The sequence below is a fragment of the Rhizophagus irregularis genome, chromosome 25 (genome assembly GCF_026210795.1).
Source record: "Rhizophagus irregularis chromosome 25, complete sequence".
In the NCBI taxonomy this organism is placed as follows: domain Eukaryota; kingdom Fungi; phylum Glomeromycota; class Glomeromycetes; order Glomerales; family Glomeraceae; genus Rhizophagus; species Rhizophagus irregularis.
This window is the reverse complement of record NC_089453.1, coordinates 3,137,172-3,256,805: the sequence shown is the minus strand read 5'-3', so window position 1 is coordinate 3,256,805 and position 119,634 is coordinate 3,137,172. Positions and strand designations below refer to the sequence as shown.

The 119,634-nt window shown below is 27.7% G+C and overlaps 17 protein-coding genes across 17 annotated transcripts; 7 read left to right on the top strand and 10 right to left on the bottom strand.

Annotated features, from left to right (window-relative positions):
- Positions 1-4,961: 4,961 nt before the first annotated feature.
- OCT59_017117 (uncharacterized protein) lies at positions 4,962-5,309 on the top strand (the record flags this gene model as incomplete). Its single annotated transcript, XM_025330629.2, has 1 exon — positions 4,962-5,309. One exon carries the CDS (start codon positions 4,962-4,964, stop codon positions 5,307-5,309), a length of 348 nt encoding a protein of 115 aa, XP_025172103.2.
- Positions 5,310-15,420: 10,111 nt separating this feature from the next.
- On the bottom strand, positions 15,421-16,052 carry OCT59_017116 (uncharacterized protein; the record flags this gene model as incomplete). Its single annotated transcript, XM_066146148.1, has 3 exons — positions 15,421-15,503; positions 15,742-15,763; positions 15,849-16,052. The coding sequence occupies 3 exons, from the start codon at positions 16,050-16,052 to the stop codon at positions 15,421-15,423; spliced, it is 309 nt and encodes a 102-aa protein (XP_066003870.1).
- A 2,647-nt stretch (positions 16,053-18,699) lies between these two features.
- OCT59_017115 (uncharacterized protein) lies at positions 18,700-19,331 on the top strand (the record flags this gene model as incomplete). The annotated part of the gene is made up of 3 exons (XM_066146147.1): positions 18,700-18,903; positions 18,989-19,010; positions 19,249-19,331. The coding sequence occupies 3 exons, from the start codon at positions 18,700-18,702 to the stop codon at positions 19,329-19,331; spliced, it is 309 nt and encodes a 102-aa protein (XP_066003869.1).
- Positions 19,332-34,392: 15,061 nt separating this feature from the next.
- OCT59_017114 (uncharacterized protein) lies at positions 34,393-35,278 on the bottom strand (the record flags this gene model as incomplete). The annotated part of the gene is made up of 3 exons (XM_025327279.2): positions 34,393-34,569; positions 35,043-35,089; positions 35,167-35,278. The coding sequence occupies 3 exons, from the start codon at positions 35,276-35,278 to the stop codon at positions 34,393-34,395; spliced, it is 336 nt and encodes a 111-aa protein (XP_025172100.2).
- A 2,418-nt stretch (positions 35,279-37,696) lies between these two features.
- On the top strand, positions 37,697-38,725 carry OCT59_017113 (uncharacterized protein; the record flags this gene model as incomplete). The annotated part of the gene is made up of 3 exons (XM_066146146.1): positions 37,697-37,702; positions 38,233-38,391; positions 38,453-38,725. The coding sequence occupies 3 exons, from the start codon at positions 37,697-37,699 to the stop codon at positions 38,723-38,725; spliced, it is 438 nt and encodes a 145-aa protein (XP_066003868.1).
- A 1,138-nt stretch (positions 38,726-39,863) lies between these two features.
- Positions 39,864-40,220, bottom strand: OCT59_017112 (uncharacterized protein; the record flags this gene model as incomplete). The annotated part of the gene is made up of 1 exon (XM_066146145.1): positions 39,864-40,220. The coding sequence occupies one exon, from the start codon at positions 40,218-40,220 to the stop codon at positions 39,864-39,866; it is 357 nt and encodes a 118-aa protein (XP_066003867.1).
- A 15,838-nt stretch (positions 40,221-56,058) lies between these two features.
- Positions 56,059-56,847, top strand: OCT59_017111 (uncharacterized protein; the record flags this gene model as incomplete). Its single annotated transcript, XM_025327278.2, has 2 exons — positions 56,059-56,186; positions 56,268-56,847. 2 exons carry the CDS (start codon positions 56,059-56,061, stop codon positions 56,845-56,847), a joined length of 708 nt encoding a protein of 235 aa, XP_025172095.2.
- A 2,286-nt stretch (positions 56,848-59,133) lies between these two features.
- Positions 59,134-59,634, bottom strand: OCT59_017110 (uncharacterized protein; the record flags this gene model as incomplete). Its single annotated transcript, XM_025332420.2, has 1 exon — positions 59,134-59,634. One exon carries the CDS (start codon positions 59,632-59,634, stop codon positions 59,134-59,136), a length of 501 nt encoding a protein of 166 aa, XP_025172094.1.
- Positions 59,635-61,515: 1,881 nt separating this feature from the next.
- Positions 61,516-62,310, top strand: OCT59_017109 (uncharacterized protein; the record flags this gene model as incomplete). Its single annotated transcript, XM_066146144.1, has 1 exon — positions 61,516-62,310. One exon carries the CDS (start codon positions 61,516-61,518, stop codon positions 62,308-62,310), a length of 795 nt encoding a protein of 264 aa, XP_066003866.1.
- A 6,502-nt stretch (positions 62,311-68,812) lies between these two features.
- On the bottom strand, positions 68,813-72,178 carry OCT59_017108 (uncharacterized protein; the record flags this gene model as incomplete). Its single annotated transcript, XM_066146143.1, has 14 exons — positions 68,813-69,084; positions 69,154-69,201; positions 69,264-69,385; positions 69,451-69,625; positions 69,706-69,836; positions 69,905-70,175; positions 70,245-70,406; positions 70,489-70,686; positions 70,759-71,013; positions 71,095-71,164; positions 71,229-71,445; positions 71,509-71,732; positions 71,808-71,975; positions 72,080-72,178. 14 exons carry the CDS (start codon positions 72,176-72,178, stop codon positions 68,813-68,815), a joined length of 2,412 nt encoding a protein of 803 aa, XP_066003865.1.
- Positions 72,179-79,705: 7,527 nt separating this feature from the next.
- On the bottom strand, positions 79,706-80,383 carry OCT59_017107 (uncharacterized protein; the record flags this gene model as incomplete). The annotated part of the gene is made up of 3 exons (XM_066146141.1): positions 79,706-79,767; positions 79,871-79,894; positions 79,984-80,383. The coding sequence occupies 3 exons, from the start codon at positions 80,381-80,383 to the stop codon at positions 79,706-79,708; spliced, it is 486 nt and encodes a 161-aa protein (XP_066003864.1).
- A 357-nt stretch (positions 80,384-80,740) lies between these two features.
- Positions 80,741-80,980, bottom strand: OCT59_017106 (uncharacterized protein; the record flags this gene model as incomplete). Its single annotated transcript, XM_066146140.1, has 1 exon — positions 80,741-80,980. The coding sequence occupies one exon, from the start codon at positions 80,978-80,980 to the stop codon at positions 80,741-80,743; it is 240 nt and encodes a 79-aa protein (XP_066003863.1).
- Positions 80,981-86,420: 5,440 nt separating this feature from the next.
- Positions 86,421-86,687, bottom strand: OCT59_017105 (uncharacterized protein; the record flags this gene model as incomplete). The annotated part of the gene is made up of 1 exon (XM_066146139.1): positions 86,421-86,687. The coding sequence occupies one exon, from the start codon at positions 86,685-86,687 to the stop codon at positions 86,421-86,423; it is 267 nt and encodes an 88-aa protein (XP_066003862.1).
- Positions 86,688-87,291: 604 nt separating this feature from the next.
- On the bottom strand, positions 87,292-89,515 carry OCT59_017104 (uncharacterized protein; the record flags this gene model as incomplete). The annotated part of the gene is made up of 2 exons (XM_066146138.1): positions 87,700-89,515; positions 87,292-87,308 (listed from the first exon to the last, which is right to left on the bottom strand). Exons 1-2 carry the CDS (start codon positions 89,432-89,434, stop codon positions 87,292-87,294), a joined length of 1,752 nt encoding a protein of 583 aa, XP_066003861.1. The 5' UTR covers positions 89,435-89,515.
- A 5,696-nt stretch (positions 89,516-95,211) lies between these two features.
- Positions 95,212-104,640, top strand: OCT59_017103 (uncharacterized protein; the record flags this gene model as incomplete). The annotated part of the gene is made up of 12 exons (XM_066146137.1): positions 95,212-95,598; positions 95,905-96,096; positions 96,168-96,997; positions 97,102-98,871; positions 98,956-100,912; positions 100,992-102,162; positions 102,253-102,409; positions 102,489-103,017; positions 103,105-103,159; positions 103,233-103,338; positions 103,425-104,348; positions 104,607-104,640. The coding sequence occupies 12 exons, from the start codon at positions 95,212-95,214 to the stop codon at positions 104,638-104,640; spliced, it is 8,112 nt and encodes a 2,703-aa protein (XP_066003860.1).
- Positions 104,641-107,765: 3,125 nt separating this feature from the next.
- OCT59_017102 (uncharacterized protein) lies at positions 107,766-110,016 on the bottom strand (the record flags this gene model as incomplete). The annotated part of the gene is made up of 5 exons (XM_025332419.1): positions 107,766-108,793; positions 108,868-109,216; positions 109,291-109,475; positions 109,623-109,695; positions 109,771-110,016. The coding sequence occupies 5 exons, from the start codon at positions 110,014-110,016 to the stop codon at positions 107,766-107,768; spliced, it is 1,881 nt and encodes a 626-aa protein (XP_025172088.1).
- A 6,101-nt stretch (positions 110,017-116,117) lies between these two features.
- On the top strand, positions 116,118-116,699 carry OCT59_017101 (uncharacterized protein; the record flags this gene model as incomplete). Its single annotated transcript, XM_025327277.1, has 1 exon — positions 116,118-116,699. The coding sequence occupies one exon, from the start codon at positions 116,118-116,120 to the stop codon at positions 116,697-116,699; it is 582 nt and encodes a 193-aa protein (XP_025172087.1).
- Between the last annotated feature and the right edge of the window lie 2,935 nt (positions 116,700-119,634).

Genomic DNA, 119,634 nt, shown 5'->3' with positions numbered 1-119,634 from the left:
TAATTGTAATATTATGTTTATATTTCCGTATAACGGAGGTTATTTGTAGTCGTAATAATTAGATATAGGTAGAATCTGTTAGCTCAAGTTTGTTTAAGCTAGTTTACATTAGAGGTTATTTCTTTTTGGGTGTTCGGGCGTGTTTATTTATTATTTTGTTCTTTATGCACAAATTTACAGAACAAAAAATGATTTTATTTCGATATTTTATTGAAGTCATAAATTTTTTTACATAAATAAATAAATAGATTCCTCGACGTAAAAAGTACATATCATAGTTTACTATAATATATTCACATATACTTTATATCAAACTTCAAATGGCTCCACCAGTTACCCGCTCAAAATCCTCAAGAAAATTTCAAGATAAAACAATTATACTGCTTAAGATATCTCCCTTTAAGAATACCCTCACATTAAAAGATCCGGATATTTTATCAGATATAAAAAAATTCACCTAGATTAAGATCCGGGTATAATCAATTTTAATTATGGATATTTTGTATAAGACCCGGGTAGTCTATCTAGGACCCAGAAATATATATATAATAAGAGGTCAGGTGTCGAAAAAATTTTTTACTATGAGCTGTACGCAGAAACTTTTTATAAGAGTAGTACGCATAATTCCTGATATTGAAAATCCTGCAAAAATACGCAAATAAAATTTCAGACATTAAGTTATAAATTATTTATCATGACTTCTATATTATTTATAAAACAAATACTAATGTGAAAAAATAGAATTTATTCTAATATACCATTTTTTCAATAATATTTTTCTAAAATTTCACTTTTTAACGACTATATATTTTGTAAAGTACGATTTTTAAGTTAGTATGTTTGTGGGATTTTTAGTTTTTTACTTTGTATGTATGATTTTTTATGGTACATATAACTTAACTTATCACAACATATAATAATATGTATGTATGATAGTATGATTTAAATTTTTTTATTACGTACAAACAAGTGAAACAACACATAATTATGATTGATCACAGAAGACAATTACGCAATATATTAATATGAAAAATATATCAATTCGAGATTTTTTTTTTTACAAGAAATCCTATATATTTTTTTTACAGGTAATTTAGTATTTTGCAGCTTCAGCTTTTTTTACGAGAAAATTAAAAAAATTTAAAAAATTAAAAAATTTAAAATTTAATAAAGAACATGAATACATTTTTGCAAAAAGCTTAAATATGATTATGTTTATAATTTATTTATTTACTCTTGATTCTCCTCCTTAAAATTATAAAGGGTGTATTTATCTTTAAAGATAAATGCACATAAATAACGATATGCTTAGTATAACAAATAAAAATATTTATTTAAATTTTTATTTTCATATTTTAAAGAAGGAGTGAGCGCCATCGAAAAAGTATAGTAAAAAAGTATGATTTATATACGTATGTATGATTTTTTTTCACTAATTTTTATATTTAAAAATCAAAATTTAAAATCATACGTACTAACAAAAAATGCAACATACATACTATTTTACAAAATCATACTATACTAAGATTGGATATCAGATATACCGACTTACAATCTATTTATTAAATCTATGATAAAAAAGTCTTTTTTTTTCTAGGTTATTCCTTATTCTACATACCTCTTGTATCAATACAAATGTAATTCAATATTCCGTAATTATTGTGCTACAGAGATACATCAACCCAAATTTATTTGCCAAATCGAGAAAGAATTATTTAATCCAAAGGTATCCTTTTGAGGCACTTTCTTTATTCTTTAAAAAACGATTATTTTTACTCGTCAGTCTTTCGTTAACGTTAATTTGATTTTCTTAAATCATAAAATTTTATTATTTAGAACAATTAGAGCCAATTTTATAAAAAATGTATAAAGATGGATTATTCGAATTGTTTATCAATAAAACACAAATTACTATAAACGTAACTTTGGACGGAAAATAAGTTTTCTAGCAATACTTTGTTATCCAGAATTCCAGCAGATGGATATCTTATTCTTGGATTTATTATAAATCTTCTTTTAATGATAGAATGGCCGTGTATCGATCATCACAAGTCGAATTATAATTAATTAAATGACAACATCAACTTTAGAGTAGTACTAGATATGCACAGTATTATCGTCCATCATATTTAGATATATTTTAAGTTATACGAGTTCTTGTTTTATTATTAATTCATGCACTATTCAAATTCGGGGGAATAAAAAAATCGTTTTTTTTGCGATTATCTGTTAAACCAGCAATCCAATTTCGATGAACAATTTTTTGTTGTGTCGCTCTCTACAAAATAAAAAAAGATCGATAATTATAAAACCTATTTTTAGTTCGGAGAATATCGTGAGGAATCTAGCCACTTCCGAAAAAAACCGTTTTTGTAATTATCTCACGATCTATTGGTCCAATTTCGACGATTTTTTTTATTTTATAAAGGACATGGAGAGCTACATAACAAAAAAATGTTCGTCGAAATTGGATCACTGGAATACGAGATAATCGCAAAAACCCCCGAATTTGAGTAGCGGATCACGAATTAATTTTTATTTTAAAAATTCTTCTGATGAGTGAAATATTTATTAATAAGCCTACTATGAAACAAACCCAACAGTGAGACGCCTTCATTTATTTTTATTTATTTATTTTTTTTTTGTAACGCATTTCTTTATTAAAATTAGTACGAGTACATATATAATATTTAGAAATACGTAGAGAAGCAGTTGGCTGCTCTATAGCACAAAAAACCTATCTAAATACATTACCAGGAGAACACACTAAATATATGCACTAAGATATGCAGTTGCACGAATATAACAATAAATAGACCTCGTCTCATCCCAATATGCAAAAATCGAACCTAACATGAAGAAATCCCAAAAAGAAAAACCTAAAAAAAAAACTAAAGTCTCCCGCATCGGAGAAAATGTGTGATCAAACCAGACAAAATTGCCAAACAAAACGGTCTACTCGCCCAGTTTTACCCTCCTTTTCTACCAAAAACAAGTTTGTGAATTCTAAACTAATCAAAAACCTCTATGTTAAACACTGAGATAAAAGCAATTCGACTCAATGATACGGTTGGTTTGGGAGGAGCCGTCAGTCCAAAATCCATTCACTCATATCTGGCTCGCTGTACCCCGCGTAAAATTTTTTATCAGAAAATTTTTTACATTAATCACGTGACTTCGATTGCGGGAAGGCGCCTTCATTTATCACCTATGGTTGATCATGTATTTAGTATTTAGCTTTATGCGATTTGAGTTTGATTGGATATTTAACACAAACCAGAATTAAATGAAATAAAAACTATTGATCTGTAAATTTCTAGTGCGGGTCGGCACTACTTGATGCATTACAATTTCCTAAGGATTTTAATGACTCGCAAAATCGGTTAAATCGAAGAAATAGAAAAATCAATCTTTACCGTAGTTCTCTACTATGGTTTAGTTACTTTAAATAACTGATTTCAAACGAATGATCAAGCTTATCAATCCGGACATCGAAGGGTGATTATTTAATAATAAATAAATTTTTTCTATAAAAAATAGCGGTATTTGCTAATTGATGAATTGATATTTAAATGAAAAAAAAAAATATGTAATCACGTACAATTCTTATTTCCTAAAAGATCTCGATGCAATTTCATATTTTCCAATTCAACCTCCTCGACCTCCGCTCTACCCTTACTTAGTTTAAGCTTCCGTTCCTAAAGTGCAATCCACTTCTTCACCAGTTCTACATGGGAACTGTGGCTTTTTACATTGGTCTTTTTTTGTAATTTTTTGTTAATTAATTTTAATTTATAGATCCGGAGATCACGTTCTGCAGTTCTATTTCTTTTCCAGCCTGCTTTCTTTTTTAGGATTGGACTCAAGAGTCCAAAAAAAGAGGAAACACTTCTATGACACAAAGCTCACTATACCAAAACGCGCCTTTGATTTAGTTCGCTTAATTTTGTAAGAAGCCGATATTTGTAATATTTGCTTGGCTTCCGGTATTTTATTTCATTAAAAAATATAAACTTTCATTGAGGGAAAGCCTAGTAAATGATTTTTTCATATTGCGAGAAAGGACAATTTTAGTCCTTGTAAATTTTTTAGTTCAAAATTTCTACAATAAATAAGCCAAATAAGCCTTAATCAAAATTGTATGATATAATTATGTCGTCATTATTACAATTTATCAAGTTAGTAAATAATTCTATGATATAATTATGTCGTCAATATTACAATTATCAAGTTATTAAAATAATTTTATGAAATAATTATGTCGTCAATATTACAATTATCAAGTTATTAATAATTGTTTGATATAATTATGTCGTCAATATTACAATTATCAAGTTACATACGTTAATAATAATAAGATATAATTATGTCGTCAATATTATCAAGTTAGATATAAATAGATATTTTAATAATTTAATTAATGCATCGTTACAATAAGTTCAAGCCAATCGTATGTACTATAAAGTTGACGCTTATTAAGGAGATCGTCACCTGATTTAACAGGTCGTACAAAAATATTATCGATATTAGTAAAGTTATGTTAAATTCATATTAAAACGTTATATTTAATGTATATTTAAAAATGTAATTAATGTGCGATAAAAATATATTTAATGTACGATAAAAATATATTAAAGTTTTATTTAATAGTAAATTTGTATTTAACATATGTAAAAGTTATATTTACTGTATAGTAAAATTGTATTCGATATATATTAAAGTTGCATTAAATGTATATTAAAATTATAATTTCGATGTCGCAAATAAATTGTAAAGTGTCTACATGTATAAACTTTAACTAAATCCAATTGTATACAAATCGGTTCTAAATTTTAGATGAACGGTAGTTAATAAACAATTAATAAAAACTAGCATTTTGGTTATTTCGGCAGTTCAAGGAACCGATAAGAAGCAAGAAAGAGGAGAAGCAAGATACAAAGAAGCATGATACAAAACTGCGTATGCCGGAAGTGACACATCATGCAAACTTTTTGGAAACTCCAGCTCAAAGAATTTTTGCAGAATTAGATGGAATTAGTAAGTATCAGGAAAGAGATAAATTCAAGGATAGAGGTCCAGCGAATGATGTGGAACGATCGATGACAGTATCTGAGGATAAAGTGGTAAATACGTACAGGAGAGGTTTAGATGTAAATGACTTTGAGACATTATCTTTCTTTAACGCTTCTTCCTTTGCCGATTTTTCTTTAATGGAAGAAGTGGTAAATATCATCAACGAACAAAAGAAGGAACAAAAATTGTTAGTTCCATACCAACCATACGTTGCTTCACGGCATCTCGAATTTTGATATACAAAATGAGGGTTATTAGTCCCAAGGTCAAGAAATTAGTGGAGGTTTTATGATAGCAGGAGAAGAAATGGACGGGAAAAGATCAAACATCAGATGAAGGTGGAAGAGGCGGCAATGAAGATTAAATCTCTAGAATCCGCAATTAAGCTTCGAGAAAAATTGATTAAATATGCGGAATCACATGATTTAATACAAAAGTATACGCAACTTAATGTGGATTTTGAAAAGAGAATAGGGAATGAGACGAGACTAAAATGACAAGCGGGCAGTACAGTAAAGAGTCCAAAAGAAGAGAAACAGTTCAAGAAAAGATGGCGAATGAAAAGTAGTAGATTAGGATAGTGTTTCCGTGTTGAAGTCACATGATTTCACGTTAAAACGCAAATTATAAAGGATTAATATAGGGTTAATTACTCCTCCTGCTTGACATAAAATAAAGATTGATTAATAATTATTCCTCCTGCTTGACATAAAATAAAGATTTATATAAGGTTAAGGACTTTTTAAGAATGTATTATATTGATCTTTCAAATTTTATGTAATAGGTAATGGTACTATAACTTTACCATATGAGGTGAAAGTTTTGGTATTGAGGGAGGAAATAGGCTTGTTCTTGAGTCTTATTTCCAAACTTCGGGTGTATTTTATAGATTTTTATGTTCTTCATCATATAAATAATAAAAGTATATCGTTTTACCAAAAAAAAAATCGTTTGCAAGCGTTAGAATAATGCAACTTACATATACAATGTTTTTGCATCCAACAGAAAATTAGTGATTCAGTGATATTCATGAAATGGGATAAATTCACCAAAAGAGTGTGGTATTTGTTCACCCACTTCGCTGCTAAGAGGTTGGTCAATGATCACTTCTTCATCAGAATTCTGAATTCTCTTCCTGTTCCTTTTCTTTCATCCTCATCTTTGCTTTCATTAAACTGTCATCATTTTTTCATATTCGCTTTCAAGCTCTCTGTCATCATCGTCCACTTCTTCATTTTCTATATCGATAGTTGGTGTCATTTCTCCGTCTTCGTCATAAATATCCAGCCATGGGGTCATTTCCAGTTTTACGTCCAAAGTTACATTTATAGTAATTTGTGTTTTATTGATAAATAATTCGAATAATCCATCTTTAATTCTTTATTCATTTTCTATAAAATTGACTCTAATTGTTCTAAATAATAAAACTTTATGATTTAAGAAAATCAATTAACGTTAACGAAAGAATGAGCGAGTAAAAATAATCGTTTTTTTTAAAGAATAAAGAAAGTGACTCAAAAGGATACCTTTTTATCGAATAATTCTTTTCTCGTGGATATTCAATCTAGATTAGGTATGGTGCTGGAAGTCTATACTCAACAATAAAATTGAGGTGATTAAAAAAAACTTTCAGAACTTTAAAAAATTTAAAATTTTATAAATCTAAATCGGTAACATTACTTTTTGAGATAATTACTATTAAACTACTAACGTGAATGATTTTCATATGAATGATCTCAATTGAAACAAATCGTACCATACAAGTATAATTTCATTAGTCAAAATTTTTCATAATCTGGGTTGAGATTGTGTGCTGGCCTGAGTTATTATAATTAAATGTTTTTAAGAGGTCATGAAAAATTATCAGACAATGTTATTTTGAATAGCTAATTATCCTTTTTTTTTATTAAATATGTTCATTAATTTAAAAATGTGTCTCAGTCATTCAAAATATATTTTTTTTACATATTTTAAGTGTAGCACAATCAAATCTTGATTTTTATTGGCTAATTTCTAGTCACGTGATCAATGCTTAGGATCCAGTACCTATTTAGGGTTTCGATCGTTTCTTAAGCTTACCAGGGTGGCACTGTTTTCGGGCGGTTTGATTATAGCGTAGTTTAGATAGCGTTGACTTTTTGTTTTAATTAGTTCTTGTCTATCTTTCTGTAATCTTGTTCACATGGATAAAAAAAAATAAAATAAAATAAAATCCTTTCTTAAGCTTAATTATGATGATCCTTATTACGGCTTGCCATAATCCGAATTAGTGGATTGGGCAGATTGTAATTTGTAATCCAGATTAGTATATAAATAGTTAAGTACTGATTTACTATATTCTAATAAACAAAATTCTTTGTCTCACTTAAATTATTGTAAACAATGGAAAATAATAATATTGAAATTGATTTGGATAATGAAGAATCTCCTAATACAAGTTTACGAAGCTCTTTAAGTTCAAAGAATACAAATTTAGAAAATAATTCTTTTTATTAAAAGAATAAAAATTTACCTTTTTTTAATTAATGTTTATAAAAGAGAGCAGTAATAAAACATACAAATATCAGACATAGTTATTTTACAAAATATTCTAATGTTAATGGAAAACTATGCATATGATGAAAAGGGAATAGTGACTAAAATTCTCTTTTTAAAACGAAATATGAAAGTTATGGAAGTTTTCGCACCTGTAATAAATTTATATTGTATACTAATAATAATATATAATAATAATATATAATATTAAGTAATTTTATTCAATATATTCGATATATAATTATTCGGATTTTAATCCGGATAATGTAATTTAATCCAGATTTTACAGCTGTTTTCATATTATTCGGGACAAAAGTGAAATTTTGTCCGGTCCGGTATGTCGGATGTCGGATTGTCACGTGAATCAAGATTTACTAACCCTTTCGAGTTTTGGAATAAGATTATTCATTTCTTGATCATCTACATTGATTTCACCTTCTGATATAACTATCGGACTAACCTTCGCAGTTTCAAAGATATTTATATTTGTTTCTTTGTTGTTTTGATTTCATATTTGTTGATGCAACTTTTGCATATGTTAACAAAATCTAAACTCTTAGGAACTTTAAGTATAGTAAGTACATTATCTTTAAACTATGCAAGAAAAGCATAATCTATTGCTTTCTTTTATTTCATATATCCATTTTTGTAATTGGTTTGTGAAGAGATCCTCTTGGTTTTATAAGAGTCTTGGGTGCACAAATACAATTATTTTTACTTTTTGCACAAGTTATAGTCCTAATATTTGTCCGATATGTTTTAGTTTGTATAAGTTAAAGATGCAGTTTGAGACATTTATATATATATATTTGGAAAAAATAAATATAGATATGATATGAAATTTGAATCAATGAATTATATCAACGAGTTACGTTTAACTATTTTAACTATTATCGTTATGCAAATAAACAAACATGACAATCCGACATGCGACATACCGGACCGGATGTCTTGTCCCAAATAATATGAAAACAGCTGTAATCCGAATTACAAGTCTTAATCCGGATCTAAATCCGAAATACGGATTTCAATCCGGAACCCTAAAACTAACTGTTAACCCGTAATGAGTCTTCCCTTTATCAAACAATTTAAAATAGTGTGAACCACTCCACCTCTTACAGTATTTACAGGTGGCGGCCTTGTGCCGAAAGGTCATTGTGCACACCTTATACCATTGGCTCATTGCGATATCCAAAATTATAACGCTGATGACACTGATCGATATAGTTATAATAATACTCTTAATACATTTTATTTCAACATATAAACCCTTTGTTTATTTTTTAGATTACTTTTATTTTTTTGTAAGATCGTTGGTTTTTTTTCTTTTTAATTTGATTAACTAGCGTAGTCCTACTTCTTCGAATAGCTCCAAACGAAGGGTGTGGTCCTCTCTTGAGAAATCTTGATGGGATGAATGTTAGATCTACACATATAGACTGTTTTCTTTTGTACTCCGGTGCTAAATACTTTTATTTGTAATAGACTTTAATTACTCTTTTGAAATAAAATAAATTGATAAGTAAAATCAAATCTTTTCCCACGCTTTCTTTTATCCTTCACGAAAAATTTTTATCCTCTCCACGAAACTTTTTTTTCCTTCCTTTAGCATTTTAATTGACACAAGTATTCAAGTATTAAAGTTATTATATAAACACCGATATATTTTTACCTGTAACTTTATTATTTATATGTTTTTTAACGGTGGAAATTAAAAAAATCATTTTTTATTGTCATTACAATAGTTTTACATTTTTTTACAGTAAACATAAATTTTTAAAATTTGATTGAGGCATCACGTGATATAAATCAAAGTAGTTAAACAGTTTGATGCTAAATATCTAAACTTAAGATTTCCCTTTTTTATAAATTCTATATATTCTTCGAGTTTCAAAAGTTTTGTGTTTCTTTACAAATGATATTATAAATTCAAAAATCATTTGGTGGTTATAAAAGAATGAACGATTAACCACTTCTTGAGGTTTACATAGGCTATTAGCTATTAGGGTGTCACACTAATTAATCAAACGACATTTAATATTTTATTATGATCAGATTTTATATTATGTAAAGCTATAAAGTTTAATTAAATTGTCTATTGATAATTTTTAATAATGAATATAGTATTCTTAAGAACTATCTCAAAATAGTTACGTTCATTTTCTTTTTTCCAAACTTTTAAAAATGGTTCAATAGAAAGAATTTACACTAATCACAATATCAAATTTAAATAGAAATATTTGAACGTAACTTTGTTCTTAAGTAAAAATTTTGAAGGCAAAAGAAAAGAACAGTCACGTTAAGAAAACCATAAATATAACATGAAAAATCTAATTAGTCTGTGTGACACCCCAATAGGTTATGCCTGAAGTTATTGACTGAATGATTTGTTTATTTTCTGTCATCTGGGATGTCTTTAATATTTCATTAGATGCAAATATTGTATACTGTAAGTTGATATCAGCAGTTTGATGATTACAATTAATGAATTGTAATTAATTATAATATTGATGATAACAATTGGAAATTTATATAGAACTCTTGTCAATAACCTAATTATGCTCCTGAAAATTTTAAGAGTACTTTACCGAAATAATACCGGGTGAAATTTATCCGATGCACGTTACAGCTGAATGAATTTATTGATCAACGAATGTAAGAAGTTTCTCAAGAAATTCATGGAATGCGGTAAAATAAAAACAATTTTTTTTTCCAATTTATCATGTTTTATTTATATTTATACTTATCGATTCGGCAATTTGACCGATAAAAAAAATTGTTCCTCGAAAAAAAAAAAGAAAATGTATTAAAATATCTATCTATATCTATTATATATCTGACTTGATAATTATAATATTGACGACATAATTATATCAGTATTATTATTTATATATCTGAACGTGTGTAACTTTGATAATTGTAATAATGACGACATAATTATATCATACAATTTTGATTAATAATATTAATAAGGCTTATTTATTGTAGAAACATTGAACTAAAAAATTTACAAGGACTAAATTGTCCTTTCTCGCAATATGAAAAAATCATTTACTAGGCTTTCCCTCAATGAAAGTTTATAGTACGATACCATTTTTTAATGAAATAAAATACCGGAAGCCAAGCAAATATTACAAATATCGGCTTCTTACAAAATTAAGTGAATGAAATCAAAGGTGCGTTTTGGTATAGTGAGCTTTGTGTCATAGAAGTGTTTCCTCTTTTTTTAATGTTCTTTCTGCTTTCTTTTTTAAATATTTTTTGTTGATTTTTGAATTTTTGGTGCTGAATAACACATTTTTATCGAATAGTAGAGATAAAATGTAAAAAAAAAGTAGTTGAGATACATAACGCAATTTCAAAAATCAAGTTAGCTGAAAAAGAAGTGAAGCTGGCATTTCAACTTTATGATAGAATGATAAAAGATTTGAGACTCTTCGCCAAAGATAAAACAGAGAATATGAGTGAAGAGAAAAAATAAGGCAAAGGAACTATTCAGTTTATTAAATATAATATTGGTAAGTTTTCTTAAAAAAAGAAAGCAGTATTTAAAATTAATACTTCTTAACAGATTACATTCCTTTATATTTATTATTTTTGATAAAGCAATATATTCTTTTTAATGATAGGTAGGAGCTATATCTATTATAACTTGGTTATGAATAATGACATCCTTTACAACAGGAACGATTAATTATGTACGCGGCTTAAATTTAAGTCGTATTTTTTTTTCACTCACAATTATCAACCACTAAAAAAAAATTAAAACATAAAAAAAGGATTCTGATATAGAATAAAATTAAAATTAGTTTTATGTGTTTGTAGGTAGCGACTGATTATTTGTATAAACCTATAAAAACACAGTTTGTACACAAATCATATTGAATATATTCAGAAAATGTACAAAGGAGTCATTATTTGTCTGTAAAATAAACAAATTTTTGCGATTGTATATTATTAGTTATAAAAATTGTATGATAATTGATCATTTATATGTACAATAAGTGAATAATAACAAATATTGACTTCATACAAAATAAAAACCATTCTGTCTACAAATTATACAATAACTGACATATTTTCACAATTTGTGCAAAATTTGATAATGCAACTTTTTGAAATTATAGTATATGGCTATTCTTCCTATTTATCAATTATAGAAAAAAAAAGTTTAAGATGGGTTTGGGTCTCGTATCTGTATATTAAATTTATAAATATTTCATGAACTGAATATCCACGCACAATTAATTTGAACAAAAATATTGAACTAAACGATTTTATCTGCTGGGGATCAGCTCATATAACTAATACAACTAATTTTACTTTTTCCGAACTTGAAATAAATGTTTCATACCTTAACACATTAATAGTTCGCGCACCAGTAATGATTTTACTTATGGAATTTGTATTGGTAAGTGTTGAACCATCCAGCAATATCTTTAGCTAAACTTCCCAATCTTGTATCAGTTTTGCTGATTTTGTATACTTGAACAATATGAAGAGCTTGTCTTAACCGGAGTGTTTTTTGTTGTAATTTTATTGCTTGAAGAATCTAAAAAAAAAATATGAGTAAAATAATAGAACTGGTTAAAATTTAATATTTTTTGCAGAACCTAGTGGATAATTTTTTTGGAACAACTAATTCTATTGATAAAAATATGTTAAAGCAAATGAATGGAAATTTTTTATGATTTTTTTTATTTACCAATGGCATCTTTATTGCTATTTTATAGAAATTTGATATTAACGTAAATACAAATGGAATAAAAAGCTTATACAAAAAAATAAATAAATAAAATAAAAAATAACCAAAAATAATTAAAAATTTCTTCTAAAAAGACTTACTACATCATTCTATTGTTAATATTTCCTAATATAGGGAACAAAGATTTATTTAATATTCTTATTAATCTGTTTATATGTACTGATGTAATTGTAATATGAATTAATAAAGCTAGTTCAATTTATATATAACAGTTACAGTATTAATCCATTTATAGATTAAATTTATAAAGTTAGTTTTTTATTTAATACTAATTCCGCGTAGAGTCAACTATGATTAAACGGTTAGTCCAATTATTTAAAATTTACACGAAACTGCATGGTTTGTCACTAGTCAAATTAGACTAATATTTGAATATTTGAAACTAGCTGATCAGCGAAAGATAGTCAAAAAAGTTGATTTTTTTAGACTTTCTTAGGATCTTTTGACTCTTGGATAAAGGTAAATAAATACATAATTTTTTTTAAAAAAAAAAAATTTTCACGAATGGCATTTTATTTGTTTCAGCTTCGGTCTGCAAGTACATAGGTAAGCTCCTTTGGCTTTATTTCAGCTTTGGAAGGTGAGAGCTTTTTTCAAAATTAACTTTGTAGAAACGTTTTACAAACATTTCTTTAATTTTTTGTAGGAATTGCCAGCCAGAATGAACCGGACTTCAAGACAAGAAAGAGTTGGACTTTTTTTATCTTTTTTTTTTAATTTAAGAAACGTTTTAATGTTACTTTTCATTATTTTTTTTTTGTAGGGTGCTGGCTTGAACGAACCAGACTTCAAGACAAGAAAGAGTTGGACTTTTTTTTATCTTTTTTTAATTTAAGAAATGTTATAACATTTCTTTTCATTACTTTTTTTTGTAATTTGAACATGAATCTGAAGGTAAAAAATAGGGAAAGGGGGAAGGAGGAAGAGGATTTTTATTTAAATATACGTCTCTTTTTGTATTTTTTTGTAGAACGCCAGCTTGAACTATAAGGAGGGAATTCGATAAGGAACTTTTTGACTTTTTGTAAATAATACTTTCAACGAAACGTATAACATTCCGTTTGTCTTCTTCTTTTTGTAGACTGCTGGTTCTTCAATGCATGGGCTTAATGGTTTGAAATTTTTTTTTAAAAAAATTTGTTTTTTTTTTAATTTAATTTTTCTTTTTTTCTTGTAGGTGTTAGTTTCTTCAGTTTTGGGAGTCTGGTAAGTTTCAATTCGAAAATTTGAAACGTTTTTTTTAATTTATTTTTTTTAATCTCTTTTTTTTCGTAGGCATCAGTTCTTTTGGCTTTAGGACTTGGATATGCTGATATGGTAAGTTTCTATTTGAAACTTATCTGTAATGATATTTTAATTGTTTTTTATTAAAAAATTTTATCTTTTTTGTAGACACCATTTTTTGAACATTTAATGAACAATTATTTTTTACAGTATGTTACAAACTTTAAAAAAAATTTTCATTCAAATATTAAATTTATCAATTAACAAATTACCGCTTTTTTTTAAAAATAAATTTAAAATAAAAAAAAATCTTGTTGACGTGTAGAAAGATTGATAATATGTATAATATGTAGGGATTGGAATCGAAAATCGAATCTTTTCAAGATTTCTCTTATAGACGACCGATCTGACTTTGAATCAGTTTCTAATTTCAGCAAAAATAATCAGCAATTGGCCAGCATGAAAAATTACTTTGAAGTCAGGTTAACTTATATGTAAAAAATTGCTGAGAATCGATTTTACTATGTTTTGTCGATTTTCGATTAATCGATTCCAATCCCTAATAATATGTACTGCAATTGTAATTAATCTCAATCACAATTACCAGTGGTGAGCAAAATTTTTTGGAAGATTTCACGTGACTTCAGTCACGTGTAGTGGCTTGTTAAAAAATTTGCAATATACTTAATCCAACGCACCAACGCTGCACATCTCCAAATATATTCTTTCTTTACACAACCTTTTATATAAGACTTTTTAAGAAAAAATAACTCTGAAATAAAAGATTTTATTGAAAAATGATAGCATTAAATAAATTTATAATTATGGGTCAAAGAAGTGGTGAAATTTATACTATCGTCATGGTCACCAGATTTTATTATAGTTTAAAAAATTTCAAAACAATAGAAGGATGTGAAGATATGGCTTAAAAACCTAGCAGTTTGGGAAAAAAAATTTAACCTAAATGGGAAAAGAATGAGAAAAACAAATTTTTCGGTTTGAAAAGAAAAACTAAACTGAAAGAAAAGGGAGAAAATTTTTTTTGAAAAATTTAAAAAAAAAGGAATCAAAAAAAAATCGGACAAAAAATTAATAATCAAAAAAAAAATTCCGACTGAAATTGGATTAGTATGATTAGATCGAATAGTTTTGACATCAGGCGGAGGTATGGCATGGGATTTCAAGTTACACAATTCAAATTATTTATACGGAGACAAATCCAAAACGTCAGACAAATTTTTTTTAGTTATATAGATACTAGCCGGAAATTAATGTTACTCCTTCTCGGTTCTTCAAGAGGATGTAACTTTTTATCAATGATTCAGATGAATGTTTGAAGTTAATTGAAAATTTATTTGAAAATATTAAAAATATTCAGTTATAAAAAGCTAGATTGAATCACAATTATATGCAGTATGATTAGATTAGAAGAAATGGATTTATTGAATTTAATTTTTATTAGAGTATTGCAAATCTGAAATAATATTTGTAAACGAAGAATTTAATTTTTTTTAAATAAAAAATATAAATTTTTTACTAAATTTATAGGCTTGCAAATTTTATGAAATTCTGATTTTATGGAAAGCCACCCTTGACGAAGGTTGATGTCCGGAGACATCAACCTTTTGTCAAGGGTGGCTTTCCATATATATAATAATAAATAAATTTTTTCTATAAAAAATAGCGGTATTTGTTAATTGATGAATTGATATTTAAATGAAAAAAAAAAATATATATGTAATCACGTACAATTATTGTTTCCTAAAAGATCTCGACGCAATTTCATATTTTCTAACTCAATTGCCTCGACCTCCGCTCTACCCTTACTTAGTTTTAGCTTCCGTTCCCAAAGTGCAATCCTCTTCTCCACCAGTTCCACATGGGAACTGTGGCTTTTTGTATTGGCCTTTTTTTGTAATTTTTTGTTAATTAATCTTAATTTACAAACCATTGCACTTGCTTTCCGAATGCGGAGGTCGCGTTCTGCCAGTTCTATTTCTTTTTCGGCCAATTTGATTTTTGTAATTGCGTTACGTATCTCAACTATTTTTTTTTTCTTTGATCTCTGCTATGCGATAAAATGTGTTATTCAGCAACAAAAATTCAAAAATTAACAAAAAATATTTATTATTATTATAAATTACCTTTGGACTCTTGAGCCCAATCCTAAAAAAGAAAGCAGAAGAACATTAAAAAGTGCTTAAAATTGTCTATCAATAATAAATTAGATAAGTTTTGCCCGAATTCGTACCTTCCAGTTGAGGATCACCTCCTTCGCCTTATTTGTTTTTTCTTCACTCGTATATTCTACTTTACCCTCGGCAAAGAGTCTCAAGTCTTTGATCATTCTATCATAAAGCCGACATTTATTACTTTCTTTGTATATGGCGTGGTAATGATCCAAGGCATCATCTACCTTCCAGTTTCCTGCGGCGATGTGGTGAAAGTATTCCATATTTATAGCGCTGTGTAGAGAAATTAATAAGTATGTGATTTATCAAGTTTGTTAAATTTAATAAAGTCGAAAGTGAAGAAAATTAAAGCTATAAGACACCGTATTATATAGCTATCAATTGTTTACATAGACGCGTATGGCGCGTATTCTGTTATCTGTGTTATCTGCAAGTGAAATGATTAATTAAATTGTATGATACAATTATATAGAACTCCGATTCTTACTATTTGACTATTAAATTTGTTAGAGCGGAGCTTAAACTGAAATTAAAAATAAAAATTAAACACAAATATACGAATACAGAAGTAAAATTAATCATGAACTAAAATGTGGTTCAGCTGACTTTTTTAAATAAAATAAAGAATTTATTTAGTTTAAAATTATATGTAAATACATAATAGAAATATATAATACTACTTTGCAGAAACCTCGCTATTGTTTCATAACTAATATTATAATATTTGTTTTAAAAAATAGCAATATAGTCCGAAATTTCACGTCCGATATTTACAGCACTTTCATTAACCTGACTTTCTTCTAAAGAAACAAAGAAATGAGGAAGGTAAGAATAAAGTTTTAATGATATTGCGTTATAGTTTTAAAACAATAAGTTACCTTCTGAAAGATCGTCATCGTCGCTTATTTCCAGAAGTTTACTAACCAAAGTTGGTTCTTGAATTGTATCATCAATAGCACTGCCTTCATCAACAGGGATAACACTTCTTTTGACTTCGGGTACTTCTGAGAGGAGGCATGATAATAATAAGAAAACTTTACGAGTTGTAAGAAATAAAAATGAAAACGATTGAACTTTAAATAGAACGTCGATTTACTATTGCTAAATAAAATTAGACTAATAATTAGATTACTAAAATTGGACAACTACTAATAATTAGACTACTAAAATTAGTAAAATTAGACTAAAATACTAAAATTATACTACTACTGCTAAATAAAACTAGACTATTGCTACTAAATAGAACGCGATTTTATTTATTTATTTCAATAATTTTTATTATTTAGATTCATTTATTATATTAATTTGTTTGTTATTGTCTTCAATTATCGCTTATTTAATTATTTAATAAAGACAAAATTGTTTATTAATTCGATTATTTTTTTCATTTTTTTTTTAATACGACTTTTGATTCAAATACAAAAGTTTTTTAAAAAAATTCACAAGTAGTTTCGTTTTCATTTTGAGAAAATGTTTCGAAGTCGATATGTTCCTAATAGTAATCAAGGTAGTTATATTTTATATTAAACAACGATACAACGCGTTTAATATATCATCGACGTTGAATGAAATAAATTTTAATACAAGCGGTAAATATCGATACTTTTCATTATGATAATATATAATTATCATCCCCAAATACGACAAAAAGCATTTTTAAATTCTTTATACGTATCTTTTCCAACCAACATTTTTTACTCTTCTGGAAAATGCAAATGTTGATAAGTTTTCTAGCAATACTTGTTATCCAGAATTCTAGATGGATATCTCATTCTTGGATTTTATTATAAATCTTCTTTTAATGATAGAATAGCTGTGTATCGATCACAATGTCAACATCAACTTTATAGTAGATATGCACAGTATTATCGTCCATCATATTTAGATATATTTTAAAATATACGAGTTCTTGTTTATTATTAATTTTTATTTTTAAATAATTTAATATAGTATAAATAAACATTTTTTTAAACATTTTTATGAATATAAATTATCTTTTTTTTTCAAAAAAAAAAATAAGATTTATTATTAGTAAGCGTCGAACATATTTTCGTTTAAAAATTTTTCTGATGAGTGAAATATTTATTAATAAGCCTACTATGAAACAGACCCAAACAGTGAGGCGTCTTCTGGTTGGTCATGTATTTAGTATTTAGCTTTATGCGATTTGAGTTTGATTGGATATTTAACACAAACCAGAATTAAATGAGATTAAAAACTATTGATCTGTAAATTTCTAGTGCGGGTCGGCACTACTTGATGCATTACAATTTCCTAAGGATTTTAATGACTTGCAAAATCGGTTAAATTGAAAAAATGGAAAAATCAATCTCTACTATGGTTTAGTTACTTTAAATAACCGATTTCAATTAATAATATGATCAAACAAATGATCAAGCTCATCAATTTTCACGTATCTCTAATTTGTTGCCATTGTTGCAAAATATTTTTAAGAGATAGGATACTAAGTTAATAAGTTACAATATTAATTTCAAATAGTATTATATTTCTATTATGTATTTACATATAATTTTAAACTAAATAAATTCTTTATTTTATTTAAAAAAATCAGCTGAACCACATTTTAGTTCATGATTAATTTTACTTCTGTATTCGTATATTTGTGTTTAATTTTTATTTTTAATTTCAGTTTAAGCTCCGCTCTAACAAATTTAATAGTCAAATAGTAAGAATCGGAGTTCTATATAATTGTATCATACAATTTAATTAATCATTTCACTTGCAGATAACACAGATAACAGAATACGCGCCATACGCGTCTATGTAAACAATTGATAGCTATATAATACGGTGTCTTATAGCTTTAATTTTCTTCACTTTCGACTTTATTAAATTTAACAAACTTGATAAATCACATACTTATTAATTTCTCTACACAGCGCTATAAATATGGAATACTTTCACCACATCGCCGCAGGAAACTGGAAGGTAGATGATGCCTTGGATCATTACCACGCCATATACAAAGAAAGTAATAAATGTCGGCTTTATGATAGAATGATCAAAGACTTGAGACTCTTCGCCGAGGGTAAAGTAGAATATACGAGTGAAGAAAAAACAAATAAGGCGAAGGAGGTGATCCTCAACTGGAAGGTACGAATTCGGGCAAAACTTATCTAATTTATTATTGATAGACAATTTTAAGCACTTTTTAATGTTCTTCTGCTTTCTTTTTTAGGATTGGGCTCAAGAGTCCAAAGGTAATTTATAATAATAATAAATATTTTTTGTTAATTTTTGAATTTTTGGTGCTGAATAACACATTTTATCGCATAGCAGAGATCAAAGAAAAAAAAAATAGTTGAGATACGTAACGCAATTACAAAAATCAAATTGGCCGAAAAAGAAATAGAACTGGCAGAACGCGACCTCCGCATTCGGAAAGCAAGTGCAATGGTTTGTAAATTAAGGTTAATTAACAAAAAATTACAAAAAAAGGCCAATACAAAAAGCCACAGTTCCCATGTGGAACTGGTGGAGAAGAGGATTGCACTTTGGGAACGGAAGCTAAAACTAAGTAAGGGTAGAGCGGAGGTCGAGGCAATTGAGTTAGAAAATATGAAATTGCGTCGAGAACTTCTAGGAAACAAGAATTGTACGTGATTACATATTTTTTTTTTTTTCATTTTAATATCAATTCATCAATTAACAAATACCGCTATTTTTTATAGAAAAAATTTATTTATTATTATATAATATGGAAAGCCACCCTTGACAAAAGGTTGATGTCTCCGGACATCAACCTTCGTCAAGGGTGGCTTTCCATAAAATCAGAATTTCATAAAATTTGCAAGCCTATAAATTTAGTAAAAAATTTATATTTTTTATTTAAAAAAAAATTAAATTCTTCGTTTACAAATATTATTTCAGATTTGCAATACTCTAATAAAAATTAAATTCAATAAATCCATTTCTTCTAATCTAATCATACTGCATATAATTGTGATTCAATCTAGCTTTTTATAACTGAATATTTTTAATATTTTCAAATAAATTTTCAATTAACTTCAAACATTCATCTGAATCATTGATAAAAAGTTACATCCTCTTGAAGAACCGAGAAGGAGTAACATTAATTTCCGGCTAGTATCTATATAACTAAAAAAAATTTGTCTGACGTTTTGGATTTGTCTCCGTATAAATAATTTGAATTGTGTAACTTGAAATCCCATGCCATACTTCCGCCTGATGTCAAAACTATTTGATCTTCCAATTTCAGTCGGAATTTTTTTTTGATTATTAATTTTTTGTCCGATTTTTTTTGGTTCCTTTTTTTTTAAATTTTTCAGTTTAGTTTTACTTTTCACGAAAAATTTGTTTTTCTCATTCTTTTCCCGTTTAGGTTTATTTTTTTTCCCAAACTGAAAAAAATTCCCATTGTTTCGGTCATTTAAGACCAATTTTTTTTATATTATTTTTTTTCGATCGTTTTTTTTTAAAAAAAAATTTTTTTCACTCTTTTTGGATTGGATTATTGTTCTTTTTTTAGAATTTTTTTCGTACTATTTTTTTTTCGGATTCCTTTTTTTTCGGAAATTTCCCTTTTTTTAAAACTGATTTCTTTCTTTATCCCCCGAATTTTTTTTTAAATTTTTTTTCTTTTTCTTTCAATTAAATAAAAAATAAAATATTATATTAAATATATTTACAAAATTATTATTGTTTTTAAAAAATCAATATAACATATAAGATATAGAAAAATTGACCGACGTTTGATAGAATTTTTTCAATTAAATTGAACGCTGGATAATTAGTTTGATTTTCAAATTCATAAAAATCAATTAATTAATTATAAAATATGTTAAAATATCAATTCTTTTTGAAGAAATTGTTGATTTAATAATAGATTATTATAACCAAATCCATATCCGAATTCCGAAATTCTCTAAATAACCCACCAGATTTTTGAATAAAGTTTTTAATTCGAATGATTTAGTTAAATTAATAATTTATCGAGTAAAATAAATAATAATAAATGAAATGAATAGATTCTAATACATTTAATTATTCAAATATTTTTCCCAAGTTGGTTATGATTTAAGATTGACGTAATATAAAATAAGAAATAATCATAAAATTTATAATTAATTAATAAAAATATTTGTAGTATTTTCATAATATTAAAGTTTTTCGAAAAAATACTTCTAAAAAATTAATCAAAATAATGAGGGTGAATGAAAAAATAGGGAGAGTAAAAGGGAAAGAGGGAGTGAAAGAAACAAAAGGAACAAAAAAGAATAAGTGGAAACTAATGAAAAAAAAATGAAAAGAACAAAAGATAGTGTTAAGGAAGAAGGAACGAAGGTAGTGTAAAGGAGTGAAAAAAACGAAAGGAACGAGGAGGAAATAAAAAACAATGGAAAAAATGAAAGGGGGAAGAATAAAAAGAGAAAAAGAAATGAAGATACAAAAACAAAACAAAAAAATGGAGAAGGGACGAAAATGAGATAAACAGGGGGACCAAGTAAAGACCAAACCCATAAAATTAAAAGAAGAAATAAAGTTAGTGGGGAACGGAAATTACATGTAATAAATAAACAAAAATAAAAAAATAAAAACATACCTAGTACCGAAAGACCTAATTAAATTCCTAATTATAAACAAAAACTTCTTTAATTTACTTAGTATTACATTATAATACTAAATTTTTCTATTTAAACAAACTCATTGGTCCCGGTGCGAAGCAACAGGTGTTTGCTAGTAATACTCTAAATTCAAACAAGTGTGTTAATTTGTATAAAGAAACTCTTTCATTATTAATTAATAATTATTATTTATTTTTGATAATACTGCTTCATTCAGAGGTTATAACATATCATACATGACTTATATTTTATATTATTATTTAAAAAAAATTAAATACTTTGGTTATCCTACCAAAAAATAAATGATTTATTTATTTACTTTTTAGTAAATCACATGTAACAAAATTAAAGACACAGTAGTTGTCCTAAACCCATGATAAAAATAAAATTTTCCTATTGGAAAAAGAAAAAAAAAATTCATATTATAAATTTATGTATACAGTAAAAATCAATATTTACATGATTATGAAAAAAATTTAAATACAAATGAAATTTATATTTATTATAAATAAAATATATGTTTAGTTAGACCATAAAACAAGTATACAGTACAATTATCAAGAATTTATTGCGGTACATATTATTCAATCTTCCTCACATCAACAAGATTTTTTTTTATTTTAAATTTATTTTTTTTGAATGAAAATTTTTTTTTAGTTTGTAACATACGTTTCTTTATTAGAAGTATTTATACAAATGACCAGTCGGGAAACTGGCTACCTACAAACACATAATACTCAAAACTAAATTAAAAACTAATTTTAATTTTATATCAGAATCCTTTTTTTTATGTTTTGATGTGGTTGATTAATTGTAGTAATATTTGAGAGAAAAAAAAATACGACTTAAATTTAAGCCGCGTACATAATTATTAATTAATCATTCCTGCTGTAAAGAATGTCATCATCTTATTTTTTCCTCTTCACTTGTATACTCTATTTTATCCTTGGCGAAGAGTCTCAAATCTTTTATCATTCTATCATAAAGTTAACAGTCATTGCTCGGTAATGTTCCATTTAGGGATGGGGACGGTTCGTTCAGTTCCATTTCGGTTCGTCGTCAGTTCCGCTTCAGTTCCCATTAAGAAAAATATGAGCTACATGTGTCAAAATTAAAGACACAAGTAGAACATGTGTTGATTATGAATTAAAAATATTTTTGATTGGTTAACAATCAATAGTTGGTTCATGGTCATCATAATTTTGATGTTGGTCAATATTTTGAAACGGTTTTTGGAACCGATTCGGTTCAATTTTTAAAAGCTATTGAAATAGTTTTTGATCTCTTCTTCTTCAAGAAATCACGTACGACTGTCCACTTTGGTTCGTCGAGGTATCTGCCGACTAGAAGTACTGCATCGCATAGTACGTACCGATTGCCACCTGCTTCCTCTCCTCAGCTGCTAATAGCTCCTTCGCTTTCTTATCGCCCATTAGCAAGTTGATGAACATGGTTGACTTTCTTATAAGTTTTCTTTTTTTTTTATTTATGTAAAAGAATAAGTGTTTCTCTATTCCTACATATAAGTTCGAAATTCACGAGATTTGGATCAGTTTCAAAAACCGCTCAAAATCGAACCGACCCCATCCCTAGTTCCATTGCATCATTTACCTTTCAGTTTACTGCGGAGATGTCATTATTCGTAACCAAGTTATAATAGATATAGCTCTTACCTATTAAAAAGAATTTATAAATAATAAATATAAGGGGATGTAATTTGTTAAGAGGTATTATTTTAAATACTGCATTCTTTTTTTAAGAAAACTTACCAATATTATATTAGTAAACTGAAAGAACTATAAAAAAATCCAAGGATTCCCCACAATAGATATGGCGCTTTCGTTCTGCTGTCGTATTTTAATGTTTAATAACAAACTAGGGTAGTTTTTTAAAAATGATATTATTTTAACTACAATAAAAACTTTTTTATATCCAATAGACTTCCCAATTTATCAAGTAACGACAGTAACGTGTTTGCTTTACGTTATCTCGCCAGCTAACTCAATTTTGAAATTACATTGCGTTCATCAAACTCTTTTTCTTGCTTCTTATTTCTGCTATGTGATAAAAAAGCATCAAAATTCAAAAATTACCCTTGGACTCTTGAGACAAATCCTAAAAAAGAAAGCAGAAGAATATTAAAAAAAGAGGAAATACTTCTATGACATAAAGCACTATACCAATACACACCTTTGATTTCATTCACTTAATTTGTAAGAAGCCGACATTTGTAAAATTCATTGTAATCGGCTTGGTAATATTTGCTTGACTTTCGATATTTTATTTCATTAAAAACTTTCATTGAGGGAAAGCCTAGTGAATGATTTTTTATTATTGCGAAAAAGGACAATTGTTAATATTATTAATATGATGTAATTATGTCGTCAATATTATAATTATCAAGTTACACACGTCCAGATATAATAATAATAATTGTATTATATACAATTATCAAGTTACACATGTTCAGATATAGATACATTTTGATAAACACCAAAAAAATTACTCATTATTTTGCGAATTCTCTTACAGAGCCCCTAATAATTTAAATTTAGTTCATTTCTCTAAAGAAGAATTTTTTTTATCGGTCAAATTTCCGGTTTAAAAATATCCAACGATGAGTATAAATATAAATAAAACGTGTGATAAATTGGAAAAAAAAATATTTTACCGCATGGGCGCATCCCTTACTTCCGGAATGAATTTCTTGAGAGAAACTTCTTTACATTACGTTGATCAATAATTGCTCAGGATCAGCTGTAACGTGCATCGGATAAATTTCACCCGGTATTATTTCGGTAAAGTACTCTTAAAATTTTCAGGTGCATAAATAAATTTAGTTAGGTTATTGACAAGAGAATTTCGTAATTAATTGTATCATCAAACTGCTGATATCAACTTATTAATTATTTTATTACGAACAGATTTTTCATGTTACACAGATGATCAATTTTTTTAATTTATTTTTTCATAATAAATTTTTAAACAGTTGAGTCGTATATTTTGTTTGCTTCACATGACTGTGCTTTCTTTTGGCATTTTGTCTATTAAAATAATTGACAATTAAAATGTTTCACCGCACTATTGAACCATCAATTTGCCTTCAAGTTTTTACAGCAAGTCTATAAATAGCTAAAGAATAAAGTTACGTTCAAATATTTCTATTTAAATTTGATATTGTGATCAGTGTAAATTATTTCTATTGAACCATTTTTAAAAGTTTTGTAAAAAAAATGAACGTAACTATTTTGGTTAAGAACACTTTCCATCTGAAAGGAGGTTGAGCAAGATTTGTGAGAAACTTTTAGAAACTTGTATTATAATCATTATTAAAAATAGCTTTACATCTGATCATAATAAAATATTAAATGTCGCTAACATAGTTTTGATTAATTAGTCTGTGACACCCTAATAGCTAATAGCCTATGTAAACCTCAAGAAGTGGTTAACCGTTCATTCTTTTATAACCACCAAATGATTTCCGAATTTATAATATCATTTGTAAAGAAACACTTAAAACTTTTGAAACTCGAAGAATATATAGAATTTATAAAAAAAGGAATCTTAAGTTTAACAATACCTTATCCGATATTTAGCATCAAACTGTTTAACTTTGATTATATCACGTGATGCCTCAATCTCGAATGAAAAAAATACTGGTCCATTTTGACAAAATTCTAAAATTTATGTTTACTGAAATATTTTTTTAAAAAAAATGCAAAACTATTAAAACTATTGTAATGTCAATAAAAAAAACGAATTTATTTTTCCACCATAAAAAATATATAAATAATAAAAACAATAGTAACAAAAATAAAAAAAACAAGTCTAAAAATAATAAAAAAAATTTTTCATAAACATTTGTTCACTTTTGCTGCTTAAAATTAATTTCACAAATTATTTTCATTGATAAAATTATCTGAAACTGTTTCAAATGAAACTCCAAATTTTCTTTATGCTCATCTTGCTTTAGTTCAATACCATAAATATTTATTTCTTATTTCTGCTATGTGATAAAATATGTTATCCCATGTTTACTAATGGTCGCCCATGATTTTTCATAGTGATATTTTTATTAAACGCAGATCATTTTAATATTTTATTATTGACGAAGTTGAGAATCAGTCGTGAGATTGCAATTTGCTCAAATTCAGTAAGCATTTTCTCAGCTATTGTAATTTGAGCTGCTGCATTTCCTGTGTAAATCCTCTTAAATGAATAGTTGGAAGGGGAGGGGTCAGGTCTTCTCTAGGCTATCTAGGCGCAGGATTCCTTAGTCTCATTGTTTGAATATCGTATAAGCTAAATTGTATCTTCTAATTATTTCATCGATTTCTGTTGTGCTTTTTTTAATTTTATTCCATTCATCATGACAGTCTTAACCATAACACTATATACATAAACATCAGAAAATTTCTGATATTTATTTGCCGGTGAACTATAGATTTGTTTCTTATTAAATTTAGGGCTAAATAAAAATATTTGACGGCTCATTTTTTAATATTTGGGATAAAATTGGGAACGCGTTTTTTGTATGAAAAAGTTTTTTGTAGAAATATAAGTTAAACGCGACATAAAATACTCCGCAGCACGTTTATAATTATTGCGGGCGAGAGCCAGCGTGCCGTGCCGCAGCACATTTATATCGTTGTACATCTTGTGGTATGTGCATATTAGAGCGATGTTCGAAAAAACCAGTTTTAAAACAAAATAATAATATAAAATATTTTTTAGTTTAGATTGGTTAATTATGGGTTATCGTTAATTTAGTTAACCATACCTCTCTATGTATTTTAGAAAATTATGTATTACTCTTAATAAATAAAATGCGGTGCTAACTTTAAAAAAAAAATTTATGGTACATTTAAAAATATAACGGAAAGGTTAAAAAGAAAAAAATAAAAAAAAGACGAGAATATTCATAACGCCTAAAAAGGAAAGTAATGATCGTGCACGTGACCAAAATATCTTACGGGAACGCTGCTATTAAAGCTATTAAAGCTATTAAAGCATATTTGACTAATATAGTCACGACCATTACACACAAAGCCACATTAGTCAAATTGTGAAAATCGGAGTTCTATATCTGAACTTATGTAACTTGATAATATTGATGTCATAATTATATCATACAAATTAAATCATTTCACAAGCAGATAACACAGATAACAGAATACGCGCCATACGCGTCTATGTAAACAATAAATAGCTATATAATACGGTACCTTATAACCTTCAACCTTCATTTCTTCAGTCTTCACTTTCTTTTCTTCACTTTCTTTACCAAGCAACAGGTACAAACTTTTTGATAGAATAATAAAAACCTTAAACTCTTTGCCGAAGACAAATTATATACAAGCAAGAGTAAAAGAATAAGGCGAAGGAAATAATTTGCAACTGAAAGGTGCGTTTTGGTTAATGAGCGAGACCAAAGTGTTTCCTCTTTTATGCTCTTTTTTTAAAAAAATTTCCCTGTTTAAAGTCTACGGTTCTAGAGGAGGAACCAGTACTTTCTTTAAACAGTTAAAAAAGAGATAACATTTTTATTTGCTTAAGTTACGAATAAGCTGGGAGTAAAAAAGCTTGACTGCTTGTCTAAAGCGAACTGCCAGTTTATTTATTCTTAGCAAAATAGATTTGTTATATTGGCATCGTTGTTCAAGTTATGAACAAACTGAGAGAACAAAACGCTTGACTGCTTGTCTAAAGCGACTCGTCAGTTTATTCTTTCTTGAGTAATGATGTCAGTCAAGGAAATAAAGGAATTGCATATTTTACAATATACATGCCGAATTTCGGCTATTTCAGCCGTAAAATCAACTGATTTCATAGATCTGGATAACATAAGGCTTCGAATAGGTTGATCAAGGTCTGACGAACATATTAAGCAAGATTTTTAAGGAGTTTCGCTTGTAAAATTTCGGCAGCCTCTAAAATTTTCGGCAACCTGTATTTAATATATAACCGAAACTTTAAATTCTACTCAATTCGATAATCGTAAATTTCTTCTCGTACTTTACAATAAAAAAGAGAAAAGCCTGACCGAGATTATTTCGGCTTTGCCCGAAACTTTCTGAAGTCTGCTAAAAATTGCTGCAGATCTGGCACAAATTATTCGAGGTCTATTCCAAAATCTACATATAAGCAGCTTCTTTGAAGCCAAAATACGGCTGAAATTGAAAAAAAATTCGGCAACATGTATATTTTATGCAAACTCCTAAATTTATTCAAAGAAAACTTATTTTTTTTACTTGATGAACGAGAGCACTTTTAATGTTCTTTCTGCTTTCCTTTTTTTTAGGATCGATCTCGCGAGTCTCAATGAAAATATGGATTTTATGGGTAATTAAAAAATATCTTTTACATATTTTAGAATCTAAAACACGCTTTTATTACAATTTTTTTTTTTACAATTTTCTATACCTAACAATAAATTTGAACGCAAAATAAATGATTAATTGAAAAACGTTTAAAGAAAAATTTAACTCAATATTTGAAGTTTCAGTTGTAAGGTTTGAATATTAGGAATAATGTGAAGTTTGTTGGGTTTGAATGTATGTAAAGTCTTTTTAATTTGATAAGCATTTTGAAAATTCGGGTTGCGCAATGCGCAGATAAAAATCACGCGAAAATTTGCAAATCGTAATTTCGGGTCACGTGTTGTAGAGTATCGTAAGATCTACGCCCGCAGTAAAACTACGTTGCCACCGCAATCTAAATTACACGAGTTAAATAATATAAATGCTTGGTTTAATAATATTCCCTAATAAGTTAATTCTCAAAATATAATATTAATAAAAAAATAAATTCTGTTAATTCCTGATAAATTACCCCTTTACATTAAGTTCAAGTTTGCTCCTATTTATAAGAAATGATTTTCTTAAAATATTTCCTAAGTATTTTATTTCTCCCCTTCTTTGAAGTCATCCAATTTTAATTCTGACGGATTTTGAGTTTAGTAAACCTTCAACCTGATAAAATCCTCTTTCTGAAAGTAATGTTTCTGACCTCAAAATTCTCAGTTTTTGATCTTCAACTCTATTTCCTTATACGTAATCCTTCAATTTGATGAATAATGTGAACACAAGAACTATGTAATACTAAACATTACATATGGCTCAGCCTATACTCATGATCCCGGAGTTATACACGTCATAATATCAACTATAAAATTTAAATACTAAACTAGATATAATACTGCGTCTCACAAATAATAAATTCACTAGGTAAATTGTCTGGTTGCCGACATAATATGGAAAGTGTAACCTGCATCCATTGCATGGTTGAATAATATTAGGTGTAGAGATTCTTAAGGTTGTCTGTTAACCATGTAGTGTCTTCCAAATAACCTTGAACTTTTATTTCTAGTTTTTGGCTGAAGATATCGTCTGGAAAGTTAGATGTTAGATTGATTAAATGCCTCGAACATAGGATCTTAGTAAATAACCCACAATAGAGGGCAGATGGATTCTACTCTATACCATTGATGATGTCGTAGGGATCGACAAGCTAATCTTGGAATAAAATGCTCTTTTTCCTGTTGGTGAAAAGGTTAATGATAAAGGTGATTAGTATGGATGGAATTTGAATACGTTTGAGAGTAGGGAGAAAAATATGGTTGCTTTGCAAAAGTATAGTTCATTGATCGATGTGCATTATAGTCACGTGGTTCATGTTATACAAATCCTTTTTCAACGTACAATGAATAAGTATATCTTTTATTTGAACTTGTGCAACTTGATAATTACGACATAATTATATCACAATCTGATTAGTTATAAAATCATCCTTTTTTGCAATCAAAAATTCCCAGACTTTTCTCTATGAAAGTATGAAAGTAGTTCTTTGATTTTTTAATTTTTTTTACATGACGCGTATTCTGGTGAATGACTAACAATAACAGTTGGCTATATAATACTGTATCTTATACCATCATTTTCTTCACTTTATTTTCGTACAACTACGCAGAAAACTGGAAGGTAACTGATGCAATCGAACATTACCAAGCCAAGTACAATGAATTTATAAGAGTCGGCTTTTAATGATATCGATAAAAACAACTCAAATATCAAAAAGTCAAGTCTTTGATCTATTTGACGTATGAAGAAGAAAAAATTCAAGGAGAATACTTGGTACACGAATACTTGTACACGTTAGTGCTATTCAAAGAAAAAGTTTTCAGATTAAGATGGTTCCCAGGTTCGATGAGCGTGGCCGATATTCGTGAAAAAACTATTTTCCAGGCATACAAGAAATTTAGAAAGACGATATCAAAAACATCACGGAATTTAAATTATGGGATAAGTAAGTTGGAGAAATATGATTTTAGTTATGGAAAACGTGTAGATGGAGATTCGATATCATTTGTAACTACAACTACTTTCAGATCGAAGAGGTTGTAAGAGAAAAAGTGCGACGGAAGACGGTGTTGAAGGGTTTGGATAATTAAATCAGCCCTGTCTCGAAAAAAGTGCGATTGTCAAAAAAGGGACGGACGTTATCTACGGCGGAGATGAAAGAGGCATTAAAGAACTGGAAAAATCCTTTTGCCAGGAAGGGCAGCCAAAATGAACCGATATCATTCAAGAAGATAAGAGCGCCACAATTGGGAAATGGATTACCAAAGGAATAACAGGGGATTATCGGTATTTACTTGCAAAAATCGATAAGTTTGGACAAAGAAATCGCGCATGCTTTAGGAGATGAGTTGGATGGGAAGGAAGTGGTCAATACGATTGGAAGGTTCAGAAAAGATATGTTAAATAATCAGAAAGATTTTAAAACAGTGACTGTTGGAGGAAGATGATATTTGTTCCTGCTCGGATGAGAGTTGTTCTCATGTGGGATGTGAGATTGCACTTTGGGAACGAAAACTCAAACTCAGTAAGGGTAAAGCGGAGTTCGAAGAATTGGAATTAGCCCTATAAAAAAAAAATGTCCAGTTTTTGTTCAGAAATTGTCCGCCTATATTTTCCGGACAAAAACAGGATCTATAAACATCCGGAATATTGCAATATTCCGGACATTCATAAATAAGGAATTCGTCCGGTTTTTGCCATATATTTGTCCGTCATTTGTCCAAATTTTGATTATTCATAAATAAGTAATTTGCTTATATGATTTACTTTATAGTTTTTTTTAGCAGTATTATTTATTTATTCAAATTAAAAGCATAACAATTAAAATCATAGAGTCATAGACTATTTATTATATTATAAAAACAATAACTTTATTATAAATTAATCAATTAATACGATATGCTCCACTAATATTATAATCTACTTTCATTAAAATTAAGATACAAGTAAATTTAACCTTGCTGAATAATTTTACTTAAGCATAAAAGAGTAGTTTCATTTGAATAAAGTGATGAACTTACGTTCTAAAGTTGGAAATAGAAAAGTAAAATTCAAAAATTAGTATTCAATTAAAAAATGCAACTTATCTACAAATATTGTACCTACACTTATGAAAATCTAAATTACAAGTAATTTCGACCTCATTGAACAACTTTACTTAAGCACAAAAGGGTAATTTCATTTGGTGAAAGTGGTGAAATTACGCTCTGAAGTTTAAAACAGAAAAACGAAAATTTTGAAAACCAGTACTATTATAAAAATCATGATTTCCTCTATAATTATCATACCTATGCATATGAAATAAGTATAATTTAACATTGCTGGACAACTTTGCTTCATAAAAGATAGCTTCATTTGGCCAAAGTGATGAGATTATGCGTGAAATTACGCTTCAAAACTAGAAAATAAAAATACAAAAGTAAAAAGAAGAAATTAAGGTACTATATATTATATAAAATATTATAACTTTACAAGAACAAGTAATAAAAACTGAGTTAAAAGAGTTTATTATGTGTTAGTTTGTACTTTTGAAAAAAAAGGGAAAAAAGGGGGAAAAGATTTTTTTTACAGCTATCACGTAAACAATAAACAAATAAACAAATAAGGTAATCACGTGATATCAGTGACGATCATTTGAATTTTGATCTTAATAAAATTAATGTTTATGTAAAGCGAAAAAATCAACTGCACGTGGTACAGTAATTCTATAAAATTAAATTTTTTATTGTTCAACCATTAATTATTGAATATAGTAGAGGAAAAAGTTGTGAGATATTTTGCTGTAACTGTCAGTTATATACACTACATTCTCGTTAAATATGGTGGATGATCAAAAAAATTCAGACGAATTCCGGACGATCAAAAATATCAAATTCCGGATGATCAAAATTCCTTGGACATTTTCCAGACATATTCTGTACATTCAAAAAATTCCGGACATTTTTTTTGGGCAAATTCCAGATGATCAAAAATTCTGGACATTTTTCTAGACAAATTCCGGACAATCAAACATTCAGAAAATTGGTTTTCGTCCTAAATCCTGCAATATCTGGACAATTTCCGGACATTTTCTGGATGCACCCGGACATTTTTAGATACAATTTCCGGACATTTCTTTTTTATAGGGTAGAAAATATGAAATTGCGTCGAGATCTTTTAAATAATAAGAATTGTACGTGATATAAATTGTTTACATATTTTTTTTTTTTTCATTCAAATACCTTTCCGTAAAAATAGTGGAAGAATATCGTAACTAAGAAAAAGGCAAATTACCCCTTCGTGGGAACAAATTCATGAGTACAGTAATTTGAATGATACTTTTAGTGGAAGATTGCGGGAATGAATCAAGTGCGCCTGAAAAAGTAATTTCTGATACCAACAAGCGCTCAAAAGATACATAGTAGTGTAGGTAGTACGAGTAGTAGAGCTAGAAAATTTCTTAAAGGATAGTTATTATTTTAGTTTAGATTCTTAGATAGGAATCGTCATGTTTGTGGCGTTGTTATTGTATATACAGTACAGTATGTATATTTTCATACCTATACGCCGTCGAGCCGAATTTGTTTTTGTATGCTTGATAAGTGTGCAATAAAAATAAAGAAAAGGAATATGTGTAGAATATTTACTTGTTCTGTTGAATTTCATAATTAAATATTTTTTAAATTATACCATTATTCATCAAGTTTGAGAGTATATTTCATGCAAACTTTAATTTCATGGAAACATTTACGTTTCACGTCCACTTGTCAGAAAATATCGGAAACATTGGGTAGCTTGTAGTTCTTGGTGATGGAGCATGGGGAAGGCCTATTGTAGAACTTCGACAACATATTGGAAATCTGATCTTGTATTATTTCTAGTATTCAATATAAATATGCTATTCATACCTAAATCTGATCCTATATCTAGAGAAAATTTTGAATTTGAAGGATTTTATGGAATTGATACTGGAGACAATCGCACGTTTGCATGTTCAGAGGAACAATCAATTTGATATATGGAAAATAAACAATTTTTCTTATTGAAATTAATAGCCCTAAAGTTTTAAAATATCAACATTTATTAATCCTTCACAATGGTCATATGATTCATGTATCAAATCCTAAATTTACTATCGATAGAATTGATGTCAATTTTAGAGAAAAACAACTATTTTTATGTATTCCCTTAGAATATTATGTTCAAAGGCAACAGATAAATTCTCGTGGATTATATGAATTGTCATCATCTTTTCTTACTCAACGCATTTAAAGATTATAACAAGAAAGTAACTATACCAAAGATCAAATAGATCAAATGTATACAATTGTTATAACCTATCATAATGCTTTTCAGATTAAATTTGATTGACTCATCCTTTTTAAAATCGCGTCTGAAATTGATCTCAATTATACCTTCATGGCTTCATTGATCGTTTAAAGCCTTTAAAATATCCCAATGATAATATAGAAAAATTTATCAACAGATTTAAAATGATCAAGCCTTACATTGATATCATTGAACCTGAATCTTCTAAGGTAAATTTAATATAATTTTATTTTCGAAAATTTGCAATTATTTATTAAAAAATTTTGATTTTTTTTGTAGTGATTAATCCAATTATGTTGTAATATGGATTATTTTTTTGGAATGATATTCTTTATCATAACAACGAAATTAATAAATGTATTTTTTGTGTTTTATTGAACGAATTCGAGAATGTATCTCTCATGGGGATGCTATTGACTTAGAATAACATTTTAAGAGGTTTGCAGCAGATTATCGATATGATGCGTTCGAAGCTTTCTGATCTCATACTTTATTTTTACTTGGTTCGAACAGTAATTGGACAAAGGTGAATATCACAGCTATTTTAAACTTATTTTATCATGATAGTTTATATCAGGTAAGACGAAAAGTAGTAGAGTAGGGCCGGTGTGTTGAGTAGAGTATTGTGATGTTTAGCGGTGTGTAACATAAAGGGTGTGAACCATACTCAAGTGATGAATAGACACCCGGCCAAACCGCTTGGGCCGAGGTGTTTATTTATCACTTGAGTATAATGTCACATCCACGTTATACTCTACTCAACACATCCACCATACTCTACTACTATTCGTATCACTCGTTTATATCGGGGTAGAGTCACTCATTGGATTTATTATCTTAGTGTAATAATTTGGAATTATTAAATATATTTCCAGTGTGGTTTCGTCTAATACTAAAGAGAAAGATATCAATATTTTGTGTAATTTGATTTAAAAGATTATATACAAAATTGACATAGTCTAATCCAAGTTACTAGTAATAAAAGAAATCCCTTTCCAGACATATAAATTAACTTTTGAACCTTCCATCTTCCGATTCCAACGCCTATTTCAGTTCCAATAGATTTTTATTGAAAGTTTGGAAGCATCTTAATCACGTGAAATATTTTATCCAATAAAAAACAAAGATTTATTAACACTTAGACAATTTACATATTTAACATTTCATTTAAGTAATTAGGAGCATTTAAAGATTTTCTCTTTTATCTATTGCTGGATGCGTATATTCATTTAAAGATCACCTTCCAAATTACTATTTAAATTTTCTCTTAATACCTCCTCCTCTATTCGTGCCACTACTTCTATTAACTTCTCATCCCATTCATTCAATTCTCACTCCCAATGCTCTATATTAATAATATTATTATCTTCATCATTTTCAATATCTTCAGGAATTTCAAAATCTTCAACTTCGGGATCTTCACAACATTCGGATCCAGAATTTGTGTTTTCTCTTAGTAAAAAATTAATAAATGCACGAAGTTGACACATTGCCAACACTTTATCATACTATAAAAAATCATTAAATAAAAAAATCCATTAGTTAAAAATAATAAAAATCCCATTTATTAAAAGATAAAAAAATTATTTCCAATCGTTAAAGATAAAAAATTCCTGATCATTAAATCCTAATCATTGATCCCATTCATTAAGTTAATAAAAATTTCATTCATTAATTCCAATCGTTAAATATAAAAATTCCATCCACTTATTAAGAATAAAAGTTAAAAATAATAAAAAATACTGTTAAAAAATAGTTAAAAATAAAATCTCGATGTTAATCGATTATGACGAGCTGTATGTAAAAAATCCATAGATGAACGTATTCTCTCAACCGAAGCTGTATTCACGCACATTTCAAAAATTTTTAAAGCAACTGCACCCAGTTCGCTACAAAAGACCAAAATTTAAAGACATTACGAATTGTCCGAAAGTTCATCATTAAAGAGTTCAACTATGCTTTGTAATAATATGTTAAATACCGTCCCAAAGAAGTATGATAAATTATTAAGTTCAGGATTAAAATATCCTAGACGATATTTTGGATGAAGCATAAAAGAGAGTACATTGATCATCTCTTTTCTAGTCGATCGATCATTTGATTACCTAAATTTGGATCTGAAATCGGCTCCAATTCAAATGAACGTGCTTTATCAAATTGAAGTTTGTTTAAGATACTACAATATGGTAATAAATATCCTGGTAAAAGCTCAATCATTTCCCACCAATTATTATCTAGAGTATTTGACAAAATTCTGAATTTAGATAAAGTTCATCAGTGTTTGATGAACCAACTTGTCAAGATGAATTGCCAGATTCTATGAAAATAAAAAATTAATTAATTGATTGATTATATAAATAAAAAGAATATATTTATTCGTAAAGCCTGTTTAGATAGAACAAGACTTTTAAAACAATAATAGTGACTGTTTCACCAGGTATTACAATTGAATAGCATTTGTTATATAGCTCTTTTTGCATATCTCACAACTTACTAATAAAATAACTATTGTTCGCATTTTTAAAGTAAGCTGCAACTATAATAGCTTACTAGAGGCAATTTTTAAAGCTGAAGATTCTTTAAAAATGTCACCAAGTGCTAACTGACATTGGTGCGCAAAACAAGGAAGAAACCCACCGGAAATTCTTATCGAAGACGCCACCTATTACAGTATAATTAAATATTAAGTATAATTAATATTTGGATCTAATAATAAATAATTCATTATTAAATTTTAATTTTAATCATCTCCAAAAGTATTTAAATTTTTAATTTCGCGATTAGATAAAGCTTTTCTTTTTAGTAAAACAGAAAATGGGCTTAAAAATTCAAAAATGCTGGCCATTTGCTGCTGACATTCTTAAATGAAGATGTTCAAATTTTGGTATTTCTTTTTTACTCAGTTTACGAGTGATGGCTACGTGTAGATAATGTTGATATTAGGCCTGTTTAATTCTGATCATTCGGAATTTTGATCGGATTTTGAATTGATAATTATTGGCTGATGAAATTGTGTGACCTGATCAACAACAACAAAAATGTGTATCATTTTGATCGCTTTTTTTTAACGTGTCTGATGCTTAGTAAAGTTTTAATATGCGCCCTCAAAAAGTTTACTATACCTTCATGGTATTGCTTATTTGCCATTTTTAAAAAAGAAAATATTTCATTATACGAAAAATAAGGTGACCAAGGTTAACCGTTCAATAAGCCGATCAAAGTACAGTACTCAATTTTGATTTTGATCACATGTTAGGAATGCATTTTCGAGTTCGGATTTTTGATCGGGTTTTGAGTAGATAATTATTGGCTGACAAAATCGTGTGACCTGATCGACGATCCGAACTTTGCGAACAAAAAAAAAGGTGGAATTATTTTAAAAGAACATGAATCAATTACAATTTAACGGAAAAACTTCAACTAAACGTCCTAACTCTTCCCTATAAAAAAGAAATGTCCGGAAATTGTATCTAAAAATGTCCGGGTGCATCCAGAAAATGTCCGGAAATTGTCCAGATATTGCAGGATTTAGGACGAAAACCAATTTTCTGAATGTTTGATTGTCCGGAATTTGTCTAGAAAAATGTCCAGAATTTTTGATCATCTGGAATTTGCCCAAAAAAAATGTCCGGAATTTTTTGAATGTACAGAATATGTCTGGAAAATGTCCAAGGAATTTTGATCATCCGGAATTTGATATTTTTGATCGTCCGGAATTCGTCTGAATTTTTTTGATCATCCACCATATTTAACGAGAATGTAGTGTATATAACTGACAGTTACAGCAAAATATCTCACAACTTTTTCCTCTACTATATTCAATAATTAATGGTTGAACAATAAAAAATTTAATTTTATAGAATTACTGTACCACGTGCAGTTGATTTTTTCGCTTTACATAAACATTAATTTTATTAAGATCAAAATTCAAATGATCGTCACTGATATCACGTGATTACCTTATTTGTTTATTTGTTTATTGTTTACGTGATAGCTGTAAAAAAAATCTTTTCCCCCTTTTTTCCCTTTTTTTTCAAAAGTACAAACTAACACATAATAAACTCTTTTAACTCAGTTTTTATTACTTGTTCTTGTAAAGTTATAATATTTTATATAATATATAGTACCTTAATTTCTTCTTTTTACTTTTGTATTTTTATTTTCTAGTTTTGAAGCGTAATTTCACGCATAATCTCATCACTTTGGCCAAATGAAGCTATCTTTTATGAAGCAAAGTTGTCCAGCAATGTTAAATTATACTTATTTCATATGCATAGGTATGATAATTATAGAGGAAATCATGATTTTTATAATAGTACTGGTTTTCAAAATTTTCGTTTTTCTGTTTTAAACTTCAGAGCGTAATTTCACCACTTTCACCAAATGAAATTACCCTTTTGTGCTTAAGTAAAGTTGTTCAATGAGGTCGAAATTACTTGTAATTTAGATTTTCATAAGTGTAGGTACAATATTTGTAGATAAGTTGCATTTTTTAATTGAATACTAATTTTTGAATTTTACTTTTCTATTTCCAACTTTAGAACGTAAGTTCATCACTTTATTCAAATGAAACTACTCTTTTATGCTTAAGTAAAATTATTCAGCAAGGTTAAATTTACTTGTATCTTAATTTTAATGAAAGTAGATTATAATATTAGTGGAGCATATCGTATTAATTGATTAATTTATAATAAAGTTATTGTTTTTATAATATAATAAATAGTCTATGACTCTATGATTTTAATTGTTATGCTTTTAATTTGAATAAATAAATAATACTGCTAAAAAAAACTATAAAGTAAATCATATAAGCAAATTACTTATTTATGAATAATCAAAATTTGGACAAATGACGGACAAATATATGGCAAAAACCGGACGAATTCCTTATTTATGAATGTCCGGAATATTGCAATATTCCGGATGTTTATAGATCCTGTTTTTGTCCGGAAAATATAGGCGGACAATTTCTGAACAAAAACTGGACATTTTTTTTTTATAGGGCTTCTGCTGCTTCTTATGGAGCTGAAGCTCAAAAGAAAACGCGTTTAATCTCACAAACTGCTCCGCGTTTAATTTTACCTAAACCAATTCTTACTGAACCACAATTACAAAATATCATTCTTCAACCTCAACAGCAACAGTAAAGTGTTCTTTCTGAACCTCCTCAGCAGCACCAGCAGCGAAGCCAGCTTCAAAAGCAACAGCAACGTATCTTTCATCCTCCTTTTCAAGAACAATATGTTTTTCAACAGCAATACGATCCTCAAATACTTCATTTGTCTTCCACTTTATTTGAATTAGATGAAAATTACGATGAAACTTATTTGGTAAGTTTTGTAATGTATATTTTAACTGTGAATATAAAATATTTATTACATTTTATTTTAGTTTAGAGATGAAGATGATGAAATTTCTCAGACGTGTATTTCTAAACAATCTCATGCTAAGAAAAAAGATGACGATGACAAAGATCAAGATCCTGGTGAAAAATCTGGTTGGAAAAATAGTGAAATTGAGATTTTACTTGATTATCTTCAAGAAAATTTCACATCTTGGTCTAAAGGAAATAAAACTAAATTTTATAATGATATGGCAAAGAATATTTTACCATATAAAGAGGAATCTTTTAATTATTTATTTAAGATAAACTTACACGCTTAATAAAAAAATATGAAAGTGTTAAGAAGCATAATAATCAGAACGTAAAGATTGGGGATGGTATGATAGGCTAGATATAATTTCGGGACACGTGAAAATATATCCTTCATTTTTGGCTAATAAGTCAATAGATATTATTAATGAGAAAATTGAAACTAAAAAGGTAAATAATAAAAACAAAAGAACAAAAATAATGTTGAAGTTACGACTGAAGCAATAACTGAAATGAATCAAACACGTGAAAAATTTGGGAGCAGAAAATGATGTTAGAAAAGGAAAAATTAGAAAAAAGTAATGAGTTAAAGAAGGAGAGATTAAAAATTGAGCAAGAAAGATTGGCATATGAAAGAGAGCGTGAAAGGGAAAGAATGAAAATGGAATTTGATTTAAAGGTGAAGAATTAGAATTAAAATATCAAAGAAAAGATTAATGTAGTATGTTAGTTTTTAGTTTTATAATATAATATAATACACTATAATAATAATAATCTTTTTTGGACTAAATTGAAAATTTTATTGATTTAATTAAATGTCATATATAATGATCATCATTATCATAAATTCATAATCACTATCATCACTATCATCATCATCTATTTCCCAATTATCATTATTTGTTTCCAAAAAATTATGTAACATTCAGTTAAACAAACTGCAGTTGATATTTTTCTAACATTGAATTCTTTTAAACAATCAAATCTATTTTTAAATCTACCAAAGTATTTTCCACTACTACACAGTGTAAAGAATGAGTAATATTAAATTGTATTTGTAAATTATTTTGAGTATTAGTAAAAGGTTTAATAAGAAAATTAGATAATGGATATGCTGAGTCTCCTAATAAATAATTTCACCATTTTATAAGTGTAGAAACATTTTGATAAAAAATGAATTTCGATATAACTTTGCATCATGAACTGATCCTGGCCATCCTATTTCATAATCAATAAAAAAATACCACGATAATCAACTATACCTTGACATTGAATTGAACATTTTTTTTTACGATTTCAATATATTTCAGGTTGTTTTAATGGAGCAATTCCCAAGATTATATGAGTACCATCAATAGCACCAATAACATTGCAAATCTTCCAACATCTAATGAACCATCTTTCTTGTTTGTTCTGTTGACCATATAATTATGAACTTTTTAATAAAAGAATAGCTAACATGACTCTCTTACAATAGAGATAAACAGTACCCTCAGATATACCATAATGTGAGCGTATACTAAAAATTTCATCCTTTGAACCTCTTCGTAAAAAAATAGCTAGTTGTAATTCAACTGGAACTTGCTGTCTATTACCAGTTGATTGAAAAATTGAATGTGATTCAATATTAGTTATAAGATTTGTAAGCTTTGGGAATCCATTCCCATAATTTTTTTTAAATCTAATGTCATCATATTTAGGAACTATTAAGTGCCACCATTCTTGAAAACGTAACTCTAAATAACGAGAATCTAGTAGTAAAGTACATAATCCAAGAAGAATCATTTCAACATTAAATAACTCTTCTTAGAATCAGAATTATTTGATTCATTATCAGAGTCATCAAAAACTTGACTCGATTTAATAAAAAAGTTTATTAATGAATTTTCAATAGTTTGTCGGCATGTCATTTTTCAAAATTTTTTACGATCAAAAATAGGCCGATCAAAATTAAAAATTGGTGTAATTAATTCTTGATCACATGGTTAACGGATTTTGCGATAAAAAACCCGAACGATCAAAAATGAACTGGTCTATTGAAAAATGTGATTTGACCGAAGCTTCTTCTATTAATTTAAAATTTGAAACTTTAAAAATATCCTGCATAGTCCTCAGATATTTTAAAACCTTTTCATAATTATTCTCTCCAAAATTATTATTATTTTGGCCTTTTTGATGCTTTTGGCTAGTTTCTCCTTCTTCATTATCTGTTTAATATATAATTCTATCTAATTCTTCTTGATTCCCAATTTTTTCTCGAAAATGTACCAGTTTTTCAAATGATTCTTGACCTGTGGCTCTTTATTAGTAAAGGTATTTTTTAAAAGTTCATTATTTTCTAGCTTTTCAACACATGCATAAGTATTTTATGAATTTTGTTTTCCAAGAATCTTTATATATTTAGTAAGGCGATAAGTTCTAGGTCTTTTCATTTTTTAAAGACGCGAAAATGTAAATTAGTTATCAAACAACTAGTAGTTTAACTATGAATATTTTAATTATAAATATAATTGCCAATTTTAGTAATAAACGAATGCTAGTGGAACTTCATTGGAAGATACAATAAATAACTACCGTATGTCCAATTTCCAAAAGATTTTGATTGGAAGCTTCTAGTGCACCCTACTGTAAAATTGAGCCTTTCACGGAAAAAGACGGAATATAAAAAACGGATCGACTTTTTTTACAGGGTATTGAAATATCGCATCATCCAATTATTCCAATGGAACCTCCAATTTCAACAAAATGTTATCGAAAACTTCCAAGAACATCACTGCTTGAAAAGTTATTAGCATTAGCTACTTTTTTTAATAAGGAAATAATAAAGAATCTAAAATAAAAAATGAATTATCCGATTATGGAAATGGATAATACAATGATTAATATTAACTTATGCGAACCAAATCCTTCAATATAAAATATCACGACGATTAATGATCTTGAAGTTCCTCTTTCATATTATTTCTTGGACCAAATTAATTCTTGTAAAAAGTTATATTATGAAGACCCGGATATTTTAAAGCAAGTTTTAGAAAATGATGATGGATTAATTGGAAATCATATTGAAGATTTTTAAAACAATTTGATTTCAAATTTTGAATATTTGCAAAAATCTTCGGAGTTATAAAATTATCAATATATTCAACGAAATTGGATACTATTTCAATTGGAGTAACTGAAGATAAATCGCAGATTCATTTATTCTTCATGTTTATTAGTGGAATTGTGGAAATATGCAACAGAAATTTTAATTGCAAATATGACTTTTTTAGGTAAGACGAATAGTAGTATAGTATGGGTTGTCTATTGAGTATTGTATGACGTAATAACTGATAGTGTATGAAATTTACTATACTCCGTTGTATGTATTGTATTAATTAATTTGCAAAGAGTAATGAGTATAAAATGCGGATTTCATTTTTATTTAAGAAAAAATGTATTTGTAACAGCCTGTTATATATCTTATCTGTAACATCCTTTTTTTATTTAAATTTAATATGTGTTTCACAAATAAAATTTTTATATGCAAAATTTAATTTGGAAAACTTTTACTTAATGTATTTAAGACAGTTTCATAGACAAAATTTTAAGTTATAAGCAGTTTCTTGAAATTTTTTAAAAAATTCTTTTGTCTTAGTTACACGACTGATCTTTTGTTTTTGTTTACATTACGCCTGATCTTAAATTTTAATTGGATAAAATTGGGGGTTGTTACAAATAAGACGCGTAACAGGCTGTTACAATTAGATTTATCCTTTATTTAATTAATGCAAATTTTTACTTTTATAATTCACTATTGATAAAGCTATTCTAACCAATGAACTATTCTAACTTCTAATGTAACTTTAACTCCCGCTCCTTCTCAAGGTTGGACAGTTCCATTACACGAACTTTTGCTTCACGTTCTCTGTATATCATTTCACATGACTATACGATAATCATTTGGTCCACCACTATATAATTGTATACTTTTTTTGATTCAGAATATTGTACTACAGTAATCAATGTCCTTTTTTGATTCGATAAATCCTTCCCTCTCTTTCATATATATATATATTAGTTTTTTTAATATACTTAAGTGCGAAGGACACAATTATGTTGCACAATCTGTGAACCAAAAAAGTCCGCATGGCTCTTGATCAAAATAATGCGTAGAACTGTAGATCTCTCCCTTTTTAGATAATGAAACCCAAATTTAGTTTCTCAAGCACTGATCTCTTATTACCTATTTATATGATATTGTTTTTTGGGATTAATCTGTATAATTATGAGAACAAACCGATAAAATTATACTGTGCTTTCATTAGTAAGGAAAACCGTGACTTTGATTACTTCAGTTAGACGTGAAAGGACTAAGAGTCTAAGACGTACAGATACCTTTTTTTGTAAAATAAACCTTGTGTTACAATACAAATGTAATAAGTGAATTTATATAACGAATATAACAGTGTTAATTAAAACCCGTTCTAATAAATTGAATCGGAGAATTCACCGATAAAATTTTATTTTCCCACTATATGTGAGGACATATAAATATCGGTATAACTTTGATATAACGATATTTCCTAAAAATTTCATATATGTCACGACATATCGTTATATAAAGGTTTGACTGTATACACTATATGTTTATATCCGGACTTGTGTAACTTGTGTAACTTGATAGATTAATCATTTCACTTGCAACATCAGTAGCATCAGATAGCAGAATACGCGACATACGCGTCTATGTAAACAATAAATAGCTATATAATACGGTATCTTATAACCTTCATTTCTTCACTTTCTTTTCTTCACTTTCTTTACCAAGCGAGGTACAAATATTTTGAATAATAAAAAACCTTTAACTCTTTGCCGAAGACAAAATTATATACAAGCAAGAGTAAAAGAATAAGGCGAAGGAAAAAAATAATTTGCAACTGAAAGGTGCGTTTTGGTTAATGAGCGAGACAAAAGTGTTTCCTCTTTTATGCTCTTTTTTAAAAATATTTCCCTGTTTAAAGTCTACGGTTCTAGAAGAGGAGCCATTATGTACCTTCTTTAAACAGTTAAAAAAGAGATAACATTTTTATTTGCTTAAGTTACGAATAAGCTGGGAGTAAAAAAGCTTGACTGCTTGTCTAAAGCGAACTGCCAGTTTATTTATTCTTAGCAAAATAGATTTGTTATATTGGCATCGTTGTTCAAGTTATGAACAAACTGAGAGAACAAAACGCTTGACTGCTTGTCTAAAGCGACTCGTCAGTTTATTCTTTCTTGAGTAATGATGTCAGTCAAGGAAATAAAGGAATTGCATATTTTACAATATACATGCCGAATTTCGGCTATTTCAGCCGCAAAGTCAACTGATTTCATAGATCTGGATAACATAAGGCTTCGAATAGGTTGATCAAGGTCTGACAAACATATTAAGCAAGATTTTTAAGGAGTTTCGCTTGTAAAATTTCGGCAGCCTCTAAAATTTTCGGCAACCTGTATTTAATATATGTTTCTGGATTTTATTCCAATAAAAAAGAGAAAAGTCTGACCGAGATTATTTCGGCTTTGCCCGAAACTTTCTGAAGTCTGCTAAAAATTGCTGCAGATCTGGCACAAATTATTCGAGGCTTAAATAAATTTTTCCGAGATCTACATACAAGCAGCTTCTTTGAAGCCAAAATACGGCTGAAATTGAAAAAAAAATTCGGCAACATGTATATTTTATGCAAACTCCTATCTTCTTTACTTGATGAACAATTTTGAGCACTTTTAATGTTCTTCTGCCTTCTTTTTTTTAGGATTGATCTCACGAGTCTCAGGGGTTCTTAATAATAATCTATGGCATACTACTAGTAAATACATTGGAAATCTTAAAACATTGGTCAAGTCTAATTAAGCCATTACAAAAAAACCAGAAAAAGATTATAAGAGGTGATTATTGGATAGCTGGACTTCTATTAATTATCAGGCTTATTTAAAGAAATTCCCAATGGAAAATTGGATGAGTGGGAAATCTGACTAATTGAAAAGAGCCGAACGAGCCAATTATCGAATACTCGACAACATTACATTATTACTAATTTTGGATAATACCTTTTCCAATTATTTAGGAACTTGATGAGAGGTTAAAAGTTATAAGTTAGTACGGTGGATTATTCTATCTATTGGAATGACTGCTGATACTGCTTAAAAAGACAGGCTAACAGGATATTACACAACTCCCTTTTTTTACAGACGGAAATCTGTGCTTGCCCTCTTTTTTAGACAAAGTTTACAATCGTCTTTAATTGATTAAAGGAGAATGGATTTTTACATGAGAAAGAGATATTCGCTTGTTTAAGGTTGGAGATTTAGGCTGAATTATCTCCCGAGCAAATTAGCCAAGCCATTTGACAAAGTATCATTACCAGCAAGAAGGGAGAAATCCTATCTCTGATTGGTTTTGAATATAAGAGGCTTTGCCTGGTAATAGATTTGTGAATTAGAGGATTTAACCGGTAAAGGAAGACAAACATTAGTTTATATTAGAGAAGAATTAGCCACCGAGGCAATTACTCTAACCAACTGACTAAATGTAAACTACCCTCCCGAATTAAATCATTGTCAAGTTAATCATATTTGAGCTAATCTCTGCTCGAGACGAGCCATTTGACAAGGAAATTATCCCGAAATTAGAAAATTAGAGATTACCGATATCACTAACCCTCCATATTTTATTTTATCAACTATTATATTAGCCACCATTCACAAAGCACTTTTATCAAAATCGGATCTTCAGACAAAACTAATCAAGCTATCGTTAGCACTACCGTCGGAGCCTTAACAGGAGCTGTGGCAGGTGGTCTCACGAGTGAACCGCTGGAGCCCTGGCTGGTATACCATTGACGAGTTTTTACATAACTGATAAGATTACTAATAGTAGAAAAACTCCAATTAGTTTAGTTTAAAAATAAAACAATGAACTCAATAATCGTATTGAGTTTTGGGTGTTGAATAACACATTTTATCGCATTGCGGAAGCAATAAAAAAAAAAGAAAGAAAAGAAAAGACGTTGCACCATTTCGCATATCGAGTTAGAAGGACACTGGTAGAACGAAAGCTCAATATACGTAAAGCGGAAATCGAGAAAATTAAATTCGTTGATCGATTTTAAATTTACGGTAAAATGATTTATTTTTGTCTAATAGGAAAAAATTTTTTTACCATGATTTAGGAATAATTACTGTGCCTAATTTTGTTACATTGATTTAGTAGTTCTTTCGTTTTTCCTCCTAAAGAGTAAATAAATAAATAAATGACATAAAAAGAACATTCTAAATCATATCGAACACTTATTTTATATTTACGAACGACTTCAGTTATATAAGCGGTATTATTTTATTTTTATGTATTTTTCACTTTCTTGTAAAAAAATGGATTTCATTTTTTCGAAGAATTTTTTTTAAAACAATAATGATCAATTATTATTGAATGTTCTATATTATTCAGGGAAAACAGCATTTTCTTTGAAAGATTTTCATTTTGATTAGAATTCTGCCGGAGTGTCTTTAAAGATTATTCCGATGAATCAATCAATCAAATCAATAATATGCACTTAGCCTTCATAAATACGCAACATACGAATGAAAATTGAAGGTTTGATTCCGTAAATAACACAATGTTACAGAATTTCAATTGATATAATAATTATATTAATCCGTTAAACCGCAAATCTGGCGTGGCGTCAAATAGAAGTAAAAAATTATGTGTAACAAATAAACTATTTGAAACTTTGGGATGAATATTATATTAAATTAGCGCTGAATGGGTTCAACATAAATGAAAATCGGATATCAGAAAAAAAAATACATAAATTTGCACCAGAGATAAAAAAAAGCAATAAAACGTTAAATAAAAAGAACATATAAACTATAACACAATTTAAAATTTAATTCGTGATCCGTCTCCGAACCAGTGAAAACTACTAATAAATTTCGGGGAACTGGTTTTACAAATTAATTATCCCTTAAATGGCTTTTGAGCTGATTTGCTCAGAATTTTTTTTTTAAGTGTTATATAATAATGTTCCGAGTATAAATTTGCATCGTCAAATATTAATATCACAAGTTTGATCAACGTATACTTGCCATTTAAGGTTACGTTATTATACAAATTGGCGATATTGCCTAAAAAGTAACCAGCCAAATTTGTATTACAACCCGGCTGAAAAATAGTGTAACCAATTGCTTAAAACCGAGGGAATCAAAATCCATCAAAAATTTTTGCATTGAACGATTAGTTAAAAAATTTTTTCTTTAGCGACGCTGGATTCCGGCCTTTAAAAATGCCATAATTATTCAATACAAGAGGTGGGACAATCACAAAATTGATATTTTTTTATTAATATGCTGGTAAATAATTTATTTAAAGGTTATAAACAAGAAAAAACAAAAAAAAAGTATTAAAATTATTTATTTCTATTAAACACAGGTTGTCTAACTTATTGTACTATATTTTGCGGTGTATCTAGTAATTTGAATAGTTGATACTTTTGGAATGTCAGTTCTTCTAAACTACTTTTCTCTAATAATTTGTAAATTCATTTCACATTTCCTGCGTGCTATATCTATTGCTCTTATCTGAATTTCCCACTAAATTAATTTGCAAAATAATTCCCCAAAACGTATTAGTGGATTTCAGACGGATCACGAATTAAATATTTCTTTATCCGTAACTGACACCTCTGCCTTTACTGAATTCAAACAGCATGAAGGATTTATGCAGTTAAAAATAACTAGAAAAAAAAAAGAAAAATTGTAAAAAAGAATCTACCAAAATTTATAAGGAATCTTAAAGTAATAACTTTGGTTCTGGGAGCCTGGGACTCGCATTAAATGAACTAAGATCCGTACTCTCTCTTTGATAACATCTCTCGCTAACCGTGATTTTTTTTCTTGAGAATTTTGCATAAATCGTTATTAAACATTTAAATCGTCATGGGATTCAGCGCCACATGATACTGTCATGATAGTCACTTACATCATAGTGAGTGAGGAAATGGATTTGTTAGCAAAAGGATAATAATAAACATTTGTGTTGCGATCACACACAGAGCCATCAGAGAATGAGAATTCGCATGATTAATAATTTTTTCATGTACTAATATAATATCGATGACATAATAGTAAATCCTTTTTCACAATCAAAATTTCCAGGATTTTCTCCATGAAAGGGTGGAAGTTTATAATGCAGTAATCCTTGATTTTTTAATCGTTCACCAGAATATGCATCTTATACCCTCCTCGTTACCCTCCCTCATTTTCTTTTTTCTATTTTCTTTTTGCAAAGATGGATTCCACTTCAATAAATAAAAAGCTGGAAGTCAACAGGTGCAATCGAACATTACCAAGCCAAATATAAGACTCTTCGCTAAAGACAAAATAGAATATACAAGCAAAAGTAAAAGGAATAAAGCAAAGGAGATAATTTGCAAAGTGCATTTTGGTTAATGAGCGAGACTAATCTTTGTGTCATAGAAATGATTCTTTCTTGAGTAACGATGCCAGTTAAGGAATTGCATATTTTATAACAAATCTAGTTTTATATGCAAGCTCCTTAAATGAATTCAAGTCTTCTTTATTGATAACAATTTTGAGCGCTTTTTTTTTAGAATTGGTCACTTCTAATATCTAAACTTACGTCAAATATTGGTACAGTACTTAAGCATTAAAATTTTCTTACTCATTCAAAGATGACTTCTACCTCTCGTAAAATATTCTTCTCCCCGTCATCTACGGTATTGGGCTTACTTTCCTAACCACGGAATCTGATTTTTCTTTGACTATGCCATTCTATAATTCAAGAGACAAAATAGGTTTGTCATATCCTGGATTGGTATATTAAGTAGCGTTGTTGACGTTGTTTGCACGAATTGATAAAATTAATTGTTTTAAAATTTTCCGCGGATTTGCTGTATAATATACACTAGCAACTTATTGTGTTTCACCTCAGTCAGTGACATTGAAAAGCGGAATAACCTTTAATAGTCTTCTCAGTATAAGGACGAAGAATAGTTTATTTTAGGTAATTATTAATAATTGCATTGTTTATAAAATTATGGTAGTTTATTTTATGTTTGTTACAGTTAAAAGCATAATCAATTTGAATCAGAAATTTATATAATTTTTAAGGTAAATGTAATTTAACAATTTTGCTTATAATATAAAAGGCAGATTAATTATTGGAAAAAAAATCTTTACTGTTTCATGGCTATAATAGCGAATTAGGTGGTCCAATATTTTCCTTGTGCTGTATATACTGTATGTCTTGTAAATATTCAATATTATGACAAGCAATAATAAGTCGTCTAATAATATATTTTCTAGATTTTATCACAAAATTATTTTATTAAAATAATAACTGGTTTTTAAATTCTTTTCGGAATGTGTACTTTGCGGCGCAGCACTTTCAAAAAATTCACTGTTCTAAAAGTTTGTTTAGAGGGTTTAACGAAAAAACCAAATCATTCAAAAATGATATTCAGTTGCAAAAGTAAAGTTACGCCTTAATGATTTTAAATATATTAAGCAAATCTTGTTTTTAGTAATTTTACCATACATGCAGCGCTTAACATAACGCATCTTGCATAAATATTATATTATTATACAAAGATATTTACATTGTCTAAGAGAGTCAAAAAAATATAAAAAAACATCAGTAATATATATATTTTCACCCCCTTGTGCTCCGCTCTAACATCATTCATTTAATTATTGATTATTATTTAAATTTAGTTCATATTAGAGGATGAAATACATAATTTGATTTGATAATTTTTTTTTTTGATAATTGAAGGTCCATATAAAAACAATAAACCTACATATCTTTAAAACCCTTATTTAAATCTCAAACTATTTTAAATCTCTATACTTAACAATTTCGTTATCTAAATATTATTAATCTCCTGAACAAATCAAAAAATAATGAATTTACTAAAATTAATCATCATAAGTTCATAACTATAAATTTTATGCAACTGTAATTAATTATTGAAAGTACTGGCGAGTCTTGAGAAGACCATCCGATTCTGTCGATCGAGTCTTCGAGTAAAAGTGCAAGTTTGTCGCAACAATTGGATAAGCATTGTAAAATATGCTCTTGTGCTTGATGTAAATTTGTTTAAGAATTTGAATGTTGTGTAAACACGACCAGAGACGTCAATATCCATAATTTTGTCCATTTCCAATTTCGTCCTTCGAATGTGAGAATGTAACGTAAACGCCCTTGTTGGATGAATTCGTTGAATTTTAAATAATTAACCACCGTATGAACATTTTTCCTGATGTCCCTGTCAACAATTGTATCCCCATTCTATATTAAGGCCCAATTGATGATGTTGGATTAGTGTTGATCGAATATTGAGAGGTGAGTCCCAATTTTGCTTGTGCATCAGCCTCATCATTTAAAGAGGCGCCCGAGTGTGCTTTAACTTTGTGTAAAAGATCTTCCAGCTTGAGTTGGCTTATGATAAAAAAATCGCTTTCCATATCACTTTAAGTGCGCGTCTAGGAATTAGTCTGGATGATGAAAAACAAGTCAGTATATATGTTGACACTTGAATTTCGTGGACAAGTCGCTAAAGCGGTACATATTGCTAAAGCTTCTACATTTGTTGATGATGGAAATAATCGTGCGTGACGCACAGTTAAAGGCGATATTGGGTGTATCTGACAAAGGTATAATCCAGCCTAGGCTCTGGGTGGTGATGAAGTATCTCTATTAGTTGTGAGGGAATCTTCGGTGTAAAACGTGATGTTGTCATGATCGGGAAGTATTAGAAGAGTTAGAAGAATAGTATCACTCGGCAAAAGAGGTTGAATTCGTTGAGGAAATCATTATATACCATAATTCTGTACGTGTTGTGTGAAATTGATTTAGAATACGTAAATGTAGATGCTGGTGTATAATGTCAGTTGCTCGTTTAGTGGTGAAAGTATCAATAATTAATGCATGGGTCGACTCCAAAATAATATGGTGTATGTAAATGACAACCATTATATGACGTCAAGGATTGTTTGCGTATTTTGGGGTAAGATGAGATTCGTCAAAATGTTCGGAGTGTATATCTAATGCTCAATATATGATATCGGAGGTTATGTTGGACGGTGAAATTTTTCTAGAAACTTGCCATATCAGATATATAATATCTTTGATTCTTTCTGAGCAAGAACCAATCCAAATTCTGTTATCTTTAATGGTGCTATATGAAGCCGGCGGGCGTTGTAATTGAAGATTAATCATCAGAGGAGGTTCGATCGACATCAATAGACGTAAAGATTCTTTGCTGATACATATGTTTCTACTAAATATTTATACCATCCAGAGACGGGTCCATGTTTACTTGTCGTAAGGGAATTTTTTAAGTTAGACCAGTTTAGTAAAATGCACTATCTGCTGTAATTAGCAGACCAAGAGACCTTCCAGCTCAATTTATATACTGCTTCTGATAAGATTCCGGCGCATTTTATGTTAATTAATTTTAATTTACAGACCATTGCACTTGCTTTACGAATCCGGAGGTCACGTTCTGACTGTTCCACTCCTTTTTCGGCTAACTCAATTTTTGAAATTGCGTTGCGTATATCAACTACCTTTTTCTTAACCCTTTAATCTCTGCGATAAAAATGTGTTTTTCAGCACCAAAAATTCAAAAATTAACAAAAAATATTTATTACTATTAAAAATTCCCTTGGACTCTTGAGACCAATCCTAAAAAAGAAAGCAAAAGAATATTAAAAAAAGAAGAAATACTTTCTATGACACAAAGTTCACTATACAAAACGCACCTTTGATTTTCGTTCTCTTTGTTCTTTTTATCTTGCATTCGTATATGATCCTGCTTTGTCCCTTTGTCCTCAAGAAAAGGGATTCAGGATTTTCTTAATTTTTTAAGAAGCCGATATTTGTGAAATTAATTATAATCAGCTTGGTATGATAACGCGCTTGCTTGAACTTCCGGTATTCATTGAGGAAACGTCTAGTAAATTTTTTTTTTTTTTTTTGCGAAAAAGGACAATTATTAATATTGTTAATCAATGATATGATTATGACATCATAATTATCAAATGTATTATATAATTAGTCATCAATATTATAATTATCAAGTTACACACACTCGGATATAGATAGATATATTTAATACATAAAAAAAATTCACGATTCTTATTTTCGATTAATGTGGTATTAAATCAGAGAATTCACATGAAGATTAATATATCTATATCTGAACGATAATTGGTAATACTGACGACATAATTATATGATTAGTAATTTTATTTAAAATCATCCTTTTTCGCAATTAAATTCCCAGGCTTTTCTCTATGAAAGTTTTTCACTTGAAGAACGGAATAGCTGTATCATATACCTTCATGTTCTTTGCAAAAAGATAGCCAGTACCCAGTAATCCCTAATAATAATAAATATTTCCTATCAATCTATGAGTTTTTGGTGCCGAATAACACATTATTGCATATCAGACATAGAAACCGGAAGATAGATGCACCGGACTATTACCAAGTTAAAATAATAGATGTCGACTTTATAAAAGATTTGAGACTTTTCGCCGAGGATAAAATAGAGTATACGAGTGAAGAGAAAAAAAATAAGGCGAAGGAACTATTATTTCGCAACATATATTACTTCATAAAAAGATGTTGTGAGTAACTGAAAAACCTCCAAGAAAGGAGTACACCTTTAATTCCTTTAAAAACTAAAAACAACTCTCTTTCAGAATTAATCTGGTGGAAATAACTTTTAGAAAAAAAATTGTTTAGATGGGCTAAACATCTTAAAAAAGAAGTCATTCAGGTCGTCCAAAGCGTCTTACCTAATAAATGTCGTTGCCTTGGTCATGTCACAAAATCGCACAGAGTTGTGTCAAGTGTTGAAATTATTGGAACTCTTAAAAAATCTTATCTTAATATTGCACCACGAATGAGAAAATCTTCAGAAGCTCGGATATAAAGTTTGTATTTCTCGTCCAGTTCCTATTCTCACTTGAAGCTGATGTGTTTCCTGGGCAAGAGCTCATCAAAGAAAAAGGTGGAATAAAGTTATATTTTTTGATGAAACAACATTTCAAATGGTCGTAATACAACTCAAGTTCGAAAGGCAAACTCGTGCAAAAGCAAAATACCTTTTTAGAGTTCATGTGTGGGGAACATTTTGCGCAAAAGACCCGTGGGCAACGTTCCTCATGAAGATTAGGTGTAAGTCTTGGAATGTTGAAAATATCCGCATATCACCAAGCACCTGACGAACTTGCTCAAATAAATTTTGAGTCAAATTTCACGAAAAATCCACCATTCAAATTTTCAGTTAACAATGTGAAAGTCAACAACTTCTTTTTGACGGCCATACTACTCTCCTGAGATCAAAATTTTTATGGTCAATATGTAACGAAAAGAATGTTGAGATGAAGGGAAATGTTATGATCAGTGAAAAAAATTCATCCCTCAAGAGGCTTTTATGTTAACAATAGCGAGGCCATTGATAGGGAATTTATGTCTTAATTTAGTAAATCTATACCGAAGCGACGAAGCGTGTAGAATTAGTGATAGGGAGTGAGGGTTGCACAATAGATTTTAGTACTCATAATCTATTGTCAGTTTTTTCCCGTCAGCGCTGTAATCAGGTTAGAAGAAAATGACACTGGCAGAACGGAAGCTCAAGATACATAAAGCAAGTGCAATTAGAACTAGTAAACATTAAAATGTGACGGAATCTTTACAGCAGGGATGATAGGTCGTAAATAGAACTGGAAGAGAGGAGAATTGCACTGGCGGAATGGGAGTTCAGAAAGTAAAGGAAGTGCGGAAATTGAAGAAATTAGAAGTTTTTTTTTTCCTTTTTTATTTTTGTCTATTAAATAATAGGAAAATTTTGTTAAATATCATGGGTTAGGACATCACTATGTCTTAATTTTGTTTCATGTGATTTAGTAGTTTTGTGTTTCTTCCCAAAAGGTAAATAAATATAATTTATTTGGCTTTTGCAACTTTGACAAAAGAACATTCAGAGATCATCGAATACTTACGAATGACTTCAGTCAGAAAATATTTCATAGAATTTTTTTTTTAACGATAATCAAATTATTATCGAATGTTCAGGGATTTTCATATTGATTATGAGAAGTTTCCACCAAAATTCTGTTTAATCATATGCACTTAGCTCTAATAAATAAATACACAAAGTCAGTAATTTTAATCGATTATTAATGATGATAATAATAAAAGCAATAAAAGCGGTAAATAAAAGTCAAAGGTTTATCCATATGGCCCTTTTAAATTTTAAAAGGATTAAGAAAAATTTTTTTTGTGAAGATTCTTTTTTTTTGTGCTCAAGGGATTAATATTTTGACGATTCTTACACTCTTTAATTAGTTGATCCGACCGAATATATTTGAGTTCATTAACTGTCAAACCATTTCATAAAAAAAAGGCTTTAAAATAAAGTTATTTAAAATCCCAAAAAATAAATTTCTTTCTTATAAATTAGCACAAAAAATTTGGCATATTTAATAGTTATTCGGCTCGAAGTTTGAATATTGCGATTTTAACGCCTGATACAAGATTTTTTGCCTGATACACGATTAATTATGATCTTGGTGTTTACTAGTGTACTTCCCCAGTTCTATTTATTGTAAAACATGTATATAAAGTAACTTCCAAACCTTTTTTTTTGTTAAATCAAAATTAACCTCCTATATTTAACAACTCACCAAACAACAATTTTTTCTGTTTTATAAATTAATATATTATATAGTATGTAATGACTCTCGTGAAGATGCATATACTGTACACCATAAATGAAGGTTACTAACGTCAATATGAAGTGAGTGTATCCAAATCAATGGAAAAAAAATTTTTTCTAGTATTGTGATCAATCATAACAATTTAAACAACAATACAATATAAAAAAGTTTTTTTTAGTGACTTGATCCTTTTTCTTGAACTCATATGTAACAAATATATTTCATAATAATGACGTAATGTAGAGCTCAACAAAAATTGCCTTTAATTTGATATTATTAAAACACAACAAATTATCCGCGAACGTAATCTTTTTCGAATAATCGGTCTTTTTTTAGACCGTATCATTTTTTTTCGATCTATTATTTTTTTAGTTTTTTAAAACTGATCTTGATAATTTTTCTTTTCGATTTGTTTTTTAAGGCAAAATGTAGTTGACGACCCCGGACCCAATTACCACAAGAGCACCGTAAGTCCGTAACCAAAAGTTACAGTCACGTGATATTTGATTGTACTATAAAACAAAATGTCCAATCAAATAAACATCCTCCTATAAACATAGAAATCCGCAGTTAAATACTGTTTTTTTATTTACACCCCTTTTACGTTTTTAACGTTCGAGAAGCAAGAAGCCCACTGGGTGGCTTCTTATGGAAAGGTCCTTCTCCTTATCACCCGACCTCTGAAAGAAGTTTTTACTATATTTTTACCTCACTTTTACAAAAAATATCAAAATATGGTTTTTACTTTTCAAAAACCTTTCCCTTTGGGAAAATTTTCTTTCGACGTCTCATTCCATAAATTTCACGTGACTAGATCCAATCGGGCTGGATGTAACAAGATTTACGAAATCAGAAGATCAAAAAGTTTCTTTTTTGAGTTAGCTGATCCCTCAGCAAACACCAATGATATTCATCTTAAAATACACACAAATGATTACCACATGAAAACCACCCCTATTAGCTACTCTTCCACCTGTAGCTTTCCTAATCTGAAATTTCAGATTAGTAAGATGTTACAATATTTTTTTTCTCATCAAAAAGTTCTCCCACGTTCTATTCAAAAGAAATATTTTAATCTTATTCGTTCAAAATTACTCGACAGATATTTTCTTGTCAAATCACGTGCTGATAAAATCACACAAAGAAATTCTCAGACAAAAACTTTCTTTAACTTTTCATATAAACGTTACCGTTTTCATTTTGGTATTTTTACACCATGTAACTTTTCCACCACCTACAATTTTGGAACTGAACACACACAGATGTGCCGTGTCCCCTCCCCCTACATTATGTCTTATAACAGAAGAGCTTGCGCCTCTCATCGAAAACATTTAGACATCTTTCACAACATCAAGAAACCCATCTCGTTATCGAAAGACAACGTAAATAACAAACAGTTTCATGCAACCGTTATTCATAAACAGTGGCAACATCATATCAAAAAACACGTCTATTCAAATCGTCTTGGAATTTCATATGACGTTTCATACTTAGCTAATGGACACAAATTCCTTTCCACACACAAAGACCGTCGCATGTACCGAAAACGATTGGACAATTTCCGTTCACACCACTCAGACAGTAGTAAAAGGAGTAAAAAACAAAAATCCCGTTTTTAACGGGCATGTAGATCTGTTTTCTACAATCGTGGTAACAATAAAAAATCTCATAGACGCGTGAATACTCTTGAAGAAAAGCTTCACCGTGCTAAACAACACCGTTTCTTATTTTTACCTTCACAACATATTAATAAACCCATACAACATTTAAAATATCACAAAAGACTAGTGCTCAGAGATGAGAGTGATTACAATTTTCCTATACCCCCTGCTTCACCCAAGCCTTTAGGCGCAATGGCCGTTATAGCCAAATGTCTTGACCGAGCCCGTCAACTATCTCCAGGAAACAATTCAATTAGTACTTCAAATACTCACTCACCTGCCACCACCTCACAACCCACTCTCCTCAATGAGGAGAAAACGTAGCATGAGAAGTTGGGCATCTGGATTCCTAACGACCTCTTTCCTTATGTAACCGATGAACCTGTTTATACTTCTAATAGACAGGCAAAAATTAAAGGTCAACAATACACACCAGGATGCATATACTGGTTAAATGGTATTAGAAAACGTAAAGAAGCTCACGAACTAGCTGTGCGTCAACAAAAAGCAGATGAAGCAAGACAAGTTAGACGTCTCGCTTACGAAGAAGAACTTTCCGCTAGAGCTAAGCTCTGGAATACTTCCTCCAACCGTATAGAATATCGTGAAGATATGGTCAAAGATCTGACTAACTTTCAAGATCATTTTCACAAAAAAATCACTCCCCTAATTGATCGTCGATCCGTTCTACAAAACAGAATCATACAGGGAAAAAACGTTTACAAAACTAACAAACAGTTGCTCCAATTGGAGCAAGAACTAGGTCTTTTTAGTATCGACTACTTTTCAGTCATAGATGACAACGGACCCCATTACCGTTACAAAGGACACATATCTGATGACACAAAACATCTTGAACTCAGGCCACACAAACGCCCTCCTATCCCGACTACAAATACAGATAGGCACAACACTGAGATCAAAAAATTGAGACTAGATATTCCGTCTCCTGAAGACTTTAAAGTCTTCGCTTTACCTTAACCCTATTCGAATACAACTACCAGCTTTTTTTTTTTTTTTTTTTTAGTGGCACGCTGATAGTTATAGATTTACATTATTTTAGCCACATTTTTACTATTGACTTGTATTTTTTTTATATACATCTTACTTTTTTTGGGTAACCCCCACGTACAAATTTTATACCATCGTACAACAATTAGAATAGTGTGAACCATTCCACCTATTACAGTATTTACAGGTGGCGGTCTTTAATGACCGAAAGAAAAATACGGATCGTTTCTAATCTTGGATTTGATTGCCTTTACTTTGGTTTTTAGGGATGTGATGTCGTGTTAGGGACTCCTCCAGGTTCGTTTAAAGTACCAGAGTGGCGCTGTCCTCGGGCGGTTTGATTATAGCTTAGTATCAGATAGCGTTTGACTTTTGTTTCATCTTTTGTTCTTGTCTATCTTTCTGTAATCTAGTTCACGTGGTTTTAAAAATAAAAATAAAAAAATAAACATCCTCCTATAACTTGCCGATAAAAATTTGTATCACGCTTTTTTCTGCCAATATATTGACTCATTTTAAATTTTTAATACTCAACAATTTTATTTTTTCTTTATTTTAATAATGGAAGAAATATACACTTGTAGCCGTTGTTCCCAAAGCAAAGCAGCAAGTTTTTTTCTTAGTAAAAAAAGAGAAGAGTTAAGGAAAGTACGTTCTCACTGTCGCGAACAAATATCTAATAACAATAAGCAAAAATTTTTAAAACAAAATGACAGGTTCAGGGATTTTTAACGGATCTTGCTTCCAATTATCAATAATAGAACCTGATGAGTTAAACTCTGTTAAAGCAAATCATTACTGAAAAGATACGTGTTTAATGATCATAACTGTTTTTATGAAATTTCACAAAAGAATGAAACATGTGCAGCATTTTCAAACTCAAACGGTAAATTTTTCAAAAGATTTTATTGCTTTTATAATTATATTATTGCTAATTTTTCGTTTTTTTTTTATTTATAAGCTTTACGTGATGATACAAATGATTTAGTTATCAATAATGGCAGCATACAAAATAACAAAATAATGAAGAAATAAAAGATGGTGAATTAATTTTTGCTGAACTGAAAACTAATTTAGGTGAAGCTAAAAAAATAGTTATAGAATAACACCAAGCAAAAAATTAGCACTGGGGCCAATTAAGTACAGTCAAAGTTCTCTATAGCGAATTTTTATATAGCGAATAATTTGCTATAATGAAGAAAAGTTCAGGTACAGATCTTAGTATTTATAATAAAATGGCTTTTAGTATAGCGAATTTCTTACTATAACGAATTTTAATCTCCGGCCCGTGGGATTCGTTATAGAGAACTTTGACTGTAGTTAAAAATTTTTCAGGAATGAAAGAGGTAGTTGACGATATTTAGAATAACTTTTCCACGCACTTGGAAGGATCATAACGAGAATACAATGTTCTTAGAGTAGCTTCTTTATTAATACATACACGTTTAAGCCTATTTAGTAACAATAGTATCTAATAAATATCAATAAAAATATGTGCAATCTTATAAAATTACTTTAAAATAATTTAATAAAATATACCAAATTTTAAAGTTGTTGCATTATAAAAATATAAAAAATATAAAAAATAATAAAAATAAACGAAACTTAATATTCGTAATACAAATTTTTATCTGATGATCACATGACTGTAACTTGAATGAACAAATTTTGATTGGCTACTTCATATGATTATTTGCTTATATAGATAATTTTTTCTTGTTTTTAAAAAAATAACAGATAACAAATTCTTCAAATAAAGATTTTAAATTGACATACCTGCAGACTCTTTTTTTTATAATTTCATGAAATGTCATTGATAATTTGAACTGCTTTTCTAGTATTACGGTATACATTTATTATCTGTTATATATTATTTTACAATTTTACTTTCAAGCAAAGTTTGAGGAATAGGGTCATTTAACAACGAGTTTACTAGTTTATTCATACGCAAGAAAATTCTTGTTTACATATATTTAAATCTTAACTATAATCGACGATCGGAAAAACGTGACTGGTTGTTTTTGCGTTGATTATCACAAATTATACACAAGCTTAAAATTATTTTTCATTCAGTCATGTTGCCGATCAATTACAAAAAAAGTTGTTCTTAAAATAAGGTCATAATAAAAATCTTAATTGAGCTTTATTTCATAAACTTATAATTCAAAAACAATTATAATGAGATAAATATGACAAACGATAATATTCCTTAATTATAAACCGGGTAAATTTAAATATGAAACGAAAATTTCTAATTTAATTAAGTAAGTAAAGGCTTAAATATTGCTTCAAATGATATTCAAGATTATCTTTTTGATTGATGGTAAATGTTAGGTTCTCTTGTTCCAAATTTTGTGAATAAATTCCGAGGATATTTTTATTCAAATAATCATTAATAAGAATAGGAGAAACGATTTCGCATGATACCCGATAAAACCTGGTATCAATTTGTTGCCGATAGTAGAAAATACATTCATTTTCGTTAGGTTGAACGTTATTTTCATTTGGTGACTTGTTTAATAAGTATGTTACAGTATCGTAACAGATTTCCTTACAATTAACGTAATAATGACAAAAATCATTCGATGGCCGGAAAAAAAAGGCGGTAGGATGAAGAGGTATAGTGGTAAGTTGAGGAGTTTGCGTACTAGGATGAACGGCATCCACAGTAGTCACATGAGGAGTATTTGCGGAAGTAAGGTTCTGTTGCGGTGAGACGAACGGAGGTAGTGGGTTAAAAGCTTGATCTTGGTTCATGTTTAAATTGGATCGAGTATTTTTCTAGAAAAAAAAATAGCATCCAAAGTGAATTATTTAAAAAGTAATATCGAAATATTAGAAACTATTGTATGAACTGTACACTGTAGAAGAAGCACACTATTGAAAAATCTTGCTTCACAAAATTGTTGATCGAGTTCTTTATTTAACGAGAGGCTTTGAGAAAAAAAAAAGAATCTTTTACAGCCTTTATATAATTTTGAATATTTTGTCGATCGCATGGCTTTTAATCAATTTCCTAATTAAGACTGTCTACAATGAGCATTGAAGGATAATTAATTACAGCACTATATAAATAATCAACTATTTATTTATTTAATATGTAAAAATAATGTGTACAATTTTATTTATTCTTATAAAGTTGGGTAGTCATCACGATGGTACAGCTACGCCTCGTGACGCTTTAATAGGCTTCCAGACAAATTTATTTTATTTTATCTATTTTGTAACGTGCATGTGCTGTGAGCAACAAGCTACTTTAACCATTATAATTTGTATATAAATAATCGGTTAAAAGATACGTATTTCATTCATTGTAAAAAGATTTTCAATAAAATTACTTTTTTTTAAAAAAAAATGAGAACATACTTAAAAACTGCTATTATCGATATCTTTGGAAATAATATTTACTTTAAGGAATAAATTTATAAGAAATATCCGTCAAACTCTGTTCGTTTCGGAGTACATTTCCGGTGATTAAAAACTGTTATGTCGATCTCGTCAATAAACAAGCACTATGAATAAACTCATTATTGTTATAGTATATAAATAAAATAATTATATAGTAAATACTTTTTTATTGTAAAGGAATATAATTTTTTCGTTATTATTTTTGTCCAATAGGGAAATTCACTTTTTAATATGGTTCAGGAATAATTTACTGTGCCTTATAGTTCATTTTGGTTTTCTTAAAAAGTAAATAATAAATAAACAAAATCTTAATATGATTTCGATTATTATAAACGACATTATTTTTATTTTTACTTATTTTTTTATTTTTATTGATTTTTGTGAAAATATACGGATGGATTTCATTCATGGGTACAAAGAAATATGGATTGTCATTTTACTTATTTGACGGAGCGATTTTAAGGTTACTCCGATCATATACACTTAGCCCTAATAAATAAGTAAAATAAGTACGTATAGAAAATCGGAGTTTTGATTCCGTTATTAATAAATTCAAATTAATATTAAATAAAGAATAAATCTATACCAAATTTAAAATTTAAAAGGATTTAAATTTTTTTTTTTTTGGGTGTGTGAGGAGGGTTCCTTTGGTTAATATATATATGGATTAAATCAAAAGTCATTCAAAAATAATTTTATTTCTTTTTTTGTATATACCTTTAAATAGATTGAAACAATTTGGCGTATTGTTACGTATTTATTGTAAAATGTATATATCTTGAAGTATGATTTATTATGAATAAATAAATTCAATAATAAGAAACTACTATATAGTGACAGTAATTTGCGCAGAAATAACATTCTTATCACATAATCATATTTCACATTTAATTAACAAATAAAGGTAGATTCTCGGTGTTTCAACTAGTGATCTTCCCCGTTCATAATACATATATATAGAGTAACGTCTATCTTTTTTTCAATAAAAACTTTGATCCCAAAATTTAACAATTCAACCAACAACGATTTTTCTTTTTTTTTTTAAAAAAAAAATAAATATATTATATTTTGCATGTAAAAACTCTCGTATAGAAAAATTTATTCCCTTTAGACGGTATATACTGTATATATACTGTATACATAAAATAAAGTTGCTACATAAATACAATCAATAAATTTTTAAATATCTCTCTCTTATTTTATCTTTTTTTATTTGTCTAAGTCTAGAATATGCAATCAAATCATACGCAAATCCGTTCAAACATTGAAACCTTTCAAGATGATAGAATTACACCTTATTCTGATGAAACTGAACGAATAGAATGTTCAAACAGTGATTCTCAGGATTATAACACAGTCTATCAGCATATTGATGAATCTCATCTTGGAGTCAATTTCAGTGGTTCCCAGGATTATAATAATGTACAAGATCCAGTCTATCAGCAGTCCCATTCATATATGAATGATCGTATTTCTACAGAACAGATCGGCAACGGTAATTACCAGGATTATGTACGAACTCAGCACGCCGATAATATCAGAATGGATGACGCCTTAAATGCGAATGATTACAATGCTATTACCGTTGAACAGGCCAGTCACGGTAATTACCAAGATTATCATACCGTAAAAGCTCCTACTCATCAACAGTCTCAATTAGACAATACCACAGATCGTCAATTTTTCTTTTTTAATGATGTTTACGTTTACGATGTTAAATGTGAAGAGATACCATTCGATATTGTCGTAAAAACGTTAAATAAGTCATTAATTAACAAAGAAAATATGCAAATTAATGAAAATGAAATTATGTTTTTTTATGCAAATCAATATACAAATAGGTCATATAAATTAACATGTAAGATCGTTTCTCCTTTTAGTATCGCTAAATATTTAAACAAAAATATTTATGGGATTGAAATTCAAGCAAATGTTGAACGAGAATTATTAAAACTCACACCAGAACAGAAACAGAATCTTGAATTTCACCTATTCCAATATCTTGATAATTATTTAATAATTTAATAATAAGTTTAGAAATTTTTTTCATCATTTCTCTAAGGAACGAACTTTTTTTATTGGTCAAATTTTCGGTTCAATATATATCCAAAACCTTGGAAATTTGCACCCCATTCAACTGATCGACAAAGGTTCTAACCTTACATTTCATGTCTCAAGTGTCTAGGTTATATCCTTCGTGGTCCGCCCATGGTTTTAACCCATATCCATGATATACTTTGACTTGTCATGCTGTGTCATAGAAACAAATCATGCTAATTAATTTAATCCAACAATATATTATTATACTCACTTATAGTCATATACGGACATTTATGTCCATGATATTTGTTGATGATGCTCCTTATCAGATATGGCTGTGATATTTGTTGTCAATTGCTCATGATGATACTCCTTGTCAGGTACGGACATTTATGTCTGTGATATTTGTTGATGACGCTCCTTGTCAAATAAGACCGTAATATTTGTTGTCAATTGCTCATAATGATGCTCCTTGTCAGGTATGGACATTTATGTCCGTGATATTTGTTGATGATGCTCCTTGTCAGATATGGCCGTGATATTTGTTGTCAATTGCTCATGATGATACCCCTTGTCAGGTATGGATATTTATGTCTGTGATATTTGTTGATGATGCTCCTTGTCATATATAACCATGATATTTGTTGTCAATTGCTCATGATGATACTACTTGTCAGGTACGGACATTTATGTCTGTGATATTTGTTGATGATGCTCCTTGTCAGATACAACCATGATATTTGTTGTCAATTGCTTATAATGATACTCCTTGTCAGGTACAGACATTTATGTCTGTGATATTTGTTAATGATGCTCCTTGTCAGATACGACCATGATATTTGTTGTCAATTGCTCATGATGATACTACTTGTCAGGTACGGACATTTATGTCCGTAATATTTGTTGATGATGCTCCTTGTCAGATACGACCATGATATTTGTTGTCAATTGCTTATGATGATATTCCTTGTCAGGTATGGACATTTATGTCCGTGATATTTGTTAATGATGCTCCTTGTCATATATGACCATGATATTTGTTGTCAATTGCTCATGATGATACTACTTGTCAGGTATAGACATTTATGTCTGTGATATTTATAATAACCTTTGTCAAGCACAGACATTTATGTCTGTGATATTTATGATAACCTTTGTCAAGCACAGATGTGATTTTTGTTATACTTATAATAATCTTTGTAAAGCACAGACATTTATGTCTGTAATATTTATTATGCTTATCCTTTGTCTTATGATAGATAACCTTTGTCAAGCACAAACATTATTTATGTCCATGATTTTTGATTTTTTGCACCCATTCATCCAGTATTTTAATTATAAATAAGACAATTTTATAATTTTTGACTGCATATTCATTTACCAACTTCATTAATAAATATTTTATATCACCTTATAACTATAAAAAAGGCAATTTTTTTTTCAAGTTTTACACATTAATTTGATCAGGTTTAAAATAATTTTGCACAGCAAAATTTGTCAGAATTATTTGGCCAGAATTATAATATAGATATAAATGTCCAGTTTGCAAATTTGGCCAGAATTATAAAATGGACATAAATGACTGGTTTGCAAATTTGACCAGAATTATAAAAATGAACAGTTTTTGTAAATTTGGCCGGCATTATGAATATAGATATTTTAATCCTTATAGAAAGTTTTTGTGCTAAATTTATACCAAATGGACTCAGTTTAAAATTAGCTCAAATTTATGCAAAAAAATAATCCAAATTTAGTTTATAAGGTAACTTATCATAATTCAGTGATCATAGAAAAATAAATTATAGCTTGTTAGCTTTGTCTCATCAAGATAAGTTAAATTGTTAAATAGTGGTTTCTATCATCAATAGATGGGAAGTTATTGAATGCATTTAGAATTATTTAAGAATACAAAAAAATTCTTTCAAAAAAATGTTAATATCTTATTATTTATTATTAATCCTAAAGGTATAAATCCACTATTTAATACATCTCAATACAATCCAATAAGCTGTATACTATCTTTTTACAATCACTTAATGGCAAGTTAATGCAATTTAACTTTTAGCAATTTGGTATATTTGACCAAAAAAAAATTATTTTTATTGTATCTAGATAATCAATAAAAATTAGACATATAAAAAGATATTTATATTGTTTTTATTATTTATTTGACATATGAAAGTATATATGTGATATCATGTTTTATAAACATTATATGAAAATTTTGTAAAAATTTATAATTGATATGATAATTTACCAATTACTATAATTTTATTATTAAGTTTACTTTAATATAACATATTTATATTACATTATAAATTTATAGTAAAGAAAATGTATAACAAACTTTACCAATTATTATAATTTATTATTTTAATTGCTATAAAGTTTATTTATATTATTATATAAGTCAGTATATCTATGAAAGTTATATAAACATATTTGTTTAATGTAATTTAACATTTAAAAATAATTTGTTTTTATTTATTAATATTAAATACAAATTACTTAAAAATTGCCAGAATATTAGATCCTTTAATTATTTTTTAAAAATTATCTATTAAATAAAATATTGATTTTTTTTTGTTTTTTATTTACTCTTTTTATTAGATCTAAAAATTGTCAAAATATTTAATTATTAATACATTATATATGCATAAAAGTTATATAAACCTATTTAATGTAATTTAACAATTAACATTGATTTTATTTTGATTTTATTTATTTTTTTATTTAATTCAAATTATTTTAAAAATTGTTAAAAAATTAAATGACTTGGCTCTTTTAATTATTAATATATTACATGTCTATTAGAAGTTAAATAAACATGCCTATTTAATGTAATTAGTATTTATAAATTATCTTATCAATATAAAACTTTATTTATTTAATTGTTATTAAACACAATTTATTTTAAATATTGTTAGAAGAATTTTTCTATTATCAGGGTGATCAACTAGTAGTGACTGAAATTATGATGATTGAAGTTAGAAATTGGATCAACAAAATTATTTATTAAAAAAAAAAATTTGGGATTTGCGAAAAAATGTACTTAATAACATTTCTGTAATAATTACTGCAATATTCGCAAATCTAATTTTAATAATTTTGTTGATCCAATTTCTAAAATAATTTGTATCTAATAATAAATAAATAAAAACAGAACAAAAATTAAGTTTTATATTAATAAGATAATTTTTAAATACTAAATTACATTAAATAGGTATGTTTATCTAACTTCCATAAATATTTAATATACAAATAATTAAAAAAATCAAATCATTTAATTTTCTAATAATTTTTAAAATAAATTATAGTATCTAATTAGAAAAAAAATAAAATCAAAAAAAAATCAATGGCCTATTTGATAAATAATTTTTTAATTGCTAAATTACATTAAATAGGTATATTTATATAACTTCTATGCATATGTAATGTACTAATAATTAAAGAATCTAATTTTTTAACAATTTTAGAATAATTTACATCTAATAAAAGAGGGAGATAAAATGAAAAAATCAATATTTTATTTAATAAATAATTTTAAATACTAAATTACATTAAATACTAATATACTTCTATATATATTTTAATTTACTATTTAATTGAATTAAATATTAGATATATTTATGTAATTACTACATATATTTAATATACTAATGACTAATCATTAAAAGATCCAATTTTCTGACAATTTTTAAATAATTGGTATCTAATAGTAACAAATTAAAAAATTAAAAAATCAATATTTTTTTCAATAAACCAATTTTTAAATTCTAAATTCAAAACAAATAGTATATCTATACTATAACTTATATAATAGTATATATAATGAATTGAATAATTAATTGTTGAATTATATTAAAAAATCTTTATAGTAATTAAAATAATAAATTATAATAATTGATATAATATAATTTATAAGTTTATTTATATATCTTCCTTATAAATTCTTAATGTGATATATATATGTTAACTTCCATAAATATGTAATGTATTATTTTATAACAATTAAAAATGAATTATAGTAATTGGTAATATTATATCAATTATAAATTTTGTAAATTTTCTTTACAAAATTTACATAATATTTATAAAACACAATGTTTATATATCTTTATATTTCAAATAAATAATAAAATAATATCTAGTATATCTTTTTTATTGAATATATTGAATATCAAAATACAATAAAAAAAAATGTCTATTATTTGGTTAAATATACTAAAATGCTAAAAGTTAACTTGGCATCAAGTAATTACAGAAAGATAAAATATAGCTTTTTGGATTATTTTTTGAGATATCTTAAATGGTGGTAGTTTCATACCTTTAGAATTAATAAATAATAAGATATTAACATTATTTATTGAAAGAATTTTTTATATTCTTAAATATTTATAAATACTAATAACTTTTTATTTAATGATAAGGCCACACAAATTTAAATTTTCAGTTCACTTCACCCAGCTGGGTCACTTTTTCAAATTTCAATAAAAAAAAGTTAATATATAAAAAATTTATCACATGATCAGGACATAATTTTATTGGCGGGTAAGTTTATTATGCGGCTGAGAACTTCTAGAGTGAAAATAAATTCCTCCCTTCTAAAAGTCAACCAATCAAATGTCACAATTATATATATAAACTTTTTTTACTAATAAACAATAAACCTTGGTCTCCAGGTCAATTTTAAATTTCAATGTTACGTGAACCAAAAATTTGAATTTGTGTGGCCTAATAGAAATATGAAATTGCCACATTACCACCATTTAATATATCTTAATAAGATAAAGTTAACAAGCTATAATTTATTTATTTATGATCACTGGATGATTAGTTAAAATATTTACGTTCATAATGCTGGCCAAATTTACAAAATGGACATAAATGTCCGTTTTTATAATTCTGGTCAAATTTGCAAACCAGACTTTATGTCCATTTTATAATTCTGGCCAAATAATTTTGGCCAAATTTTGCTGTGCAAAATTATTTTAAACCTGGTCAAATTAATGTGTAAACTTGAAAAAAAATTGCCTTTTTTATTATAGTTATAAGGTGATATAAAATATTTATTAATGAAGTTGGTAAATGAATATGCAGTCAAAAATTATAAAATTGCCTTATTTATAATTAAAATACTGGATGGTAGGTGCAAAAAATCAAAAATCATGGACATAAATAATGTCTGTGCTTGACAAAGGTTATCACAAATATCATGGACATAAAAATCTGTGCTTGACAAAGGTTATCATAAATATCATGGACATAAATGTCTGTGCTTGACAAAGGTTATCATAAATATCATGGACATAAATGTCTGTGCTTGACAAAGGTTATTATAAATATCACGGACATAAATGTCTGTACTTGATAAAGGTTATCATAAATATCACGGACATAAATGTCCGTACCTGACAAGTAGTATCATCATGAGCAATTGACAACAAATATTATGGTCGTATATGACAAGGAGCATCATTAACAAATATCACGGACATAAATGTCCGTACCTGACAAGGAGTATCATTATAAGCAACTGACAACAAATATCATGGTCGTATCTGACAAGGAGCATCATCAACAAATATCACAGACATAAATGTCCGTACCTGACAAGTAGTATCATCATGAGCAATTGACAACAAATATCATGGTCGTATATGACAAGGAACATCATCAACAAATATCACAGACATAAATGTCCGTACCTGACAAGTAGTATCATCATGAGCAATTGACAACAAATATCATGGCCATATCTGACAAGGAGCATCATCAACAAATATCACAGACATAAATGTCCGTACCTGACAAGGAGTATCATTATGAGCAATTGACAACAAATATCACGGTCGTATCTGACAAGGAGCGTCATCAACAAATATCACAGACATAAATGTCCGTACCTGACAAGGAGTATCATCATGAGCAATTGACAACAAATATCACAGCCATATCTGACAAGGAGCATCATCAACAAATATCATGGACATAAATGTCCGTATATGACTATAAGTGAGTATAATAATATATTGATTTGTTTCTATGACACAGCATGACAAGTCAAAGTATATCACGGATATGGGTTAAAACCATGGGCGGACCATGAAGGATATAACCTAGACACTTGAGACATGAAATGTAAGGTTAGAACCTTTGTTGAGGTGATTATAAAACATGTAGTGTATGCTTGACGTTGTATGTATTGTATGCTTATGTATGCTTTTATTGTATCCATACATGTATGGATATTAAAAATGAACGTATGCTATGTATGGCATACTTATTTTCGCCATACATAAGATTAGGATTTGCAAAAAAAAAAAAATTTTGAAGTATTATAAATAAAATTAATATTTTTTAATGTAATTCTAGTGATAACACAAACATTTACAAAGATATGACAATATTCACTCATAAGGAATTAAATTTATTTATATAGATTATATAGATATGATAAAAAAGCCTAGTAATATTCAATATTACATTAGTCAAGATTAAGTTCTTTGCGCAATTTAAGATTTTCCAATTCTAGTTTTTCGATCTCTGCTTGGGCTTTACGATCTGCTGTACGTCTTTCTGCCAATTTCATCTTACGTTCTTCTATTTCTAATTTTGAAATTTCTCGTTCACTATCACTTTCATTAATATCAATTCTACTTCTTTTGGCTTTTGAGGTATTTTCACTTGTGGACGCCTTTCTTTTTCCGTTTTTTTCCAGCTTCTCTCTATTAGTTACATCCTGTAATGGTACTTTTTCTAATATAATTAAAAGAAATTAAATGATTAATTAATAAATAAACAAGAATATTATATTGATAAGCTTACTTTTTAATTCCTTATTAGAAGTCTCCTTTTGACTTCTTTTATTAGTATCTATTGAATTAATATTAATTTTTAGAATAAATGGTTAAATTATATTTATTATTATTATTTACCTTTTCGTGTCATAGCTTTTGCCTTCCGTTTAATCACACTTTTATCCCTTCTAGTATATGGAATCCCAAATTTGTCATTAATTTCAGCTGTCTTAAAGAGTCTTTCATCAAGCCGTCTGCCTCTAAAAAGAATTTAAAAATTAAAAAAATATGCTAGTTGAAATATATAATAATAATTAACACTAACCTCATAATTGCTGTAATAAGTTTCAATTGCTTTCCCTCACGGTTGGCTTGAGCATGCGCTGCTTCAGCTACATTAGTATTATTTCCATGGTGATCCCAAATTTCATTTTCCATATTTGAGATGTGCTTATTTAAAGATGCCAAAACATAGGGTTGACGATAATATTGAGTCCAATCTATTATATGAGTATTTAATATTATTAAATTATGAAACTAAAAAAATTAAATTTTTATGAATTATATTAATATTATTTACCCATTATACGTTGATTATTATATGATTCTAATTTTTCAAAACATCCATAAACTTCTTCAGCACTAGATTTAGTTGGAATGGATTTTGCTAATAGATATACTTCATTATCAAATTTTTTAGCTATCAAATTACTAAAAATAAAATGTATTAATATGTTAAATTTTTATATATCAAAGTTTATAATTTAAAAATTTTTTACCGATTAAAATGGACCAAGCATGATTTAAAAATGTATGTTAGATGTTCTTCCCAGTTTTTGCTAGGATCTCTTTTTGCTAAAGCCAATCCTAATCCTTTTGCTTGACCTGCGTCAAGGTCTCCAAGAATGCATTCCCAACCTGTACCATCAATGTGATAAAATTTTACTGGTATTTCACTTAAATTTTCAACCACCTCAAAAAGTTGAGTGAATAGGCGTTGGTATGCATCAGCTGTAAATATATTGGTATAAATACGACAATAGGATAAAACTAAAAAAGTATAAAGTTAATTTTTTGTAATAGAAAGATAAGTAACGAATTTATAATTAAAATATTTACTTAATTTATGAGTTTCATCATATGAATTGATTTCAAATTCGTTAATATCCCCATGCACTCTCTTGAATGTTAAATCAATTTGAAAACACTTTAAATTTTGCAATGCTTTTGCTTGGAAATCAAGCATGCATAAAATTAAAGTTTGGCCATCTTCAAATTGCTCTATAAAAAATAATTAATAATAAATTATAATTATACAGTATGTAAAAAATTCCAGTAAAGTACAAACTATACTAATACTTACCTATACGACGCACATAGTTATGCATATCAAATTTTTTACACTGAACACTATACATAACTCCTAAGTTTCCCTGCCCATAGGGATGCATATTTTTATAGCATTTAGCAACAAGAGATCTAAGTTTATCCACATTGTTTAGTGATGCATGTACTTCTGATAAAGTATCTTTATCAAAAGTTGCTTTAATGCTACTATTTCCTATTTAAAATGAAATGAAATATATGTTATAAATTATTATTAATATAAATAAAAAATATTAAAGAAAATCACCTGCTATTATTGAGCGTGAAGTTACACTATCATCCGAAGCAATAATGTTTTGGATCATTGCTTGCAGCTCATCCTTAATACCCACTGGTGTGCGTTCTGGTGGTGGTGGTGGATGATTGTGCGTACCTATACATACTAATGCAATATAGGGACATGCAGCCAAATCATATGGAATAAATTTAATGAACTGCACATTGCATTTTCGCTCAATTATAGTTCCTCGCATAACTTGACCATCTTGAATATGTGGAAATTCTTGATAAAATAAATTAGTTAAATTCATTATATAATTATATATATATTTTTTATATATTAATTAATTAAAATTAATTTTACCACATAAACTTATTCTTGAAGCACGTGAAACTATGGTGCAGCATTGATTTTCATTATTATTCTCGTCAATCTAAATTCATTATTACAATTAATAGTATCACATAAATTAATAATAAAACATATAAAATACTTACAACTCGTCCTTGAAAAATATCTCGTAATAATTCCAAGTCAATCTCCCCTGGAACTTTAATATAGCGATGCCATTTTTCCCCTCTAACCCATTTGTCACATCCAATAATATACTCTTCACCTCCATTTTTAATAATTCTTCTTAATTTTGCTTGGCCATCGCAAAGTTGATTGTTAGATTTATATTTACAAGCTGTTGATTTTGCAGCAAGAAAAAATCTAATAATATGCAATAAAAATGTTAAATTTTTTTTTAAAAAACAAATAATTATATAAACTTACGTGTAGGTTTTAGTCTTTTTATTGTGCTGATGTTGGTTTAATTTGATAAACATTTCTGATTCCATATCAACTTCGTTATGCTGCTCATTAATAAAATCTGGATCTGCAAAGGAACAATGTTTGATACCTTGACATTTTCGCACATCTTTCTTTACTGGTACTCCAAAATAAGGACAATTTTGGATTGAAATTGATCCTCCCGCTCCATTATTAGAATATTGGATCTAATAAATAACAAAAATACAAGCAGCAAAGTTATTAATTAATGGCGAAAATTTTTAATAGTGAAAAATACTTACATCATTGAAACAAGCCATTGGGTTTGCCCAGCCAGTAACATTAAATACTGTGGCTATTCCTTGTGGTGAAGTTTTAGGATATTCAATAGGAAAGGCTGAATGTATAACCTCTGAAACTGAAAGGTATTTTGTGAAGAATGCTATCTGTTCTGCATCTTCATTAGCATCCTAAACAGATATTAAAATTTCAGAAACCCAGAAATCATATTCAAATAGTCATACTAAACCTGACTTTATTTAATATAAAATAAAAACATAATAAAAGAGCAAACCTGTTCATCCATTAATTCAGAATATTCATTTTCAGATATAGTTTCGTCATCAGATATAGTCTCAATATCTGAAAGAATAACAGGATTTACTTTAGACATAGTTATAAATGTAATAGAAATATTTTTAAATGAAAGTAAAGGTAATAAAAACGCGATAGCAATATTTATTTTTAAATGAAAAAGTAGTAATAGACGTAAAAATATTTAATTTTTAATAAAAAGAAAAGAAAGATTATAGTAATACGCGTTGAATTGTATTAGCCAGTACACAATCATTATGAAAAATGTGTAAATAGTTAAATTTGGAAATAAAATGTGTGGCATTAAATCAAAATTACCATATTTATCATACAATACATACATAATTAGAAAAAACCATACATTACATACATTAAAAAGTTTTAATAATACAATACATACAAAGCTAACCATACAATACATGTTTGCTATATACCCCCTTTGTTGATCGGTTGAATGGGGTGGAAATTTGACCGTATATGAATATGAAATAATTAATATAAATAGATTTTCTTAAATGTATATTTTTTATGTAACTATTATAAGTATTAAATAAATATTAGAGTGTAATTAATCGATAAATATAAATATAAATAAAATATGTGATAAATTTGAAAAAAAAAAAATTATTTCCGAATGAATTTCTTGAGAGAAAATTCTTTTTTAAAATTACTAATACATTATGTTGATCATAATTCATTGTATTAGCTGCTCAGGATCAACTGTAACTTGCATCGGATAAATTTCACCCGGTATTATTTTGGTAAAGTTTTCTTAAAATTTTCAGGAGTATAAATAAATTTAGTTAGGTTATTGACAAAAGTTTTATTTAAATTTCCAATTTTAACAAATGTAAGATAAATTCTTTTGTTGCCTCGCATGGAAAAATGATGATTTCATAATCATTGTTATCGTCATTATACTTGTATTAACTGTTAACTGTTAAAATGTATATCATAATTACAATTATAATTCTAATTTTATAAACCTTAACGAACTTCATTAATTGTAATCAACAAATTAATCAGTCAGGTAATAACTTCAACCTAAAGAAATGGTCGAATATTATAAAGAAATCTGAGTAATATTTAGCATCAAAATAAATTAAACTGTTTTTTTTTAACTTGCGCTATTTACAGTATATCACGTGATGCATGACGAAAAAATCGGGTAATTTTCTTATAGTTTCTATTTGTACTACTTTCCGAAATTATTTCCTGTAGTCGTCACTGATAATGAATTTCTTTGTGATATAAATAAGTAAATAATTGACAGATTATTTTGACGTATTAGAGTATTAGACGCAGTGAAGTGATTGACTGTGTAATAACGGGAAATAAAAATCAAATTTATAAAGAAAATATTATGTAAAAAATTTGCCTAAACAATAATATTAATATTTTAACTTTTTATTTTACTGTTGGATATTATTTCTTTTTCCTATCAAAATTTTTTTTTTAATAATAATTCAATTTGATTTAAAATTTGATTTAAGTTTTAATTTGATTTATTCGGACTTAAATTCATGTATGTTAAATAATTGATATATTAATACTTGTCGTGTATTTAAATAAGTATATTATCAATAATAATTTTTTAATTTTAAAAAGAAATATCTGATGAAATAATCTGATTTATGAAAATAATTTACTTTTAAATTATTATTATCCGTTTGTTAATATCTTATAATCTTAAAAAAATATATATTTTAGACGAAAAACAATGTTAAAATTAAAATAATATAAGAAATAACATAGTTTATATCATAATAATATGAATTTTATGATTTTTTCAAATTTCACACCAAATAGCAAATTAAATTAAACGAATTATTTAAGACGTTTAATATATTAAATAGTCTGGCATTTAAAGATACCAGTCCGTCCGATTATTATGAAATAAGAATATAACTACGTTATTTCACTATTTAGTTATAACGGCAATAATAAACTTATATTTAACGAAGTAATTAGACTTTATTTTTCATAGTAAAATATTATAGACGAAATAGATGATATAAACGCTTATCAAATTAAAAAGGCTTTACATACATTCGAACCCAATAAACTTCACATTATTCCTAATATTCAAACTTAAGAACTTAAGAAAGTTCACATTAACCTAAAACGAATTAAACTTTTACGTTCAACTGAAACTTTAAATATTGAGTTAAGTTTTTCAATTAATCATCAAATTTATTGTTAGATATAGAAAATTGTAAAAAAAAAAATTGTAATAAAATCTGCGTTGGAAATTTAAAAAAATTACCCATAAAATCCATAAAATCCATATTTTCATTGAGACTCGCGAGATCGATCCTAAAAAAAAGGAAAGCAGAAAGAACATTAAAAGTGCTCTTGTTCATCAAGTAAAAAAAAATAAGTTTTCTTTGAATAAATTTAGGAGTTTGCATAAAATATACATGTTGCCGAATTTTTTTTCAATTTCAGCCGTATTTTGGCTTCAAAGAAGCTGCTTGTATGTAAATTTTGGAATAAATTTATTTTAAGCCTCGAATAATTTGTGCCAGATCTGCAACAATTTTTAGCAGACTTCAGAAAGTTTCGGGCAAAGCCGAAATAATCTCGGTCAGTCTTTTCTCTTTTTTATTGGGATAAATTCCAGAAAAATAACTCAATTCGATAATCGTAAATTTCAAGTTTCGGCTATATATTAAATAAAGGTTGCCGAAATTTTAGAGGCTGCCGAAATTTTACAAGCGAAACTCCTTAAAAATCTTGCTTAATATGTTCGTCAGACCTTGATCAACCTATTCGAAGCCTTATGTTATGAAATTAGTTGACTTTGCGGCTGAAATAGCCGAAATTCGGCATGTATATTGTAAAATATGCAACTCCTTTATTTCCTTGACTGGCATCATTACTCAAGAAAGAATAAACTGACGAGTCGCTTTAGACAAGCAGTCAAGCGTTTTGTTCTCTCAGTTTGTTCATAACTTGAACAACGATTCCAATATAACAAATCTATTTTGCTAAGAATAAATAAACTGGCAGTTCGCTTTAGACAAGCAGTCAAGCTTTTTTACTCCCAGCTTATTCGTAACTTAAGCAAATAAAAATGTTATCTCTTTTTTAACTGTTTAAAGAAAGTACATAATGGTTCCTCCTCTAGAACCGTAGACTTTAAACAGGGAAATTTTTTTTAAAAAAGAGCATAAAAGAGGAAACACTTTGGTCTCGCTCATTAACCAAAACGCACCTTCCAGTTGTAAATTATTTCCTTCGCCTTATTCTTTTACTCTTGCTTGTATAATTTTGTCTTCGGCAAAGAGTTTAAGGTTTTTATTATTCTATCAAAAAGTTTGTACCCGGTGGAAAGTGAAGAAAAGAAAGTGAAGACTGAAGAAATGAAGGTTGAAGGTTATAAGATACCGTATTATATAGCTATTTATTGTTTACATAGACGCGTATGGCGCGTATTCTGTTATCTGCTTATGAAATGATTAATCAAATTGTATGATATAATGATGTCATCAATATTACAAAGTTACATGAGTTCAGATATAGAACTCCGATTCTTACTATTTGACTAATGTGGCGTTGTGTGACTATATTAGTTAATATGCTTTAATAGTATATACTATTTATAATATAAGTTTAAATTAATACTATAACTTAGTATTAATTTATTCTAATTCTTAAAAATTTTTTGCAACAAATTTGAGATACGTGAAAATTGATAAGCTTGATCATTTGTTTGATCAAATTATTAAATGAAATCAATTATTTAAAGTAACTAAGCCATAATAGAGATTGATTTTCTATTTCTTCGATTTAACCGATTTTTAAAATCGATTCAAGTCATTAAAATCCTTTGGAAATTGTAATGCATCAAGTAGTTACGACCCGAACTAGAAATTTACAGATTAATAGTTTTTAATTTCAGTTAATTCTGGTTTGTGTTAAATATATATTTCACTCATTAGAAAAATTTTTAAACGAAAATATGTTAAACGTTTACTAATAATAATCTTATTTTTTTTTTTGAAAAAAATATATATTCGTAAAAATGTTTAAAAAATTGTTTATTTATACTATATTAAATTATTTAATAATACTGTGCATATCTACTACTCCAAAGTTGATGTTGACATTTACTAATTAATTACAATTCGACTTGTGATGTAATATTGCGATCGATACACAGCCATTATATCATTAAAAGAAGAATCCAAGAATAAGATATCCATCTGGGATTCTAGATAACAAAGTATTGCTAGAAAACTTATATTCCGTCCAAAGTTACGTTTATAGTAATTTGTGTTTTATTTATAAACAATTCGAATAATTCATCTTTATACATTTTCTATGAAATTGGCTCTAATTGTTATTCTTCTAAATAATAAAATTTTATGATCAAATTAACGTTAACGAAAGAATGGGAGAGTAAAAAATCATTGGATTAAATAATTCTTTTCTCGGGAATATTCAATCTATCTCTGTAGCGCAATAAATTGTAAAGACGTTGATTCATTACGGAATATTAAATTTCACGTATTACATCACAGGTTTTTGAATGAATAATAAAAAATATGTAATTTAGTTAATATCAATGCTAGAAGTGTCTGTTGGATTTCTCTTACTAGATAAATCCAATGATATATATTTTATTGAAACCCAATCATTATCAATAACAGAGGTAACTAATTTATATTATTTATTTAATAATTAGATTGTAAGTGATATATTTAATTTATAGTATATACTTGTTATATATTTAACAAGTAGCTTAATAATAGAGCTCATTTGCATTAAATATATTTTTATGGAAACTAGGCAACTATCTTTTTTTTCGTTAGAATTTAAAGCTTACATTAAATTTTTTATGTATTAAATATTAATATATTTAGTTTGTAGCAATTTTTTAAGATAATTGTTTCTTTAAGGTAAACATATTTATTTTACGTGAAAAAGTACATATTCGAAAATAAATTATAATATTTTTAGTGCAAAAGCCACATTGCCGAATAAATATAAAGTAAAATAGACTATAAAAATCTTTTTTTCAAAAAGAGAATTCTGCGCCTCACATCGGCACAAAATCGCCAAAAGGATTGATTATATCAAAAATTGGTTACGCTCGATACAAATTAACATAAATATGAAAATATTTTGTTTTCTCTTTACTGAAACTCGTTCAAAAAAATGTAATCTCAAACGATAAATCGAATAATTATGACGATTTAGATGAGTTAGATTATCCACAATTTATATATAAAAAACACTTTCCAAATTAATAAATATTGATTTGGTATATCTGATTCTGAAGTAAAATGAGGGACTTTAATATGTGCTATCAATCATTGAAAGAAGAGAATAAAATCTATCCAGTGATTAAAAATTGCATTAGTTGAATCACTGGTCTAAATCTAAGATATTAAATTGTCAGGCAAATTTTTCGTGTAGATCAGTGTTTTAATGAATTTAACCGAAAGTCTATGGGTCACTTTATTTGACCAGTATATAAAAAAGTAAACTAACTAATGAACTCATGGCCGTAGCAGATTGTATCCGCTAAGAAAGCTTTTTTCGGTCTTTTCCTTTATGCCAATTTTTTTTTTTTTTTGGTTTCTTTTTGGACCAAAGTTTTTTTTTTAGGCTAAATTTTTTTTTCAATGGTAATACTTTTTTGAAACTGATATTTAAATAATTTTTCTTTCTATTTTTCTTAAAACTGAAACTGAATTTTTTAATATCCCCAGTTTTTTAAAAACCGAATTTTTTTTCCCTTTATAACCTATACCAATATACTTTTGATGTAATGCTTTTTATTCACTATTTTTATTAACTTATATATGTATAGATATATTATTATTTGATTAAGGTACATTTCACCGAAATCCATTTCACAGAAACCCATTTCGCCGAAGCAATTTCACCGAAGGGATGTTTCACCGAAGAAACGTTTCGACGTTTCGCCGAAAGTGTATTTTATCGAATCCATTTCGTCGAATCGTCCATTTCACTGAATCGTCCATTTCACCAAATGGACATTTCACCGAAAATGGTTGCGTTCAACATTTTTATAAAACGCAATGAAAATAAAAATTAAATTATTTTTAGAAATTTTTTTTTTTTTTTCCAGGATATTATCACTTCAACATTCAAGTAACTGATATTAATTGTTAAGCAATAAATAAATAACTTTTTATTTTCCTGAAAATATTTATTCACGAAAAATTAAAAAAGATTAATGTATTATGATAAACAACGAGGTAAATTTAATAAAAATCAGCTAATTCAAATTTTATCTAGAAAAGATTTCTTTATGTATTGAGTATAAAAACAATAAAAATAACCCAAATGAAATAATTAATTTTTCGGTGAAATGTCCATTCGGTGAGATGTCCATTCGGTGAGATGTCCATTCGGTGAGATGTCCATTCGATAAAATGGCTTCAGAGAAATGGAATTCGGTGAAATGGGGTTTCGGTAAAATGGTATTTCGGCGAAACATCTTTTTAGCGAAATGACCCTTCGGTGAAACTTCCCTTCGATGAAATGGCTTCGGCGAAATGGATTTCAGTGAAATGGACTTTAATGAAAAGTCCGGATACCTTATTATTTATTTCATCTTTGGAGTTTTTGGAGTTTCAGGAAATGACCAATCGGGAAATTGACTTCGGGAAAATAATATGTTCATGCAAATAACACAAGCACTCCCTTTTTCCGATTTTTTAACTGATCAAAATCAATATATAAATATATATATATATTTGTTTATTTGAAATAAATATGGTTATGATTTTTTTAGTTAGAATAAGTACATTTATATTATTGTAATAAATACTTTTCTTAAATATATACCAACAGGTTACACTAGTTTTTATTAAAATTATAATTTCAACTAAAGTTAAAATTAGGTACAATACCACTTAATATCATACGCATTTTGCGCATCACACTTGCCTTTAGCATCGATGTCGACAAGTATGAATTGGAATATCTTACTTGTAAAACGATTTATTTAATAGACTATTGTACTTGTAAATCGATTTATTTAATAGATTATTATAATAAAAATTCAATTTTTCAATTAAAAAAAAAATCATTTTTATCGACTCCATCAAGGCATCAACCCATCAACTTGAGAACCTCAAAGTCGAACCGGACCACAGCTTGAGAACTCTCAAGTCGAACCAGACTGCAACTTGAAAACTCTCAAGTTGGACGGATCGACCCCAATCAGACCAGTTCGGTTCAACTTGAATTAATTAACTTATCAGTTATTAATATAACAGCATTTTTATTAAAATTTAAGATGCTAGTAAAAGTTATGCAAACTGAATAAAATTTAATACAAAGTAATTTCAGGCAAATATTAAGTTATTTGTAAAATTTGAATACATATTATTATGCCAATAATTAAAGTTAATATTATAATAATGTGATATAATTGAATAAAAATAATGATCGATAAATGATCGTCAGGCGGCTTCCCCGACTAACAATACTGCGAGTACTGATGCTGCTTCTTCTTCTGTAATTCCTATTATTGCTGATTCGACCGCAGATACGCCTGTCATATTAATCAAAAAAAAGATTTAATAGTCTTCAGAAATATATGATCTGTGATAACTAAAAGTTTTCACTCATCTTCAACTTGAACTGCTACCCCCATCTCTGTTGCTATCAATTCTATACCAATCTCTAGAGTGAAAAACAAAAATAAATAATTATATATATATATATACCTATTTAACTATATCTAAAAGCAATTTTTTTTTGGTAAAATTCAAAATTGATGGCGCACCTACTGGTTTTCCTCCAACTTTAACTACGAACATAACGAATCATAATTTAGTCGTAAATCACAGTACATTTGAATTACATATTCTAAACATCATAGTAAAATAATATTTTTACCTCCAAATCTAAGCGCATTCGCTACTTTGTCTGCTGCACTATACACTGACCTCGAAGTAACTTTTTCTAAATTTTGAAAAATAGCTGCCTCAATTTTTTCTGGTGACATAATTGCTTTAAGAGCATCAACGAGACCTAAGTTTTTAAACCGCCAACTATAGCTCCTTCCAGAAGTGAAAGCTTTTATAACTTTTTCGTACATTTGTTTTAGGCTAGGAAATGCCTCAGCACCTTGCACATACTGTGGAATCTGTTTTTCAATAATAGGGCCGATTACATCCCAATCGTCCTGAAACACGAGAAGGCCTTTAAAAATTTTCGGAATTGAATAACCAGATTCTGCTGTGGTTAAGAAACCCAGAGTTAATGTGAGAATTAGTACAAGGGTAAAGATACGCATGACTGATGGTGTTCTAAATAACAAAATAGATAGTATTTCTGTCACAATTCGCAAATGTACGAATACAAATATATAAAAATGATTAATTAATATGAACTGTTTGAAGGTCCCGCTTCCAGGGCGGTGCAGGACGGAGACGTTTAGGTTTGATCGAACTACTATGTGAGGAAAGGTTAAAATTGTGAGTAACTTCGCATTTGTTTGATTGAAGTTCAAGATCTTTTGTGTCATCGGAGGTGTTCGGATCATCTCTGAGGCAGCTTGTCATATGAATTAATCGACAGTGTCAGGAAATTTCCTAATAAATTTGTTCATTTCATTACGCAATTTTTTTTGACATACGGTATTATCAACGTTTCATGCTTTCTTTTCGGTAAATTTCACCATATTCTCATGGAAAATATTGGTTGTAAAAGTTAAGCATTGTGCAGCTACATGACAGGTGTCGAGACGTTTAACACTTGTTCCTATGAGGGCGGCCTCATCCCTTCTAGCTTTGGCAATCGCGTCACGTTCAATGTTATCTTGTTGTTGACAATAGTCTATTATTTCTTTCTTTTGCCGATCACAGGCAAGATTCTTCTCAAGTTCTGACATATAAGTGAACTATTCTTGGGGCTCTGGTACGATAAAAGTTCCATTCTTGACATATACTGGATCAGGCGGTATAATGTCATGGTATTTGTGGGGATAAATATATCTGGAATGGGGTTAGATGGTTCTACAGTATACAAAATAGGCATCGAAGATGGAGAGTTGATAGGCGCTGTAGATTCATCTATTGAAACAACCGAGAGCGATTGGTACCGGATGATTGTTCACAAAGTATGGGACCAAAAATTGGTAGTCGTTCGCATCAGGTATTGTATGCGCTTGTTTGTACTTTAAGTGTTTGATAGTTTGTTGATGAACTGTGATTTGAGAAATAAAAAATGATATTTTTTTGCAATGGCAAGATTATCCGCCATTGTGCGTGTATATCCTAGCTGTGGTTTCGTTCTGCTTCTACACGAACGTTCAAATCGTTTTTCCTGTCTTTTTCTTGTACGAGGGTTGGCGCTCGGAGTAAATTGGAAGTTGGAAAGTCTCTTCCAGTACATATGTCTATTACCTAATCTTAAAATCGAACCGGAATCTCGAGCATGAAGTGGTTCAGTATAGGTTATACCCAACCTGTTGGAGAAAATATTTTTGGTACGGTCAGTTTGCCATCTGCGATACAGCGAGATTGGCATGCGAGGCTTTATCGTTAACAAAATTTACGGGGATGTCTATATTTTTCTTGTCATCTTTGGGTTTGATATCTTTGAAAGCTTTGAACTTGAATAGGTTTCATTGATGATGAACGCAACCGCGTCATTTATGTGACATTATGAAGGGCAATGGGATTTTACAAAATTGATGTAATGTAGGGAGATTTGAATCTGTTTGTTTGTCCAAACAAGGGGTATAAATTCCAAAACACAAGTGGTATCTTTTGTAGGTGAAGTTATAAAAAGTTCTTGTGGTAATATTTCGTTGGTCGTTCTTACGAGCATGTGATGCTATGATATGGACACGATCCAATAATATTTGTCTCTGATCATCTTTGAAATATTTCTGTTGAATACGTCGTGGAGTGTGATAACCATTGGTATGTATTTTTATATGAAGTTCTTTGGTGCGTTCGGATCGACCGGCAAGCTCAAAAAAGTAACTTCTTGATCGGCGAATTTCATATATCTTGCTCGGTTTGGTTTGATCACGTGTAATTTATTCAGGGAGACCTGAAAGGAGTTTTTCAAAAAATTTTTTGTAGGTTGAACGTTCAATAGTGACATGTTCAGGTGTTTTAGTGTAAAGGAAAGTATAAAATTTATATATTTATAAAATGTAAAGTGTATGGCAATGTAGAGGAGCAAGTAAAAATAAAAACTCTTCCAATATAAAAAGTGGTTAAATATTACATTAAGTGTCGATGTGAAGATATTGTCCTAATGGATGTATAATTCTATTAAAAGTAAAAACTTTTAACTAAAAGATATGAAATGAAGTGGTGAATATTCGCGAGTTGTTTGAAATATGTCGATAGTAAGCGAAAGCTAGTGATAAAAGTCTATTTTCGTAATAAAAAATTTTTTTACTGCGCCTTTTTAATAAATTGACATTTTGTTGGAAAGAGTTTTTTTTTAAAATTATGTTTTTTTTGTTTAATAAATATTTTATTATTTTATATATTTTAAAAATTAAAAAAAGAAAACAATTTAGGTAAAGAAGATAATTCTATTGATACACCACTTGATTTGTTACTTTTTTTGAGAAAAATTAAATATATAAAATATACAAATACTGATGTTTAGCAAATGTCCCTTTTATTCGCTATCCTCTTCCATAAAGAATTCACTTTTTATTAAATAAAATCGCAAAACAAAATGGTAAAAATTGGTAAATAATTAAAAACAAATTGAATTAACAAAGAAAATATGCAAACTAACGAAAATGAAATTATTTTTTTTTACGCTTTACGGGATTGAAATTCAAGCAAATGTTGAACGAGAATTATTAAAACTCGCATCAGAACAGAAACAGAATCTTGAATTTTACCTATCCCAATATCTTAATAATTACTTAATAGTTTAATAATAAGTTTAGAAATTTTTTCCATCATTTCTCTAAGGAACAAAATTTTTTTATATGTCAAATTTTCGGTTCAAGATATCCAAAATCTTGGAAATTTGGCCTTATATATTTTTATGTAATTATTATAAGTATTAAATAAATATTAGAGTGTAATTAATCGATAAATTTAAATATAGATAAAACGTGATAAATTGGAAAAAAATCTTTTTTTTATTTGCATTCCTTATTTCCGAATGAATCTCTTAAGAGAAAATTCCTTAGTAATTACTAATACATTATATATAATTCATTATATTAACATGCATCGGATAAATATAAATAAATTTAGTTAGGTTATTGACAAAGGTTCATAATCATTGTTATCGTCATTATTTTTTGTTGACTATTTGACTTGTATTAAAACGTATATCATAATTACAAAAAGCCCTCATTTCTTAAGTATTTATTTGGTAATTGGTATAATAAACTTAATTTAGTAAACAATTTTACACAACATTTTTTTTTAGAATAAGGCATAATTATGATTCACATGTTAAACTATCTTTGAGAAATAAATTTTTCATTTAGGTAATTATCTTTATATATTATTATGACCATTAGAAAATAAACAATTAATTATATACAGTAATTTACTATTATCGCCATTTTCAAAATGGTGTACGCAGTTTATTTGTGATTGTATATTCGAATACCAATATTCGCCCGGTTTTCATCCGTTTTTTGTCCATATTTCATTTGGTTTTCATCCAGTTTTCGGTTTTCTTTTTTTTTATTCAAATTTAACTGCGTACATCATTTTGAAAACGGCGATAAATATTAATAAATTGTAATTTTAATTATTTCGTTATAATATATTCTAATTGTCTTTTTTAATTATTATTATAAGAAATAGTATTATTTATTTCATGGGGAGTTGGAAATAAATGAGTAATCCCCTGGAGCGTGTCACTCATTAAATATTAACTATTTGAACTATTTTAAACTAAAATTTGTAATTTCCGGCTATCTATATGACCTCAAGATACTCAAGATACTCAAAATAGTCAAGAAGAAATACCACAGGACGTCCAGAATAAACAAGAAGTTCAGGAAACTCAAACAAAATTATAAAATAATTTTTATTAGAAATTTTGCATATCAATTATTCATGTCATAAATATTAAATTTTTACATTTTTCAATATCATCTTTTAATTTATAAAATAAAAAGGAATTCTTAAAAAGTTTTGCTTTAATAATCTTTCAAGTTTAAATAATTAGCAAATTTTATAAATGAAATAATAACCTTGACTATATTTTACCTAGAAAAGCCTTGAGTTTAATTTGAATCTATACCCGTTTAGTTGCATGTCGCAAACCAAATTTCTCTTACTAGTATTAGATATACTGTAAACATTAAAAAACGTCACGTGCTGCACCACATCGATCTCCAAAAATAACGAAAATGAACCTTAGAACATTATCTCCATGCCGCTACAGGAAATGAAGTAAAAAAAAAGAAAACTAAAAAGGGGAAAAGGGAAGGGATAACGAGATAACAATCTGTAAAAAAAAGTAACTCACCTCAAAACTAGTACGTATTAACATAATAAGTACTTACGGTTAATCACGTGTATCTACGTAATTCCATTAAAATCTCGGCCTAATGACGTAATATTATTAGCACTAGGACTATGAAACCATATTACTATTATCACCTATTCAAATTCCAATATACTTTTTTATTTTTTGATTTGTGCGCTTTGTAAAAACTTCTTTTAATTCATTTTAAGTCTCTTTTACCTTTTCTTTTTCTCTTACTTGAACGTCTATTTCAAATCAAGAAACTTTTCTTGGGCACTTTAAAGATTTATCTTCAAAGTTTCAAGCTTTATTATATCATTTGTTTGAATAATTCAGTTTTAACATTTTTATTGTAACATGCTCGCTCATCAATCATCATTTAAATATTAACGTACAAAGATTATAAATAATTTACTCCTATTTAAGTATACTTTTCATAATATTTATGTGATTTAAACCCCGTAATCCCTAAAATATAATTTTTAACTAAATAAATTGTCTTTGTTAAAGGGAAGAAAATTGTTGAATCATGATTCTTAAGAATTTTTTTATTGGTCTTATTATAGCAACAACGATGGTTCATATATTTATTTATATTATAATTTATGCATATGGAACGTTTCTTATGAATTTTTTCTTGTAAGATAATAGATGGATGGCGGTGGATTCAACCTCCTTCTTTTACGACCTTTAGGGTTTTAACCCTTGTGAATTTTTTCTAAGTGTAGAAATTAAAATCTTAAAATAAAATCCATCCTAATTTTTTTGTGACGCCAACACGTCATGAATATAGGAATATAGCCAAAACTCTTCATACTGCAGGCAACTGTGGCAATTTTTTTCGCAAAATTTTTCGGTACATCTGGTTTAACTTTTTTTATCCTGTGTACAATATGCTGTATGTTTATATGTATTGAAAAATAAAAAATACAAAATTACATTGGAAACAATGTATGACAAATCAAAATAACAATATTAAGTTGCACCATTAAATCATTGCTCACAGTTTCATAACATTAAAATTCAGTTTCAATAATTAATATTCCTAGACCAACCAACAGTGTCATCTCAGCATCAAAGTGCAACATTAATCTATAGCCAGAGCACAAAGTAGTGATGGAAATGCAAATATTACACAAAGAATATATTTTTATTAAGGCCTTTCAGGCTTTCATCACATAAAATCATTATTATTGAAAAATATATGTAATAAAATACGAATTGTTTAATAGATCTCATCATTCTTTGACTTCAAATTTCTCATGATAAAACAAATAATGACAACAAGGAAGTTTTATATTGACAAGAAATTAAAAGGAAATTATACAATATGATTGCAGCTAAATAGTTATTTAAGCACAATATAATGAATTTTTACACAAAATTTAGACAAAGTTAGATAAAAATACAAATATCAGACATTTCTTTTTTATAGGGACTAGCCAAATATAGTTTCACCAAGTAACTATATATTAACCTATTTGTTTACAATAAATATAGTTTATCAATCTTAATTAAAAAGGAAATAGAAATAAGTAATGAATTTAAGTTGTTTAAAAAGATGGCATCAATGATACAACTTCAATAAATGAATTTTTTTGATTATATTTTAAGAATCCATAGCCTATGAAAAATAATTATAATATTTTTTTAAGGCAATAAATAATACTGGTAAGTTCTTAATCTTAAAGTATGGATATGAATATTAAACATAACAAATTTCAAACAAAAATAAAATTATAAATAAAGATTATTTCAATAATTATTATATCTGTATTAAAATATTTATTTTAGTAAAAATTGAAAAATAACAACTGACAAATAGCCCAACAAATAAAGAATAAATAACAGAATTTTTAAATGTCAACTTCACATTCAAAACAACCAGTATTTAAGATTTCAGTAAATTTACGACTTGTATAATATGCTTGTGTATGAGATTGTATAATAGGAGCATTTGCTTGTTCTTGTACTAAAGTTTTGTTTGCTTTTATAAATTCCAACATATCATCTTTTAATTTATTATCAATATTAGGTACTTCAAAATTATAATTTCCATTCCTGTTTATTTCATAATATTTATTAATACATCTAATCCATTCAGATATAATATTTTCGAGCATTGCTATGGTTGGTCTATTGGAAGGATCTGAATCCCAACATTTTTTCATTAAATTTATATAACATTTTGGAGTATTTTCAATAATTTCAGGCCGTTCTCCTTTACAAATACTTAAGGTAAGGTGATGATCATGTGCTACACGATTAAATGGAGGAATGCCTGATGTAAATTCCCACATTACCATTGAAAAACTATAAATATCACTTGCTGGTGTATAGGGTTTTTGTCTTAATGTTTCAGGTGCCATATAAGGTAAAACTCCATAGATTTCTTTAATTTTATTGTCAGAATCTTGTAAATCATTTATAGGTTTACATAATCCTAAATCAATAATAAATAACTCATTGTAATTATCTGATATTAAAATATTACCATCATGAAAATCACCATGAGTTAAATTTGATTCATGAATTACTTTGAGCCCTAATACAATTTTTTTCAATAATTGTAACTTTTCTTGCCATTTAAATTTAATTATATCAGATAAACATTTTCTTAAACTTCCTTTTTTTGCATAACTCATTATTATTATATAATTTGAATTATTTGGATCTTGGGTAAATCCAAAAAATTGAATAAACTTTGAAAATGATTTTTTCTGACAATTATAATGATATTTCCACTGTATAAATAATAAAAAAAATTAATTTTTGTAAAAGAATAAAATTTGTTAATAAATATAAATAATATATATACCTCATCCAGAAATTTACTATTTAAATTTGGTGAATTATTAAGTGTTTTAAGAATAACCTCATAACCTAATTGTCTATTCCATTGTTGTTTGTCAAAGTTCCAACTAAAAATAGGTCCATCGAACCAGATAGCTTTATGAATTTCACTAAATCCTCCTTTATCATAATAATTAATATTTAACAATTTATTATAAGGTATCCATTCTAAAATTTCATAACTATTTTTGGCATTTAGTTGTGCTTCTTGAATAAATTTATCAATAAATTCATTTTTACTGGTCCACTTTGAAAAATCAAGTTGAAATTGTTTGGCATTACATTGTTGACACCACTGGTAATTAGTATATAACTGTTTGCATATATTACATAATTCAACTTCATTTTTAAAATTTATTTTGTTAATTTCTATTGCTTTTTGATGCCAATAAAAGGCTTTTTCTAAATTCTTTTCTGTTCCTTCTCCATTTCTATAACGTAAGGCTAAATTATGCATTGCCTTTTCATCACCATTTTCTGCTGCTTTTTGATGCCAATAAATGGCTTTTTCTAAATTCTTTTCTGTTCCTTCTCCATTGTAATAACAAAAGGCTATATTATGCATTGAATTAGTGAAACCATTTTCTACTGATTTTTGAGACCAATAAAAGGCTTTTTCTAAATTCTTTTCTGTTCCTTCTCCATTATAATAATGTAAGGCTAAATTATGCATTGAATTAGTAAAGCCATTTTCTACTGATTTTTGATGCCAATAAAAGGCTTTTTCTAAATTCTTTTCTGTTCCTTCTCCATTTTTATAACATAAGGCTAAACTATGCATTGCCCTTTCATCACCATTTTCTACTGCTTTTTGATACCAATAGAAGGCTTTTTCTAAATTCTTTTCTGTTCCTTCTCCATTGTAATAACAAAAGGCTAAATTATGCATTGCCTTTTCATCACCATTTTCTACTGCTTTTTGATACCAATAGAAGGCTTTTTCTAAATTCTTTTCTGTTCCTTCTCCATTGTAATACCTATTGGCTAAACTATGCATTGCCCTTTCATCACCATTTTCTGCTGATTTTTGATACCAATAAAAGGCTTTTTCTAAATTCTTTTCTGTTCCTTCTCCATTGTAATACCTATTGGCTAAACTATGCATTGCCCTTTCATCACCATTTTCTACTGATTTTTGAGACCAATAAAAGGCTTTTTCTAAATTCTTTTCTGTTCCTTCTCCATTATAATAATGTAAGGCTAAATTATGCATTGAATTAGTAAAGCCATTTTCTACTGATTTTTGATGCCAATAGAAGGCTTTTTCTAAATTCTTTTCTGTTCCTTCTCCATTTTTATAACATAAGGCTAAATTATGCATTGCCCTTTCATCACCATTTTCTGCTGCTTTTTGATACCAATAAAAGGCTTTTTCTAAATTCTTTTCTGTTCCTTCTTCATTGTAATAACATATGGCTAAATTATGCATTGCCTTTTCATGACCATTTTCTGCTGCTTTTTGATACAAATAAAAGGCTTTTTCTAAATTCTTTTCTGTTCCTCCTCCATTGTAATAACAAAAGGCTAAATTATGCATTGCCCTTTCATCACCATTTTCTGCTGCTTTTTGATACCAATAAAAGGCTTTTTCTAAATTCTTTTCTGTTCCTTCTCCATTGTCATAACATGAGGCTAAATCATGCATTGAATTTTCATTACCATTTTCTGCCGCTTTTTGATACCAATAAAAGGCTTTTTCTAAATTCTTTTCTGTTCCTTCTCCATTGTCATAACATGAGGCTAAATCATGCATTGAATTTTCATTACCATTTTCTGCCGCTTTTTGATACCAATAAAAGGCTTTTTCTAAATTCTTTTCTGTTCCTCCTCCATTGTAATAACAAAAGGCTAAATTATGCATTGCCCTTTCATCACCATTTTCTGCTGCTTTTTCTAAAGAATTAATACATTCTTTACACCATAATTCTTCGGTAAAGGGTTTATTACAATGTAAACAATTTTTGGTGTTTACTATATCAGTAACTGAGATATTAGATTTACTAAATTTGGTTCCCATTTGTTTTTATTTTAGAAGTTTATTTTACTACAAATATTTTTTAGACGAAAATTTTTTCAATATTTCATGAATGAGGTTACTTAAAAGGAATACTTTAACTAAAAGTAGAAGTTACAATAAAATAAATATTTTCGGGCCATAATTTTTCCGATGCACTGATCTGCGTTGAGAAATTTCTTTAAAAATACATTGTGTAATGATAAAATTTGCCGTTCATGTGATTTAATTAAAAGGAAGTAATTACATGTTCTTACAAAAATGAATGGATAAAATACATTAAATTTAAATTAAGTTTTTATTCTATATATAAAAAATTCGAATTAATAATCATTAAAAATAGACTTATAATGACTATTTCTATTTGTGTTTAAACACGGGTTTCCAAAAAAGGAATTTTCTATGCTGATCATTTAATGTTGGGCAGAATTAAATTTAGCGGGAAATCAGAAGAAAACCAAAATCTGCTAAATAAGTCAAAATTGACATTAAAAACCAACCTTAACGCTTTAAGTAAACTTGCAGAATGGAAAAAAATACTCATATCATACTATGTTCCTTTTAAAACTATATTTATTAAAAATTTTTTTTTATAATTTTTTTTCTATAAAGTCACGTAATACGAGTATGAACAATGAATAAATTAAGAAATTTTCATTTACATAAATTAATTTTTGGGACCCAGTCACATTACCGATATTTAAATTTTATGTTGAGAAAAAAAATATTGTTTTTAAAGGCTAAATTTTTAAAGAAATTATATAAAAAAAAAAATAACAAAAATCAAATTACGCCAAAAACTTAAAAGAATCATAATTATAGCTTAACAAATCTGAAAAGCATAAAGGAAGAAAAGAAAAAAGAATTGATTGATTGATATTCAGAAATTATAAAAAATTGTTGCTTTTAATACTGTTTGTTTATTTGTGGGTATAATTTTTGAATTTATAATTATTTAGGATATTGCTAAATCTTGATTATCACTACCGGTGATTTCACCACTTAATTCCGGCCAAAAATTACAAATTGGCCAGAGTTAAAAAATACATTTTAACTTAAATAACAAATATGTTAACAAATATTGATTTGATGTTAACCATGACAAAATTTTAAATTTTTTGTTAAAAAAAAATGAGTCTGGGTCAAAATTATTGACAGTTAAATTACCGAATTGACATTCGAATTACCGAAGGGACAAACAAAGAGACAAATTACCAGGACCCAGAAATATATATAAAAGGGTCAGGTTTGAGTTTGCGTATTTTGAACTAAAAAAGTCATGAAAATCTTTCCTTTTTTAGATAATTTTTGATAATGCCAGTCAGACTTTATTTCCTATTATAGTAACCGACTGGCATTATCATAATTCCGGCCCTGAAAAAATGCGTACAGCTCATAGTAAAAAATTTTTTTCATCACCTGACCCCTATATATATATTTCTGGGTCCTAAATTACCGACAATCAAATTGCTGACAATTTTTTTTAGACTTTGATGAAAAATAATCAATGATGTAAATACAATATAAATAATACAATATGAACAATATATTTATAATAAATTTTAGCCACAATTAAAGCATTAATAACAGTTAATTAATAAATATTAAACAGAATAAATTAATAAATGTGTATAGTTGCGAAGTATGTTTTGTGTTTAATAATTTTTTTGATAATTTTGCTGTGCCAACCACCTATCTGTGTCAGTAACGATAATTTAACCTGTCGGTAACTACGAATTTTCACTCATACCGTCACACTTAGATTGTTTATATAAAAATGTTCTCGGTGCGTAGCAATGAGTTTTATGAAAATATAAACAAAGTAAATCATAAGCAAACCAAGTTATACTCTTTTTTATGATATTCATTTCTTTGTACTTGCATCGCCTTAAGAAAATTTACCATGTGCATCATTTGCTTGCAATACAGTAATAATATATCCACCGTTAATAAAGTGGAATAGCTGTAGTATTTGAAGTAGTTGTGACTAGTGTGAGAAATGGAGGAAGTGAAGTTAACCTCTTCTTTCTCAACTTGTGTACCTGAATGACAAAATGTCATTGATAAATCAAAAATAACTTATAAATTCCCTAGAATTTTACTTATTTCCATATTTTCCTGCATGGTTAACATTTAAAAACAAATCAAGAAAATGAGATGTAGGAAACTAATAATAAATTGAATATTATTATGTATTTAAGTACAGTAGACTTAGTTGCTTTATTTGAAGCACATACGTAATCTATAATTTTCGGCTCTCTTCTTTAGTATCCGAAGAATGCATGTGACGATATTCAGGATTCATAGTATGCACTCAACAGATCGGCAAATATATATATTAACTATATTTTCTACTATTTCATGGAATACACCATGAAACTACTATTACCAACATACACGGATTCACAAATCACAACAAAAAAAATAAATCACGTGATTTATAGAAATTTGATGAATGGAAAAATATTTAATATTTTTTCCAAAAGGTTAGAACTATTTAGATCTTCAATCCAAAAAAAGGGTAAAGTTTGATTTCGGTTCGGTAAAATAGTTTACCTCACCTTTTTTATATATGAACTCGTAAATTTTTTTAAGCATAGAAATTTCTTTTTCTGAAAATGCCTCGTCAACTTATCTTCAATTGTCTTAATTGTGTATTTGAATATTTAGAATATGATAAAAATACTTTATTTTCATGTTTATTAGTTAATCGTCAATGGTGTGAAATTTCCGTTAGAATCTTATTGAGGGATGTTTGGAACTTTCAAAATGATGATTGTGATTATAAGCCATATATATGTAATTGTTAATACGTTAATTTCTTGTCTTCCTAAGGAATCAAAAGATCTTTTACAATTTTTCATTGTCACTATAATTCAAAACCTCCATTGTTTAATTATCCATCATTTTTCAAAGTTATTTCAATATACGGAATCTATTGAATGATTCAAAGATTTCCTTATATTGCTTCAAGAGGTTTTGGATATAATAAAAATTTATTATTACAAGAATTATTAAAAATGCTTATGAGTAAAATTTCATCAATGATAACTTTGGATTATTATTCAGGATATGATGTCGATAATTATATTGTTTGTTCACCTGAAACAAAAGTTTGTTTAATTAATCTTACGGAATTATGGTGTCGTTCAAATATATGTTCCGATTTTTTTTATCAATTATCACAAATATGTAATAATATTCAATCGTTAATTATAAATTCGTTGATTTTATTTCAGATGGGTTAACACAAAATAATTTAAAAAGTGTAACTTTTGAATCTTCTTTTTACGAAAATGATGATAAAGTAAAGTTCATAATTTCCTCATTAACAAAATTTAATCCGTAAATTTGCATAATTTTGGTATCAAAAGATTCTCTTCTTTAAAAGAAAATGTATAAAGTTTAAAACATAGTCGGATATGACCTTAACTATAATTATCCGGGGTCCGGATGTAAAAAAAAGCATAATAAATATATTGGATCAGCAAATTACGGTTAATAAATTGAAATACACTGCTGGCGGAAAACTCGTTCCATATATTTTCACAAAAATCAATAAAAATAAAAAATAAGTAAAAATAAAAATAATATCGTTTATTATAAGTAAGTATATAAAATAAGTATTCCGTATAATCTAAGATTTTGTTTATTTACTTTTTAGGAAAAACAAATGAACTATTAAATCACACAAAAATTAAAGGCACAGTAAATTATTCCTGAATTTCCCTATTGGACAAAAAAAGATATTTTTGACGAGATCGACAATACGGCGGGTTTCTATTTGTGAATTTACTCACCGGAATTGTAATCCGAAACGATAATAACAATTGTTCTCATTTAAAAAAAAAGTAGTTTTATTGAAAATCTTTTTATAATGATGAAATTGCACATTATTATACATTACTAAATTAATTGTTAGTAAATGGTAGATTAATTAAAGTTGGGTTTACATGTTTTTACATGTTTTTATTTAAACGCAAAAAAATTTAAAGTGGTGCTGGTGAACATTAAAATGACCCTTTTTTATAATATGGAGTTTGTTTTTGATAGAGAATTTCACTAAGAATTTGTCCTTAATAGGAAGATAAAAAATTTTGCTGAAAGTTAGATCATTTTGTTAGTAAATTTTTTAACAGGGGAGATTTTTTTTTGGTAGAGAATCCTGGTAAAGAATTTTTTTAATAGGAGGGAAGTTTTTTAATATAGTAATTCTTTGAGAATAAGTAAGATTTTTCTAATAGGGGAAATGTGTTTTTGATGGGATATTTTATTTTGATTGAGAGAAATTTTCTTTAATAGAGAAGTTTTTTTTGATAATTTTTGTTAGCTGTCTTTCTTCTTTTGAGTCCAACGAACATACAAGAAGATGGTTGATGATTCTCATTGTTGTATTGAAAAGTTTTGCGAGCCTTTTTTTGATGGAGAATTTTGTTTATAAGTCTTTTAATAGAGAATTTATTGAAAGTAATTTTTTTAATAAGAGTATTGAGAATTTTGGCTTGAAATTTTTTTTAATAAAAGAATTTCATTAGAGATCTTTTTTTTCATAATACAATTTTAATAATTTTATAAATTAATTATTTTTTTTAATGAATATTATAGAATAAATGGTTTGCTAGTAGTATAAATTTAAAAAATTTGCTTAATTTACTATGCTATTTAGGATTCTATCATGGTTTTCTTAATTTTATCTTGAATATTGTTTTTAAAAATTTTATTCTTAGTATATGGCTTTAGATTTTTTTTTTTTTACCTTTTTGATCTATATTAGCACATACTATCAATTTTATTTTTATAATTTATTTTCTTAAATTAATTATTAGTTTATAGCTTTAGTATTTTTATGATAGTATTTCTTTAATTTCATTTTTATTTAATATTTAATTTTATTTTATTTTTTTATTTTAGTATTCTTAAATTTTTATTATTTTTATTTTATTTTTATTTTCATAATTTCAGATTTATAAAATTTATTTTTATGGTATTTTTTTTTAAATTTATCTTATTTTATTTAATAATTTTCTTTAGTTTGGTATTTTCTGATTTTATTTAACTTTAATTTTAGTATTTTCTTTTTTAATCTTAATATTTTCTTTATTACAAAATTTTTTACAAAAATAATAGAAAGTAACTGTATAAATGATTTAAATAATAGAAGTACCCATATGTATTGTTTGCATTAAAAATATTGTAAATTGAGTGAGTAAATTATTAAATTTAATTGTTATATTAACGCCTACTTCATATACCAAAATGAAGATTCTATAATTTACAAATAAATCTTTTTAAATAAAGTCTGTATAAAAAAAAAAATCAAATCTGTACTTTTAAAATAAAAAGAAACCAAATTAAGGTTTCATATTGCCTTCCTATAGCCAATATAAAGTTAAATCCTACCAGCCTCCACTATTTTGCTTAGACCATTATTCTGCCTGTCTTGTTTCTCCAAGTTTTTTTGATCTTTAATGTATTAATTAACCGCGTAAAAATATTTCAAGAGCCAAATGAAACTAAGGATTATTTAGTACATAGTAAAATAACTATATCACAAAGTTTTTTTTTTTTAGAATAACTTGGTTATTCGAGTCTAAAGAATTTATTTTCTACAGTTAAGATAATTTTGAATGATCATCACAAAATCTGCTAAAGATGGATATGGTTGATCGGGCGTCACTGAATAGTGGGACAAAGATTACACTGTGTAACATATTTATTATAAAATCGCCATTCCGCTTTTTTTTTTTCTTTTCATTGCTTTTCACTTAAACTTTGATTTCATGGAAAGAAAAAAAACATTCACATTTCACGTTCACTTGCCAGAAAATATTGAAAAAATTGGGCAGCCTGTAGTTCTTGGTGATGCTGATGAATTAGGTGCTTGGAAAAACCCTATTGTAAAACTTCATCAAAAAAATCGAACATATTGGAAATCTGACCCTGTTCCAATATCTATTATATCTAGTATTCAATACAAATATGCTATTCATATACCTAAAACAGCTCTTACGTATATAGAATTTGAAGGATTTGATGGAATTGATGCTGGAGACAATCGCACGTTGGATGTTCAGAGAAAAAATCAATTTGATATATGGAAAATACATGAATTTGCCTTTGTAGATTATATTTATGATTCTATCGAAATTAATAACCTTAGAGATAAAGTTTTAGAATATCAACACTTATTAACCATTCACAGTGATCTTACGATCCATGCATCAAATCCCAAATTTATTATCGATCGAATTGATGACAATATTAAAGAAAAACGACTGTTCTTATGTGTTCTCTTAGGGTATTATATTTCAAAAAAAAGAGAAGAAGGCTCTCCTCATGAATTACCAAATAATTTCCCATCAAACTTATTGCTTAACACACTTGAGGATTATAAACAAGAATTCTTACCTTTAGACACCAAAGATCAAATGCATACTGCTATCATAACTTTAATTCAGCATAATGCTTTTCAGATGAAATTTAAATTAGATTGGCTCATTATTTTTACAATCGCTTCTGAAGTTGATCCTGATTACACCTTCATTAATCATTTAAAAGCCTTAAAATATTCTGATGATAAATTAGAAAAATTCATTGAAGGATGTAAAATCATTAAACCTTATACTCAGAAAATTAAATTTGAATCTTATGTTGAAATTGCAAGGGTAAATTTGGTGTAAATTTTTTTTCGAATTTGATCTAATTTGATTTTAATTAAATATATTTATATTTTTAGTGGTTGATTCAATTATGTCATAATATGGACTCTCTTCTTAAACTTTGGGATGATATTCTTTTACATAATAATGAATTTGATGAAAGTGTTTCCAAATGTTTTACAGAACAAGTTCGAGCAAATATTTCTCATACTGAAGCTGTTGCTTTAGAACGCAACTTCAAAAGACTTCCAGAAGATTATCGAGACCGTGTTTCTGGAATTTTTCGAGATCGAGTTATATTTTTACTTGAAGGTATAAATAGAAAGTGGACATATGAAAATATCAATGCTGTTAAAAAACTACTTCATGAAAATAATCTGAGCTGGCACAGAGATGAATTTATTCAATCATTAGAGCTAATATCTCAGTCACATACTTTGGAATTATTGAATATATTTCCAGATATTTTAGACGATTGGTTCCGTAATGATTTTTCAGATACTAAAGAGAAAAAAATACCAAAAATTTGTGTAATTTGGTTTAAAAATCTTTTACTCAAGCTTGATACAAACACAAGCAATAAAAACTCGTCAAATAATAGCAATTTTATTTTTTCAGTATTTCAACAATTAGAACTTATGTATCCTTTGCTTGGTCGAAGGATTAATATTTGGCGAGATTTAACAGCAATTGCCATAGATAGGGTGAAGAATTACTCAGAGGACCAAATCTTTGCTGCAACAAAATTAATAGTACAAATAAAGCAAGATAATGTGAAAGAAGTATTTTTAGAGATGGTAAAAGACATGTTAAATAAGTCTACTCTACATACTCACGATCAGTTGTTAAACAAGATACGCATTATTTGCGATTGCAAAACAACCGAGATTCTGGATGTTCCAAATGTGTAAGTTTTTTTTTGTAATAATTTTTTGTCTCTTTAATATGTTAATGCTTTAATCTTTTTTTTTTTTTATTGTTATTAATAAATCGTTATTAATAAATCGTTAGGATAAGCGAAGATATTTTGTATCATATTATGACTATATTGCAAAGCCAATCGACTGTATCCAGCGCTTCAGAACATCATTTGAATATTTTAAAGGCTAGTAAATTTTGGAATATTATATTACGCGCTACTGGAAGCGTCGCAAAACTTAATTCAAACCCATTTGTTGAAAATATTAAAACGTCTATTAACGAACTTGCTGGATTTCTTCTTGAAAAAACTATTGATATTCAATTATTGCAACAAATTTTAGAATATGATGACGAATACCTATTTCGACATTTTGATGCGGCTGTTGTTGAGAAGAAAGCATTAGGAGACGTAATCGTTTCTCGAGATGAAATTGCAAAACTTAGAAAGATATATAATAATTATCAAACTCAACTCGATGTACTCACCAAGTTTTATAACGGATTTTGTCCAATCGAGAAAGTAACAGATGTAGCTGATTATATTCGAGATGTAAAACAACATTTGCAAACTTTAGATAAAATAAAGGTGAAACAAGTGTTCTTATCGGATCATTGGGTATTCCATGAGAAAACTTTGGACAGTGCAAGAAATTGTTACAAATTTAATCGATCTCAAACTTTTCGAAATATCTTCGATGCTTGTATTGAGAAAGACGCTGCTGCAATAAAAGTAGAATACATAGCACAAAATTTAATCCCAATTGTTTTTGTAAAGTATAATGCTATGTGTATACAACTTAAGGATTGGGAAAAGTTCAAATGCCCAGAAGCATCTTTGCTTTGGAAAAATGTTACAGATGTTAGTTCGGAGCTTGATTTGATGGAAGGCTGTATAATCTCTAAAAGTCAAAGGTTTGTGCAGACTCTTGATTATCTTTCAAAAATTCCTCATTGGGTCCAACGACTCGAAGAGCTAGAAAAGGTCGTGGAAATGGAAATCTTCAAAGTACCACACAATGAAGATGATTGGCTATCAAAAGCAATTCGTATTTTAAAAGATGATTCCATGCACCTTGGGCAAATTAATAATTTTTTCGATTACCTTGATAGGAATCTTTCTAATGTTAATCAAGATTGTTGGAAATTGATAAAAGAGTTATCAAGCGCTGAAGAATTTTTAAGTTTCTTAAAAAAAATTGCCGAACATGATATTAAAAATCTGATTAATGGTGTGGATGATCATTCGGAGGAAAGATTGATTCAAGAAGATGCTGTTTCATCACTCATCCAAGTTAAACAATTTTTATTTCCTCTTATGAATAAAAATATGGAATCTATTTCTAATTTGTTAAAAGAATTACTAAATATCATTAAGAAGAATCCTACGTTAGGAAAAAAGATTGCGTTATGTAATAGTAGCAATATGGCGCTGCAAAATATGTATAATAATATTCAAAATCGTGGAGAAGTTACTAAAGAAAAAATCAAGAATGTTGTACTTAATGGGGCCTTCACATTTACACGTGACCAAGAAGAAGACAAATGTTTAGTTTCTCTACAATATCCCTCTAAATCTAATGTGAAATATAATCTAAACGAAATATTAGAATTACGTGGACGGGCTCTTTTGATTGCAAAACCAAAAATTTCGGTTATGATAAATAACAAAGAGGCAGTAATGTCCAAAGATATTATGGATAAATTTGTTGTCCAAGTCGATATTGCACAAGAAATAATTAACATAGTGTCCATGTTAATACAAATGGGGCATTTTGGTTATAGAAAATTCGAAAATAAATTACAAGGAACGGATAATATGAAAGATTACCTGAAATTTTTAAAGGAAGAACTTAAAGAATGGTGAATTTCAATTTTTTTAATATTATTGCTTTTTTATTCTTTCTTGTAAGAAAATTAACGAGTTTGTAATTTTTACAAATTAAGGCTAAATATAGTAGATCGTGCACAACAAAGATGTTATTATTTAACATTCTTTCTCGCTCGCCACATTTTAGCATTCTATGATTATTTCATATCAGAAAAATTAGATAAGGATAATGAAGAAGAATGCAAAATATTGATTAGATTTGTAAACAGTAAAGCCCAATTACCGTCAACTCGAAAAGATATACAAAAAATTTTACGTGGATCTAAAAATTATCTTGAGATTCTTACCGAAATTGGAAATGAATTAGAAAGAATTTTTAGAAACGTCCCAAAACAATCACGTAAAGTTAAAGCGACTGGACAACACATAATTACAGATCTAGTTAGAAAGGGCGAAATTTTCGTCGCTTCTTGTACTGACAAAACACGAATTCCAAATATTATCATGTCATTATATGCTAATCATGGATATTATCCCGAACCGTGGCAACTCTTGATATGTACTACTTCAACTACGATGGAGGAACTGACAAACTTCATAAAAAGAAGTTTATTCGCATCGAATAATGGATATGAAAATCGCTTATTTTGTATTGCAAATTTAGAATTATTAGACTTTGAATTACAATTTAATTTAATTAACCAAATTAAATTAACACGAGATCAAGAAGATTATTTTTTGGCACTTATCTGTTGCAGAGGAATTGAAATGCATCATCATATTTTAGATCAATTCTCTTCAGATGCTTATGTGACTAATGGCTTAAACACTGATGCTATGAGAGAAATTTATAAGGAGTTATGTCAAAATGTTATACGTGTCTCTTCTGAATTATCTGGGCAGGGTAAAACTGATTGGATTAAAGAAGATAGTTTAAGTAAAGAGAAATTTACATGTAGTTTTTTAATAAGCGATGGTATGGATTTTTGCAGGCTTGTACGTCAATTCAAGGAATATAAACTTCGACCTGTAGAAAGTTTACATATCAATATAATTTCAGCTAACTATCCTGAAGACGTTAACATGTTTTTATTTGAGTTATTAACTTTGGGTATAGTTTCAACTAATGTCGATATAGTTTGCTTGCCTTTATCAGAAACACCAACATATATTTATATAGAAGTAGCCTCAAATACAGAACAGCATTTACTTAATTCTCTTCCCATGACAGGATATTTATTGTTCAATCATTTAACTTGGAATATTAAAAATTTGAGAGTTTCTCAAGAAATTCATAGTCCAATTCAAGTTGCTTGTAATTATATGAATTTATTGGATAATAGTGAAATAGATATAAAAGAAAACCTTTTCAAGAAACATAAGGCAATTAAAGAACCATTACCAGTAGAACGTTGCCAAAATCTCATTGAGAAATATTTATTTAACAAAGTTACCAAAGACATTTCTTCATTTAGATTCGTTGAAATATTTATTAATGTACTAGCAGATCAATTGGTTCGATTTTCATCAAGTCAATTATTTACCGTAGATAAACTTAAATTAATAGAAGAATTTAACATTACTAGAATTCTTATATTAAGAAACTTTATAGATGTTTCAAGAGATTTTGCAACCAATTCTATTAAAACAAAAGAGGCACAGCTGAAATCTACAAGTGCTGTCATAGTAGATGCTGATGATGAAAAAGCTCGTCGTGGTACAATTGTTCAATGGGACGACTCAAATCATCTTATAGTATTTTTCAATTCTCAGACTCCCGATACAATATCAGTTTTGTATCGTGACAGAAATAAAGTTCATGAAAATATAAAGACTTTGTTAAAAGGTCAAGTAATTGGTGATCAAACAAAATGGGAATTAGAAGATTATAATTCGATGTCCGCAAATGCCCTCTTCGTAAAGTTGGAATATTTGGCGCGAAGATCGACAGAAAAATTAGATCTCCCTGAATATGCCTTATCTGGTGACAATTTAATAAAGATGGCTTTAATTCTTCTAAGAGCACGTGCGAACATTCCGGTCATAGTTTGTGGTGAAGCAGGGTGTGGCAAGGTAAAAAAAAAATCCGTTTTGGTATAATTTTTGTTTGTTTCTGTTATTAACAGTCTTTCATTTCATAATTCATACATAGACAAGCTTAATTGCCTATTTGGCCTTGATTGTTGAAGTTCAATTCATGGCTCTTAATCTGCATGCTGGAATTGATGAAAGAATTATTATGAGGTTTATGAATGACGCTTTGAAAAAAGCAGAAAAGGGAGAAATTTGGTTATTCTTTGATGAGATCAATACTTGCAATCATATAGGTTTACTTGCAGATTTAATATCTCGTCGAATGCTTAATGGCAAACTTATACATCCAAATATTCGTTTATTCTCTGCCTGTAATCCGTATCGTATTCGTAAAAGAACTCCAAGTAAAACTGGTTTGATAAATAAGGTTAAAATGTACGAAGAACGGAATCATCTTGTTTATCAGGTCAAACCACTTCCTGATCAAATTTTAGATTATGTTTGGGATTATGGTATTCTGAAACCAGAAGATGAATACAGATATATTCATATCATGGTTGAAAAAGAATTAAAAAAATTAGCGCATCCTGCATTTGCAGAACTCTTATATGCTTCCCAGAAATTTATTCGAAATGTTGAAGAATCATATAGTGTTAGCTTACGTGATGTGAAACGAGCTATAACGTTGGTGAAATTCTTTTATAATTCTCTTGAAAATCGTCCGGCTTACAAGAAGGGTCATAATTATCCACCACCTGGAAATCCAACTATAAAGACTAGGTCTTATGTTTTAGCGCTTAGTCTTTGTTACCATTCTCGTTTAGATGATCAAAATTTACGCAAACAATATCGTAGTGAAATGGGACAAATATTTCAAAATCACCAAGCTTACTATGTAGGAGAAAGCATGTTTGCTAAAATTATTCGCGAAGAACAGGAGGATTACATTAATAGAATGCAATGTCCACCTAGTACAGCGCATAATGAAGCTTTATTAGAGAATGTTTTTGCTATGATTGTATGTATTTTGACACGAATCCCACTGTTTCTTATAGGGACCACTGGCTCTTCAAAATCTTTGGCAATTCGTCTTATAAGTTCGAATTTACGCGGTTCTGATTCAAATGATAAATATTTCAGAAAGTTGCCACAGTTTTACTTAATTCCACATCAAGGCAATTATTTTTCAACTTCTGATGGTATAATAAAGGCTTTTGATAAGGCAAATAAATTTCAAGAAACGACTTCCAATCAATTTCCTGTTATTAGTGTTGTTTTACTTGATGAAAGTAATTTTCATTTTACTTACAATTTTTATTGCATTAGTTATTTTGTTTGTTTTTTTTTTAAATTGAAGTTGACCGAATTTATTTTATTAGTTGGTTTAGCCGAGACAAGTCCTTTTAATCCATTAAAAGTACTTCATTCTCTGCTTGAGCCAAGCTATCCGGCCACAGGACCAGCTGTTTCAGTGATAGGAATATCTGATTGGCGCTTAGATATCAGTAAAAGTAGTCGTGCATTACTTGTTCAAAGGTACGATTTTTTTTTTTTAAATATTGATAAACATTTATATAATTTCACAATTTTATGTTTTATTTTACGTCTTCTACAGACCACAGTTTGATTTACATGATTTAGTTGATACTGCCGAACGTTTATTAAATACTAGAATTATTGGACAAGGATTCGTTTTAGAACCTTTAGCTAAAGCATATTCGGAATATGAAAAAAATGGCCAAACTTCGTCTAACTTTCACGGCCTTCGTGATTATTATGCACTGGTGAAGCGTCTTTCATTAAACGAAATGACTCCGGGGAATGTTCAAATGGCATTAGCTCGTAATTTTGGAGGAACCGAGAATCATGTCAAATTATGTGATCAATATTTTGGAAACGTTCTAAAGATGTTTAATAATCATAAGCCATGGATATATGAACAAATTCCAATCGGACAATTAATTGATTCGAATCTTAATGATTCTGATGCACGTCATTTAATGGTTATCAGTAAAAGTGATTCAATTGTAAATTTGCTGACTTATCAGCTAAGGAGGAGAGATTTGGATCCTGTTATAATTCTAGGATCACAATTTCCCGATGATCAAGAGGATTACTATTATAGCGTTTTGAGGAGAATCATGGTTAATAATTTAATTTCAACCCAAAGAATTTTTTTTTTTCCTAGTTTAATATGCTTATTTATATTAAAAATCAATATATCATTTTAGATGTGCGTTGAAGCAGGCAGACCATTAATTTTAACAGATTTAGAAACAATCTATGGTAATTATTTCATTTGCTATCATAGACATAGTAATCAAGTAAATAAAGAAATTTTTTTTGCCTATTTCGATAGGGAGTCTTTACGATTTATGGAATCAAAATTATATTGCGGTGGGAAGTGAAAATAATGTCAAATACTTTACGAGAGTTGCACTTGGAGCGTATGCCAATCCTATGCTGTAAGTAGTTATTGAAAATTCATTATTTATATTAAATGTGTTTTAGTATATTTTCAATAGAAAACTTCTAATATATATTTTATTAGTTACGTTTCGCCGAATTTTAAATGTATTCTTGTTATAAATGAGAATAAATTGGATTTGGCTGATCCTCAACTTCTTAATCGATTTGAAAAGCAAAAATTGTCAATAAATGACATACTTAATGATAGGCAAAAATTACTTGTAGAGTATTTAGACAATTGGACAAAACAAATGTCAACTCTGGTTAAAGACAATTCAATTACTCATTCATGTAATAAATTCACATTAAAGGATTTATTCATTGGATTTGATAAAGATGAAACTTTACAAAGTCTAATAATTGACATTACAAAAAATAATCCCGAATCTAATGATAATGAGATTTTAGAAAAATGCAAAGAATCACTAATTGCGATAGCATCTTCTGATGGAATTATAAGAGCAGAATTATCAATTTTAGATCAAGATGAAGTTAATCGATGGAAACATGTTTATTATTATCAACAACATCACAATGGCCTTTCCAATTATTTTGACGCTTTATTTGATCAAGAAAAATTGTGTTCAGATCCTAAGGGGCAATTGGTGATTATAAACACATTTTCCAAGATAACCATAGATCTCAAATCTTGTTTACAAGATTGTTTAAGATATCAAATACATAATTTGTCAATCATTAAGACCGAAGTTCAAATATCAAAAATTGTAAAAGATTTCTTTTTTGAACCAATAGATCAAGTTTTAATTCTTCAGTGTGATATTAATACTATTAATATTAAATGTGTCAAATTAGTGAAGTATATTATTGAACAGTTTCGAAGCGAATTTTTGACCAAAAAAGAAACATGTGAAATAAATATGCCTATTAAGCATGCATGCATAATATTTCATATTCGACGAGATTATGAATCAAATTCAATAAAATCTAATTTTATTTGTGGCTGGAAACAAATTACTATTGAGTCGTTAAAATCACCGGAAATACCGTTAAGCAGTGTTGGCATTTGGCCGCGGCCAAGTCAATTTGTTTGGCCGATCGGCCAAAGCCAACGGGCCAAAATTGACGGCCAAAGTTGATTTGGAATCAAGAACTAAATTGTCCAAATTGGCTAAATTGGCTAAATATAATGTTAATCAAATGGCCAAATACCTAATTCATTTTATACTTGATTCATTGGAACAGTAAAAATTTGTTTTTATAAAATTATTTATTAAAATGTCTCATTTTATTGAAGTATTAATAGAGAAAGTAATTTTACTGAAGATATTTCAGATTAATTGTAATTTTATAATTTTCAAAACAAATAAATAAACATAAATTTGAATAAATTTAATATTGAAAGATTGGTTGACCATTTGGCCGGCTAAAATCGGATTTTTTACAAAATTTTGGCTCAAAACTTTAGGGGAGATTTTATGTTGAATAACCAAATTTTAAACAATTCGAATTTATACATTGTATCAAAACTAAAACTTTTAGAAAATTGTATAAATTGGCAATATGAAGTAGATTTAGATAAAATATATTTATCAAAATTTATTTGCTTTTCACTTGCTTTTCAAAAATTACGTACGAATGATTATTAAGCAAACTATTGCTAAAATTTTATATTCATTTGAAAAGTTATCAGCAGTACTAGTTACATTTTTCAATGGTGACAATAATAAGGAATCTAAAATAAAAACCGACTTATGTAAACATTAATACAATAGTCAGCATTAATAAATTAAGTGAAGCAAAATCTTCTACATATAAAATAATATACTTAATGATTAAATGATTCTTATAAAAAGGTATAGATATTTAAACCAAGTTTTAGAAATGATGATGGATTAATTGAAAATCGTCCGAAGATTTTAAAAACAACTTGATTTCTATATATCCAAATTTTGAATATTTGCAAAAAATATTCAGAGTTGTATTATAATAATTTTATAAAATAAATTTGCCAGTTTATTAAGAATAACTAAAAATCGTAGATCCATTTATTCATATTACTACAAGTACCGACGAAATTATAATAATCATATTGCTTGACATTCTTTCAGCAATCAAATTCTTTAATAATTTTAAATAGTTCAACAAATTTAGTTGATTTATCTGAATTACTTTTTCTTTTGAAAAATGCTTTGTTTTTTCTGAGAATTATCAATTTAAAATACTAATAACATACCTATTTTAGATTTTATTATTCAATGGCCGAAATTAGCAAGATACAATATAGCATCTATAGATATACTTAAAGAGTTTTCTTTGAAACATGTTATCGCATTTTATATAATAACTGAAAGATCAAGTTGCTAATTCAGATAAATAATTCACATTATAGATGATAAATTTGAAATTCCATTAATGTGACAAATGAAGGATTCAATCAATAAGGTTGTGAGTTATAATAATCAAATCAATAACTTATTCCTGCTAAAGCATTTGCTCTCTTTATAAAAACGAAATGTGTTAAATTTGTTTTATATTTGTTCTCATATGTAATAAATGTAATAAATGTCTAAAAAAGTACCATTTTGTTTAATTTTTGTTTTTTTGTAATATGAAACAAATCGGACAAAATGATGCTTTTTTAGATGTTTTTATACATGAACACAAATATAACGAATTTAGCACATTTCATTTTTATAGGATCTTTTAAAAAGATTTATTTACAGATTTTCATTAGTTAGTAATTCTAAAATATATTTGTAAATCAGAATTTAAATACATATATTTTGGATTTCACTTTAGATTTATGGGCTGATGATATTAAGCAAGAATTGATGAATTGATTGAAAAATTATTTCCTGCTTGTTTTTAGTATCTCATGCTTATAATTCTTACACATTCATTGTTAGTGATTTATTTTTAAAATAATTTATTTTTAATGTTTTACTACTACCTATAACCTGTTGTATTATTGCAACAGGATTAAATGAGTTCAAATCAATATAAAATTTTGTTTCATGTTTAGTTAAATTAAGATCAATTAACATTTTTTTTTTATTTTATGTAAATAAAATATACTTAATCTAACTAAAAAATCATACAAAGCATATTAATTCAACAAAATATTTTATTTTGGTTATATCATCACTCCATAGTGTTACGATCGGATGACCATCCGGATGACCGATCCGTAAATAACGGATGATCCGGATAACCATTCGTATAGATCCGTTATTATAAACAGTACTAATCAAATGGATGGATTCGGATTTATATACAGAAATAGCAATGTTAATTATTCGTATCTTCATCCGGATCTAATCCGCGGATTGATGGATCAACGGGATCGCAACACCATACCAAGAACGAAAAAAGAAAAAAAAGAAAAAATAATAAGAATAAATTATTAAAAAAATCATGCTTACTGTAGGACTACGGCGTCAATCTGATCTGTAAATTTTCTTCCTTTTTTTTCTTTAGTTGTTTTTATCTATAAGAACGAATTATTAAAGTAAATTGTTAGTATTATTGGTAAAATCAACCATGTAAAAAGAAAGTTAATGTAAATAAGTAGGCTGAGTTTAGTGAAATCTATTAGGACCCCGAGCAATATATGTATAGGTAACAATATCGTTTGCTTAGTCACATGCTATTTTAGCCACAGTTAGAGGTTAGATTTGCGTAAAATTAATGATATTTTTTGCTAATGTCATATTTTTCATTTGCTTATTTTCACAGAATTTTTGAAAAGTCATATATTACAATTGCTTATTTTTTGAGTAAATTTGGTATTATTTAATAATGCATTATATAACATTTAACTATATAAGCGATGGCATTATACTAATATGCAAAAGTTAATAGGAGATGAAAAAAATTTTAAGATGGATATTTTAGCTAAGATGATATTACTATTGAAAAAAGTGAAATTGTAAATCATAAATGCGAGAAAATTTGATCAAATAATTTTTGTAAAATAAAGTCATATGGTTAGATTGCTTATTTTTGGGCAATTTGTGAAGTCACATGTTGAGTTTGCTTATTTATCTTAATAAAAACCTTGCGTAGAGCTATTATAAAAATTTTGACCTTTCTTGTTACCTATATATATATTGCTCGGGGTCCTAATCTATTGCTTCTATGGATTCTAGAAAATAATAAATAATTGTACTATACATTAAAGATCTGATTACCGATCTAGACCTAAGCCTAAAGACGAAATAAATAATAATGATAATATTCCATTTTAAAAAAACCTTTTCACCGAAACATAAACTATTGTTGATGGATTGAAATCAATATTTCACAAAAGACGGTAGTATTTCGTACTCAAATTATGTAAAATAAAAATTTATAGTTAAAATAAAACTGTAATTATATTTGCTTTAATGTAAAACCATAACTTAAATACATCTAACTTTATTAATTGAAAATACAAATGTATAAATTAAATAAAGAATATGAATTACTTTTTTAAGTTTTTCAATCTATTTTGAGCCTTTTGATATCCTTGTTTTGCAGATTTTTCAAACCAGTAAATTGCTTTATTTATATCTCTCTCAATTCTATCCCCTCTTTCATACATATAACCAATATTATATTGAGCAATCATTTCCCCTAAATCTGCTGCTTTTTGATATAATTCAGATGCTTTTTGTTTATTAACACTAGTTCCAATTCCACTACTATAACAATATCCTAATGCCATTATTCCCTCCTTACATTCTCCTGTTGCTGATTGTTTTATTAATTTAAAAGCTTTATTATAATCTTTATCAATCCCTTCTCCCTTTACATACATAATGGCAAGATTATTTTGAGCTAAACTATTTCCTAACTCTGCTGCTTTTTCATATAAATGAGCAGCTCTTTTTAAGTCTTTTTTAATCCCTATGCCTCTTTCGTAACAATAACCAAGATTAATAATTCCTATTATAAAATCCTTATTTGCTAATTTTTCATAATATTCAAAAGCTAGCTTTTCATTTTTTTCAGCCCCATAACCATATTGATAACATAATCCAACATAATGTTGTGCCAATAGATGATCTTGCTTTGACGCTTTAATAAATAAATTAAATGCTTGATTAGGATTTTTATTAGTTTCAATTCCTACATAATCAAAATATCCAAGTAAGAAAATAGAATCCAAATCATTTTGATTATCTAACAACCAATTATAAATTTCTTGATATTTTATATTATGACCATCAAAATGATCAAAAATATATCTATACGATTCTTTTCCATCCTTTTCTAATTTAAAGATAAATTCTACTATTTCATTAATTATTTTACTAAAATTCTTTTCGGATTTTTCAGATGATAAAGGTATTATTTCTTTTGTATCTATCATATCAAAATTTTGTAATTGAAGATCTGGTTTAATTTGGTGATTTTCTGTTATCATGCTTGTTTTTGTAATCATTGCTTTTAATCTTTCTACCACCTGGTCAATAGTGGGTCGATTATCTGGCTCACTATCCCAACAATCTACAAAGAGTACATATAATTTAAGAAATAATTATAATATATCAGATATTGAATAAAGTTTAAGTACTAATTACCAGTATAAAGTTTTATATAAATTTCAGGTGTATCAGGAAAAGGATCTTCTCTACGGCCTTCTTTGATTTCTATAGCCAAATCAAGATCATAATCTTCAGTAGAAAAGGGAGGTTTCCCGCTAGATATCTCCCATAACAGTACTCCAACACTGTAAACATCGTTTTTTTCGTTAAATGAAGATAAATGTGTTGAATTTTTATTATTTTTTTTTTTACCGAATCTTATTGGATCAACGTAAGGAATTATTCCAAATAATTTTGAATTTTTGGATGATGATCCAATTCTTTTTGATAACCCAAAATCGGCCACCTTTACTGTGTTTCTATGAACCAATATGTTACCTGAATTCTATTATAATTAATATATTTAAAGTTAATAATAATTACAAAAATAAAAATTTCAATTAAAGTAGAAATAAATACCAAATCACGATGTACGATCTTTTCATTATGTAGGCATGACACAGCACAAGATAACTGGTAGGCTAAGTTACATTTATTATCCCAAGTAAGATTATTGAAGTTTTTCTTTAAATAATCTTTAAGGGTACCAGAATCGGCATATTCCATAACTAATAAATATCTTTTTAATAGGTCATCATGATTGTCTAACGAGTTAAAAGAAATAATTAAAAAATTAATTTTAGAATACCAAGTCAAATAACATATTTTTGATCTTGAATTAGATTTTTTATTATGTGCATTTAAATATATTCTTCTTTTTGATTTTGTGAAATTATATATACATATCATACCTGACTCAAATTTTGTAATTCCATAGTACTTAACAATATTATCATGAAATTGTATTTCTCTTTGAAGTTTAAGCTATATAATGAATATAAAATTAATAAGTATATATTATAATTATCGAAATGAAGTTATTATATTTTCTTTAATTACCTCATGTACAATTTCTTTTACAGTGGCGTTGTTAAGATTAAAAAAAGATTTCAAAGCTATATATTGTTCTGAATTTTTCCAATTTGCACGATAAACTTTTCCGAATGCACCTGAACCAATCTCTTGAATATTACTAAAATGTTTGTATTCATAACATTTAAAATATTCTTTAACAATGGCCTCTTCAATCCAATTAACCCATTCATTTGTATTTTCAGCATCCTTCAATTCGATATTATTAGACATTGTTATGAATGACAACAAAGATTATTTGTCGTACGAAAAAAAAATGTAACCTATTTATATGAATTCTGGTACCACATGATATACTTTGCCGATCTATACAATCACGAGATCGGATTCCTAGTTCCGAAGAATGGAAAAGAACCAAGATTTGTAAGTATATACGAATCTTGGTTTTATTTTTTTCTTTTTTTTAAAAAAAATATTATGAACGGTTACTAATAACCGTTCTTTACTTTTTTTTTAGGACCGGTTGTTAATATTTAATTATTTAATTGTATTTTTATTTGCATCATGCTTTCTATATATAATATGATAGGATGTAATAGTAATTTTTTTTTTTATTATACAAAATTATCGTTTATTTTTTTCTTAAAAAATTATTTTTCCAATATTGAATAAAATTTTGAATATTTAATGCGTTAATGGTGTAAATTCATTCTAACAGAGAAAGTTCAATTAATTTAAATGCAAAATTTACAATTCTCATATATAGAAAAATCAGAAAAGTGAGCCGTGTGGCGTCTAATCGTCACTTACAGTGTGACGCTCCCAATCCATTCCGACTTTCTCTTTCCATTTCGAAGGTTATTAGTTGCTGATTAATAAATATTAAAAAAAAATTCTTTTATTTCTTAATCAGGATTTACATAATTTGCCTCAGCCAATGTACCCTCTCATCTGTTCCAGGCTAAACCTAAGATGAAAAAGACGAAAAAAAATAAATTAATAATTATTTAATAATAAATTTTTTTATTCTCAAAAATAGAATGACTTGCCAGTTTGCCGCAGTTGATGTTTCATCGGGATGTTCTGAACTCGAACTTGGAGTAAGAATGAAAAACTTTTTAAAAAAACAAAAAATAAGAATTCTAAAAAAAATCTCAGTTCAAAAAACTGAAATGAAATGAATAACATTTTTTTAAAGAAATGAGCGAAAATATTTTTTAAAAAATATTTCATTTCAAAAAAAATGAAAAATAAAATAAAATTAAAAAAATTAAGAATCTTTCGGTTCAAAAACTAAACATTTTTTTTTTAAAAGAAATTAAATTGTAAAAAACATACAAATTACACTATATAATTTTTATGTTCAATTCTATTAAGCTACTTCCCTTTTCAGTATAAATCAACCTAAAACCCCCCTCTACAAAATAACTGCATTAGTAAAATGCTCACGCACTTTTCACATCACAAAAGTCATTTCACGTCGCATACAAACAATAAACTTTTGGAACAAAAACTCATTTTAACCATTTGGAATGTTTACCCCTTGTAGATACTTTCCCATTTATAACCGAAATAACTGATATAGAGGTTTACTGAAAGCTGTGACGTTCCGAGACCTTTTGTTATGTCTTTAGATCGTCATATCATCATGAAATTTTTAGGTAGATACAACAATGTATACAGCTAACGTACATAAACATGTATTCAAAAGCAAACACAAACATATCATTAATCTTTCGTTTATTTTATTTTATTTTATTTATTTTATTTGCCCTATTTTTTTGAATTTTCTTTTAAATTTATATTCATTACTAATCTCACATGAATCAAATTTCTAACTCAGAGATTCCTTCACTTTTATAAGGTTGACTTTACGCTTATTTAGTTAATTAGATAAATTGACAGCATATTTTAGTATAAAAGAAATAGTTGTATTTTGTTAGTTATGAATTATTTAGTTAATATTTTATTTTTATCAAATTAGATTTACTTGGAGTGTTGCGAATTAATATTGTAAATGTTAAAATCTCAATAGATACTTCATTCACCTCGTCTAATAAAATAAAATTCAAGTTCCTAACTCGGGGAATCTTCCACCACTAGGGATGGCAACGGTCACGGTCATTAACCGGTTATGACCGGTCATGACCGTGACCGATATCGGTCGGTCAAAGACCTCTGACCGACCGTTTGACCGACCGGTCTGACCGACCGGTTAACCGACCGTTTGACCGACCGTTTGACCGATCCTGAAAACGTTTGCGAAACGTAATTTAATAAAAAAAATGTTTCGCAAACGTTTTTTTAATTATTTTAATAGAAAACGTTGCGAAAACGTTTTTTATTAAGTATTTCAATTAAATTACGTTTCGCAAACGTTTTCAGGATTGGTTAACCAGTCGGTCAAACGGTCGGTTAACCGGTCGGTCAGACCGGTCGGTCAAACGGTCGGTCGGTCGGTCAAAGGTTCTTGACCGGTTATGACCGACCGATGACCGACCATGACCGACCGTTGCCATCCCTATCCACCACTATACCGCACACCACGATCACGTGACTACTGCGGTTCAGGTATTCATTGACACGCAAACGTCACCTCAACTACTTCGAAATGACTTTTGTCATTATAAAGAAATCTGATTAAACAAATCATTAAAAGAAAATAATGTTCAATATAACGAAAATGAATGTATTTTCTACTATCAGAAACAACATGACGCCAGTTTTATCAGATATCATGCGAAATTGTTTCCCCTCTTTTGATTAATAATTGTTTGAACAAAAATTTTCTTGGATTTGAGTTTCAAAATTCGGAACAAGAGCATTTAGTATTTATTATTAATCAAAAAGAGAATCTCGAATATTATTTAAAGCAACATTTAAACCTTCAATTACTAAACTAATATTAAGATTTTTCATTTATATTTAAATTTATCAGTTTATTAAGTCTTATTATATTTATAATATTTACCAAAGAGGTTGTTGTTGGTACTATACCTAAATATAATAAAGCTTAACAAAATTCTTTATTATGACATTACAGATGAATTTTTTTATACGGATTGTACTTTGTGAACGGTAAAATTAAAATCTATTGTTAATTTTGCGCCTGCGTATAATCACAATAAAAACAACCGATCACATGACAATTATTGTATAATTTGTATAATTTGTATAATTTTCACGTAATTAAATGTCTTGATGTGAATTATTTGTTTCAGGAATATTGTATGTACTGTCAACTGAATTATTTTCTTTTGTTCTTGGATACAAGTAATCGAAAAGAAATTACTTCAAATGAAATTCCAAATTTTCTTTCATCAGAAATCGGGATAATCGTCAGTTTGTTACATATATCCATGCCAGATATATATACGATACATTCATTCCATACATTCATTCTGATCAATTACCTAAAATAGGAAGGAAAATATCTTAAAATTGACATACAGTATATAAGGAATTCACTATTTAGGAAAATATACATGTGGGCTTGTGTATGTGGCGACTTATGGGCTGGTGAATGGTGATATTAAACAAGAAATTATTTCCTACTTGTTTATTAGTATCTCGTGCTTATAATGCTTGCATATTTATTGTTAGTGAAATTGAGGTGTGTATTTAACAGATTTTTATTGAATTTATTTTTTAAAATAATTTATTTTAAATATTTTACTATTTGTAACCTGTCGCGTTGCAACAGGATTAAATGAGTTTAAATCAATATAAAATTTTTGTTTTATATAAGTCTTATAATATTAACATGTTTTTTTTTTATTTTAAGTAAAGAAAATAATACTTATTCTAACTAAAAAAAAAATCAAATAAAGCATATTTATTCAATAAAAAATATTTATTTTGATTATATCGCCAATCCAAACCTTAAGAAAGAGGTGAAAGAACGAAAAAAAAGAAAAAAAATAGAAAAAAACTTATTAAAATAGAAAAATCATGTTTACTGTATGTAAGGACTGCAGCGTCAATCCGACCTGTAAATTTTCTTTAGTTGTTATCTACAAATTATTAATGTAAAATTGTTAATATTATTAGTAAAATTAATCATGTGGAGAGCAAGTTAATATAATAAATGAGTACTTCGGTTGAGTTTAGTGAAATCTATTACTTCTATGGATTTTAGAAATTAAAAAGACGAAATAAATAATAACGATAATATACTCATACATAAAAAATATATGTATAAAAATAACATAGAAGTATATTAGTATAGATTATTATAAAGAGAAACAAACTAGGATAAAAATATTAAAATTCAGATTTAAAAAAAAATCGAAAATAAAAATTATTAAAAATCTCGATTATTATTTATTAAATAAAAATTGATTCAGTTTAAAAAAGATCTAGTCTAGAAAAACGTTCGGATAACTACGGTAATCAATCTGCTGCAACTGATCGCGTCAAAAGCTGAATGGCCGAAGATGAAACATGATTAGTAAAAACAAATTAAGCTTTTTTTCGTCAATTAGCAAAAAAAATATCCGATTAAAATTTGAGCCAATCAAATCATTCAAACCATAATAATTATGGAATAGATCAGACACAGCCGAATCACGCTTCGCCTAAACGTTACAGTTACACACCAATTTCTTTAATTATATAGATTAATTAATAATAAATGGAAACAATGAAGAGAGAAAAAATAATTTTTGCATCTGCATCTTCATTAACTGCAAGAAAAATTTGATTATAAAGTTTAAGCTATTAAAATTTGAGATAAGATTGATGGATTTCATAGTAAACTGTAAAAATCTCGTTTTCATGTTGAGCTTTTTTGATATTAATAATAAATATTAAATTCAGGTTTTTTTTATTGAAAAACGTGACTTTGATTATTTACCCACATCTAGGACGAGAGCCACTATTTCTAGGTATTCCTTATATCGCTAAGAATTAAATTAGAACGTTACATAAGTATTTTAACATATTTCAGTTAGACGAGAGGACTTTTTGTTTATACCACCATGGCACCCGGATAATTTCTCTTTTTATCTATAATTATATATAACGGTAAGTATGACTTTAAAAACATAAATACACACAAAAATTCATAAAATACTTTTTGTTTATAGGTAGCTTAAATTGTTGATTACTTCATTAGTTACAAATTAGCATTATCATAGTTTAAAAATTGTGATCGAATTAATATTATGACCTTTTAACCTATTCTAATTCTTAAAAGTTTCGGAAACATACGTGAAGAAGTTAATAAGTTTGATTATTCGCTTGATTAAAGTGAAACCAGCAGTTATTTAAAGTAAGCAAATCGTATAATATTAAATGTCAAAAAAAGTACCAAACAGTTAAGGCCAGCACCAATTTAACTAAATTTCAAGAGGAACGTTTTAAAAAGAAATAATGGCGAATAGATTACATAATAAAAGGCAAATTGATACAAGGTCGATGGTTCCAGCTGAACTCACATTAGCGGTATAATAATAAGAAAGACCTTCAAAATGATAAAATCGGTTTCTTAACGGATATACGAAAAAATGGGTACAGTTACGACGGCTAAATTTCGGCAAACAGAGGGTCTTCTTAGCTAATTTCAGAGATGAAGATTAATTAAAGGAGACGGTTCGGAAGTTAATAGAAATGGAAGGCCTGGGTCGAAAAAAATTTAACAATCCAAAAAATTAACTTCCAGAATCCAAGATTTCGAACCAGCAGGATATTAAAACAGGAGGAAAAGAAGTATCTGGTATCGGTGGATGAGGTTGTGGACACGGTGACACGGTCAACAAATATTGAAAGGGTTGTTTGTATTTAATTCTGGCCAGAATTAAATGATCAGCATATAAAATATCCTTTTTTGGAATAAAGGCGAGATTTATTTAAGCATCGCACATAGGGGCTGGATTCAAATTTATCCAAACATAAATATGTTAAAATGTAAATATGTTCAAATTAGAAATAGCTAAAAGAAATTTATTTGGAGGTTGTGTAACGATTAAATCCATCTCCAAATTGAAAGATCGTCATCGAGTACTTTTAACGCCAACTTTTTAACGCCAAAACGCCAATATACAGCTAATTTAATTTATTGTTTATAATATAGCTAAATTTAGTAATTAATATTTGAATTTTTTCCATAAAAGTGATTTACTAACATTTCACGTGCCAATTTATTTCGTTTTGAAAAAAAAAAAAATGAAAATTGTTACAAATCTTGTGTTACAAATCAGATTATTTACATATCATATTCGTATTCGTATAAATTTTATAATCATATCTATCTCAACGATATTTATACGACGTCTCATAATAGCGTCTGTAAAAAGAAATATATAATATATACATCATAATTAAATCCAGATAAATAAATACATATTCCAAACAACTTACACTATAAACGCAAAATGACCGATTCAAGTTCTTTAGCTCCTATTTCTCACGATGATGATAGTTTCAATATTTTATCAAATGTTGATACTATTGTAGAATCAAATGAAAATATGTCTCATGTAACATCTCCTTCTATTCAACGACATGATGACAAAATTGATATTAATCAAGAAAATGTTGTTATGTCAGAATTCTCATTCTTTTATAGACCATGCAACGATTTTCAAATTTATCATGTCGTCTGTAAAGAAAAAACTTCTGACGAAATTGTATCTCGATTATTAAATAATTGCTTATATTCATCTCATTATCTTTTTTCAAATGATCTTTTTGTGTTCTATTTTCAACAACCGAATGATAAAAGAATTTACCAAATAACCTGCGAAATGGTTCCACATTCATTTATTCTTAAGTATTTAAATTTAAATATTTATGGTATCGAACTAAAGCAAGATGAGCATCGACAGCAACAACAACAACAACACCAAGAATTTTCCGATAGACACAGAGAAAATTTGGAGTTTCATTTGAAACAGTTTCTTTTTGATTATTTGACTCCAAAAGAAGATAATTTTATCGATGAAAATAATTTGTGAAATTAATTTTGTGAAGAACCTCACGATTTGTAGCAACAATAGTGAAACAAATGTTATGAAAATTTTTTATTATTATTTTTAGACTTGTTTTATTTTTTTATATTTTATTTTTGTTACTATTGTTTTTATTATTTATTGTTTTTATTATTATTTCTGAGATTTTAAATAAAAATTCATATTTTTTAACGGTGGATTAAAACTTTAACTTTGAATGTAATGGATGTACTAAAGATATGCATGATAATCGATCATTATCAATTTCAAAAAGTTTTAAATGTTTCTTTACAAATAATCTATATAACTAAAAAATACATAAAAAAATCGTAACGTTTAGACTAGCATGTATAAATAGTTTTGAATTGTGTAATATATTTTCTGCTTGCGCCTGGTAATCTATTCCATGTTAGCGTAAGTCTTTATTTTCTAGATTATTTAGGTATGAATTCCAAATTGCAGATCATCAATATTGTTACCGAAATTAGAACATTGTTTAGATCATATGTATGTTGTTATATTTTTTTTTATAGACTAAACCCATTTTTTTTACGTAATTTTTTTTATATAAACATTTTTTCCCCGTTAAGACCTTTTTTTGTTATTGATTTTTTTATGATATACTGAAATACAACTAATAAAATATTTATTAAGGATACTGTATATGCAAAAATTATAGCAAAATTATGACTGTTACATTTGTATGTGTTTCTTAATTTGTATATTTTGCAATTCTTAGTATTTGAAATGTATATAAATTTGGTTATGGTTTATTGCAATAAATCTATATAACTAAAAAATTTCTCTGACGTTTGGATTAGTCTCTGTATAAATAATTTGAATTGTGTAACTTGAAACCCATGCCATATAATTAAACCCGTGGCATGCCTCCGCTTGATCTATTTATGGTCAAAAACTATTCGATCTAATCGGAATTATTTTTTTGATCATTAATTTTTTTTGTCCAATTTTTTTTTCTCCCTTTTATTCTTTCAGTTTAATTTTTTTTTTCAACCGAAAAATTTGTTTTTTCTCATTCTTTTCCCGTTTAGGTTTAATTTTTTTTCCCAAACTGAAAATTTTTTTTTTTTATTAAATAATCCCTATTATTTTTTTTTCGATCTTTTTTTTTAGACAGTATTGTTATATTTCTTTAAAAAAAATTTCGCTCTTTTTGGATCGGATTATTGTCCTTTTTTCAGAATTTTTTTTCGTACTTATTTTTTATTTTCGGATTCCTTTTTTCGGAAATTTCCCTTTTTTAAAATGATTTCTTTCTTTATCCTTTTTCCTCACCCAAATTTTTCTTAAAATTTTTTTTTCTTTTTCTTTCAATTTTTTTTATTATTAAATAAAAATAAATATTATATTAAAATATTTACAAAATTATTATTTTTTTAAAAAAAATCAATATAACATATAGGAAAATTGACCGACGTTGATAGAAAGATGAGTAAGATTTTTTCAATTAAATTGAACGCTGGATAAATAGTTTGATTTTCAAATTCATAAAAATCAAAAAAAAATTGATATTTTTATATATTTTATAATTAATTAATTGAAGAAATTGTTGATTTAATAATAGATTATTATAACCAAATCTATATCCGAAATTTTTAATTCAAATGGTTTAGTTAAATTAATAATTTATCGAGTAAAATGAGTATCAAAAGAATAATAATAAATGAAATAACAGATTCTAATACATTTAATTGTTCAAATATTTTTCCTAAGTTGGTTATAAGTTTGAGATTGACGTAATATAAAATAATAAATAATTATAAAATTTATAATTAATTAATAAAAATATTTGTAGTATTTTCATAATATTAAAGTTTTTCCGAAAATACTTCTAAAATATTAATTAATTTTTATTGATAATTATTTTTTCAAAATTCCTAATTAATCCGAATTTCATTCTACACTCTAATATTAAATTACTGTTATTTTATTATTTTTTGTTGACTAATTATTACCATATTAAATCCTAATTATAAATAAAAACTACTGTAACCATCTTTAATTTACTTAGTATTACATTATAATACTAAATTTTTTCATTTAAACAAATCATTGGTCCGGTGCGAAGCGATAGGTGACGGCTAGTATTTTATAAATAAAATATAATGAATTTTTTTTTTTTTTAGAAAAATACTCGTCAAATAATAGGTTTGGAATCTTGTGAAATTATATTTGTATTATTTTTCAAATATAACTTGCACAATGGTCGGTTTCTTTGTTGCCGGACCTTTTTAATATTGGACTTGTCAATATTTTCAGATAAATTTGAGCCAACAGAAAGCCTTAGTTTCGATTCACCCCAGCCAAATGATCGACATAGTTTCTAAGCTAAGTGGGCGTGCACTACATCCTAGCTTATAAACTGCCCATGGGCCAGATTAGCCCACGAGATCTGATTGGTCCAAACAACTTACCAACATCTAATTACAAATAAGGCAAATTTATAACTTTTGACCGGATATTTACTTATAAACTCATGGTCAAGGATTGCATTAATGTAAATTTTGTACCACCTTGTAACTATAAAAAAGGCAAAAAAATTTTCAAATTTGGCCAGAATTAAGATAATTTCGCCCAGCAAAATTTGGCCGGAATTATAAAACGGACATAAATGTCCGTTTGCAAATTTGGCCAGAATTATAAAAACGGACATAATTTGGCCGGAATTGTAAAAACGGACATTAATGTCCGTTTTTGTAAATTTTGTCAGCATTATAAATGCAAATATTATAAATTGCATCAATTTATCATAATCCAGTGATCATAGAAAAAATAAATTATAACTTGTTAGCTTTGTCTCATCAAGACATGTTAAATTGTTAAATTGTGGTTTTTATCATCAATAGATGGAAAGTTATTGGCATTTGGAAATATTTAAGAATTAAAAAAAATTCTTTTCAAACAATGTAAATATCTTATT